The 121896-nt window shown below is 50.4% G+C and overlaps 2 protein-coding genes and 1 long non-coding RNA gene across 7 annotated transcripts; 1 reads left to right on the top strand and 2 right to left on the bottom strand.

The window, feature by feature from the left end:
• Positions 1-258: 258 nt before the first annotated feature.
• LOC139705423 (uncharacterized) lies at positions 259-22051 on the bottom strand. The gene is made up of 3 exons (XR_011707313.1): positions 21584-22051; positions 15324-15607; positions 259-1700 (listed from the first exon to the last, which is right to left on the bottom strand). It is a non-coding gene; the product is annotated as an uncharacterized lncRNA (long non-coding RNA).
• Ppif (peptidylprolyl isomerase F) lies at positions 21348-28048 on the top strand. Its single transcript, XM_027931420.3, has 6 exons — positions 21348-21631; positions 22923-22953; positions 23464-23552; positions 25208-25304; positions 25795-25870; positions 27077-28048. The coding sequence occupies exons 1-6, from the start codon at positions 21437-21439 to the stop codon at positions 27210-27212; spliced, it is 624 nt and encodes a 207-aa protein (XP_027787221.1). The 5' UTR covers positions 21348-21436; the 3' UTR covers positions 27213-28048.
• A 2185-nt stretch (positions 28049-30233) lies between these two features.
• Zcchc24 (zinc finger CCHC-type containing 24) lies at positions 30234-91238 on the bottom strand. 5 transcript variants are annotated; one of them, XR_011707312.1, is made up of 5 exons: positions 90816-91238; positions 79238-79438; positions 46375-46539; positions 34978-35339; positions 30234-34885 (listed from the first exon to the last, which is right to left on the bottom strand). XR_011707312.1 is itself a non-coding variant. In XM_071611132.1 (5 exons), the coding sequence occupies exons 1-5, from the start codon at positions 91059-91061 to the stop codon at positions 42670-42672; spliced, it is 819 nt and encodes a 272-aa protein (XP_071467233.1). In that variant the 5' UTR covers positions 91062-91238; the 3' UTR covers positions 40967-42669. The 5 variants fall into 5 exon arrangements, 4 of the variants coding, with proteins under 4 accessions (XP_071467234.1, XP_071467233.1, XP_027787118.1 ...); XM_071611132.1 differs by lacking the exons at positions 30234-34885; positions 34978-35339 and adding exons at positions 40967-42783; positions 45488-45580; XM_071611133.1 differs by having other exon boundaries at positions 30234-35339.
• Between the last annotated feature and the right edge of the window lie 30658 nt (positions 91239-121896).

Below are 121896 nucleotides of genomic sequence, written 5' to 3'. Positions count from 1 at the left end.
CCAAGAAGTCACTAAATGCTTCCTACTAATATGGTGGAAATACATATTTTTTTAATATTTATTTTTTAGTTGCAGTTTAACACAATATCTTTATTTTATTTATTTATTTTATGTAGTGCGGAGGATCGAACTCAGGACCTCGCACATGCTCTACCACTGAGCCCCAGCCCCAGCCTGGAAATACATATTTTTAATAGGTTTTCTAATCACAATCCAGCTTTTATATATATATATATATATATATATATATATATATATATATATATATATATATTTATTTATTTATTTTAGTTATTGGCGGACACAACATCTTTCTTTGTATGTGGTGCTGAGGATTGAACCCGGGCCGCACGCATGCCAGGCAAGCGCGCTACCGCTTGAGCCACATCCCCAGCCCACAATCCAGCTTTTTAAACAAGATTTCCATTTGGTATAATTGTAGTTTGGGAGTAAGGTTTAAATCCACCAGTTCTTTCTGACTTTAGGATAAAGAGCTCTGTAATTGCATTTTATTTCTGATACAGTAAGCAAAGAACGTGCTAAAGGATACCCGACTATTGTTCATACTAATAAAATTAATTATTCCTTTTAAAAAGTCTATCTATAATGGGATCCTAATTAGAATAAGCTATACTCCATGCATGTATAATATGTCAAAATACACCCTTCTGTTATGTATATCTAAAAAGAACAAATAAAAAAAAAAGAAAAAAAATGCTTCTTCCTATTCGAGAACATGTAGTATTTATTTCTTTGGTAAATATTTGTAGTTTTCATATAAGTATTGCAGAATTTCAGTTTAGGGTTAGATGTAAGTATTTACATTTTTATCCCTTTTGAGGAGGCAATATCAGTTACATTTTCTATTTAATTATTGCTTATATATGAAACAGTTCTGAATTTTTTCAGTTATCATGTGTCTGATGGCTTATTGAATCCTTTACTAGTTTAATAGCTGTCTTAATATGTTTTGTGCTGCTCTAACAGAATACCACAGACGGAGACATTTATAAGAAGAAACTTATTGGCTAATAGTCCTAGAGAGTGGGAAGTTTAATGAGAGTTTTTTTGTTGCACCATTGCATGGAAAGACGGGGGATGGGGAGAGAGAGACCCCTCCTGAATAAGGCATTAAACCCACTCATGAAACTGGAGCCCTTGTGGTCCAATCATTTCTTAAATGCTCCACCTTCAAATACTATTACATTGATAATTAATTTCAACTTCAGTTTTGGAGGGACAAACATTCTGAACATAGCAATAGCTTTTTAGTGGCTTGTTTCAGACTTAAAATAAATAAGCAATTATATTATATGGAAAAACAAAGTCTTTTCAGCTTGACATCAGACCTGAGTGAGGACCCCAGCCCAGTCACCACCTGGATGAGGCCGCATGCCCCTCGAGTCAGAGCCACGCAGGTGAATGCAGCTAGCCTCCAGATCCGTGGGCAGGACCAGCCACAGTTATTATTGGAAGCAGCTGCTCCAGGGTTGTTCACCACACAATAATGGCGAGCAGACCCTCACCTTGGAGGAAGCCATCTTTGTGGTGCCGGATGTGCAGATCTGTAGAAATCTGAGAAGAGCACAGCTCAGGGAATGGGAGATGGGGTCCATCCTTCCTTCCTCTCCTTGCCAGTCCCAGCAGGATGATAGTTCAAGGACCCAGAGGGCTTAGGCTTCAAGGAAAGATGGGGTGTCCTAAGAGAAAGAGGGGAGAAAGAGGAGATGGTAGGAAGAGATGGAGAAAATAATCTGAGGTACCTGTTGAAGCTTTGCAGAGGCCTGGGGAGAATCCCCACCACCCCCTTTTGTCTGTGAGGAAAACATTCAGGTGCTTTCCATAGGCTCATGCCTGCTTCCTCTTCCCAGCCACAATGTCTCTGAGACTTTCAAGTGTCGCCCACCCCCTTCAGCACTTTCATAGGGGCCACATTTCCAGGAACACAGAAGGGGGCCCGAGCTGAAGAAAAGTGCTTCCTGTGACCAATCCAGGCCTGTCTGGCCAGCTATGCATCATGCCAATTACTGAAATGACAAGGTCTGCATAAGAAAGGGTTATTCACAAGCAACCTGGAGACAGGAGAGTGAGTCTCGAATCCCCCTCCTTGGGAAGAATGGAGTTTGGAGATGTCTACAGGCTGAGCCTGGGAGAAGGTGATCCAAGGACCCACGTGGCAGAAGTATTGTCTGTAGTCAACCAAAAACAAGTGACTAAGAGCAGGTGAATCAGGTCAGGTGATGGCCAGGGGCAAGTCAGGAACCAAGAGCAGATGTAGCCAGGTTCTTACTAGTTTCCTTCGGTGGCCACCAGCCATCTGGGACCTGACCCCAGGCAGCCAAAGAAAAAGAATCCAGAAAGGACCAGGGATGTGGGTTCCAGGAGGCCCCAGCTACTGTAGAGCCCCACCTCTGCTTCCATCAGAACAGACTAGAAGGAACAAGGAAAAAAGGAGCCAGGGTATGTCAAGGCTTGAAGGACAGTGCCATCAGGAGGGATGCCTGGAACCACACGAGGATTAAACACTCCAGGAAGGAGGCCTTCCCACAGGCCTCTGTCCTTGGCTTTCCTTGTGAACTGCATGTCCACTGGGGAAGGAGACCAGGGGACATCTTCATGCTTCGGTGTTAGTGACTCATCTGAGCTGGGTTGAGGGCAAGGAATGAGGCTCAGAGGACTCACTGCTGCTCCTGTCCCCTGCTGCCCCAGTCTGAGTGATGGAAACATAGGCAGCATCCTGAGCCACAGGTCAGCCCAGCACCATGATCCCAGCAGGACCTGAAACCACTCCCTGGTACAGGCTCACCCATCCTCAGCCTTCAGAGATGGCCAGGCCACAAGGAGCTGCCCAGGGCAGGGAGTGAGAGAAGCCAGATTGCTCTCACAGTCCTGCAGCTGTGCAATCCAGCCATTCTCTTCTCAGGGTCTTATTATCTCATCTGGGCAGTGAGTATCCTGCCTTCACATTGTGTCTCCCCAACTCCCTGCTTGCTGATCAGATGAGATTACTGTGCAAGGGGATATAAACTGTGAAGGACACTATCAGCCTTGCCTTAGTGCCCAGGAGAGCAAGCTGGAGTTCTTGTAGTTTCTAGCCTATTGGCAGGGGAGACCCACTGCTAAATCATGCAAGTCCGCAGGAGTTGGAGTTGAGGCCAGCCTGTGCAATTTGAGCCCCTGTCTCAAAATAAAAAATTAAAAGGGCTGGGAATGTAACTCAGTGATAGAGCACCCCTGGGGTCATTCCTCAGTACTGCATTTAAAAATAAAAAAAGTAGGAGGTAAGGGGACAATCACCATGGGGAAGTGGAGGAGGTTTGAGGGTGGGGCCTGGAACACAAGACTGTGCATTTGCTAAGTGCTCAGTCCCTGCCTGTCCAGCAGACGACACATCAGCTCCATGAAGGATTTAGTCTGCTTTGTTTTCTGTTGTCTCCCTGGTGTACAGAACAGAGCCTGGCACATGGCAGGTGCCTAATGTTGCATCAAGGAATGGATGAAGGAACAGAAGAGGAGAAGGGAAGGCTGTCAGATGAGCTGGACCAGAAAGGATGAGTCAGGGGGGCGGGTAGCATTCCAGGGAGAGGGAACAGCGTGTGCGGACACTCAGGGGCATGATGGTGTCTCTCACATCTGGAGGCAGCTCTAGAAGAGGGAGATGTTGACTCTAGGTTTGGGCATCTGGATCTTTACCCCGAGGACACTGGTGGTGGAATGGGGCACAGGGGGTAGCTACTAACTAGATGTGGTGAATTTTGGTCTTTGGACAACTTTATTGATACACATTGCACACCCATTTAAAGCATCTAATTCAGTGGTTTTTAATATATTCACAATGAATTTTAGGGCACTTTGTTACCCTAAAGAGAAACTTCTTGCCCATAAGCCATCACCCTCTAGGCCTGCCCTTCCCTCAGCCTAAGCAAGGCTAATCTACTCTCGGGCTCTCTTTCTGCAGATTTTGTATAAATGGGGTCATACAATGTGTGGTCTCCCGCGACTGGCTCCTTTCCCTTGGCGTGTCTTCAAAGTTCACCCATGTTGTAGCACGTGTCAATACTTCATGTCTTTCCTTCCTCCCTCCCCCTCTTTCTTTCCTTCCTTTCTTTCTTTCCCTTGTTTCCTTCCTTCCTTCCTTCCTTCCTTCCTTCCTTCCTTTCTCTCTTCTTTTTTTTTGGTACCAGGGATTGAACCCAAGGGTACTTAACCACTGAGCCACATCCCCATCCTTTTATATTTTATTTAGGATTAGGGTCTCACTAAGTCACTTAGGGTCTTGCTAAGTTGCTGAGGCTGGTTTCGAACTCACATTCCTCCTGCCCCAGCCTTCCAGTCACTGGGATTACAGGCATTGGCCACTGTGCCCAGCTAATGCTGCAATTCTTTTTATTGCCAAATTATAATCCATCGCATGGATTTGCCACATTTTTGTTTCCCCATTCACCAGTTGATGGACATATAAGTCATTTAGATGTGGCCTTTAAAAAATCCTCCAATGGCTCAAATTAACAAGACTGACAATGCCAGGGGCTGTCATATATGTGGAGCAACCGGAACTTCCACCTATTCCTGGTGGCAGTTCATGATGGGACCACTATTTTGGAAAAGTTTGGTAGTTCCTTATAAAAATAACATATATTGACTATACATCCCAGCAATTCAACATATAGCTCCTTACCCATGAGAAATAAAGATATGTCCAGATAAAAGCTTGTCTACGAAAGGTCAGAGGAGCATTATCCAGAGCAGTCATAGACAGGGGCAGCCGAGTTATTGACCAATAAAAGAATGGATAAACAAATTGAGTTACAATCATAAAATGGAAACTTATCAACAATAAAAGCCACAAAAGTTGAATGAGGGGTGAAAATGTTGTGGGTGAAAGAAGCCACACATTAGAGAGTATTGCTATGTAACTAATATGAAATTCCATTCTTTGTGAAACTCCTGACTCGGCAAAACTCCTTTGTGGGGTAGACGTCAGCACCCTTGTTGTTTGGGAGGCAGGCTGGTTGCCTGGAAGGGATCCAGGAACCTTCTCAGGTGATGGAAATGACTGACTCTTTGACTGAGGTGCTGGTTGCCCAGGGAAATGTATTGGTAAACACTCCTCAAACTCTACCCTTAAGGTCTGTGCATCTTACTGCGCGTCAATCATTTCTGGACCAAGGAGGGGGAAGTGCTCCTCCTGGAAGCTCGATGGTTTGGATTGAGGGGCTGGGGCTGGAGGGCAGCAAGGGCTCCCGCAGTGTCTAAGGGGAGAGGCTGTAGCCTGGACCTAGGGCAGGGGCTGCAGAATAGGGAGGATGGATGGCAGGAGGCTGAGGACATACGGAGGGCACCATGGCTGCCTGATTGGCAAGAGGAGGAAAAGGTGAGGGCAACTTGAGGGTTCCTCTCCTGGCACCTGTGATAACCCCTCTGCCCAGTCCCATTCCACCTGTGAGCTTCCTGCCTGAGCCAGCTCAGGTCCTGGCTGTCCCATGGCTGACAGGGAGGCCTCACAAGCTGTCACCTGTGCCTACATCTTATGACACTCCCTGACTCATGAGAGGAGGGGCTCAGGTGATTTTAGCTCAGTGAGGTCAGCAGACAGAACCCTCGGGCTTTCCAGCTGTGATTGCTGCTGGGAGAGCGCAGGAGCTTGGTGAGCCCTCTCAGCTCCAGGGGGTGGAGAACCACCTGAAGGTGGAGCTCAGCCTCCCTGAGTCACAGAGGAGAGGCTGCTGGGGGCAGGAGACAGCTATGGCCTTCCCTTCCCCACCTGCTCCTACATACCTCTGATTTCATCTGGCAGCTGGCACAGAAGCCAACACAGATCCTCCTTCCCAGGAACACCATTCGAGAGAGTGGCAGGAAGCACATAAGGGGTCACAACCTTTCAAATGGGGCAGCGAAGGGTAGGACAGGGTGGCACAGAAACCCCTGGCAGGCTTCCTGCATATCTCTGCAGGTGAGGTGTGCGTGGCCGGAGGCACACTGGTGGGAAGATCCCAGGTGTGTGTCACCCGGTCCTGATCTTCCCCATCCCACAGCCTTCCCTATAGGAGCCTCCTCCTCCTCCTCATCTGATGCAGCCCCCTGGCCTCGGACAAAATTCAGCCTCTTCCCACAAGTTTCCTCCGAAACATCTGGCGCTGAATCCTGATAATCCTGTGGCTTTGAAGGGCGGAACTAACACTGCCTTGGGCTCCTCCCTCTTCCCTGCTGCACCCTGAGTTCTTCTAGAATAAAGGAAATGTGTCTGGTTTAGAAAAAGTTTTATTGAGGTCTAACATATAAATATGGTGAGTGCACACATCATCCATGTCAAGTTAGAACTGCTTACACACATCCACACCACCCAGATCAAGATGGCGGCATTCACAGGACTCTAAAAGGCTCCTGTGTTCCCTTCCAGAGAGCCCCATCCCCACAAAGAACTCTGACTTCTGTCACCATAGATGAGATTTTGCTAATTCTTGTCCTGCCTGCAGATAGAATCATACAGTATATGATTTATCTTCCTCTGGCATGATGTCTGTGAGCTTCATTCATGTTATTATGTATATCCATAATTTATTCCTTTTTGTTGCTGAGTAATATTCATTGTTAGGAAGTACATTTACATGTGTCCGTTTTACTGATAATGGGTATTTTGATTGCTTCAAGTTTGGGGTTCTGATAGACTATTAGTGGGGACATACATGCTGATTTCTCTTGGATACATGCCTAGGAGAAGAATTTCTGCGTCATAGATAGGTATATTTTTAGGTTTACTAGATAAGTGCCACACAGTCTTCCACAATGATTGTACCAATTTATACTCCCACAAGCAACATAGGAAAGTTCCAGTTACACCACATCCCCAGCAATCCTTTTTAATTTGAGCCAGTCTGGTAGGTATCTCACTGGGGCTTTACTGTGCTTTTCCCTGATGATTAGTGATGCTGTGTACCTTCTCACATGCTTATGAGTCATTTGGATACCTTTGTGTATGTCTGTGTGTGTGTGAAACTCCTGCACAAGTCACTTGACTACTGTCTATCAGGCTGTTTACCTTTTCTTATTGATTTGTGGGAATTCTTTACATGTACAAGATATATTTGCTCATGTGTATATATTTTTAATATTTCCTCCCACTTCATGGCTTCATTTCTTTCTCTCTTTTTGGCACTGGTGATTGAACCCACGGGCATTTTACCGCTGAGCTACATTCTAGCCTTTTTTTACTTTTTATTTTGAGACAGAAGTTCAAGTTGCTGAGGCTGGCCTTGAACTTGCAATCCTCCTGCCTCAGCCTCCCAAGTCATTGGGACTACAGGCATGTGCCACCTTACCTAGTTCATGGCTTCATTTCTTAACTCCATTTCTGAAGTGATGTCTTCCATTGAATGGGCATGACCTGTGTTCATGAAATCAAAGTCATCCACCTTTTCTCTTGAGCACTGTTGACATCCTCTGTAAGAAACCTTTGACAAGCCTAGGTTTTGTGCTGGTCGGGGTCAAACCAGTTTCCATTCCGTCTTCCCTCTGGTGTCAGAGTTATTTACTCACCCATCCTGGTCCATGCAGCCCATCCATCCATCAACTTCCCTGCTCAGCCATCATCCACCGGCCTTCATCCATCCACTCACTCATCCATCTACCCATCTATTGATTGATCTGATATTTATTGCTACCACTGAGTGATGACGGGCACTGAGCGTCTGAGATAGTGGAGCAGTTAGTGAGATGAACTAGACCCCCCAGGAGCTTAAGACCTGATGCGGGGAAATACAACATTCACAAAATCCTTGACAGAATTCTATCTATCCTCATGTTGTCCTGAAGTCTTTAGCTTTCTTTAGTTTCTGAAACTTTCATTTATTTGTCCTTGTTCTCTGTCTCTCCTTCCAGTATTTGTAGATAGTCTGATTCCCACAGGTCTGAGCGGCAAACAGAAAAGACGGTTCTCTCCTCCCTTGTTTTAGATACGTGGGCTTTACTGAAGTGGTCAGAGATGGTTGGTAGCCCTGGCCCACCACTGGCTTAAATCTTGCTTGTGACCAGGCTGTGCTCAGAGAAGTGACCCCCAGAGGGCATCTCTGATCACTTGTGAGTTTGAAGTCTGGCCCTGTGGGATGGGTAGGCAGCCTAGACTGGCAGCAGAGAGGCACACGGTGGGCCTGCTCAGGAGTTTCTAGGGCTGACAGAGCAGAAAATGAGAGGGGAGAACAGAAGGGGAGTCCAAATCCCCTGTGAAAGTGTGGATTCTTCCTTCCTGGCTTGAAAATGAGGTAGACTCCAGCTCTTTGCAGCTGGGCCTCAGGTCAAGCTGTGTCCTAAAGGCTTGAGGTGGAGCCGGGGCCAGTAGTGGGGAGGAAAGAGAGCCAGCATCCCTCTTGGGAGGCCCCCATCTGGCCTCTGGCCACCACCTTGGCAAATGCACCTCAGCTCCCTGGCCCGAGCCTCGGCCTACCTCCCTGACCCCTTCCTGGGGACAGTGGCTCAAAACCAAAAATATCAACCAAGAACCTGCCAGCCCTGCCCTTGGCCTGACCAGGCCCCGATTGCTGCTCTGAGGTCTGACAGCCCAGAGCTCCCTGGCAGGCCGGGCTGCAGTCCTGCCTGGGCAGCACCTGCCCTCCCAAGGACACTGGCCTTTTGTTGGGGGAGATGGCTTGTAGGGACAACCCTGAGGAAGGGCTGAACTGAGTGGGACAGGCTGGCGCCAGGCGGGACCGGGAACTCAGCAAACAAGGCTCCTACACAGTAGCCAGTGGGCAAGGGCAGGACAGGACTGTGAGTGACAATCCAGCCACAGAGCCTGATGGGACTAGAACTGGGATCAGAACCAGGCAACGAGCAACCACTCATGTCCCGCACGAGAAGGTGCCTCCCTGACCTCTCCACACCCAGCTTGGCCCACCTCACAGGGCTCTGCTACCTGGGGCCTCAGGGCCACATCTACTCCTGCCAGTAATGACAGGCCCTCAATCAGGCAGAGAGGCTGAGAGTGGACTCTCTGCTCACTCTTCTGAGCACTTTACCTGTCGCATCTCCTTGGACCCCGGCAGCCACCTTCAGAGAATGTTTTAATAACAGCAATGTAAAGTCACTTTCCCAAGGTCTTCCTGAAAGTCAGGGGGCAGCCCAGCTGTAGGTCAGGCTGTCAGAGCCCACAGCCCTTTTCCCTCCATGCCCAGCAGAGGCTGGTGAGGGAGTAATCTGCTGACTCCAGGAGGTGAGGAGTGTTCTGTGAGTTTCCCGGGGTGATGGCTGTGCTTTAGAACTATTGCTCTAGGCACAGAGTTGGGGCAGAGACAGAGACCTGGGGGCAGAGACAGAGACCTGAGAGCAGATTGTCTCATAATCCAGGAGGATGATCCATGATGACCTAGGCCATGTGGTCCCGGGGTCTCCATTCAGAAAAGAACTCGTTGCCCAGCAGCAAAGAGTGCAGAGAGCCAACAGCACCTATAGGAGTCACCTCGAATGTGAAGTCAGACTCTCCGGCAGGCCCAGAACCACTGGGCAGTGGGCCTGGCCAGAGGACGCTGGGGTAGGGTGGGGCTCCCCCATCATAGCCTGTCCTCAGGGGGGCCCAGGCTGGGGCAGACCAGAGTCACCGTCTGAGGCTACCCCTGCCCATCCTGCAGTCCATTCTGTCTTCCCTAAGCAGGGCCCCACCTGGCTGGCCATGGACCCCCAAGGCAGGAAGCCAGTCCAGGGTGGGTGTTAGCAGGGCCCCTCCAGAAAGCAGACACCAAGGCAGGAAAGAGGGAAAGAGAAGGAGACAGAACAGTCCCAATGAGTCATGTGGGACCTTGAGTGATGGAGAGAGGGAAGGAAGGCAGGCAGGAGGGAGGGAGAGAGGAAGGAGGGTCCGTGTGTGGTGCGGATCATGATCCCAAGAGCTGATCCCATATACCATACTCCCCCAAATGCAAATTCTGAAAGTCACAGTCCTGGAAGATTAAAATCCGGAATATTTTGCAAACTACAATTCCTGAAAACCATCATTCCTATGGCAGGGAGTGGGGGGAGGCTACAGAAGAGGGCAGGAAACTGAGCCCCAGGGAAGGCATTGGCCACGCAATAAGCCAGCTATGAAAACTTGAGTTTAAAAATGCCTCATTTGTCGGCATTGATGTTCCTTCCAGCTGATGAGATTCTGGGGGCTTTTAATGAATTAAAGCCACATTTGCCTGAAGCCGCCAGTGAAGTTACTGACTGGTTGAAAAATCATTATGTGCACAGTGGGATAAGAAGATCTTGTGCAGTGAAGTTGAGCTCCCCTCACCAGGGCGGTTCCAGGCACATTCTTGGTCTGCACATGAGTGAGTGCTTGGGGGCTGGGGGCTTCTGTACCCACGGCCACAGAGTTGTGGCATAGAAGATGGAAAATGTAATAGGGAACAGTCATGTCAGCGAGGGAATCAGAAAAGAATTTCAGAAAGAACAGCACCACGTTCAAATGAATGTGAGCAGACTCCCCGATGAGAGCCGTGCCCTGAAAGAAAGAAAGGGGGAAAAGCAGGTATCAAGCAAGATCGTGAAGGTCCACCCACTCCTGGGAACAGCTCTGTGCAGTTGCCTGTGACCTATCCCTTGAACCCACTGTGTCACAGGCTGAATGCTCTTTTTAGTTTTTCCTTTTTTAGATTTTTCCCATTATTTTAAATTGTCAGCATCATTGTTTACAATTCTCCATGCTGTGTAGTTCATCTTCAAATCATTTCCAATACTGAAGATGTAAACCATATAAAGACTTTTAGAGAGTTCAAATTCATTTGTGTATTTTCTTTTGCAAATCTGACCACGCAAAGGACATTATCACAATGTTGACTTTATGTTCAGGCACTGTGCATGCCTGTAAAAATGTCAAAACTTCCTTAATAAACATAGAGAAAAAAATTGTGTGTATCTACACTTGTGAAAGATAAAATTTTCTTGAACACTCAGCTCTTCAGACAATTGCACACATGGTGGCAACCCATCACGCTTTTTTTTTTCCATTATTTATTTACTTTGGGGCACAAAGGGTTGAACTCAGGAGCACTCAACCACTGGACCACGACCCCAGCCCTATTTTGTATTTTACTTAGAGACAGGGTCTCACTGAGTTGATTGTTGCTGAGGCTGGCTTTGAACTCACAATCCTCCTATCTCAGACTCCTGAGCTGGGATTACGGGCATGTGCCACCATGTCCAACTATTTATGAATGTAGTTTGTCTGCTCACAACTGTTATGCCTGTGACTGTTGTTAGAATACCTGAGTCTCTATGCTTGAAAGAGTATGCATGCTATTATTGCCTATATTATTGTATAAAGAGTTCTATGAAGAGCTCTGCCATGTTTTTATGTTTCTCAATAAATTTCTTTTTTTAGATGAAAACAAAAGTCTTTCAAAGATTTTTTTAAATGATTCTTTCCTGAGTTATATTTTTGAGATTTTGATCTTTCTGGATTTTATACTTGAGGGATTTTGCTCTTTGGGGATTTCAACAATTGGGATGATGGTGTTTGGGATTGTATCTTTCAGGATCATGATCCAAATCTGGTTGGGTTGGATGCCCTTTGAGGAGCCCACTAGCCAAAATTGGCCATCAGAGGGCTCTGTGTCTCCCAGGAAGGGATGCCGTAGGATGCCTGCTACACTCAGCCATTGGCTTGGGGACAGACATTTGGGCCATAGATTTCAGGGTGCAGCAGACTGGGTGCTCCTTGCAGACAGAGGTGTGAGCCATGCATCCTCAAGGTGCCATATGGGGCAGTCATGAGGGAGCCTGGGCTGCCACAGAGAAGCACGAACAAGCAAGAGGTATTTTAAAGATAAATGACGAACAATGAAAAAGGCCAGTGATGCCAAATGACATCACATCCCTTTTATGGACATTGCTTTTGACTTCTAGAGAGTTCCAACATTCTTTTTCTTATAATTATTGATCATCAATATCTGGCATTGTGGGGATGGCCTGATCATGCTCTCTAGGTATTTCCTGTTATAGTGTTAGAATTTTCCTTATTGATTTCCATGAATCGTTTTGCATTAAAGTTACACATATATCCCAGATATCTTCCCTGGTTGCTCATTTAATCATGTACTTTTCTATAACTTAACTAATTTTCTTTCACAAGTTTAGTGATTTGGGTGAAGCCCCTTGCCCTGTCTTTTCTCTGGCATTGCCTCTCAGTTCCTGGGGACTCCCGAGGTGCCCAGATGGCAGGGCTGAGGGCAGCTGTTACAGCTGTCCTTCTTGATTCCTCTGGTGTCATGCAACATCCTTCATTCCATCTGGCTCTGGTCCATTTGCAGAGCCCCTATTGTTATTTCTGAGGCCTTCGGTTCTTTAGGCTTGTGGGTTGTTCTGTGCCCTCTTGGGTCTCCAGGAAATCTGTCCCTTGCTGCCTCTGCCATACCATGGCTGGGGGAGTACTGGAGCTGACCCCAGACACACCACACAACATTCCTAAACCCATCAGGAAAAGGAGGCGTGATCCCTCCCTGGGCTCAACCCACTCAGCGCCAGTCACCTCTGCTTTCAGATTTCTCATTTGGGGGTCCTCGTGCTCCCTCTGTGGGTCTCACTCTGTGCCCTTCTCTTCTTCCTCCAACCTGAGGGTCTCTGGCAGGTTGGGGGAAGATCGAGGTAGAGGCCAGATGGGAAGACGGGCTGAACATTCATGGGTAGTTTCCAAAGCAGGTCTAGGTCCTAAGGAATTTTTTGAAAGATCAAAGCCAAATACTGACATCTTTGTTCTCATTTCTGAGGTGCACCTGCTCTGGAGCACAAGGGAACAGGGCAGTGAGGAATACAGAAGGCCAGGTTACTCTGCCCCAGTGAGGCCAGTGGCGCTTTTTGAAGCACAGGTGTAGTAAAGTTAGACCACCAAATAGTTCCACATTTTCCCTTATACTTCCTTTCATTTTCTTCTATGCTTAGAAAATTTGAACCATTTTGAAACCAGTAACCATATACCAATATTCTCTTCTGGCTTTTATTTCTCATGTTACACTTTATTGTCCAAGATGTCAACAAAGGACTTGGATATTGCACTTTGAGATCATATACTGAACTTTCTTCTTCCCCAGGCAGCCTTGACTTAGGGGAACTAAATCAGAGTCTTAGAATTGGAAGGAACCTCCTGGGTCACGACACTGGGTAGGTATACTCTGGGGGCACCTCTGATTGGCATCTCTTGCACACCTCCAGCAACGGGAAACTTATTAAACTGTTGTGCGACACCAATGATGACAGAAAGCTGTTTCACCTAAAGTAACCCAAATCTGGTTCCACTGGACCTGGCTATGGGACCTCTGTGCTGTGGCATCTGACTCAATGCACCTCTCATCTCTTTGGAGGCGGCACTGTGTCCACCCCACCTGCTCCTCTAGTGAACAAAGAAGCCAGACCTGCTCTGCATACCCTTGATTCACAGGATCCCTGCCCCATCTCCTTGGGACTTCTGCTGAATTTGCAAGGCTGCCCCCATGGAGCTGAGGCCTCTGTTGTGCTCCTCAGATGTGCCTGGACAAGCCAAATATCAGGACCTGTGACATGGACATTGTCTTAGGAATATAGCCTGTGAGTCAATCAACTATTTGAGCCACGGCTCACTTAAAATCTGAGACATTTGTCACATAAACTGAGATTTCTCTCAGTCTGGCCTTCTGACATTTTATGCTACAATTTAATGACACTAGAGATCATGTTTAAGGCAGGAGCCAAAGTCTAGGCTTAGGCAGAGCAGGACCAAATACCAGCTTCTTGGCCATTTACTTAACATGAAGGAAGGTCCACGTGATCTGGAATGGCTTGTGACACTTCTGTCAGCTTTGGAGGCCACATTTATAAAGAGCAGTTAGTGCTAGTTCTCCAGGGCCATGTAGGAATTAATAAATAACATTATAAACACTTGCTGAGTGCAGTTTATTAAATTGCAATAAAGGATAGCTGTTCTTTTGTTATCAAGCACTTAAGGCTGCAGTGCTTATTTTAATTGGAAGAAAAGATAAACACCTGTGATCAATGGTGGGCAATATCGATGAGAAGGCAAACATCGTTGATTAGAAGAGAATTTATTTCAACAGAGGAAAGAAAGTTCTCAGAATTAGTAAGTAGAGATTAAGAGGGTCAGGTCCCTAGACTCAAGAAAACTCTGCCAATCAACAGACCAAGAAAGAGAGAGGAGACTGCAGAATTATGGCTGTTTGCCTCCCTGGGTGGAGAGCCCAGGGTCAGGTGAAGTTTGAGCAAGCCAGCCTTGGCAAGGGCGCAGGCCTTTCCCTAGATAATGAGGTGTTGAGAAAAACCACTGAAAATCAGCAAACAGTAAATAAGGGTGGGAATGAAGCATGCACAAAGGGCCACTCTAGGCTGGCTTGGGGACGTCTTGGGTCCTGCTGACCAGCTCCTTTTCCTGTTGACCCTGGGTGGGAGCTGTGTGAACAGTCCAGTGCTGTGGGTTTGTGTACAGTTGAGCAGTACAGAACCCACAGCACTGAGCTCTTTACACAATTCCCACCCAGTGTGGGAGGCTGGCACTGCAGGGCTGGAGGCCAAGGGTAGACTCCCTGGGGCAAGAAGACCTGGGCAGTGGGTGACAGTGCAGACTTTGGAGTCAGCCAAGGGGTCAAGTCCAACTCAGCCACCTGGGATCTATCACATGGGAACCAGAGACCCTCCTGTGCCATTATCATTAGGACTGGATGGCACCATAGATCTATATTACTAAGCACCATGTAAGGTTAGCTGGAAAAAGACTTCATGCACTAGATGAAGTCTGCCATAATCCATCTCAGAGAGCCACAGGAAGCCCACCAAGTCCCGAAGAAAGACAGAGCCAAGACAGAATTCCATTCTCCACTTTGCCTAGTGTGAACCTGGACAACCCAGCTACACTCTCCATGCCGCCATCCCTTTACTTGTAAGACAGGGCTAACAATCTCCTGTGGCTCAAGGGTGTCGCCTTTGTATAGAACCCAGGGCAGAGTTGCAAAATGAGGCTCGAGCCCCCTTGCTGAAGACTTCCTCTAGCTCCTTCCCTCTAGCTCCATCCACTCACCTTCAGAGGAATGAGACCAATGAGCCAGCCTACTCCCTGTCTCCACCAAGACAAGGAAGTCCTGTCTTGCAAGGCCAGTTCTCCCTGACTGTGCCTGTGGAGTCTCTGCCAAAAGCAGCTGGTGATTGAAGCTGCTGAGATGGCAGATCAGCAATCAACTGTGTGTGAGGCAATGGAATCTTCAAAAGGCTGTGGCTGGGGGTGGGGGTGGGATGCTTGGTGTATTAGCTATCTATTGCTGCCGAGCAAATGATCCAACACCTAGTGGCTTAAACCAACAATCATGGATTACCAGTTTCTGCAGAGCAGGTATCCAGGCGTGGGCTAGCTGCTGGGCGCCTGTGGCTCAGAGCCTCTCAGGAGGTTGCAGCAGAGCTATGGGCTGGGGCAGTGGTCATCCCAAGTCTCCACTGGAGCTGAAGGATCCACTTCTGAGTCCATCCATGAGGCCACTGGCAGGCTGCAGAAGCTCCATGTCCAAGAACACTGCTGGCAGGCTTTGGGTCCTTACTGTGGGGACCTCCCCATAGGCTGCCTGGTGTCCTCATGACATGGGAGCTGGTGATGTGTGTGTCTCTGTATGGAGAGATGGTGGGGGAGGGGATGGAGAGGACACTCAGAGTAGGAATCAGTCACTTTGAAACCTTTCACGGACCCATCAATGCAGCTGTACTGTGTGCATTAGAATCTGGATCAGTTGATCTACCCTGCACTCAAGGCCAGGGGACTGCACCAGGCTCTCAGGCATCACTGGGAGCCACTTAGAGACTGTCAGTAAGGGCGGGAATGGGGAAAGGGTGCATGACAACTTTTTCTCTATAGAGTGGAGAGAACCCAAACCTAAACACTGGCTGTTTGGGCTGCTCTCCCACCCCCATGTACTTGGAGCCCCCATCTTTCCTACTCTATCAGAAGAGTGCAACCCCACCCAGCCAGCCTCACAAACTGTGTGGATCAAAAGAAGCCACAGCTGGGCGCAGTGTCGCATGCCTGTAATCCCAGCGGCTTGGGAGGCTGAAACAGGAGGATTTCGAGTTCAAAGCCAGCCTCAGCAATGGTGAGGTGTTTAGCCACTCAGTGAGACCCTGTCTCTAAATAAAATACAAGCCTGGGATGGGGATGTGGCTCAGTGGTTGAGTGCCCCTGAGTTCAATCCCCAGTACCCAAAACAAAACAAAACAAAAATCTAGCAGCAGCAGCCACGACACTGAGTGAGTATACTTTCAGGTGAGGAAGACTCCAAATGTCATATGCCAGTTAGAAGCGGGGATGGCATTATTAATTCTCTAAGGAGAGCCTGGGATGGGAAGTAGTAAAAACCCACCCACAAACCCCCACAGGATCCCACCATAAGTTACAATATCATCCATGCAAATCGCCCTTCTGTGAATCCTCAGCTGGCCTGGGCTGGGCAGTATTCATTCATCCATTCACTAATTCATTCATTCATTCATTGATTCCCTGAGCTCCTAGTAGGTTCAAGGGCCTTTGTAATGTTGTTCTTCCTAGTATGAGCAATTCAGCGAGGCAGGTGTTATTAACTCGTCATTACATATGAGGAGACTGAGGCATAAAACAAAACAAAAACAAGCAGAATATTTCCCTGAGTTCACACAGCCACCTGTGACTGGGTCCGAATGTCCCCTCTGTGGTCAGGCCACTTGGAGCCTCCCTAGAAGGGACTCTGACTCAGTCACTCTAGCAAATGGCAATGTAACACATTTGATGTAACACATATCACTCTCTGGAAGTCTTTTGATTGTTCTCTCTTTTCCCTAAGAATGTGAGTTTACCCCTGGGTCCATCGATCACCTATTTCCAGAACCTAGACCAGCATGGAGCCCATGGCAGGGGCTCAGAGAATACGATGGAGGGACGCCATGGGTTCATTTCATGAAGGAAGGAGTGGGGAGCCAGGTCTGCATCAGAGTTCTGCCATCTCCAAAGCCCACGCGGCCAGGCCCAGGCTGGTGGACAGCCTCCCTTTCCCAGCCGCCTGTCTCTCCAGTCCCCGCAGCTCTTCCCCTAGGTGGAGGCCTCTCAGGAAGTCTTCTCAGTCCCTGGGGTCACCCAGCCCACAGTGGACATGCAGAGACTGGAAGGTGAGCTCCCTGGACTTCTGAGTTTGGGTAACTGCGCTGGGGAGATTGAGTCAGAACCAGGCAGCTGGAGTGTGAGCCATTCCCTGCTGAGCCCCCTGGGGGTCTGCGGTGACCTTGATCACACAGGTGAGTGATGTAAGGCCCAGTTGGACTCTTCCCCTTGGGGTGTCTCCCTGATCATTGTGCCTGTCACCACCCTGGACCTTAAGGTGGACACCCCGCCCACTCCAGGCCCTGGCCTCTCCCTGCCCTCCATACTGATCTGGGTCCTGGAAGCCAGCACAAGCTACAGCTTTCATATGAACTGCATGAAGCCTGGAGATTCCCCAGGGGAGCAGCCCCAGAGCAAAGCTATCACAATCGCCTCTCAGCAGGGTCACTGAGAACCTCTGTGCCAGGTGCTGGCTCAGACCCCAAGCCCCTCAAGCAGGACCAAGAGAGATGAAGGCCTCCTCTACCTACAGACTGCTATGTAGGCAGCAGCCCAGGCCACAGCACTCAGAGTTTGACACTGACAGCAAACGCAGCCTTCAGGACAAAAACTTCACCCTGTGCGGAGCAGGTTTGCCTGCCTTCACCCTGGTTCACCCTGGAGGCCCTCTCTAGCACAACCCTAACTTCACACCCCAGGACAACCACAGCATTCACCCCTGCTGTGCAAACAGCCGCCTGTAGCCACAGACACACTGCACTCTAACTGCCTATACCCAGGGTGAAGCTCAGGGCCCAGACACAGGAAGAAAAAGGACCCTGGCAAGAGGGAAGACAGGGATTTGGCTATAGTCCTAGTACTTACTGCCCTGCAGTGTGACCTGGAAAAGTCACTGTACCTCTCTGAGCTTCAGTTCTCTCCCTCAGAACTTAGGAACTCCTGTCCCTGAGGCCTCATCTGGATTGCAGATATGTTGTTTATGGCTCACTAGTGGTTAATTTTATTTTAAAATTAGTTACCAACATTTAAAATTTAGATTTGCATGACATCTGAAGTCTTCAGGTTTTACTGGAGAATGAGAACACCTGGCTGGCTACTCTGGACCCACAGTCCCACCTACAAGCGCTGGCCTGGCAGCAATGACCCTTTAACTGGGTTATGCCTTAGCCATTTGGATAGAGTGTCCCCTCCCCTTTTTACTTATGTCTTCTCCACCGGTATCACAGTTATGTCACCTGCCCAGCTCCCACAAGCACCTTAGTTTGCAGGTGCCAAACATGAATCTGAGCCCAGCACTGCCACTCTGTGAAGCCTTACAGGCACAGTTATAGGATCCCCAGGTGGCAACAACCATCCGCACCCTGGACAAGAAGTCACGTGGGCCAAGTGGGGAGAAACACTGCTGTCTCTGAGGATGACACAGAGTCGCAAATAGCTGGGGAGCCAGGTGAGTGCCAACACCTACATGATCTCACCTGGGCCCAGTGTCCTCAAGGGCTGAGCATGTATTCAGCCATGGCTCAGCCTGGGGACTGTCTCTCTTCCTGATACCACTGAGGACAGCACAGATAGGGATGACATCAACCAAGCCTGTGGGGAAGGTGAACTTTTCTCTGGCTTAGACAGGAGGCAATGATGATGTTTGATTTTCCAAAAAGGGAAGGAGAAATAATCTGAAGGAAGAAAGCTAGGGGTGGGGGCACAGCACCTTCTGTGGCTCTCCAGTGCTATCCAACAGTGTCTGACCTCGGCCTGGCCTCCAGGCTCTGTGATTGGGCCTCTACAGGCCTCTGGGCTCATGCTCAATATCAGTGCCCTGACCTCTCCTTGTCTGGGTTGGCACTGGCTTATTCCCCTCTAGAATCACCTCTTTATATCTTTGGGTCTCTCTCTCAGACACAGTCATGTCAGAGATGATCCCCCAGTGGAAACCTTCTCCCTGATCCCTGAGATCCATAGCTCCTGGCTACCTCCTCGGCTTCTGTATTTCTGGCCCATCTGTCCAAGACTTCTCTCTTGCCTACCCCACTCTGTCCCAATTCCCAGCTCCTTGATGATGGCAAGGAGGACTGACATGCAATAACCCCAATCCTGAAGTCAGATAGGGCGCAGCTCCAACACCGTCCTTGGGCCATTCACTCCCCTAATTCTTGGGGCCTGTGTTTCCCATCTGTAAATGGGGTTGCCTTTCAGGCAGATGTGATAGGCAGGTGAGCTTAGGGCTGGGGAAATATAGAGTGGAAGTGGTTGTGTGAATGATAGCAGCTCTCCTTGGGTAGGACTGCTCATGCAGCATCAGGGTGGGGAATAAACTAAGGTCCTAAGAGCAGGCTTGAGAGAGAGCAGTGTTCCAAAGACCCCTGTTGATATGGTTGGGGGCTGTGTGAGCTCAGGGGCTGGGGTTGGCTGCTGGGGGCCTTGGCTCTCAGAAAGCTTCACTGCAGGGCCTGGGAGATGAGCCACTGCCCTCCCTCAAATCTACAGTGTGTCTGAATATTAGAGGGGTCTGGGAGACACACTAAGGGATTAGGTGGGGTAGGGAGCAAGTGGGTGCCCCATTCAGGCCTGCTTACTTCAGGACACAATCACAAGAAAAGAGGGGCCACTCCCCAGGGCAAAGTGAGGCCCCAAGCTGGACTGGGACCTAGGCAGCATCCCACTGAGGCTTCAATGAATGCCCAGACTCCTGCTAGGACAGAAATATAGACAAGGGGGTTGTGAATTTCCAGAAAAGGGGTCAAGCTTGCATGCTCAGGAGGCTAGGACACTGCTCTGCCTAGCATATGGCTGCCCAACCCCTTCCCATAAGCTGACTCAAGGACTGGGGTAGGTTAGTCCAGAGCAGGTCCCAGCTCAAGTCCACCTGCCTCCAAGAATTTGCTTCCTTCTCTTGTTACCTCAGGCCTCTGGGCCCCTGCAGTTGACACTCCTAGCTGTCTGGGTCCTAAGTCCCAAATAGTTGGCCTACATTATCCATTACTGACACTCTTGGGCACAGTGCTAACAGTTGATTAATTCCTCTTTCTCCTTCATTTTTTCCCCTTAGAACAGACTTGGTTAGAAAGCAGGGTAAGGGTTATCATCACTCCTTTACTAGGTATCTGGAAGGATTGGCACTGACTGGTAGCGGGACTCTAGGATCCTCTAGGGTCAAAAAACTGCTCTTTCTGGGCCAGTTTCTCATCAGCGGAGTACAGGGGTGAGCCCAGATGCCCTCTCAGACCCTTGCTGGTACTCTTTTACTAAGGGCCTCTTGTGCCTCCCAGGCTGTATGAAGTAATTTGGGGTTTAAATCCCCTGCTGTGGTCCCCCTCTCTGAGGTCCCTTCTCTTCTGTGTCATGTTTTGTCACTTTCCCTTGCACTCCCTATGGGATGGCTGCTGTGCATCTACCTGCAGGTGCTGTGAGTTTGGACAGGAGCTCTCTATTTCAGGGTGAGTGTTGGTGGGAGGGAACGCCACCCGCCTGGCCTGGCTTGTGTGGACCACCAGAGCTGTCAGTCTGTGGGTTTGGGGAGGAGGAGTCAGCCTCAGAGGGCTTTGGACCTGGCAGGAGCACTGTAGGACCACACTGCATTTCTGGAAGAGGGTCTGGTCTCTAGAAGCATCTAGAGATAGGCTCAGATCAGGACAAGGAGGCCTGTGGTCACTTTGTGAGGTAACTTGCAAGATGTCTCTGCTTATCTGCTTCCTCCTACCTGCCCTATCCCTCTCTAATCAGTTCTCTGATCTCCACCTTTCTCTAACTCTCAGTGCTATCATCTTTCTGTATTTCTGTCTGCAGCACCTCTGGGGAGAGTGGTGGCAGGGGGTCATTTGGCTTGAGTTGTCTCTATATACAGGGCACAAAGGTAGACTTCCATTATATTAGAAGAAAAACATGGATGGTCATATTTTCAGTTAACCATGAAGTTAGGATTTTTTCTTTTATTTATTTTTTAAAATATTTATTTGTTAGTTTTAGGTGGACACTATATCTTTATTTTATTTTTATGTAGTGCTGAGGATCGAACCCAGTGCCTCATGCATGCTAGACAAGCACTCTACCACTGAGCCACAACCCCATCCCGGATTTTTTCCTTTTAAAATAGGAAATTTTAAAAATCTATTGAGATCCTCATAAAAATGGAGCTGCATGGTTGTGCAAGAGACTTGAAGCTCCTCAGCTCCACGAACTGGCTGCCCCGTCCTATGTGGCCAGTAGGGGTCGCCCGCGGACAAGCCTGGAGGGGGTGTGACGGAGGCGGAGCCTCAAAGCCGGCCGGGCCAATAAAAGTGGCGGCGCGCGGTCATCAAGGATCGCTTCCTGGGAGTGTGACCTCTGCTGCCGTAGTCTTCTCTCGCATCGCTTCCCGCCCCAATCGCGCCCGCAATGTTGGCGCTGCGTTGCGGCTCCCGCCTGTTTGGCCTGCTCCCGGTCCCTCGCTCCGCGCCGCTGCGCCTCTCGGCGGCCCGCACCTGCAGCAGCGGCGGCGCCCACAACCCACCCTCTTCCTCCTCCGGGAACCCGCTTGTGTACCTGGATGTCGGCGCCGATGGGCAGCCACTCGGCCGCGTGGTGCTGGAGGTAAGCCGCTCGCCCCGACAGGGCTGGCCTGGGCGTGCGGGATCGTCCTGGGGCAGCCCTGGACCCCGGCCCTCTGCTGTGCCTGGCGCGCTTGATGACCTTGAGCCTCCCACCTCCGGGCCCTGGACCTCAGTTTCCCCCTCTCTGAGAAGGTATATCAGCTTAGTCTCATGCAGCCTCCCGCGGAATTGTGGAAGCGTTAGGAAAGACCTGTAGGGAGGTCGAAGCTCAAGGTCAGCCTGTAGAGGGTGAAGGCCCAGCGCCACGCTGCCGGCGGGCTGGGGGAGGGGTGCCGAGGCCCATTAGGCCCGGGTCTGTGCGCTGAGCTCCTAGGTGTCGGTCTGGTACCGGCCGCAGGCCCGCTGGGCGCTCACGTGGCAGCCCTTGCATAACACCAGGTGCTCCCTGGGTCTGCGCAGCCGTCCCGCCCACACTCGAGGCGCGGGGTGCTGGGTAATGGAAGGGAGAAGTGGCTTAGGCCGTGACCCTCCTCTTCTGGGTGGTGAGTGCCCAGCAGGCCACGGCCGGACCACCGGGTGAACTCGGGATGGCGCTCCTGAGAATGGGGCAGTGTGCCTGGAGTCCCAGTCCTAGCCTCCTTCTAGGAGTGGACACTCAGCACCTGCCTCTCTCCCTTTCAGAAGCAAGAAACACATGATCTACAGAGTAATGGAGAGGAAGCCCTAGTCTATCCCCACTTTGAATAAAGGGGTCAGTTAGTATGGATTATCTGGTTTCCTGGGAATCCTTGGTATTTATTTATTTATTTCTCTTTTGGGAAATGGGGAGTATCCTCCCTGCCCTCATTTACTGTAAGAATGATCTTTGAAGCTGAGAGGCAAGCGGCCTCCTTGGGTGGAGCTCCAACCTCCCTTCCTTACCCATACCTTCCTGCCTTTCTCTGGGCCTCAGTTTCCCATCTGTGCATCCAGGAGCTTGGACTGGCATCTTCCTAGTCTAGGCCCTGAGTCTCTAACGGTTTGGGGCCAGTCCCTCTGTCAGTTCTGCCCCGGAAGTGGGAAGTGGGCCAGGGTGATATTATTAGTCCCTTCTGATAAATTAGGAAACTGAGGCTGCCTCCTCCCAGTCCTGGGTTCAGGAAGTGGCTGCCAGAAATGATAACTGCTTCGGCTGCCTCCTGGAGGGAGGGTTGGAGTAACAGGAGTGGAATGGCCATGTGGTTCTTTCTCACACTTCCTTGGCCACTGTGGGATTAGGGTGGTGAGGAGGCTCCTTTCTGCGCCTACCTCTGGACTAACTATCTTCTTTTGTCCCTCTTCTCTCCCCATAGCTAAAAGCAGATGTTGTACCAAAAACAGCAGGTAAGGGCAACTTAGTGTCCAGATGGAAGGGAGTAGGTGAAGTAAGTCCTGTGGGCTGGTGGGAAGTGTTTTGGCTCAGAAACCATGATCAGGTGGGAGTTCCACTTGAAGCTCAGCTGCTGGGTGCCATGGGGTGACCTTTCTCTCTGAGCCTCATGTTGGCTCTGCCCACCTGTCTGGTAGTAGCTGAGACCCTCAGAACCAGTGGAAGGCACATGTAAATTCCCAGAGACAACTCCTCCCTTCTGCCCAATGTGCCCACAGCCCTGGGATTCCTTGTCCCTGTGACCTGGTTAGCTTAGCCAGGACTGTATACTCTTGTCACATGTTTGGGTACTGGGGTTAGAGAGGGAAGTGACTTGTCCCAGTCATAGGTGAATCAGGCAGAGCAGATCCAGGAAGTGGGCCAGGGTCTGCCAATCTCCAGCTCACCTCCTGGGGGACCCAAGGCTGCTGGTCCCTGAGGTTGGGGACTCGTCTGGTTGACCTGCCTCTCCCTCTACCCCTCAGAGAACTTCAGAGCCCTGTGCACTGGTGAGAAGGGCTTCGGCTACAAAGGCTCGACCTTCCACAGGGTGATTCCTTCCTTCATGTGCCAGGTAACACAGCCCTCTGTGCCTCTTTGCATGTGGAGCTGCCTCCAAGGATTATTGTAAACATTAATAGTGTGGGTGCCAGTTGTAGAAGGTCAGGGGCAGAGGGCTCTTCTCATTGCTCTCTTGCCTTGTCCTTTCACCCTGACAGGCCGCAGCTTGTCCGGGTTGCTATGACCCTTGCCTGCCCCAGAAATTAGGCAATGGGGCCAGTGGCAGGATGGCCTTGCCTAGCTGCATAGGGAGATTAATGGCTTCAAGGGACAAGCTGGGTTGGGGTATGGATGCGCACAGGGAATGGACCTTAAGGCTTTGAAGGGGCAGCAGTCCCTGGCCTTCTCCTTTTGCATAATACCTTGGACACTGGACAAAGGGGATGGAGAGAAAGAGGTAGGAGGAGGAAGACAGGGTGCAGAGAGGAATGTGCATGCCTGAACTTGGAGCTTCTGTTCCATGAAGGACATTTTTCTCTGTTAAGTGAATGTGCTTTTTAGTAATATGTCTTACTCGTTTTTCAAAAGAGTTAGTATTGCTGTGTCAGAGGCTTGGGGATTAGGGTTGGCAGCAAGAACTTCCCAGGGGTCAGGACCTGGGCAGTGTTGGGATTGCCTTCTCTTTGGCAGACCTTCAAAGTCAGAGGTTAATGTCCTGGGGCCAGCGGAGCCTAAAGGCAGGGGCATGGATGGTGTGATTTTTCTGAAATTTTGCCCAGAATTCCATCCCCATTCCCTCCACCCTGACCCAGTGGCTGGCAGTGGATTGGGGCCGATGCTCCTGGCATTGTGTGATGCCTATATATGTGTTGAATGGGGTGAGGGCAGAAAAGGGCAGACAGGGCTGTGGCTATGGGCCCAGCTGGGCCCAGCCCTTTGGCCTTTCTGCTGCAGAGCTTACAGTTCTTCCTTTGGCTGAGGGGTGAAGCAGGAGCTAAGGTGGCTATCCTGAGTCAAGATAAGGACTTCCAAATTTGGAGAGCTTTCTGTGGCATGAGGTAATGGCCCTCAGAGACCCAGACCTGAGGTCTGGGGACACCTGCCAGGCATCTGTGGATGCTTTAGCTGGACTGGGTAGGTTGTTTGGTTCACCTGAGTATCACATCTCAGGAAAACTGCAGTGTGGCCATGGCCAGAGACTGGCACAGGGCAGTCACATGATTATTCTGGTCAGAGCACTCCAAGGAAGTCCTGGATCTTAGGCAATCTCTGAGGAAGGATGCCAGCCCTGGGGGACCCTGTTCTGGGTGTTCCAAACAGCACCCCTGGACATGAAGCCAGGACAGGGAATGTGATTAGCCTCAGGAACTGACCCCGGCCAGCTGCTGTTCCCCTAGACCACACTCAGGAACATGGCCTCTGGCTACTTCCTTGTTACCCTCTAAGAGCTGTATGTTGAAAATCCTGGGTCACTAAGAAACAGTCCAGAATGGTTCATTGGAGGATTACTTACAAATTGCCTCAGACAAAAAAAAAAAAAGCTCACTGTTCAAGGGTCGTTGTTATAACAGAAAATACTTAACTATACTTTATTTTTGCTCATTTTCCTCATTATTTTACTAGTCCTCATTTCACTGGATGCCTATCAGGCTGGGGGGGCCCTGAGTGGGTTGGGGGCTGCTGGCCGCCAGCTTGGTATGGGACCACTTAGAGGGTGCTTTTGTGCAGGCAGGTGACTTCACCAACCACAATGGCACTGGGGGCAAGTCCATCTACGGGAGCCGCTTTCCTGACGAGAACTTCACGCTGAAGCATGTGGGGCCAGGTGAGTGGCACTGCTGTCCTCCTCTCTAAGCTCCCAGTTGCGGCCCCAGGAGGCTGCAGTCTGATCTCAGGGTGCCCCTCCCTTCCTTCAGCGTCCCCTGGGGTGGCTTAGCACTCTGGCCCGTTGGGTTTTCCTGGAGTTTTCTCCTTCCAGGTTCTGACTTTGGAATACTGCCTTCCCTTTGGGAACTTGGATGGGGAGGGCCTTTAAGCAGAAACCCTGCATGTTATCCCCTGAGAGACCATGGTGGAGTGTGGAAAAGTCTAGAAGTCAGGACTGGGGATCCTGCTCAGCTCTTTCATTGAGAGCTTCCCCAAGGCCCTTTCCTTGAAGGCAGCAAGGGCAGGCATGTTGGGCCTGCTTCTCTTCTGGTTTTCTGATCTGCAGACTCAGACGTCCTTGATGTGGTTTAAGCCATTGTCTCTTCTGAATGGCTTCCTAGTGAGATGCCCCCTGGGGTGTTGTGGCTCACCTCTGCTTGTTTTGACAGGTGTTCTGTCCATGGCAAATGCAGGCCCCAACACCAATGGCTCCCAGTTCTTCATTTGCACCATAAAGACAGACTGGTGAGTTCCCCACCCCAGGCCCTCTGGGGTGAGGGATGCCCTTATGGAGGGAGGGAGGAGACTTTGTGCATGTCCCATCTGGGACACTAGCCCTCTCCTGTGTGTCTATATGAGAAAGTTAGTGAAAGGATTGAGGGAGAATTCGGGTTGTCCTACAACTCTGTCATAATCAGATTTCTGTCATTGCTGTGTATTTTGCGCCCACACACAAGAGGGTTTCTCTGCCACACACTCTTGGAAAATGCCGCAGCCAGTAGGGCTCACCTTGGCCTGAGTAGAAGCAGGTTCCCCCCTGGTTTAGTCCAAGCCACCACTCCTCATCATGGGCTGTACCTTGGAAAACACCGCAGTAGATGGTTGGATTTCATGGCAGGTTTTCATCGAGCCCTGTGTTAGCTCAGGCCTGTAGATAACTCCCTTCTGGCCCCCTTTCCCACATGCCTGTGGGCTCCGGGGATGTCTTTTCCCTGACAAATCTTCTATTAAGAGGTAAGTTTCTTTGTTCGGAGTCCCTAGTGTTCTAGCCCTGGGCCACTGGGATTGGGGGCCCAACAGCTGGCTGGGAGCCAAGACTTAAGCTCATTTCCAGGATTTCCTAGGTGGGATGCACACCTCCTAGTCTCTCCCTTTCAATCAAGAAAGATGGGACATCAGGGCTGGGCGATCTGTCTTGCTGCCCGTCTTCTCTCCTTCCATGGAGCCTTTAATGGGCCTTCCACTTCCACCTTTGGCTGTTACACTCTTGACTTCACTGGAGCAGGACTAAGTGCCTTTCACATTCTTGGAACTTTCTCAAATCAAGAGTTGCTCAGGGCTTCTGTGTCCCTCCACACCTGTTATGTTGGCTCTCGTTTCACAGTTCCTGACTGTGAAAGAGGTTCCCTTGTGTAGACATCTTACTTCAGTGTAGTTCAATATCCCATCATCTCCCCGGGCAGAACACTTGTCACAGACAGCTCACTTATCAGAGACCAGGTTACCAGGGTTCAGGCCAAGTGGCCTGAGGCAAGGTCTCAGTGTGTGTGGCAGAACCTGTCTTGGGAACTGGGCAACTGCTGGAGTGTGTTGGGGGAGCTCAGCAGGGTTTGGGAGCATCAGGAGTGAATCAGTGGGGTCTATCAGAATTGGCAGATGTTTCCATGACTGAGTGGCTGGGCTGTTGAGTGACATTGTGCTATTCTTGTGTCTGCTTGTCTCGCACCCCAGGCTGGATGGCAAGCATGTTGTGTTCGGCCACGTCAAAGAGGGCATGGACGTTGTGAAGAAAATTGAATCTTTTGGTTCAAAGAGTGGGAAGACATCCAAGAAGATTGTCATCACAGACTGTGGCCAGCTGAGCTAACCCGCAGCCAAGGTGCTGGGATGGCAGCTAGGACTTGCCCAGGTTACTGCCCAGGGCTCTTAGCGGAGGTGCCCCAAAGAGCTGCCAGTGCTGGCTCCGCTGTCATTGTGTGTGAGCTTGAGGAAGGCTTGGGGACACACCCCTCCGCAGGACCCCAGGGTACTCTCCTGATGTTCCCCCTCACGACCCCATTTCTGGGCATCTAATGACATCAGGCCACACACCCCTCATCAAGCATTGCTGATGATCGCCCAGCCCAAGTTCATCTGTGTCATGGGTGGTGGTGACAGGTCAGCATCCAGTGAAGGTTTCTACCTTATCCTTGACCTGGGGGACAACCACTTGCTGCAAAAGGGCTGTGATACCTGTTCAATGTTGTCTTCCTAATTGTAATAATTTTATAAAATTGCCTAGAAATGAAGCTGTGACACTATATCATGCTGTGATGTGACTGAGTTGGTGGCACAGGACTCAGAACCTGAGAGCCTGACCTTTGAGACATAACTCAGGGCTTTTGTAGAAGCTCCCAAGATGCCTTTCCTTCCATCACTGTGAATCCTGTTGGTTTGCTGCTCTCATTTTTGAGGAGGGTCTGCGGGTGGAAGCAGGTGACTCTGGGAACAAACCTATTGCTAGCTGTGCCAAGTCAATGTGAATCACTGTCAAAAATGGAAGTGGCTTGTAAGTGCCCTGTCCTCAGGAGGAAAGTATTTCCTGGTGGGCTTTGCTTTTTATGTATGTTGAATAAATTGAAACTACTGATGATGTATATAAAAGATTTCTAGAACATTCAGTGTTCACCTTAAATGTGATAATAAATCCTATTTTCTACAAAAGACTGGTGTCTGTGGATTTAGAAAGAAATTGAAGCAAAAAAAAAAAAAATTTGAGGGCGGTGGTTACCAAGGATTGAACTCAGGGCACTCAACCACTGAGCCACATCCCCAGCCCTATTTTATATTTATGCTTAGCACCTTGCTGTTGCTGAGGCGGACTTTGAATTCATGATGCTCCTAGCTCAGCCTCCTGAGATGCTGGGATTAGGCAGGCACCACCATGCCCAGCTGGAGGGAAATTTGTTGCACTTTCAGCTTCTTGAGTGTCAGGTACTATACCAAGGACGTTTTTGTTTTTTTTGACAATGCTGGGGATTGAACCAGGGCCTTAACACGTACTAGGCAAGGGCTCTACTACTGAGGTACAGCCCTAGCCCTATGCTGAGGACTTCTGTGTGGACTGTCTCATTTAATCATCCAACAACCTATGAGGGGATCATTGTTGTCACCCCTTCAGAGATGAAGCCGAGGCCCAGACAGACTCCATCTTAGCATCCATGCCCCACCATGAGCACTGGCTCCAAGTAAGTCCTGGCTCTGCCTGTGAGTGTCCCAAGGTTCAGTTTTCCTCAGGTGCATGATTGGTACATGAAGCTCACCTCACAGGGTGGTGGGGATTAGATATGATCCATGTGAGCTATATAGCACAGTGCCTGGTACATCACTGTGATCAGCACTTGGAATAACAAGGATGATGACATGGCCCATGGGTCGGATCTTAGGAAAGGAAAGAGATGCCTAAGCCCAGGAGCCTCCAACATCTAAGGTAAGGAGTGGACTTTTAGTGTGTGTGTGTGTGTGTGTGTGTGTGTGTTGCTGGGGATTGAACCCAGGGCCTCATGTGTGGCAGGCAAACACTCTAGCACTGAGCCTCAGCTCTTTTCCTGTTCTTGATGTGCCACTCTAACTTGGAATCCAGTTGTTTCTGAATTTACAAGGAGGGTAGAATTCAGGGTAGGAGGATTAAAACTTCCTTAAGAGGCTCAGTGGGTAGAGTGCTTGCCTTGCATGCATAAGGCCCTGGGTTCAATCCCCAGCAGCGTACCTCCCCCTCCCCCCCCCCAAAAAAAAAAAAAAAACTTCCTTAAACACCAGAGCCCTATGTGGTCAGGATGGTGGGGGGGATCAGGCAGGCAGTCCTCAGAGAGGGGACTTGGACTCTTGAGACCAAGAGTCCTTCCACACAGACTTTCCTGAGTCAGGTTCTATGAAGTCACTGGCTGATGTAGTCACTCTGAGGTCATGGTGATGGGTTGGGTCCTTGAATCATGGAGTTTCCATGAAGTCAGGGTGCAGCTGTGTGACTGGGAGCTCAGCAGAACTGGTAGTTTTCAAAAATTTCTCAAGGGCCTAGGAGTAGAGCAAGCAGGAGAGGGGCATGGGCCTTGAGTCCCTTTGCCATCATAGATATTCTTCATTTTTTCTTACTTTAAGTCCCTGAAAGGGATTTCATTTGAGGAATGGGATCTTGAACCAAATAATAACTGGTAATTGTTCATCACATCATCCAGGAGTGATGGTAATAGCCCCAGGTGACCATGTGAGTCAATTGGCAGAGCAATGGCTAGAACCTAGGGTTCTTACTTGTCCAGAGGGATGGCACAGGCTCCTTTTGGGGACATATTGCCAAAGGTCTTGGGATCACACACATTCAGATTACTACCAACTTTGGAGGTCAAAGCCAGTTGCTGTTGACTTGGGGCACTCCAGGTAGCAGTGACAATTTGAGGGATAGCCCCTTGGAACTTGACCCACGTCCTCCATGCTAAGTTCTGAGGGGTCTCAGAATGTCAATCCCTCCAAGTCTGTGAATATTCACTCAATTAATCATCCAGTGTTTCCTTCTCACTTAGGAGGGGGTGTAGTTTTCTCCATCTGGAGGTGTCTGGTATGGGGGTAGGTGGATGGGGTAAGCAAGGGTTCTCTAAAAACAGTTCTCTGAAGGCAAGCCCACTCCCTGCAATTCTCCTCCCAATACTCTGTGCAAAAGCCTGACTCTGGTCATAATATTTCTTATATAAAGCAAGAGCATAAGTAATACACAAAGAAAATGTTGGCTTGTTGCTGGTCCTATGTACTCAATACTTAATGCATAATTGAAGCAATGAGCCATACACCTGCTCACTTGATACCATGTGAACATGTTTTTAAAAGTCTGAAACATCAATTTTTTTTATAAGACAGGATAGTTTTTCAAAATGATTTCATGGAGGTATAATTTATACACAATAAAATTCACAAGTTTCAAGTGTGCATGAAAATGATTTGTCAAGCACATACATTGGTTAATCTAAGTACCATTTAAGACACTTCCATCTTTCCAAAAGGTTTCCTCCAATCTCTTCCCAGGTGTCACTGAATTCTGTCACTATAGATCAACTGTCCCTGTTCTAGGACTTTGTAGAAACATCAAACAGGATTCACCTTTGTCCAACCTGTCGGGCATAGTTCTATAGAATTTTGCTGCATGAAAGAAATTTCTTAGATGTTTCCTAGGCCTGGTAAAGCCCAAAGCAATGTTTCTAGGAATCACAGGTCTGGTAAAACCTGCAGATTCCTGGCCACACTTGATACCTAATGAATGCCAAACCATATGTGACTTACCCCAGGAATGCAAGGTTGGTTTAATGTCTGAACAAAAAGCTGAGATTCATCCTATTTATGTAGGGGGTGATTGTGGTGGGTCTTGAGTGTGCCCTCTCAAAGCACCTGTCCCGGGTGAGGTTATCACAGTATTTTTATTTTATCTCAGGCTCAGGAGAGAAAACTAATTCCACTGGTAAGGGATGACCAGGGTTACTTAAGGTTTCAAGTTGTTGCTTTCATTTGGATCCAACCAGATATCCCCATTCCAAACTTCAGGATCCCATTCTTTCTTGTCAATGCCCTTTCACATGCAAAACTTGATAAGACTGAACTCAAATGATAGTGTGATTCATCAACCTACACAATTAAGTTTTTGTTTCATTTCACGTGATATCAGCCCAGTGCCTACAAGAAACTGGAGAATCTTTTAGAGTTATCATGGAAGATTTCTGGTTCTCAGACTATTACTTACACTGAGAATTAAAGGATAAACATATTTCATTTTCATTTGGTAAGCAATCAAGTAACCACAAAAGAATTCACCCCACATCACAGTCTTCATGGTCATCATCCCTGTCACGATGGTCAAGAGCTCCAGCCAACTGGCCTCTGAAGGCACATGCTTTTGGCACTTGGCCACATGTGACTAGTTTGGATGTCACTGCATGCTAGGAATTATTAGCATACCATTTCTCATTGGCAGGAAGTTCAGCTTTGCCTTCAAGACCAGGGACACAACCAAACAAACCTCCAAATCCCATTTTTATAGGGATTGTCTCGTGGGACCACTCCTGGTGGCAATTTTACATAGTCAGGATCCAAACAAGAGACAAACAACACAATGTTTTGAAAGGGAAAGTGTGATGCCTAAGAGCAAATGGAAATGTCGAAGACTCTCTGCAGTGCCCTCTGCTGATATAGCCTAATATATTCCAAGTGGCAAGGGAGAACTGTCAGTGTCACAAATGGCTAAGAAGGGAGGCTCTAGAGCTAAGAGACAGTGGACCGACAACCAGAGCATTGAGCATTACTATCTGATCCAATCTGACATTGAACGAAATATTTAGACCATTTATATGTAATGGTATATATGTAAATTTAAGCCACCCACCTATTGGTCCCATCTGCCTTCTGTTTTCTTTTTTTGGATTAAATTTTTTTTCCCCAAGTGATTCCATTTCTATCTCATTGACTCATTAGATTTAATTCTTCATCTTACTTTTTAGTGATTTCTTTGGGGTAAACTACATATTGTTTCACTTATCATAGACTAATTGCAAATAATATTTTAATTTAAATATAAAAAGTAGACATACATTTTACTTAAATATGAAAAATAGTTTTATATACCAATGGTAACTTTATTCTTAACTTTCTTAACTTTCATAGGAATTGTCAAACTGTTTTCCAAAATAACTACATCATACAATTCTACCAGCAATGCGTGAGGGTTCCAATTCCCTACATACACCTCCTAACACTCACTATTATCTTTTTTATTCTAGCCTTTCCTGTGGATGTGAAGGGGCATTATTAAACCACAATATTATTATTGTGATTTTGTTTTTTATACCTCCCAGGGGCTAGTGATGTTGAGCGTCTTCTCATGTGCTTATTGGACATTTGTATATATATTTTTTGAAGAAAAGTCTATTCAGATCCTTTGTGTGTTTTTAAATTAGTGATTTTGTTGTCAAGTTATAAGATCTCTTATTTATTACAGAGACAATTCCTTGTTGATAACAGATGGTCCTCAATTTATGATAGTTTGACTTATGATGTTCTGAGTAACAATGTGTATAAGCAGTATGCATTCAGTAGAAACCACACTAGAATTTGGAATTTTGAAATTTTTTTCTAGGCTAGCAATACAATACTCCCTTGTGATGTTGGGCAATAGCAGCAAGAGATGCAAGCAGGAGGGTAAACAACCAGTACTCTACTATACCATAGTGCTAAGCTATGATATTTGTTAGATTCAATGTATCAAATGCATTTTCAAATTACAATACTGTCAACTTACAATGGAGCTGTTGGAATGGACCCTAACATAAGTCAAGGAATATTAGTATATGATTACTTATATAATCACGCCTTGAATAATGCATGTTATTCAAGGGGCATATTCTGAGAACTGCATCACAGGATGATTGCATTCTTGTGTGAATGTCGCATAGTATACTTACATAAGCTAAGGTGGTTACAAGGACCTGAGGCAATATAATCCTATGGGTCCATTGTTGTATATGTGGTCTGTTGTTAACTGACATTAATTATGCAGCATGTGACTATATATATTCCCAGGCTTCTGGGGAGTTTGCAGGCTCTCAGACGCACTACATGGATGACCCCAGGCAGCCTGTGGGCTCTGTCCACTCCAGACTTAATCACAGGTCAGGAGGGCCCGAGTAAAGAGTTCTAGCTGGAACCCAATGTCCTGAAAGTTTAGATCAATGGGGGAACTAAGACCTGGAGGGGCAGAGGGATGTGAACTGACCCTCTAACAGCCGCCAGATCAAACGCTGGGTCTTCTGATTCCAGATCTTTCCACCATGCCAAACAGAAAGGTGATTAAGGAAAAAAAAAAAAAAGATTGACTTTTACAAACAATGATGTTCTACTGGGGTGTTCACATCTTTCTGCCTATCTTTGTTGTTTTCACTTCATATTGTGCATGCATTGTTTTTACATTCAATGGGAGAAAGCACGATATTACCACTTGAAATTTTACTCAAGCTTGAGGCCTGTGGAGATCAGGACTCACTTGGGATTTGGGGGAAAGGAAAAAAAAAAATCCCCATTTATCTCCTATGCAGTACAGGTTCGCCAGCCAGCAGACAGTTGCAGTTCTCAAGTTTTGCCACCAGAGGGCAGAAGGGGACCGGCTGATGGGTGCAAAAGGAAAGCACAGGGAAGAAAATTTGGGGCTAGCTAGTTTGTGCAGGGGGTGCAGGCCATATAAAGTGGTCTGCACCTTGATGCAGAACTATGGTCAGGTTCCCAGGAAAAGGAGGACTAGAAATTTATGTGCCTGGCAAGGTCCTTTTGCCACAGTACAACAGAACTGGGGAAGAAGCCCAGTCAAAAGAATTGGACTAACAGAATGTGGGTACTTGGGGAAGGGAGGGAAGTGGCCGGTAGACCAAGGAGAGTCAACAGATCCAAGTTCCTGCTCTGGGGCAAGGTGTGAGCATGGCCCTGCAGGCTGTCAGGACGCAGGTTTTAGAGCGCATGGCTCAAGAGGTGGATGGGAGGAGGCCGAGAGAGAAATCCAGGGGCCCGGGTAGCCATCACCACCTCTTTGATGAGCACAGTGGCTAACAGTTCTTGAGTGTGCCCCATGTGCCAAGCTCCTGTTGGCCTTATGCAGTTTAATCTTGGCCACAACCCTCTGGTAGGTAGGTGGGCATTCTCATTTCCATTAACAAGGGAGGAAACTGAGTCAGACATGTGACCTAGAGTCCCACCCAGGATGAGGGTAGGGAGGTGGAGACAGAGGTCATAGCAGATGCGATAGTCTGGATTTACAAGGCAGAACTTGAACCCCAAATTGTCCAACAGGATGCAGGAGCTGGGTGCAGAGGGGCTGTGGAGCTGGGCTCAGCTTAGTGACCAGAACAGGGAGGGGGGATGGAGAAAAGGTGGTAGAGGGGACACTGCTCAGCTCCCAGCTTTGAGGGCTGGAGGCTTCTTGTCCAAGGGGGAGAAGGGGGAGGGCAACTGGACGCACTTCAGGGCTCCAGGAGGAGGAAGGAGGAACATGTCCGTGGACAGAAGACATAGGTGCCAACCTGTCTTGCTCACTTTGGGCACAGAGGAGGTGGACCGAGCTGCCCCTACCCCTGAGGGACCCCTGGGAGCTTTCCAAGGATAGAAATGGCAAGAAAGTTGGGCACTTCTTGAAGGACTGGGCCTGGGTTCTGGCTTCTATCCAGGTCTCCATGAAGCATAGGCCTGTACTAGATGATGCCCAGGGAGGCTGCCAGGCTATGATGGGCAGAGCCAGGGGGCCAGGTCAGGTGGAGGGGGCCGGGGTAAGGCAGCTGACCCTGGGCTACGTGGGAGGGCAGCTCAGTTGCAGGAAGCAGCAGGAGAGGGGGATTGGACTCTGTACCTCTGTCCCCTGGAGGCAGGGGCTTGGGAAGGGGGGTAGCTTTGGGAGGAGAATGGGGGCTCTGCTCCTTGCCAGCTCCGTGACCTTAAGCAAGTCACTCAACCTCTCTGAACCTCAGTTTCCTCCTGTGTAAAATGCTGCAAGAATCAAAAAAGATGCGTGTTAATCACAGCATGTGCCTTATACCCCCACCCCTCCTGTCTGCCTTGGACACCTTGGCCTGGCTCACCTGCGAGCTCATCTCCTGCTCAGGTGTGGAAACAGACACAAGAGGAGAGCAGAGCGTCAAGTACTGCAGTTCCAGTTCCCAGCCGTGCTCCTCAGCAGCTGGCCAGTCTCATTTCAACAGCACCCCCTGTCCGCCCCGACTGCCATTCTGGATTGTTTGAAAACAAAGCCCAGGTGTTGTCCTGTGGTCATCCATAAGGACTTTTATTATGGGATCCCAGTGTCGTTATGACACCTCACAGAACCTGAATTCCTTCCAGTGTGTGAAGTAGGAGCACAGGATTTTGCTCGCTGTGTTGGGCCGAGGCTTGGTTGGCTTCTCTGGCCTACCTGGCTCCTCCGTTTCCGGTGAGGGACAGAGGCCTGTGGGGGAGGAGGTGGGCAGGTTCACAGGAAGCTCATCTCCCTTTAGTGATTCCTCATCCCTAAAGTGAGCATTGGCCAAGAGGGGACAAGGGAGGGGTAGAGGCTGGGGCCCTGGGCTGCAGACCCCACCCTCAGCAGAGCCTTGCTAGCCTCAGAGGCAGCCCCAGGCACTCCACCTGCTGCAGCTGGGCTTGTGGGCACGTGCATGTGAGGTGCCTGTGTGAACGTGTGTGTTTGCGTGTGCGATGGTGTCAGTGTGTACCAGTGCGAGAGAAGGCGAACGTGTGTATGCACCCGCGAGTGGGTCGGGTGGGGGCAGGGAAGTGCTTCTAACCTCTCTGCTGGGAATCCAGCCTTAGGATCAATGGCGGGGGCGGTGTTGGAGGGGCCTTTGAGCTGAGGACAGGCTGTTCCTGGCTCAGGCCAGAGCTCTGGGGAACAGCCAGAACGCCTGACTGAGAGGGGAGCCTACCCTCAGCCACTACCCCACTTCCTTTTGGCCCCTCCCTGCCCTTGTCCCTGCTCCCAGACACCCCAGGAGGATGACAGCTTGAAGGACAGCAATCCTTTGGATGCCTGGCCCTGGGTTTTCCAGGCCCTGGGGAGCCAGGGTCAGGAAGTCTGAGGGCAGGTGGGACCTGTCGGCTCAGCCCATGGAGGGCTGGCCTTAGCCAGGCACCAGGCCTAGTCCTGAGGATGAAGGGACCACAGGTGGCAGTTCATGGAAGACCGAATGGGCTCATAGACATTCACTCAGCCCCCCTTGTCAGGTTCAGAAACAGCAGACCGTGGAGGTCAGAGAGTGAAGCAGAGGTTGTAGGGCTTGGACGTCAGGGGCTTCCTTCCCCAGCCTCACTTTCTCCATCTGCCCTAGACATATTATCCCCTCCCTGGGCTCCTGTGGGATTGTTAGGAGGATGCATGAGGCCAGAAAGTCTGGATGGCCATCTAGACACAGCCTCCTGGTGTGAGGAACCGCCATACCACAGTGGTTCCCACCTCAGGTCAGAGTGGTCATTGCTGTGCTGTGGGCGGGAGCAGCCTGGCTCTCCACTGCAGACCTCAGGATGTCCTGATTTCCCTAAGTGCCTGAGGACACTGAGCCCCCATTGGGATCTGGTGCTGTGGTGGGTGGGCCCTACAAATCCACCTCTCTGGCCTGGGTATTGGTCTGGTTTTCTGCTCTATGTCAGGGACCGACACAGGGGGCTCTATATGACCCTATAACCATCACAGATTAGAGCTGCCCCCCCCACTCCTTCTCTTCCTGCTTGGTCTTCTTGTTCTTCGAGGTCACCCCAGCCCTTGGGGCCTTCACTCCTTGTCCCACCTTGGCAATTCTGAGTTTGGGTTGCTAACTGGAGCTTAGTCCCAGATCTGTCTCTGAAACACTGCAATGGGAAGGGAGACCTCGAAAGGTTCAAATCCTGGCTCTACCACATGTCCAGGGTGACCCTAGGAGACACCTTTCCTGTGGGGCCTCAGCTTCCTCCCAGAACTGGGCCATCCTCTTGGGTCCCCCATGCCCCTTCTCTAATGGACTCTGCTCTCTCCTGGGCCCCTCAGCAGCTGGCCGCCTCTGGACATGGGCATTAAGTCCAACCGGAAATCCTTCCTGTCCAGGGGGAATTACTGGTGTCCACAGCTCCACTAGGCAGGAGATGTCGAAATTCAGGCTGTTTGTGTTAGGTTTGTTTTCTGGGAAAACAAAACACACAGGCGCATGCACAGGGAGGCACGCACTCAAGAGGATCCCACCACAGCTCGGAAGCCTCAGGCTGGGCAGGCCATGCCTGAGGTGAGCAAATGGGATCCTGGGTTCGAGGCCTGGCCTCCCTCACTCTCCTGTGTGATCCCTAGCAGGATGTTTATGCCTGAGCCACAGACAACGGAAGCAAGAGGTCACCCCTGAGCCAGGCTGTCCTGGGTGCCCAGCAGTATGTGGGGTCTCTCCTTCACTGAATTTTTATCTCATAGAAGTGGATGAGGGGGACAGCGACGTCACACAGCTGGGACAGGCAGGGCTGGCCTGGCAGGAACCCTGCAGAGGTCTCAGCACTCTTGGACAGAGACAGGCTCAGTGTCCTGGGCACTGTATCCCTCTTAGGGCTCTGGAGGGTCCCCTGGCTGACAGAGAGCCTGGTGTGGAGTCTCCTCCTCTCTCTGGTGTCTAGGGCACCCTCTGCACTCACACACTTGGCTGGACTGGCAACTTCTACTTTGGGGCCTCCTCCAGCCCTGCCTGCCTTGTGTGCCCTGAGAGAGGACAGTGGATGGGAATCCTCTTTATGCCAATAAACAGGAAAAGTCTTGGTGGCCTCTGCACCCCAAATCAGACAAGGGCTCCTGCTTCCAGAGTCAGGAACCTGTTCCAGCCTGTCTCACCTGCTCCTGCATCCCTGTTCCCTGACCCCAAAGATTTGCATTTTGTTTCCTCTGCTCCATTTCATAGTCTGCAGTCAGGAAGCCTGGGCTTGTCCACAGACCTCTGCTTTCACCTGTATAGGATTTAAATGTTTTGTCAACTAGTTGCCAAAACTTAAAACTTGGAAAATTTCACATGTCAAGTGGGATTTCCAGTTCTCTCCCCTCCCTCCCAACGGGTAGCACTATTCTTAGATTGCCAAAATTAGCTGGTCTGGGGGCTGGAACCCCATGCCCGTGGGCCTCCTTGATGACACCACCATCAGCCCCATGCAACCTCGAGGGACTGCCACAAATCCAGTGTGGCTCAGCCTTGGAGGCCCAGTGTGCTAATCTGGAGGGTCTTGTGAACCTGAGAACAGCCCAGGCAGATTTCTCAGCATCTCTGTGATGGGGCCAGAGCATTGGCATGTTTAAAGTCCCCCCATAGGCGACCCCCCCCACACACACACACAGGTTACTCTGGTGAGTGGCAAGGTTGGGAAGGACAAGAGCACTGATCCTGGGTGAGAGGGCTTTGCAGACAGACACCTGGCTTCTGATGGTCCTGCTCCTCTGTGGCTCCCGTCTGGGACACTCTACCAGGGCCCCACTTGTGTGAGTCCTGCCCAGTGCTGGCCTCGCTCCTGGAGGAACTCACTGTTCCCTCTCCCCTGGACACTTCATTGGTTCAGGGTGTGATGCCCAGTGTTGGGGGGCTCAAACTCCCATCTCAGACGAGAGGATCAAGTGTGAGCAGCCGCAGTGGGGCCCAGGGCTGCCATGCCCGTGGCAGATTCGCTCCTATATATGGTTACCCGGGAGTCCCGTGGCTGAGCTAACGTGTGACCTAATCTGCTGACAATCTCTCCCACTCTGGGGCCTGACTTGGGGAGAGCCTCACCCTGGAGAGCGTCCACTTGGTGGCAGAGGGGTTGGGTGGAGGCAGGTCAGTGGCGTGGAGGCAGGGCAAGCACAAGTTGGAGGGCAGCCCCAAGTCCCTCTGGCTGGGCTGTGTCGTCCAGCTTCCTCCCTGTGCTCTGTGTAAACAAGGAAACCCCCAGCCTCTTTGCTTTCCAAAATCCTTTTAATACAGCGCGGAAGGCTACATTTCCTTAGGCAAGCCGTACAGTCTCCAGGAGTAAGGCACACAACGGAATGCCACCCCGCGGGCGGCCCCGGGGGAAGCGGGGGGCTGGCCCTCGCGCCCTCGAGCCAGGCCCACGGGTTCTGTTTGTCTTCTTAGCTGGACACACACATACACACACATGAACAGACACAGACACGGACAGGGTCACCATCTGGGGGGTGGAGGAGGTCCAACAGTGAGTTTGGCCATGAGAGCAAAGATCCCCGCTGCCACCAGCCTCCCAGCCCCAGGGTCGGGGAGCTCAGCCACCTCTTTGGAGGCTGGAACACCCCACAATTCAGGGTTAGTTGTTGCACTGGGCTAGAATGTAGTGAGGCTGGATTAAATATTTGTTTAGAGTAGATTCAAGTTGATTAGATGCTGGAGGGCAGGCGTAATGGCTCCGTTGACATTTCCAAGTTCAAAGAGCTTGGGGGGAGACCCGGCTCAGATGAGAAAGCTCCAGAGAGGGGCCTTGGGGACTCTTGCTTGCTTTTTCCTCTTCCCTCCTTGGGCACTGCGGACCAGGCCAAGGGGTGGCAGACCCTGGAGGGGCTAGGTCATCAAATGCTTCCCTCTTCCCCTGTCCATTCCCCGCGCTGCCCATGAAATTAATCAAACTGTAATGACAAGCTCCTAGCAAGGAGGTGTGGGAAGAGAGATTACAACGCTGTGCTTGTTATCCTCAGCGGAAGAGGCACAAAGGGGTCACGGTTCCCTTTTTCGATATGTATCTAATAATAGCTCCCCTTAAAAAAGGGAATACTTTCCAAAATACACATACGTATAAATACAGGACAAGAACATATTAATAAGTCTAAACATTTGAATAATATGCTGGCTACTTAATACTGATATTTTCATCCATGGAAAACAATAACAGAATAACAATAACATGGCTTAGAGAATTGCAAAGATTTTTTTTCTCATCAGAATTATGTACCAACTTCATATAATATTCTATGTAGACAATATTTCCTTCTTAATGTAGTTCAGTTGCATACTTTTTACAGGACAAAAGCATAGTAAAAAAAAAAATCCAAAACCATAACAGGAAAAAGAAAAAAGAAAACTTCTCACCATAAATATTTTCTTGCTGCTCAACCAGAAGGTTTGCAAAATACTTCCAGAAATCTTTCTTTGATATTCTATTGCCCTCCTGAAAGCTCTGAAAGTTTGAAAATGCCTCTCTCTCTCTCTTTTTTTTGTCTCAAAAAAATCAGGCAAACATATTTTTCTTTTCTTTTTCTTTTTTCTTTTTTTTTTTTTTAAAAAAAGGCCCTCAAATATATACAGACAAAAATCACTGTGAAGATTTTTCGGGAAAAGCTACCAAATTCAGTGTTGTGAGAAAAACTGGTAACTGTGCAGAAATTTTAACATCTATGAGTTTTTTTTTTCCCAAAATACACACATAGTATTTTTGTTTTTTAAAAAAAGGAATTCTGTGTCAAGTATAATGCAAAATAAATACAAATTCACAAGTAGAGCTATCAAATACTTCATGGGGGGTAAACACCATTATCTCCCAACTAGATCGCTAGATCTACTGACTGCAAGCGGTTGTCCCTTTTGAACATACTAAAACCACAACACTTTCTTGTCTCCTGGGCTCCCAGGTCCACTGAGCACTTAATTCTCACAGCACTGGCCCAGACAGCAGTGTGTCCTGCTGACCTCGAAGAGCCTCCAAGGGCCACCCAGGAGGGATAGCCCAGCCCCTGCTGCACAGATGTCAGGACAATGGCCGCCAAAAAGGCCACTATGGGGTGAGAGGCCATCTCTTGCTGGCTCTGGCCTCCTGTGCTCTGGAATCCCGGTTCTTTTAAGGGTGTGGGCTTCCCTACCTTTGCAGCCCAGTTGGCAGGCCCCAGGCATCCTTGGGCCAACGGTCCCCATGTCTGGCATGTCCTCACAGTGGAGGTTAGCATACTGCCACCAAGGCAAAGTTTCTCTTTGGAGGCCCAGTAGGATGACTGACAGCAACAGCTTTTCCTTGGGGACAAAAGCTTTGGGCCAAGGCCACCCAGGTCACCCAAACAAGGCAGCTGGGCTGGGGCAGCCTCAGAGACAATCCCTAGAGGTGGCTGGGTGCTCAGTCCATCCCCCACCCCTACAATCAGCAGGGAGGGAGCTCAAAGACGGCTCTTAAGTGCTCAGAGGATATGGCCCCCAAATCTTCCCTGCAGCCAGCGGGCTGCAGATACTCTCCATCTCGTCCACTTGCTCCCTGGACCCTTGGTTAACACTTCACTGTAACTCTTCAGTTGCACAAAGCATTTTCATTTGAAAACAAAAGGCGACTGGGCACCGGATGGGTGTCCTCGAGCCGTGGTAAACACTGAATTTCAGGCCCATTTCATGGTCTGATTTTTTTTTTTTTTTTCCCACAGAGGCAAAATGTTGGGGCAAAATCAAGCGACCCAGTCCTGGCAGCCAGTTCTCTCCCTCCCCCCTGTGGGGGGGGGGGGCGGAGAGGACAATAGGAATGGGGCTTCTCACTGGGGAGAGAGGAGGCGCCCTCCTGCCTGCCAGAACGGTGGTCTCCCTGACCATGTGATGTGCCAAGAGGCCTCTCTGATCCCTTGGGAGGTAGGCAATCATTGTCCCCTTTTTCCAAATGAGAGGTTCTGTGGCTTGTCTCAGGGTTGCCCCAGTGAGGGCTGGGGAGACCTGGGTTAGGAGGATGGGGGGGGCGTTGCAGGGAGGAGACAACAGTCAAAGCGGAGTTGCAGGGGCAGCAGGGGAGAATGTGACTCCCCAGGCGACACAGTGAGGGGCAGTGGTATGGAGTACAGGGCTCCTGGAGGTGTCGCCCACCATCCAGGGGACTCCTTCCAAAAAAAGCTCTCTGTTCTGTGGGATGGCCTGGGGCCAGCCTACTTCTTGAACATCAGAGCTGGGGGACTTCTAGGCTTTGTAGTGTCACTCTCTTGCTTAACTCGTGGGGAAACTGAGGCTGGAGATGAGAAGTCCTTGCCCCAGGTGACACGGTACATCTCCAGAATGCTAGGCCTGTGTCCTTCCTGTCAGAGTATTTTCTGTGCTACATCTGGCAGCCTGGTGGGATTGCAGCACCTGGTGTGGGTGGGAGGAAAGAGGAAGGAAAGGGAACAGGGCTCACAGCACCCAGTTGGTGGGCAGTGCTGCTGGGGGTCACTGGGGTGCTTCCCCACATGCCCCAGGACATACCTTGGAGCATCATTCAGAGCCATCCCTGTCCTGCCTCTGCCCTCTGGGTCCCCCGGGTGCATCTCCTGGGTGTGATGCAGTGACATCAGAGACGGTCAAAGTTTGGGGCTCGGTGTGGGCAGGGCACAGAGGCCCGCTCCCCAGCAGCTGCGGAGGAAGCATCTGCCCCCCGTGGTTGCTACCTAGGACTGACTGATAGGGCTTTCCAAAGTGGCTTTTCATACAGGGCAAATCGAAAGGTTCTAGGTGAGAGAAGCTGGCCTGGCTGGTCTTGGGGAAGTAGTCCCCTGCAGGCTTTGGGATTCACAGTAAATTTAGTGCACTTGTGGCCAATACAAGGCTGCTCACTCCAAAGGGACTCTCAGAAGAGAAGAGCCAGGGGAACACCAAGGACTCTATGGGACCTAGGCCTCCACAGACCCCCAGGCTGTGAAGAGCCCCGGGCCCCTTCCTCCCACAGCCTGTTGGGGCAGCAATGTCAGTAACACTGTTTGTCAACACACACAAGACAAAGACCCCAAGAGCCCCCTGGCCAGGGGACATGCAGCCCCTGGGAGCAGCGCAGGGGAGGCAGCATGGCCGGCAGGGGGCGCTGCAGGTGGCTCACTGTACGCGGCGACAGTAGTAGCCCAGGACCTTGCACTTCTCACAGAGGTGCTGTGGGTGCTCCTTGCTCTGGTCAGACACGTCCAGGCCATCGGGCTTCTCCAGGGGTCTCTGCAGAGAGCGGGAGGAAAGGGCCCCAGAAGGGTGCAGAGAGAGAGAAATACAGAGACACACAGGGAGAGTGAGACAGATGCAGAGAGAGGCCCAGAGACAGGGGAAAAGACGCAGAGAGATGGACGGACAGGTACAGATAGAGTGACAGAGACAGAGACAGAGATACACAGGGAGAGGCTCAGACCAAGAGTAGATACACACATTCACAGAAACAGACAGACACATACAGAGATACACACAGGGATGGGGGTGGGGGAGGTGGGGGGGAGGGAGGAAGAGGGGTGGGGGAGAGAGAGCGCCTGTAGTCACACAGGCAGTCCAGCCCAGGTGCTCACGACCTTCCTGCCCACCTCTTGCCTGTCTGCAGGGTTCTGTGGCTGGGCTGGGGCTGGAGCATGCAGGGCAGGGGGTGTCTCATACCTGGACCCCTGGGTATATATGCCACTTTGATCTCCCACCAGTGCCACCACCTGAAGCTCACACAAGTCCAGGATCAAGGCACAAGAGGGGTACACAGACATATCCAGATGAGGAAACCATGTCCAGAGCGAGGGACACCCCACCCACATCTCTTGAATCCCAGCATCCAGCATGTCTTCCTTGGCCACGAGCCACTCCCACACCTGCTCAAGTGGCCTTAGGAGTCAAGGAGAGATTCATCTGAACACAACCACAGCTTCTGGCTCAGCTCAGTGAGCCTTAGCTGTATGAAGACAGCATCTGGGGCTTGGACTCACCCCACAGCCCAGAGCCAGCCCTGTTCATGACATGACTGTGGACCTGCACTGTTTTTAACAGGGAAACTGAGGCCCAGAGAAGGGAGGTGACTTGAAGACTGCAGGGAGCCTCAGTTTCTTCATCTGTAAAGTGGGCTACCCACAGCATTACCCATGGGTCTGGGGAGGGTCCCGGATACCTCCGGCTGTTGGTAAACTGGGCAGCCAGCGTTAAGCACATTTGTGATAGTCTGGGAGCTCCCCTGTTCCCTTGTTCCCTCCCCCCGGCCCCCAAGAGCCAGCAGAGGCTTGTCTCCCTGGAAACATCCTGGAGGCCCCTAGCAGCACCCCAGCAGACAGCTTCTTGGCTCATTCACAGAGATGTTGCTTTTCCTCCAGGGTAGCCCCTGCCCAGACCCTGCAGAAGGGTCCCTTGAGTGGACTCAGAGGAAGCTAGTCAGGGCCAGCTGGGGCCACACACCAAGGAGAGGGGCCAGGAACTGCAGGCTAGTGTGTGGGGAGGGACCCTTGGATGCAGTGATACCCATAAAGAGCTCTGCGAAACTTAGTAATTGCTGTGTGGCCATAAGAAAGTTACTTTAACCTCTCTGTGCCTCAATCCTCTCTTCCATAAAACAGGGCATAAGAACATCTACTTTTGATAGGGTTGTTGTGAGGGGTACATAAGGTATGTAAAGTGATTAGAATGGTGCCTGTATATGGAGAGCATTTGAAATGTTGGCCAGTACTAATACCATGTATTATCATTAGTATTATGTAGGATTAGGGGCAGGCTGGGGGCAGGGGAACGGGAGAGTCCCTGGCCAGCCCCAGCCCTCAGCTCATCGGACCTGTGCTCCTCCTTCCTTGGCCATGACCTGCTGGTGCTGCTTCCCTGCGTGGGCCCTGGCCTGGCTGCCCAGCCCTGGCCTGCTTGCCAGTGGGCGCTCCGGAAGCCGTCAGGATGACTCCCTTCGAGGGAGGGGAAAACATGCAGCAGCTGGGACTGACCTGTGCAGTCGCCCCACCCCTGCGGGAGGCAGGCCCATTAGTGTTTTCTTCTCCTGGGGGGGCAGGGTCTGCAGGGGCAGCCAAAGCTGGAGCCTGACAGGAAACAGATGTGGCTGGGGCGGGTGGCGCAGGGTTCTCAGGGACTGTGGCATGGTCAGGGCGGGGGCGGGGTGGGAGAAATCCACCACAACCCTCCACTGGGGGCAGAGGGAGGAGCTCTGCCCTGTCCTCAGCTCACCAAAGGCTCTGAAGGACAATGGAGGGGTGCTATCCCAGAGCCTCCTCCCGGCTTGTGACATACTGAGAGAGAAGCACAAAGGCCCAGGAGAGTAGACCAGGGAGACAGAACTGGGTCCAGGACCCTCCATGCTGTCTGGGTGCCCTGCTCAAGGCCCATCTCCTCTCCGGATCTCAGTCTTCCCACGCACACAGTAGGTGCTCCACAAACACTGGCTGAGTGACTGAGAGAGGGCAGGGGGAGGCCCAGGCCCTGGAGAGATCCTTCCAGACTGGGCTCTTGAAGGCTCCAATCCCGTGGGTGGAGATGGAGGTGGGGTGGTCACTCAGGCTGTGCTTGGCTGTGCGGGCAAGATGGAGGTGATGGGCAGGCCCAGGGATGGTGGGAAGGGCAGAGGCCAGCAGGATACAGGGCAGCGACTGAGGAGACAGAGCCAATACTGGGAGCCAGGTCCCACCTGCTGCACACCTGATAAGCTGGGCCTGGCTTGATCCCATCTCCCATCCCCAGCCAGCCAGGGTGGTCTGCTCTCCCTGCTTCCCTCACTACACCCAGGTCCCATCTACCTTGCCAAGTCCCCTGACTTGTTCCCTCTTCATGAATCCCAGCTTTTCTCCTGATCCTGGGTAAGTCACTTACTCCCCCATGCCTCAGTTTCCCCCTCTGTGAAATGGGGAAACAAGTCCTACCCCATGGGGTGTCTGAGAAAGAACAGATAGAAAGTCTTAGAGGGTACCTGGGAGTCAGCAAACACAGCACACCCAGGTCCTCGGTGACAGAACTGGGATGGAAATCGAGGCCCATCTGGCCTGGGGAGGGGGCGGAGGCACTGTTCCCAAACATATTGGTGATTTCAACTCAGAAGTACCATCTCCCACCTGGGGGACCCCTCCTAGACCAATCTCTGCACACCCCCTGGGTTAATCGTCTTAAAATGAAGGCGAAAGTCCTGTTGTTCTTGGGGTCCTTTACGTATCCGCCCCAGACTCTGATGACCTTCCCATTTAGCTCCCACCCTGTTCCTCTCCATCTGCTCCTTCACCCAGATGTAGGTTTTGAGCACCCCAAGTCCTTAGAGCCTCAAGCATTTGCTCCTACAGAGCTCTTCCTAGGATGCACCCCCCACTTATGACAGGCCTAACTCCCCCTCCTTTTGATCCCCAGGTACAGAACACCTCCTCTGAGTAGCTATCTCTTTGAGGTCTGCCTTAGTAGGGTCCCTCAACCCCTTCCCACCCCATTCACACGTGTGCACTGGATGAGTAGAGGAGGGGACCCTCCTGCTGCAGCACCCTGCTGGCCCCCTGATGGTTCGGCTCAGGGCAGCACCCCCATTCATTACTCCCATTCATTAGTTTTAAAATTCACCTGGGGCCTCAGCTCTCAGGATCTTGCTGAAGTTGCCCCTTTATCATATTCCTGTCCTGGGGAAGCAGCCGTCCCTCCCCCTTCACCCCATTTCTGGTGAAACAAGGGAAGAATGGACGATCTGGCCTCATCCTCACTGTACAAGTACCAAAAGGAGGACCAATAATGGAAGAGTCCCCCTCCATTGTCCTTCAGAGCATGCCCCACCCTCTGTGGGCCGGCCGCCCCGCCCCACCCATCAGGCAGCTGGCTCACCTGCTTGTGCGGGTACACGTTGATGTGGCACTTGATGCACTCCTGTCCCATGTTGGCCCAGGAGTTTCCGCTCATCCATTTTCTTTTGCACTTGGGACACTTGTACTCTCCAAAGCAGCGCTTTTTGCCCTGGTATGGTGTCAGACCCTCGCCTTTGGGGCGTGCCTAGAGGACAAGAAGCAAACACAGGGGATTAGGATCCATGGGTCCACAAATCCCCACAGGGTCCCATGGCCTCTGCTTCAGCCTGCATATTCTGTGTCTGTGTGTGCAGACACCTTTTGTCCCCAATCCAGAGATTGCAAGGTCACCTCCAGAGCACCAGGAATCGCAAGCCTGGGAGACAACTCCATGCACACAGCGGAGAACAGAGGACAGGGTGTGGAGGAGTAGAGTACTAAGGGAAGGCCAGGAGTTACTTTTTTTTTCTGGGGTTGAGGATTGAACCCAGCATCTACTGCATGCTAAGCGAGTGCTTATTCTACCACTGAGCTACACCCCATCCCATTAACAATCTTAATCATAGTATCTCCTCTTTAATGTCATTTTGCTTTCCTCGCTTTCAGTTACTTATGGTCAATATTAAATGGAAAATTCCAGAAACAAATAAGTGTTAAATTGCACATTGTTCTGAGTGGCATGATGAAATATCCCTCTGTCCTACCCTAGACATGAATCATTCCTTTGTCCAGTGTATCCATGCTGTATATGCTACCTACCATTTATCACTTAGTAGCCATCTTGGTTATCTGGCTGACTGCTGAGGGTATGAAAGTGACTGTTCAGGAAACCCTTATTTTACCTAGTAATGGTCCCAAAGTGCAAGAGTAGTGAAACCAGCAATTCAGATATGTCAAAGAAAAGCCAAAAAGTACTTCCTTTAAATGAAAAGATGGAAGTTCTCAATAAGAAAAGAAAAAAAAAAGTAGGCTGAGGTTGCTAAGATCTTTGGTAAGAACAGATCCTCTGACCATTGAACTGTGAAAAAAAACAAAAAAAGAAAGAAAGAAAGGAACTCATGCTAGTTTTGCTGTCACAACTCAAATTACAAAAGTTCGGGTCAGAGTGCCCTAAATTTGCTTAGTTAAGATGGAAAAGACATTAAATTATAGGATCTGGTGCTGTCCGTGGAATCCACTGAGGCCCTGAAACGTATCTCCCTTGGTAAGGGGAAGTCTGGGGGGACTATGGTATTGATGATCTCAAAGGTAGAAAATCTTCTCAGAGTTGCCTTGACTAGTACATCTTTTATTATGAGCAAGAGGGATTTTTAAAATGTATTTAAGAACTATCAGACAAAAATGGGAATAACGGGGGATTGAGCCTGATGTAACTTCCCTATGATGCATATGAATATACCACAGTGAATCTCACCTTTATGCGCATCCACAAGGCACTAATTTAAAAAACCTATAAATATATAGCAGAAAAATCAGTAGTAGAGAGAAGTAACAGGGGGGAGGGAAAGGGGAAGTATAGGGGACCAAATTAGAGCGAATCATATTCCATGCTTGTATAATCATGTTAAAACTTACCCGAATGTTATGTATAACTAAAAGAAACTAATTAGAAAGAGAAAAAAGAAGCAGAAAAATTTTCCTTTGTGAACTGTTTGTTCATATTCTCTGTGTTTTTTTCCTGCTGGGGTTTGCTGATTTGTAACTGCACTTTACATACTAAAGAAGCCAGTTCTCTTCTACATGTTTTGAAAAATGGCTCTATTGAAATGGGATTCACATTTCCTACATTTCACCCATTTAAAGTGGACAATTTGCTGCTTTTTAGTATATTCACAGAGTTGTACAACCTTCACCACAATCTAATTTTAGAACACTTTTGTCAAATCCCCCAAAGTAGGCCTGAATCCACTGATGGTTACTCTCTATCCAATCCCCTTCTCCCCACACACCCAGCCCTATCTCCTGGATTTCCCTATTTTAGATATTTCATCTGAGTGGAAACATACAATATTTGTCCCTGTGTCCCTGACTCCTCTCGCTTACTGTTTAAAGGTGCCTCTGTGTTAAAGTACACGTCAATACTTCATTCCTTGGTGCCAATTCCTGTTCCACTGTACAACGATGCTGTTTCATTTACCCACTCATCAGATGATAGACATTTGGACTGTCTCTGATTTGGGGCTATTATAAATAAAACTGCTCTGAACACTCGATTCTGCACTGCAGTATTTTACAAAGTTGGCTTGGTTACCCCCTGTTTAGAAATAGGAGATTTCGCATAGAAACAAGACCACACTGGTCTAGAACTCTTGCTGGATGAGGGCCGAGGAGTGGATGATCATTGGATGGCTCAGGTGCATCCTCCGTGTTCCCTTTCACCAGCGGCAACCTCTATTTATCTTGCCTGCTTGGCCCTTGAAGGCTCTGAGTTTAGGACAGGTTTCAACATAGGCTCTGCACTGTGAACAAGCGTGGTCCCCAGAGGGTAGCAACAGCATCCCTTCATAGTCTGTTAGAAATGAAGACTCTCAAGCCCCGCCCCCTCAGATCCATGGAATCAGAACCCACATTTTGACAAGAGCCCCAGAGAATTGCCTTGCCATTAAGTTTAAGAAGCCCTGGGCCACAAGTTGACCTGTGTCCATAGTAGTTTCCCTGAGTAGTTGCCCAAATTCTAAATAGTGCGTTGTGGTTAAGAGCACAGACTGGATCCAAACCCAAGCTCTGTGATCCTGGGAAAGTTACTTAATAAGGATAAGCATTGTGACGATCACCAAAGACTTTTCTGAGGATTGAATGAGATACTACAGACTCTAAGAACAGTGCCAGGTAGGCTGAAGGTAAAACGGAAGCATTAGCACCGTGATTATTGTGTATTAATATAGAACAACAGTGGTATATAAAATAATAACTTCTTCCTCTGGAAATCATGTTTTTGAAATTTATATATATATATATATATATATATATATATATATATATATATATATTTTTTTTTTTTTTTTTTTTTTTTTTTTTAAATTTCAGGAGCCACGGTACCACTTGTGATGGCCTACTAGGATTTCACACAAAATACTGAAGAGGGATATATGTGCTGAGTATGTAAATCTAAACTTAGAAAGTGACAGCAACACTGCCCTGATTTGGGTCCTCTGCCTTCTGCCTCTGGGATCCTCTCTGGACCTCGTGGCAGCTGGGCTACCCTGGGGAGAAGGCTCAGTCTGAAGTCAGGCTGCTGGGTTTGTGGTAGAGGGGTTAACCTGGGTCTCTGGTGGCACCTTGATCTCTGTAGCTCTCAGGTCAGTGGGTGTCCTTCTGAGCTTCCCAGGGCCACCTTCTCCACTGGGGCCTGGTACCCACAGCTCTGAGAACTCCAGTTTTTGCAGCCTCCCTTCTCCTGCCATTCTGCAGTAAGACACCTTGTCGGCTGGCTCTCCTCTCTGCTCCTAGAAGCACTTATATATTAAGGGGGACAAGGGAACAGGGGTGTCTGAGACTCCTTGATGAAGATGGGAATTCGGGGCATGTCCCCAGACAGGCCTGCTTCTGCAGGAATCTGTTCTGTGGGCCTCCTGACTCACAGAGCCGACAGGACCTGGCACCTGGCCTCACACAGTCAGGGCGAAGGGAAAGAGTTAAGGTACCAGAGGAGAGAGGTCAGGTCACCTAGGACACTCAGCAGAGCAAAGCATGAAGACTGGGGCAGGATTAGAGAAAGAGACTCCATCAAATTTTAGCCCCGCGGAGTTTTTGCTTCAGAAATGAATGGGAAAGAAACCACACACAGATAATGGGGTGCAGAGTGTGGACCAAGGGAGAAGCAGGCCTCACTTCTGACTTAGATAAGCACCTCTTCCAGTAGGCAGGTAGAGGGCCCTTGGCCTCGCGCAGGCCCAGGCATCCTTGGCCTGCTGCTCCCATGACCATCAGGCCAGGCCCTGGGAGGACCCTGCACTGACACCCCATCACTCTGGATGTGTCTCAGATCCTGGACTCCAGGGCCGGATGCCAATGTCACAAGCTGGCTCCACATGTGACTATGTTGGGAGGATATTCTGCAAGTCACTCAACATCTCTGTGCCTCGGTTTCCTCATCTGGAAACTGGATGATGATGGAGAGCCTGCCTCCCGAGTGCATGGGAGGCTGTAGGCATGTGACGATCTCAGCTCAGAGTCCTGGCACACCGCAGGGCCTGGCCACATCGACTCTTTCAGTCCCACTCCCTTGGCGGCACAGGGGGAGCTGAGGCTTTGCAGATGATGCAGAAGCCAGGACCAAGATCTGCGGACTTCATCCTAAGAGGAAGTTTCCAGAGACAGGAAGGACACCTGGGTAGCAGGTGAGCTGTCTATCCCAGGGTTGGAGGGGTAGCATTAGGTGTCTTCACCTTCTGGAATTCTCGTGGAAGAACCAAGAAAGAGGAAGCTTGGAGATGTGCTGGCAGAGGACAAGGAAAGAGGGAAAGAGACTGAATTTGTGGGGCTCCCTGACCACCAGTGCCATGCAGCTCTTTCCAGAGCACTGGGGGGCAGGGAACAGTGTTGACTGCCTTGACAGCTGGTGACACTGAGGCACAGGGCAGGGGCAGGACTTGCCTACAAACAACCTTATTGGGAGAGGTAAGGCTCTTCCACCTGGCTTGCCCCTTCTGTCAAACCCCCACACGTGTGTCCCCTGTGCAATGAAGCCACAGCCTGCTCTTGGGAGGAAAGATCTCCAGGCAGGAATTTTGGAGAAAATTCCTAGGGACTCTAGCCCAGCCCAGGCCAGGGTTGGGCCTTGGCCTTGCCTGCTGCAGGACAGAGGAGTAGATGGCCCACTAGGCAAGGAGGAAGAGGCAGTAGATAAGGGAAGACAGGCCAGTCAGTGGACAGTGGGCAGCAGTGAGGAGCCACTTCCTGGAAGGGCCCCTCCTGACATTGTTTATGCTCCCAGTGAGGCAGGGCCAAAGACAGAAGGCATTTTTAGCAGAACAAAGGCTGTTCTGCCCCAACTCCCTCCCCTTGCCTTCTTCCAGAAAGACATGACCTCTCATAAACTTCAGCAAGAAACATACAGTCCTGGCTCTGCAGGGGCCCCCACTGGGGTGGCCTGGACCTAGGGCAAGTTGTCAGGACCTAGGTCCCTGCTATATCCCCCCTGCCCTGAGAATCACTCTGCCAGGAACTCGGCACAGCTCACTGGGGCTTGGAAATCACCCCCGAGAGCACAGACAGGCCCTCTGGGGACACAAAAGGCAAGGGGACTTGATTGAGGACACAGTAGATCAGGGACAGAGCAGCAAGTGGGAAGTGGCCTCTGATCTTCAGATTGGGGCTCGAATGGCTGCCGCAGAGCATCCTGGAAAGTGGGTGGTTGTGGCTAGGGAGAAGGCAAAGCTGGGCCTGGGACAGGGAGGAGCTACCCAGGCAGGCAGCAGCTTGGGACAAGGTGGAGGATGGGGACACACTTCAGAATTCAAGTTCCATGCTTTCTTCCCTTTGGTTCATGGATCTTTCGAGGTTGGCTGGGCGGTGGTGAGCAACCTGTGGCTGTGGGTATGCAAGCAGAAACTGGGGAAGCAGCTAGCAGGGAGCCTGCAGAGGGGATGTTTGTCCTGGTCAGGCAGTTGAGCCTGGTAAGGTCATTTCCTCCAGGGAACTTCTAACTCTGTCATCCTGACCTTGGAGCTGGTGAAGCTCACTGGGACAGGTGGGAGAATGGGCACTGTCAGACATTGCTGGGGCCGGGGCTGGCCAGATATATTTTCCTACTATATTCCTACAGGAATATTTAGGTATGAGGCTTCAAGCTTTAAAAAAAATATCCATTCCTTCCTCCTCTCTGGGTGACTGTCCTAATGAGATGATTAGACATGTGGACCAAGGGGGTGCTCCAGATGTTAATCACAGCTTTGAGAACAATGAGGCCCTGGACAAGCTCCACGTCCCACAACAGCTCCCCGGTTCTCTAAATCCTGTTACACCCATTGGACGAAGGACAACTCAGCCATTAAAATGGTGGCGATGACTTTTGTTAGGACCACAACCATGGAAAGAAAGAAGCAAAGAATGGGGCCAGCAGGAAGCCAGCCAGAGTTTCAGAGGTTGCCTCCAGGAGACAGGGCAGTGGCGGCCTCATTTATGCTTATGGTCGATCCTAATGAAGGAGCTGTCTTCCCTGAGTGGGCCCAAGTCACTGAAGGCGGTGATTGACCAGCCCACTTCCTGGTCTGCAGACCCTGCCTGCCCACCAGGGGGCGCCCTGTGCTCTCCCTGTGGTAGGGACCCTGTGAGGAGGGCAGTTTGGTCCTTACTCCTGCCCCTTGCAGTGTGGACACTGGGGCTGGTATGGGACACTGATGGGCCTCTGGCTGCTGGTTCTGCAGGACCTTATTCATATCCTAGAGCTACCTGCTCCCAATCGCAGAAGGCACCCCCATCCCTCCACCCCTCCTGCTCCTGTGTGGTTCAGGGAAGCCAGATGTAGTCCCCGTTGTCCTGTGACACAGCCTGCTCACTCTGCTCTGCCCGGCTTCCTGGTGTCCTTCCACAGTCAGTCATTCTCAGGGTGCAGGGGGTCCATAAGGGTCCCTTTGGACTGGCAGTCTCTTTTTCATAGATGACTATCATGGCCTTTGGTGGTTTGGTGTGGAGCATCACAGGGACGCGGACACAGGAGGGGGTGGCAGGAAGTTGCTGAGGGCTTGTGGCTGTTGGGCTTGACTTTCCCAACTTCTGGGAATCAGGATCACACAAAGGAAAGAGTCCAAGTTGGGATGGGAAGAAACAGGAGGGGGCCGCTGTCCCAAGTCTTGACAAACTGGGGCATCCCTTCCCCTCTCTGGGCCTCAGTTTCCCCACTTCCAGAACGCGAGGTGGGACTGGCCTCAGGGCCGGGACACTTGCCTCCCCAGAGGCCCGCAGCCCAGTGTGTGCCTGGCAGCCTTATCGCACTCCCCCTGTGCAGAGCACTGCGTGGTCCCCTGCTTCCAGCTGAGAGGCTCTGGCTGAAGCCAAGAGTGTCAGGGGAGGAAGCAAAGCTGGGCTCCTTGCCGCCCCTGTCCTGCCCCTCTGTGTGCTTTCCCGCAGCCCTGGCCTTGAGTCCAGCGTCCCAGAGAGGAAGAGCCCTGGGTCTCGGGAGTCTCGGCTGGTTCTGCCTTGTTAAAGAAGCAGAGGCGGAGGGGGCGGGGCAGCTGACCCACTGCTTTGAGAGGCATCAGAGAAGGTGAAGAGTGCTAAGCACAGGCTCATGGCTAGCCTGGGGCTCTGTGTGGCCCTGCTGGCCCTTCTTGGAGGCCCTCCCTAGCAGAGGCCAAAACTTCCCCTCTGGAACCCCTCTTCTTGCTCTCTCTGCTGTCTCTTTTTGAGCCTGGGGTGCTGGAAGCATCAGATGCCCAGCTGGGCCCTGGCTCTCCCAGGTCCATCTCAAAGCCTCAATTTCCTCGTCTGCTAAGTGAGAAGACTGCTTCAGAGGATCTGGGGACACTGACCTTCAGTGAGCACCTACTACATACTAGCACTTCCTAAGCTGCCACTCCACAGCCCTCCACTTGGCAGGAGCGCAGAGGCCCAGGGAGGCCAAGCAACCTGCAGAGAGCCCCAGCGCTTATGCCAGAGTGTCAAAGTGCCACTTTCCACCCAGTGCACAGCCTCCCGGGGAGGTGGTTGTGAGAAAGCCAGAGACCAGGCTGCTTGAGGAACACAACCGCCTCTGGCTGACACCTCAGCTGCATTGCATCCATTCATTCACGCGGCAGACATTTTTTTGTTCCACACCCCCTCCCCACCCGTACCAGGTTTTGTGGACAATTTCAGGGATATGGAAACAAACAATGCAGCGAGAAACACTCTGCCTTCATGGAGCTCACAGTCTAGGGCCTTCAAAAGGGTCAGCCCATCACCGTTCCCCCAGTCATGGCCCAATACCCATCACACACCCCTCAGTGACCCACCCCAGGCTCAAGCCCGGCTCAGACTCTGTGGAATCTGTGGAAACACATTAGACCCACATCCTCAGGCAACGGCCCCCCAGGCCCCCTAGGTGACAGGCATAGGGCCAGTGGGTGACACCCGAAGTCATCTCTAATCATTGTAGCAGCCCCTCAGAGGCAGCGCTCCTGTCCCTAATGGCAGGCAAGGAGCAAGGCTCAGGACGGGCAGCAGCTTCCGACATCACCTGACTGGGAAGCAGGGGGGCCAGATCCGAGGTCAGGGTGGTGGGTGCCAAAACCTGTGCTTTCCCTTCCTCCCTGTGCTCTGCCGCACGGCTGGGGGCCCTCCCAAGACCCCCACAATTACGTGTCCACACAGCACATGCCCTGGGAGGCCCTGCTGGCCTTAGCCCGTCCCAGGCAGCTGCAGACTGCAGGATGCCCCAGAGGAAGCAGCCGGTCAGAGGGACAGGTGGGCCGGGCCGAGGGGCCGCAGGATGCTGGGAGGGAGGAAGGACGCAGTGAGCGGCCACCCTGGCTTCCTCCCGAGCCTCAAGGGCCTCCTTGTCTGAGCCCAGACGGCCTGGCCTCCTGGCCCCAGGCCCTCTCCTCTTTTCTGGGTTCCTGCCGCAGCCCAGCATGGGCCCGGGAGGCTCAGCCTCCTCGGCACCCCTCCCAACCCACTCCCAGCCCAAAGCCACCGCAAAAATGCCATCCTGATTCCACAACACTAGGGTTTGTCAAAGTGCAGGGAACAATGGGAGCTTTCACAGTGACAGGAAAAGGCCTCAGGAAAGCCCTGGGGAGGGGGCTTAGCTGGGGGGGGGTGGAGAGGAGCGAAGGGGCCAGATAGAGACAGAGAGCAAAGGAAAAGACAGAGGGGAGGGAGGAGACCCAGGAGGGGGGGAGAGAGCAGGGATGGCAGGAATAAGGGATGGGGCGGGGGCGGGGCCCCATAGAGCAGAGGGGACAGGGTGTGACGAGGCACAGGGTGATGCGGGAAATCAATCAACTTGAGGGAAAGAGGAAACAGACTTAGGAAGGAACAGAACGCAGGTCCCCAGGACTTGTGCGCCCCTGGCACGTCTCCAGGCGCTGTGCCCAGGATCCCCTCTCTCCAATTCCACCCCCCACCACCACCAGGCCATCTGCAGGAATCTCAGGCAGAACCTTTTCGGAAAGCAAAGACTCTGAATCACATGCACAGGCAGGCGAGCACTCCCTGGTTATCTGTTTCCTGCTTCTGGCCTCCCTCCACCCGCCACCCGCCAACCAGCCACGGAGCGGAGCGAGGGCAGGGAGTGGGAGAGGGGCCAGGCCAAAGGGTGGAAAACATCCGAATCACAGGCATTGCAAAAGACGCGGGCATCCTCCCCTCATGTGACTGTGGGTGGCTGCGTAGGGGTGGATCTGAGATTTGCAACCACCCTGCGGTTTGTTGATCCCTTCAGTGGCGCTGAGTGGCAAGCCAGGTCCCTGTGCGTCCCTGCCTGCGTCCCTGTCTGTTCAGCAAGTGCTTTCCCCTCTGGTACCCCTTCTCTCCTGCTACACCCCAGTCCAGCCTGGCCAGGTCCCCCTCAGGTACTCTGACAGCCACTTCAGGCTCAGGGCCCCCCTCACTGGAGGACAGAGATGAGGCGCCCAGGGTGCTGGAGCCCCTTCCCCATCTGTCCCCAGCTGACCGTCTAACCTCAGCCTCTGCGAATCCCTTCTACAAAACTGAAGCTTGAATAAAAACCCAAGTCACTTCCCCCACCCCGCCCCATGCTTTGCTCTTGCGGTTCCCTATGCCCCCCACACAGCAAATGACCAGGTGTCCTTCAAGGACAATCTCTAGGGCACCCTCCTCACCTCCCCGTCCCCGACAGTGTCCACTGCCCTCTTGGAGTCCCATGCTGGCTCTGCAGCAGAGAACCTCCTGCATCTCCCCTGAAGAAAGCTGGGCTCCCCAAACTCCCAGGCTGTGGCCCGCACCCCTTGCTTGGCTGTGGATTGGCTAGGACATCGGCTCAGAGATTTCATCTGAAGTTAAAGACACTTCGAGAGCTTCCATGATGACTCCCATGAGCCTCTGTGTGCGTGTGTGGCCCTCTGGGGCCCTCACTGCCTCGTACTCCTCTTGGGGCCCCAGGCCCCGCCAGACCTCAGGACCCATCACCAGCTGGAGGCGTCCCTGGACATGAGCAGATGTCGTGATGGGAGAGGTGGACAGCAGGGACAAGGAGGGGGCAGGAGCCCCACAGGCAGGAGATGGCAGCGTGGGGCTGACCCTGGGTGGGCTCTGTCCTCTCCTAGGACACCCCTTCTGGACTCTGCGGACCACTCTGGCTGTCAGCGCCATTTCCATAAGCTGCCTGGTCCCGGGTCCCTGGTCTGAGGCTGCCCTGGGGAGGCCTGGAGAAGGTGGCGGAGGGGAGCCCAGCTGTACCTGCTGGGGAAGGCGCTACACGAATCCCAGGGGGCAGGAAGGTGGTGGGTAAAGGGCAGTCCTCAGGGCGCAAGGAGGCTTTCGGTGTGAGGGCCACAGAGCGGGAGGAGGGGACAGGGGAGCTCAGCTGAAAATAGCGATGGGGGAAGGGCGTGGAGGGTGGCCGAGTGCCAGAAAAGAGCTCTGGTCTGTCCTGGCTGGTGAAGCGCTGGAGTCAGCAGTTTGGGGCTACTCTGACAGGAGCGGTGGGGGGGGTGCTGGGCTCCTAGGGCTGCCTGGCGGGAGGCTGTAGGTCTGACTTCCAGACTTGGCTCCGTCCTCACACCAATCACCTCCTGGCGGGGCCTCCATTTCCTCATCTGGCTAGCGAGGGGTAGGCAGAGAAGCGAGCCTTCACCTCTGAGGACCGGTGAGCTCTGGAGCTCTCGGAGCTTAGGACAACAGGACAACACAGGTACCGACTGCGCTACATCCACCGGGTGCAGAGGCTGGCCGTGCAGTAGACATGGAGGCAGCTCCACGGTGAAATGGCTCCAGATGAGAAAACGAAGGCCCAGAGAAGTTAAGTCACCTGTCCAAGGTCACAAAGCAAGGAAGTGGCAGGCCTTGAACCCTGGTCCTTCTTGTCCAAATCACTCATTGCTGTATGAGCTGCCCGAGGTCCAGAAGGCCATCGACTGGTGTTAAGGTCACCTGTGGTAACTGGACTCAGGCAGAGCAGGGGTTAAGAGGTTTCTGTGGCCGTCCAAGTGTTTGCCAGCTCTTCCCATGATTCCTTGGGGTCGGCTGGTGTTGGAAATCAGAGAACAAGAGGTGGGGTGCCAAGTGTGCAGACCTCACAGGTTCTTCCCCTCAGGGTGGAGCCCTGCAGAGCAATGACCTTTCCAGGGGTCATTTGACATTCCCTACCCTGCAGCTAGGTCATTCCTGACCCCAAGGGCTGGGAAGTCAGTGCAAAACTGACCCCTTCCCACTGCCCCAAGGCCCCAGAGGGTTTGGTGCAGCCAGCTCGTAGGAAACAGGAGATTGGAGTGTCCCCCAAATGGCTGGTTCCCCTCCTGGGCCCCAAGTACCCCTAGAAGCAAAACTCTGACAGCTGCTGTGGGCAGGATCACCTTCAACAGCCATTCCATCCCTACTACAGATGAGGAATCCAAGGCACAGAGAGGTTGAGAGATCTTCCTGAAGTCACACAGCCTGAAAGTAGCAGAGCTGGGATCTAAACCAAGGCTTGGTTCACTCCCACAACAACCCAAGCGTCCGGCCTGACCTCCAGCTCTGACCTTCTTTGTGCCCTTGTCTGTGGGCAGCCCCCACACCACAAATAATCCTGCTGGTGCCCCGACAAGAAAAAAGAGGGAGTGCATACCCAGAGTGGGGGCTGGCTGGCTGGGGGTCACACTTACACTCACCTTTGCACTTCCCAGTCCCACTAGCTGCATATCCTGCCCCAGTGAGATCCAGTAGAAATTGCACTTACTTCTAGAAACTTCCTTGACTGTCCTGCCCTCTCTCGTAATCCCTCACACCTGCCACAGGAAAGCAGCACCCTCCTGTGCCCACAGCTCCTACGGTGGTGCAGGTCGCCAGCTGCAGGCCTGACCTCGTGCCATGCCCGTCACAGAAGAGCACCCAGGCCGCAGGTGCTGTGGGAGCTGGCCGGCCAGGCTGGGTGCTGACTGCCGCCCTGAGCCAGTGCGGTCAACCCCATGCGCCATGGAGGGAAGTGCAGTCCACTTTTCTCACCAGGATATCGACGGGTTCCTTCCCGAACCCCACGCCTCACAGCGGGGAAGTCTGCTGTGGTCTGACTCGGGGTGCCTGAGGCTTGATTTCAGGGCACAACGTTTTCCTCACTCACACTTGAGCCTGTACCTTGAGCCTACACCTGGGGCACTGTTGTCACACCGACAGCTGGCCTCACCAGTGGGTTGGGGGTCGTCTCCAGAGTTTGCACCTCTAGTCCCCGGGGAAGTCGGAGTCCCATTTTGGGAACTACTAATCAGTCTGTGGAAGCAGCAGTGTCTGTCAGGAGCTGTCTCCACACTGCCCCCAAATGCCCATCCTACAGCTCAGGAAACTGAGTCACAAAGAAGGCAGGTGACTTGCTCAAGCCTCACAGGAAGTCAGGGTGGGAGGGAGCTGGGATCGGGGCCCAGGGCTGCTGAGCTCAGGAGCAGGCTGGTTGCAAGTCTGAGAGGGCCTCAGCCTGGGCTGGGGCAGAAGGGCCAGCTCTTTAGGGGCAGGAGTAGGGGTGTTGGAGGTGGTGTCTTGGCAGCAGGGTGCTGGGAGAGGGCTGGCCTGGCACTCCTGGCCCAATCCCAAGCCTGTGACTCCTTGTCATCTGGAAGCCATCACTGCCAGCAATGACCGCAGAGCAGACCTGGCTGCTGGGGGCTATGGCCCCGTCTGTGCAAGACGGAAAAAGAGCACGGCCTGCAGGGACCTCCTGCCCCCACCTGTGCCCCTGGCACTTGCCTTGGCCCTGACACACACAGCCCCCAGTGGGCCCAGCTGTCGGGAAAAATCAGCCCTGGAGCTGTAGGCATGGGGGCTGCTGGCCAGGATGGGTGCCCAGGAGCCTGGCCAAAGCCAAGAGACCCGGGCTTAGCTCCCTGCTCTGCCTACAAAATCCCGGGCTCCTGACTTAGCTCCTTGGGCCTCAGTGTCCCTGCAGGTAGCTCGGGGGCTGCCTGGCTGGGCTGGGTGCCTTCCACAAACTGGCATGTGTCTGATCAGCGTGAGCCCAACCTGCCCCAGGGGTCCTGCTTGTCCTCTGCAGGCCAGGGGGTGCTAAACAACCAGCGTAGGAATGAAGAAGGCGCTGGGTGACTGTCACATACACACTTATCTCGCCAGCCATGGGGCCCTCCATCCTTACCCTCAACAACTAGGTACTGGGTACAACCAAGAGTAGGTGGTTAATGAGACAGACACCACCCCTTCCCCATGAACTTACGGGAGTTGGGGAAGAACAAAAACAAGGATCTCTTGCAAATTATCCAAGCTGTTCTGAGAACTAGGAAGAAATGGGGTGCTAGGGCCAAGGCTAACGGGGTCTTCTTTGGAGGGGGCAGTCACACTAGAGGGTCGGTCCAGGGCGATCTGGGCCATTCCCAGTATCTGAAGTTTTACCACTTCAAACACTTAAAGGCGAACATTTCTTATCTCCCTCCTGCCCCCAGCACACCCTCCAGCACCCTCTGTGACCTGGGTAAGTTCCTCCACTGCCTGGGCTCAGTTTCTTCAACTGTTCACGAGGTGACGGGGTGGGCCCGGGAAGGCAAGGGCTTCATCTTGGGAGTCCACTCCAACTGGCAGGTACCAAAGAACTGTGTGGAGAAGGATCTGAAGCTTCCCGCCAGCTTGGTTGGCAACAGCGGTGTGATGGGGATGCCCACCTCCCACAGCTGGGGGCTAGGGGCTGGTACAGGCAACGTGACTTGTATCAGCATTCCTGGTCTAGGACTCCTCAAGATCCTTCTGGAACAAATGTCCCACCACTAGACTGCACCCAGGCTTGAGAAGAGTGTGAATCCTAACATGGCCTGGCCACTGTGCCTTCCTCCTCTGGACTCGTGACAAGCCTTGCTCCCGCCCTGCTGACACGTGGGTGCTGGGCCTTCCCAGCCTGGTCCTGGCTGCAGAAACACTTCATGCCTCTTCCTCCAGGAAGCCTTCCTCCCCCCCTCCCCACAGCCCCCCTCCCCCCAAGCTCTGTGTGCACGTGTGGGAAGCTCTTGGATGCTCCCTGAGGTTGTGTGTCTTGCTCCTTCCCAGGCCCCTCAGGCAGAGACCTCGGAGGGCCTCCGATTCCCTGGTCCAGCATGGGTGTGGCACAAGGCAGGGAGCCTCCGGGAGGAGGTCAAGGGCACCGTGGCCATCCCGACACTTCTCTGAGCCTGAGATTGGAAGCTAAGCAGAGAGCCAGAAAGAGTTGGGCGGCACACGGAAGGGGGAGGCAGCGGCCCAGCAGCTTCCTGGACAGCATGCCGGCTGATGTTCCCGGTCCTCAGTGTGGCTATTGTCCCTGATGGTCCAGAGAGAGGGCTCAATAGGCCCTCTGTCCCTCTCTGAGCAGGCTGGCCTGGCTCGGTGGCGTCCCACTCAGGCAGCTGGGAGGCGAGGGCCAACACTTCCTGTCCCCACTGCAAGTGTTCAGAGTGGCAGGAGGAGGGGGGAGCTCTCAAGACAAGCACCCATCTGTGTTCCCCAGAGAAGAACTGCCCAGCTGGGGGAGGAGGCGGGAGAATGGAGGGCCAGCCGTGGTGGGGACATTTCTAACTCTGTGTCTCAGCCCTTCCCAACAAGCCTGGGGTCCCTTGAGCTGGAGCTGTCAGGCCATGCACATCCTTGCCATACCTCAGGGCCTTTGCACTTGCTGTTCCCTCCCAAGAATACCCTTCCCCCAGATTGCCATACCATTCACTTCTTTATTTTTCTCTTCCCATCCTCAGAGAAGCTGTCCCTGACCACCCTATTTGAACTTAACCTGCACCATGGTCTATCCATTTATGTGTGTTTCTTTATTGTCTGTCACCCCACAAAAATACTAGCTGCAATCTTTCCTTGTCTTCCTTGTTCACTGCAGTAGACTTCCCCATACCCAGGACAGAGCTAAGTGCATAGTAGGTGCTCAGTAAATACATTATGAGTGAATAGATCAAAGAAACATCCACGAGCACTGGTTCACATGCTGAGGGACCTGCTCAGGAAGAGCAGAGCCCTGTGTTTGGGGAGCTGGAGAGGCCAGAGGGAGTGCAGGAGGAGCCAGGTAAGTCACAGGGGAGAGGGCTCCATGTGGCTACAGAAGCTGGTGTAAGGACTGGATATCAGAATGCCTTGGGATGTCAGTAGGGGATGGGGAGGCCCCTGGGACCCCATCACAGGGTGGCTACTGTCCCTGATGGTCACCTGAGCCTGTGCAAGATGAAGGGGGACCAGGCACCTAGCACAGTGCTATATTCACATTGTGTCTCTCACATCCACGTGTTCATGGCACACTCCTGGGCTCCCCTGCAGGTGGGCACACGGCTCAGGGCAGGGCAGGCCAAGCTAGAGACAGCCAGGCCGTGTGAAGAAGGGCACGAGGCAGGCCCAGGGCTCCCCCACCATTCCCAGCTGCCTGCCAGGCCCCAGAACGTTTCTTCTGAGCCAAGAAGGAGGAATGGACGGGACAGGTGTTGAGTCCGCAGTGGAAGGAAACCCAGGAGAGAGAGAAACTGGAGCCCCGAGGGCAGGCCACCAGGCCCTCCTGGTCATCAGTGTGAACGGGGCTCCACAAAGTGCAAGGGTCTGGCTGCGCTTCCCGCTGGCCCTGTGCTCAGAAGACAGGGTGGCCGCGGCCAGGGAGGTGAGAGGTCTCCAGCCCCAGAGCCCAGACGGGCAGGAGTAGCTCAGGCCTGGACCAAGACCAGTGCCAGGGAAGAGTCTGAAGCAAACGTGGAGAGGGAGGAAGGGCCAGGTGGCTTCCAGACACTCTCCGACACCTCCCGGAGCTGCCATGCTCTGCTGGGACCCGTCATGTGTCTGAGAAGGCCTGAACCCCACGGTCTGCCATGCCAGGCCACAGGGGAGGGCTCTTCAGTCTGCCACTGTCCACCTCTCCAGGAGGCTGGCACCAGGGCAGAGACCTGGGTAAGTCCTCAGCAAAGCCAGTGTCCCCAGACCCTGGAGCTCATGCCATGTGCTCCTTACTGGGCACTGACCCTCTCCTGCTCTCATCTGACTCCCAGTAGCTCAGAAGACTGGAATCCCAGGAGTGAAAAGAGCCACCGGGAATCCTTGGCACGAGGAAACCCTGGGGAAAGGCTCCTGGCTCTGCTACCTGGAGCACTGGGCCTTTGTAGAGAGATGGGCCTGCCAGGCACACGGTGCACACACAGGGAGCAACAGGTAATGTATCTCCCTCCATGACCAGCCAGATTCACCACCATCACCATCATCACCACCACCATCACATCACTACCACCACCACCACCATCACTACCACCACCACCATCACCATCACAACCATCACCATTACCACCACCACCACCACCACCATCACCACCACCACCTCCATCACCATCACCACCACCACCACCATCACCATCATCATCACCACCATCACCACCATTACCACCACCATCACCACCATTACCATCACCACCATCACCACCATCACCATCACCATCACCACCATCACCACCACCACCTCCATCACCATCACCACCACCACCTCCATCACCATCACAACCATCACCACCACCACCTCCATCACCATCACCACCACCACCTCCACCACCATCACCACCACCACCTCCATCACCATCACAACCATTGCCACCACCACCATCACCACCATCACCAACATCACCACCATCACCACCACCACCACCACCACCATCACCACCATCACTATCACCACCACCACCTCCATCACCATCAGCACCACCACCTCCATCAGCACCACTAACACCACCACCACCATCGCCACCATCACCATTACCACTACCATCACCAGCTGAAAGAGGAACACACGGCCAAGAGCAGAGCAAGTGACTCCAGGACTCCAAGCGAGGTGGTTGGCAGAGTTTGCAGCTAACCTCTAGATCTCGGTGGGGCTGCAAGGTGCGCCAGGGTGACCTCCTGAGAGCGTGCACACGTACTCTCAGGTGTGTGTGTGTGTGTGTGTGTGTGGCTGTGCAGAGGCCTCTGCTCTAGGCTCCTCTTCACCAGCCAAGGCAGGCTGGAGGAGGTTCAGGGCTCATCACAGGTAGCTCTGAATTTCCAAAGTGACAGCAAGAGCCACATGGAAAATTGTGACTACACTGAAGGAGGGGAAACTACAACAGCTCCAGTTCTTCTGAAAAAAGTCCTCTGCTTCCCTGGCGTGCCCTGCTTGTGGCCCCACCGGAGGTTGGCCATTGTCCGTCTTGTGGCCCTGAAGCCTCTCATCCCACTATGGGCCAAGGGAGAGCTCTTTGCTGTGTAGCTCTGGAGATCCAGGCTCAAATCCTGCTGATGTCATTTATTAAGAGCTTGGGGAAGTCTGTGAATCTCTCTGAACCTTAGTTTTCCAACATTCAATTGGGGATAGCAATAGCTATCGGGTCGGTAGTGAAGAATTTCTACACTTTTGAGTGCAAAGCGCTTAACACATATTTGGAAATTTGGTAAATAGTAGCCATTATCACCACCACCACCACCATCACTATCACCACCATCATCATCATCACAACAATCACCATCATCATCATCACCATCACCATCATTACCACCACCACCACCACCGTCATCATCATCACCATCATTACCACCACCACCACCACCGTCATCACCATCACCATCACTATCATCATCACCACCATCATCACCATCATCACCACCCACACCACCATCATAACCATCACCATCATCACCATCGCCATCACCACCATCACCATCGACATCACCACCATCACCATCATCAGCAGCAACATCTTCATACTTGCTTAAAATCTCAGATATCCAAGGCCTTTCCACCCTCCTGCGCTAGCCCGCTAAACTTTTGAAAATCCCGGGGAGTCTGAAATGCATAGTTGCACCCTCTGAGTGAGCATAAGAGAGCCTCCCCAGTCTCCTCCAGCAAACGCAAGCCCCTCTTCAAGATGCGCTCTGTGTTGAGATTGGCAGCTGGCGGTGGACATGGAAGCCCCTGTTCCCTCCTAGTGTACCAGGGCTGCCTGTGTGAGACCTCATGAAATCCTCCCAGTGACTCTGTGAGTTACGATCTACCAGCCCCCAGCCAGGAAAGTCCCTCTCTAAGGACTTTCTCAAGGTCCCACAGTGAGCGAGGGGCAGCTCACACCTGACTCTTCCTAGCCCACCCTGTCTCCTGACCTGCAGGACAGGCGCTGCCACACTCGTGCACAAGTCCTGGGGGAGTGAAACCAAGGCCTGTGTGGTTTGGCTGGCAGGGAATGGCCTAGGAGGTCACCTGGGACGGCAAGATCCCCTCCTGGGCCTGGTGAAATCGCCAGGCTACAGGCTGTACCTGAGTAATCCTGAGTCGTGGAGCTGGCTCCTATCACCTCAGGGGGACCTGAAGGTCAGTCCTACAGAAGGCTGATGGCTTTGTGCAAAAAGTCTGGCCTGGGAAGGGTCATGCAAAGGGCCATGTCATGATGGCCAGCAATTAGGAGTCCTGGGCTTGGGCACCAACTCTATCAGGGCAGTCACCTCCTCCTGGACCTCAGTTTTCCCATCCAGAGTCGGGGGTGTGTGTGCATATAGGGAGGTCTCTAGGTGCAAAAGCCTCTACCATCTAAGCCTGATCTTCCACTCTGGGGACTGACAGCTGTACTGTAAGATGGAACTGATGCAAGGAGCAATCGAGAGCTGCTGCTGCACATCTATCCTGCTGTCCTTCCTGCTGCATGGTCAGACGTGCCCCTCTCACTTGCTCTGCCTTCCACTCCTCCATTGCCAGTGCTGGAGGAAGAGCCGAAGCCAAGGGAGCTCCATGGGGGGTCTCTGCTCTCCCCACCCCCACTCCTTCTCCCAAGAGAGGCCCTCCAGACCAGGAGGGAGGGGGCGCATGTCCAAGTTCACACAATCACCACCCTGTCTCAGGGAGACAAAGGCCAGGCCCTGGGCCCTGGCTGCCGACTGCCCAGAAGGAATGATACTTCACAGTGTTGCTGAATTTAGAATTTTACAAAATGTTAGTGCCATAATAACTTAGATTCCTGGAATCTCTAGAATTCAAGCTAATAACGTGTTATGATCACAGACATGGAGAATCTTCATTTCAAAGAACAATAACAACAGCACATCAGTCACCCAGAAACACATGGGAGGCTCAGAACCACACCATCTTGATCTGCACTGACGAAGGAACTCAGACTCAAAACCACACGATTCAGAACAACTGAGCGTCAGAGTCACCCAGTGTGGGCAGCCCGGCCGAGTGATAAAACTTAGTGATCACACAGTCTAGGAATCTGGGATGAACATCAGAAGGTGATAAAAGCAGGACCCCCTGCAATGTTCTCGCAGAACCTTGTCATCTTCCCTGCCGGGACCTCAAAAGAATACAATGGTTTTGCTTGGCTGCAGAGCCCTGATCACCCGCTGCCTGAGGTCCACACCATTTCAGACCTGGGCATGTGCTTTTGCCCAGCTGCACATCAGAATCACCTGAAGAGCTGAACAAATGCCCATGGCCAGGCCTCCCCCAGACCTACTGAATCAAACTTTCCAGCACTCCCCAAAATAAACAAACTAAAACACCCCAGGATACTCTAATGTGAAGTCCCTGTTGAGAATCACGGACCTCGTCCCACCTCTCCTCCATATTACAGACGGGGAAACAGAGACTGCAATTAAAAGTAACTGGCCCAAGGACCCCAGTGATGTTCCCCAGCCCCTACATCAAGATCAACCCTCCTGGGCCTCTTGTTTCCTTCACCTGTACCGCTTTAGCTCCCAGGGTTCTATCCTCAAATCACTGCATCTGTCTCACAGGACCCTGCCCCCAGGGCGTCCCTAGGGGTCTTAGGTACCAAGCAGGCCAGAGAGTTGCCAGGCTCCCTCCCCCGCACGCTCAAAGCCCACCAGGAGGCCTGGGGTAAAGAGAAGCCCCAGGCACAGGCAGTCAGAAACCAGGGGCCCAGCCATCCATCACTAGCTTGCTGTGTGGCCTGAGACAAGTCGCTTGGCCTCCAGGTCAATGTGATCTCAAGGTGCGAGGCTGGACAGAGGACTGCTGCGAACCCCTTCTGGCTCTGCCTCTTGACCTCCCACAACAGGGCCAATACTTAAGTGGGTGGAACCCTCAGGATCTTTTGCTACTTTGTTCCTGGTCAATAGGAAGTTGCTCATTGTGTCTAACCTGAAACATTCCAGCTGCAGTTTTTCCATACCCTGCTGCATGAGGATAGAGACTGTGGGCACAAATGCCCTTGGCTTGCTCAGGGGAAGCCCTGCCCTCCTGCCCCCAAGTTGACCGTGGTTCCTCATCCCTAACCCTGTTCCAGGTCCTGCAGTCTCATTGCCTCTGGTGGGGACCACACTCCCAAATAAACTGGGGTGGCCTTATGGGGGACCACTAGTTTGACAGAGGCTGTCAAGGCCTCTGGATGTTTCAGTGCCCTCGACACAATGCTGGTTCCCTAAACAGCCTCCAAAACAGGGGTCCTGCTGGGCCAGGGTGTCTTCTCCAGTGAGATGGGAATTTCCAGCCAGGATCCCCTATCAGGCTCTAGCAAGAAGCCCAAGGGGCGACTCCCCAGGAATGGGGAAGTAGGAGTCAGGATGCTGCAGACCAGTGTTCCCTAAATTTGAATGTGCCCATGAGTGACCTGGAGAGCTTGTGAAAGCCTGGCTTCTGCAGCCTGGAGGGCGGGGGGCAGTGCTCTGCAGCTCTGATGAGCTCCCGGTGCTGCCCCTGCTGCTGAGCCAAGGAGTAGACTTTGAGGCAGGACTTCGTACGTTCACAAATAAATTTTTTTTTTCTTCTGAGGACCCCCTTCCTTCATTCAGCTTTGCTTGCAACTTTTCCGCGGTTAGCTGGCGAGATCCACACAGCAGCCAGGGGACAGGCTGGGGGCATATTCCTGGGTCTGTCATATAGAGTGAACACTTCCGTGTAGCAAGGGGCTGAAGGTAGGAGGGGCTTGTTCAAGGTCACCTGGCTGTCCTCCTACCTCTAAAGTCCCCTGTGGCTGATGGCAACCAAACACCTTGGCAAGGAGCAGCCCCATCCCCATCCCCATCCCCATCCTGCAACTAACTCCCTGTCCAGCCTCCAGTTCGCCTAGAGGACTGAGGCCCACGGGGGCTCTCCAGGGGCCTGGGGGTGGGACTGTGCTAGTCCCTGCTCTGGCTCTCCATGGTGACCTGAGCCTGTGGGATAGGTCAGGCCACAGAACAGACTCCTGAGGGCTATTGGTGGCCTGGCCAGGTGGGAGAGGACACCCACAGAGGTGGCTTGGCTGGGCTCTGGGGGGAACAGGAGAAACACAGGAAGGGTACCCCAGGCAGGCGGCACAGCAGGAGCAAAGGTTTGGAGGCTGGAAAAGCCCCGCTGTTGTGTGCTGACCCTCCCACCAGGCCCATGAGCCTCAGTGGGCAAACGGGATGGATAAGACTCGGGAGGTCCAGTGGCCTCACGAGATGGATGCCGAGCCTCGCGTTAGCATTCTGCAGAGGTCAGTCTTTGCTGCCTGCAGAACAGGAGAGACCAGAGAAAACTGTCTGCAAGAGCGGGCACTGGGGAGCTAGCCAGCCCACGGTTTGGAAGTGGCTTGTATCCCCCCATGGGCTATATGTTGGGAGCTTGGTCCTAGGGATGGTGTTACGGGGAGGTCCTTAGATCACTGAGGTGCACCCCTGAAAGGCAGCAAAGGCGTTTTCCTGGGTGGGGAAGGTGGTTATCAAAGGTGGTTATCAAAGGCCACAAGCTAGGTTTTTCCCTCCTGGCGCTCATCAGAGCTGTGCTGTGCACCTGCACTGTGAGTCTCTGGGTTCCCTGCTTAATAAATGTTTTTATAAGGCCAGCAGTGTCCGGCACTGCATCACAGCAGCAAACAGCTGACTAATACTGATGCACTTTCTCACCCCAGGGCTCCACTCAGTCGGCCTCACAAGTAATTCAAGACCAGGGATGGGTCCCACCACCCACTCTGCCCACATCCTTGTCCCTTCAGACCCAGGGCAGAGGATGGAGAAGGTGATACCCAGACACACTGAAGAGTCCCAGGGGCGGGGAGGCTCCTCACCATCTGTGATCCTGTCTAAAGCAGAACTGGCAGCTGAGGATGTGAAACTGGCCCTCCTAGGCTCTTTCCTGCCCTGCCAGACAGCAGGAAGGCTGCCTGAAGCCCCACGCCCTGCACTCCACTCCGCATCCCTCCCCCAGCCCGGCAGCTGCTCCCTCTTTCTGAGCCAGGCAGGGTGGACACTTGGTGAGCCCACCCTCGGCCTGTCCCAGAGGGGCGCTGACAGCCACAGGCCACAGCAGGCACCTTCCATGACCCCTCAGCCTCCTCCTGAGGCCCCCCGCCCCCGGGGCAGGGCAGAGCTTCATTCCTCATCCTGTGGGATAGTCCAGGCCACAGACCTGGAAGCAAACCTGGGTGACCCAAAAAGTCACCAGAGCCTTTCCCGCTCCCTCCCAAACCCCCTGACAGGCCTCCCTGCCACCCATCCTGGAATGGCAGGCCCCTTTCTCCAGGAAGGAGGGTGGGAGGGAGGCTGGAGGCCCCTCTGTGGAACCCTCAAGCCCTCTCAGGCCTCAGACCTCCCAAACGTGTAACGATGGTGACAGCTCACCCTCATGGTCCACGGAGGGGCCAGGCGCTCCCCTCAGCACTTCACCTGAGGTGACTCATCCAGCCCCAGCATCCCAGGAGGCAGGATTCTTTAGTGTCATTGAGGGAGACTGAGGCCTAGATAGACTGGCTTCTTCTCCTGAAGGCACACAGCTAGTAAGAGGCAGAGCTGGGAATTGATGGCAGGCCCTGGAGCCGAGGGGCCTCGGGAGGGGCTGGGGCAGCGCTGGGCCTCCAGACGCCAGGCCTGGGACACTACCCTCCCTCAGCACCTCCACCAAAGTCACCACCTGCCACGCAGCAGTCACACTGCAGCCCCCAGCAACGCCCATCCCCGCTGACATTCTCGAAGTGCTTATGGCATTCCAGGTCCCGTGCCAAGTGCCTGCACACCGCAGCCAGGCCCTGGCCAGCCAGCCCACCCGGCAGCAGAGGATCCCCAGCAGTACCTGCAGGAGTGATGGGCAGTGATGATCACCGGCCGCACGCTGGCCCTTCCTCCTCCTCCTTCCTCCCGCCTGCTGTAGGTTTTAAAATGTGCAGAGAGCGCAGCCACACTTTCTCTGCTACTTCCATTGTCTAGTGGTCAAAGGGCCTTTTGTCTGTGGTTTTCTTTCTTCCCCTACTTCCCTCCATCTCTTCCTTCCTTTCTTCCTCCCTTCCCACCTCCCTCCCTCTATAGAATTTTTTATAACTTGCTGTCCTCTCAGACTCTGTAAAAATACCCAGTTTCCCCCTGGCTCATTGATAGGTCTGTTTTCTGTTACTATAATGAAATAACTGAGGCTGGGTATTTCTAAAGAAAAGAGATTGACTTAGCCCACAAGTTTTGGAGGCCAAAAGTTCAAATAGCCCAGCACAGGTTGGGGTGAAGGCCTCATGGTGGGAGCTCAGAGGGAGAGACCCCAGGGCAGAGACAGGAACTGGAGTGAGGGGAGGGACCAGGCTTGCTCTCTTATAAAATCTTTTCCCAGGAGAGTGACCTTAAGCCCCTTCAAGGGTGGTGCCCAGTGACCTAATCACCTCCCACCAGGCCTCATCTCTCAAAGGTCTACCACCTCTCACCTCGCCACACTGAGGACCAAGCTTCCAGCCCATGAACTCAAACCATGTCCACACCAAGCAGGTCTAACCTGGGCTAACTAACCAAGGACTTTACACATCTTTAGCCTGGGAACCTGGACCTTGCTAAGGTCATGTGTGAGGCAGGCTTCAGGGAAGGAAGGGGCCTGGATCCCACCCTGTTCCACCCCTCACCCTCTGCCCTCCATGACACTCAGCTGTGGGGCTCTGAGAGCTTCTAGCCCTGGGTCGGCGTTCTGCAGGAAAAAGCCCACATACCCTCAGCCCCTCTCTGCCTGCCCCTGCCCTGGCTGCAGCCCCTCTGAACCCAGAGATTAGCCAGAGCTGCCATGCGGGCAGGGTCCAGGCAAGGGTCAGACGTGGTTGGCTGTCCCTGCTTGCTGTCTCTGGACACCCCAAGCCCTCGGGGTCGGGCCTGCCTGAGGAGGGCTGCCGAGACCGAGACCGGGCTGGGGAGGAGGCCTGGCCAGCTTCCTCTCCGCCCCTCCCCCAGCAGGACCCTGAGACTCTTTACATCCCTCACACCCCGCCTCTAAGGTTTCAGCTGCTCTGGGACTCAGTTCTCTCCCTGCTCTATTTTTCTTTTTCTTTTGCAATCTCCAAGAAACCCGAGCTGCCAGATGGGTGGGGGTGATGATTGTGTTCTCTCGGACATCTGGATTTCATTAGCAGCCCTGGGCAGGCTGACTCAGGAATGGCACAGCTCCCCGGGGCTCGGGCCCTTCCCAGACCTCTCATGGTGCCCGTCTCTTAGCTGGACACAGGAGGCACAGGTGACAACACTTCTCAGGCCTCCCTCAAAGGAGTAACCACTACTCCCCCCAAATGCCTTGGGCCTGATGGAGGCTGAGGGCTTGGAGAATTTCTGCTCCCAGCTCAGTACTTGAAGGGTGGCGGCCAGGCTGGAGGTGGCTAGAAAGAGTAGAGGGCTTAGGGAGAGGACATTGGATCCTGTGTGTACTTCCCCCACCCTGCCCTAGGCTCCATTCCCACACAGGTGCTGAGTGAGTCATCAACTCCAAATTGGAGATGAGGAAAGGTGGCCCAGGGAGGTTAAGTGACTTGCTCAAGGTTGCACAGAACAGTAATATGCAGAGCTAGAACTTGAACTCTGATCTTTGGTTTATAAATTTGAGGTTGTTTCCTTTGAGCACAACAAGATACCTCCCACACCAGCATCAGGGTCCTTCTAATGACATATGGACTCTGAGTTTTAGAGAAAAGGTAGCATTTTGAGTTTTCATGTCATATCATCAGAGAGGCCCACCACAGCCATCCAATAGAAAGCAGCCCCCAGATTTTTTTCAGGACTGCACTCTGAGCTTGCATCTGTAGGTACTTTTGCCTTGTGGGCCCTTTCCTCCATATAATAGAGTTCCTGATTCTGTAAGTATAAAGATAAATATCCAAGGTGGATTCATAATTATAAATTCATCATTGTTATAGTAACTTTCTATTCTGGCCTTAAATACAAATGGAAACATTTCTGTGGAACCCCAAAAGTGTCAAGGGCTTGGGCACTTGTCCCTCCTGTTCCTCATGGAGAAACCACCCTGGCAGGGCCTACCCAGGAACATTTTCACAGTCTCCATTACGTCCGATATTTCCTTGATTTTTCTTGATTTGCACTTTATGGTCCTTCTTCAACAACAGAATGCCAGCTCAGAGTGGGGACCTTTCCTCTTTTGTTTACTGGGGTATCCACAAATGCCACCCTGCAACCTCTGTGCTCCCTGTCTTGGACCTGGTCTGACCGCCTCCTGTCCCTGCTCATGGCTGGTTTCCGCTGCAGCCTTCTCCCTTCCAGCCCGGCCTCCAAGCGCCACTATCACGATCCTTCAAAATGCTAATCCAAGCCTGTCACCGAAGACCCTTGGATGGCTTCTCCCTGTCCTCCAGGTTCAGTCCAAGTTTGTGCAGCCTGGCACGCAGGCCCTTCACCACCTGCTCCAACCACACCTTCCGCTCCCCCCTCGGGAGTGCCAGCCCTGGCCAACGGCTGGGGCTGCCCAGAAAGCATATTCCAGTTATTTACAGCCTGGCCTGGAAGCCTGCCCCACCCCAGGTCCCGCCTCCTCCTCTCCGAGGCCTCCCCGAAGCCTAGGCAGAGCTGGATTCTCACTCGGCAAACCTCTGTGGCAGCCCTGGTCACCCAGAATGGCCAGCACTGCTCTGTGTGTCTCCCTGAGAATGAGGTCAGGCCTCAAAAAATATGAAGGTTTGGCACCCAGCAGATGCCCAGGAAGGGCTGCAATTCAAAGCCCCTGCTGCAAAGTCATATACCAGCTAGGCAAGTGCAGTGGGCCCAAAGAAGGACACTGCAACTTAGGTCCTTATGGTCCTGCCCCATCAGTGTGCAGAAGCCAAAGCAAGACACCCAGGTGACCCTGCAGGCAGCCAGGGGATGTCAACCGTGCCTCCCTGCCGTCGATGCATGTCTGCTGCCTCCAGAGCCACACCTGACCTCCCTGACTCCAAGAGGGCAGAAGGTGCCCTGATGCTGGCCCATTATTGGGCACACAGACTGGGTGAGACCAGGCAGGTCTGGCTTCTGTCTACAGGGTCCTCGACCCTCTTTATTCCCAGCAGCTCGTTTTTGAAGAACCCCAAACTTTCTGGGAATGACAGTGGAGATGGAAGTCTGGATGCAAAGGGTGACAGCAGGGTTTAAGTGGCAAAGATTGGGCTTTGGGATCAGCAGGAGCTGAGTCCCAGCCTCAGCCTTGAGACTCACCTGCTGTGTGACTTTGGGCAAGTCACATCTCTGGGCCTCAGTTTTACCCAGTGGCATTTGGGGATCTCTAGTAGGTACCTGAGAGGGTTGTTGAGGGAACTGACAGAGTTAATGCATATAACATGCTAAACTCGGTGATGAATTCATTTAGAGGCTTTTAGTATCATTCAAATTACTATCATCTCTAGGCAAGTGGCTGGCACACCGTGTGGGGAAGGCAGAGCTTGTGTTTTCAAGTACCACGTGGTGGACACTCTTGTCTCCTGAGACTCCTTGGGTCAGTGCTGACATTAGCTAGAGATGGACGCTGGTCTCTCCTCCCATGAGGAGAGACTTACCTTCAGCAACATTTAGAATTGGTCTCCAGCACCTTCCACCTCTGCTTTAGGGGCTCCCTGTCTTCCTGAAGTGCCCAGTCCCCATCACACTGGCCCTAGGAATGGGTGAGGCCTATTCATCAGATGAGTGGAGTTCTGAACACCTTTACTCTATTCTTAAGGTTGGAAAAGAATCAACTCATAGGCCACAAGCACCAGGTCCTGCGCTCCACTAGTGTGGCCATTACAGCCAGTGCTTGGGCTTCACCTTCTCTGCTGCCTCCCTCAGACCCCTGGGCTCATGGGCAGACTCAGGACTGAGTAGGGGGAGGTGAAGTTCAGCCCAGTTAGATGACTGAGGATTCTAAAAACTTTTGAATCATTTAAAAATCATTCCACAGAAGGGAAGATCTGATGGAGCAGAAAGAAAATTTAAAGAAATAATAGCTGAAATTTTTCCAAATCTGATTTTAAAAAAAGAAAAAACTTTAATCAACACATCCAAGCAGCTCAACAAAGTCTAAAGAGGGTAAACAGATACGCCTACACACAGACTCAACATAGTGAGATGGCTGAAAAGTCCAAAGACACTGGAGAGCAGAGCTACGTAGGAATTATATGTCTATATGTCCTTCTGGTAAGTTAAAATGTATAAGGTAAGCCCTACAGTGACCTAGAAAGAAATAACTAAAACTATCATGAAAAATTAAAGAAATTAAAATATTACATTAGAAAATCAGTGCCCCCCCAAAAAAAGCAATAAGAGAGAAATAGAGAAACAAAAACATGAGTGACTTAGGAAATAAAAAGTAAAATGCCAGGCAGAAATCTAACTGCCTCCATCATAGCAGTAAATATGAATGGATTAAAGAATCCAATCAAAAGGCAGGGATCCTCAGATTGTGAAACAGAGCCCCTTTAAAGTTAGAAGTTCTGTATTGTTTTAGCTCCTGAACTTCCTCATGCTGAGAATGGAAATAGAAAACTACCTGACCCAGGTGGGCACCAAGGAAACTGTGGTCCTGTGAGCTCTCTGGCTAGCACAGCCTAGCTAAGTCTACATATGTGCATCTCCTGGGTTTTGTTTCTACAAATGATAACCACTTCTATAAGACAAGAAAAACAATCTAACTGTTTCTCTCCAGTTTGATCAACTGCATTAAATTTATTTTTCCTTTCTGCATCTTTTGCTTATTTTGTAGCTAGGGACGTGGGTTGGGGGAGCTGAATGCAGCCAGCTGGAATGAAGGCAGTTTCTTGGCTTGCCTGCCAGTAACAACTGGATAACAAAAAGCAATTGCTATATGGTGTCCCCAGGAGACACACTTTAGTTCAAACACAGCTACAAATTAGAAGTAAAAGAATAGGAAAAGCCAGCAGCAACATTGAAAACTGGGAATTTGCTATCAGAAAAAGTAAACTTTAATACAAAAAAAATATTACTGGAGGTAAAAAAAAGGATATTTTAGAATGATAAAGGATCAATCTATCAGGAGACAAAACAATTAAAAACATACATGCACCTAAGAACAAAGCACCAAAAATACATGAAGCAAAAAAAAAAAAAAAAGTAGCATTAAAGAAAAACAGATACTTCAAAAATAATAGCTGAAGACTTCAATATTCCCACTTAAAATAATGGATAGAATGGGGCAGAATATCAACAAGGCAAAAGGAGACAGATGCATCACTCTAAGCCACCCAGTCTCTACAGACACCCTCAGAACACTCCACCCAGCAACAGAATGCATTCTTCCCAAGTGCACATAGAACAGCCTCCAGGACAGCCCACGTGCTCTGAAGCAAACCACAATCAGTTTAGAAGGGATGAATAATACAAATTTTCTCTTACCACAATGGAATAAAGTTAGAAATCATTAAAAGATATTTGGAAAATTCACAAATAAGTGGGTAGTAAACAACACACTCCTCAACAACCAGTGGGTCAAAGAGGAAATCACATGAAGAATAAGAAGATACTCTGTGATAAATGAAAATAAAGACACAACATACTAAAACTTATGGGATGCAGTTTTGTGGGAAATTCCTGGCTGCAAACATCTTAACTGAAAAGGAAAGGTTACAAGATTAGTAACCTAATCTTCTACCTCAAGAAAAAAGAAAAAGAACAAACTAAACCCAAAGCAAGATCACGGGAGGAAATTATAAAAGTCAGAGTGGAAAACCAAGCAAGGACTTGAAGAAGTATTTGCAAACCCATATTCATAGCACCACTACTCACAGTAGCCCAAAAGTAGAAGCATCCCCATTGATGAATGGATGACAGACAAATGTGGTATATCCATACAATGAAATATTACTCAGCCTTAAAAATAAAGGAAATTCAATAAAGGTATTGTGTCCAACTACAACTTAAACAAAAAAAATAAAATAAAATAAAATAAATGAAATTCTGACACCTGCTAAGATGTGGATACACCACGGGGACATTATACTAAGTGAAATGAGCCCTGAAGACAAATACGGTATGATTCCACTTCTATGAGGCATCTAGAGAAGTCAAACTCAGAGACAGAAAGTGAAATAGTGATCACCAGGGGTGGAGAGGGGAAAAGGGGGGTTGATTAAGGGGCTCAGAGTCAGTTTTACAAGATTAAAAAAAATAGTTCTGGGAATGACAGTTGTGATGTTAGCACAACACTGTGAATGTATTTAATACACTTAAAAATGGTTAGGATGATACATTTTATGTTATGTGTATTTTACCATAATTTTTTAAAAGGTTACAGTGGAATTCAGCATTAAAAGAGAATGAAATCATGACATTTGCAGGGAAATGGATGGAGTTGGAGAATATAATGCTAAGTGAAGTTAGCCAATCCCCAAAGAACCAAATGCTGAATGTTTTCTCTGATTTAAGGATACTGATTCATAATGGGGTTGTGGGGGGGGCATGGGAGGAATGAACTTTAGATAGATAGGGAAAAGGGGAGGAAAAGACGGTGGAATGAGATGGACATCATTACCTCAAGTACATGTGTGAAGACATGAATGTGTGACTCCACTTTGTGTATAACCAAAGATATGAAAAATTGTGCTCTATATGGGTAATATGAATTGTAATGCATTCTGCTGTCATACGTAAACAAATTAAAAAAATTAAAAAACAAAAAGATTAGGGTGGAAAGCAATGAAACAGAGAACAGAAAAACAACAGAGAAAATCAACTAAATCAAAAGTTGGTTCTTGGAAAAGTTCAACAAAATTGGCAAACCTTTAGTTAGTTAGATCAGTCCAAGAAAAGAGAGAAAACTCAAATTACAAGAATCAGAAATGGAAGCGGGCGACATTATTATTGACCTTACAGAAATAAAAAGGATTATAAGAGAACAATTGTAAGCCAATAAATTAGATAAGTTAGATGAAACAGACAAAATCCTAGAAATACACAAACTGTAGTAACTGAATCAAGAAGGAATACACAATCAGAACAGATCCAGAACAAGAGATGGAATTAGTCATCAAAAATCTCCCCACAAAAGGAAAGCCCAAGCTCAAAGGGCTTCAGAGGTGAATTCTACCAGACCTCGAAAGGAGAATTAATGATCACTCTCCTCAGTCTCATCCGGAGACTAGAACATGATAGAACACTTCCCAAATCACAGAAACGGGCACACGTGACAAGGATGAACCTGGAGAATGTCATGCTCAGTGAAGAAGGCCATGTTATTATATCACTCCATTTCTCTAGAGGGAGAGAAAGGAGGTGAGCCGATGTGGTGGGGATGGATGATCAGGAGAGGATTCCTCACGAGTATGAAGCTCTTTTTCTGAGTTGAAAAACAGATTCTGAGACTGATGGTCATGGTTTACACAACCCTGAGTGCATTAAAAATCACTGAACTATGCATCTCAAATGGGTAAATTATATGGTGAATGGATTCTGTCTCATTAAGGCTGTTACCGAAAAAAGAACATTCTAGAATCTTTTTCATATTATTTATGTCAAACTCATAGAATCATTCATTTGAAACACAGGCTTCCTTCCATGGCTTATAAAAGCCTTGTAAACCCATTCCCTTCCTTCAGGAGCACTTGTGCTGAGCACTTGCTGGGTGAAGTGTCTTGGGTGGGTGTCAGACAGCAGGGTGTTCAGGGACGAATCTAGCCCAATGCCAATCCTGTAGCTTGTGGTCAGGTGAGGTGGCGTGGACAGAGTCCAATTAAACCCAGCCTTGCCAAACTACCTAGTACCTTGCAAGATAAGATAGGTACACTTTTCAAGGTGACCCAAAGAAGAAATAAATTATGCTAGTCAGCATTTATTTAGTGCTTCCTGTATACAGGGCACCATGCTAGGCATTTCCTTGCATCCTCAAGCACTTGTGTGGGAGAGTGTTCCCACTAGTCCCATTGGACAGGGGACGAGAGGAAGACTGCGAACCTCTGTCGTTCCACCCCTTGTGAAGTGGGTAGGGGATCCCTGGGCCTTCAGGGTCCTGGGCAGAATCAGGTTTTGGATGGGGCCAGGAAAAGGTCTCAGCCAGCTCAAGAAAGAGACTGAGGCTCCATAGACGGGGAGACTCAGCTTGGAGTGGCACGGGTGTTCAGGAAGGCAGGGCACAGAGGCCCCATGAGCAGAGACCTCATACCTGTCCTACCCCTTCCCCAATGCTTCATCTCTTGGAGACTCAGCTGTGAAATGGGACCACTACTCCTACTTCTGACATTGAATTAAGAGATAATGATCCATATACAGGAAGAACCAGAGTTAGCATTAGGCTGGGAAGGGAGGGACGCTCTGCCCCAGCTTTTAAAAGACACTGGCCTGCCCAGGTGAGAATCCAGCTACTCCACTGAGTAGCTCAATGATCACAGTGCATGAGTTCCTTACCTGCCCCTTTGTCCCCATCTACCCAGAGAACCCTGGCAGTGGGGGTCAATCTCTGCAGGGAGCCCCTCATGCCAAGGGCCTCTTGCTTACTGCATCTGTTCAGAGACAGGGCCCAGAGGCGGGGTACCAGGTCTTGAGGATGGCACTGTGGGCCAGCTCCCACTGTGTGGGATCCAGGTCAGGGGAACACATCACCTGGGGATCTTACCCAGTGAGGTCTGGGTGGGTCTGGGACTCGTGGGTTTTGGCAAGCCCCAGGAAATACTGGTGCTGTGGTCCGTGGGCTGCACTCTGAGAAGCCAGGACCCGAAGCCTGGGATGGCCATTCCTGAGAAGAGCTTGGTGTGTGTGACAGCAACAAGTGCAGATCAGCCTCCTGTGGCTCTGGACCCAGTCCTACACGGCCACAGTTGACTCCCAAAATCTGGAAGGTAATACTACGTGGACCTGCTGAGTCTCCAGGACTCCATTTCTACTACATTCATCAAATCTAACTAGCATCGCATTATAAAATAATTGGAAAATATGAAAAAAACAGGGGGAAAAATCACCGTTAATCTCACACCGTATTTTAAAAGACAGCTGCTGACTGCTTCCCCCAGGATCCCAAAGCCACATCTATGGAAGATTTGGGATCTGCCCCAGAGGTCCCACTTCATCTCTGCGAAGCACTGGGTAAGGGGGGGCACTCCCCAGCACCCTCCATGTCCTGGCTCCCATGTACCCCAAGAGAGATGCCCAATCCCTTGGTGCCTGAGCCTTCCCAGACCTGTCTGGGGAATGGAGAGTGGGGCAGGACCCCCTTCCCTCATCTTTGCAGGCTGAGGAGGCAGAGGTGGGGTCCGAGGAGGGGGTGCACATCTGGCTTCCTGGCCAGGAGCCCACATTCCTTCCGAGTGAGTGTGAGCAGATGGGGCCTCCAGAGAGCTATGAGGAGGCTGTTGGCCCCGTCCTGCCCCACCGTAATGGGACCCACCCTGCAGGAGCTGGTGGAGACAAAAAGGCGCAAAACCTCATTTGGGGGCCCAGTTTGGGTCCAGGATCCCCCACTCATTTCCGCCCAGCTAGTTAGGCCCAAGCTGGGCCTCTGTTCCATCCGCACCAGCAGCCTTGTCTCAGCAAGAGCAGGGGGGACAAAATGGTGGTGACCAGAGGGCCATGGGGCCACTCTCTGAAGGGAGGGCTCCTGGGGAGGCCACTGTGCCTGCCCACAGGCCAGAGCTGCCCCAGGTCAGCAAGGGAGCCTGAGAGCCCTCCCCCAGTCAGGGCTGCCTTACCTGGGGGCAGTCCTTGATGTAGTGTCCTTTGTTGAAGCACAGGTGGCACAAGTAGTTGGGTGGGGGCCGCTTGCTGGGCTTGCGGGCCTCAGAGGTGAGGGTCAGGTCCGAGAAGTGCTCAGTGAGGGAGCTGAGGCCGTCGGCGATGTTGTTGAGGGAGCCGTAGGGCGAGGCGCTCTTGTAGGCGCTACTGCTCAGGGCCTGCGGAGGACAGAGGAGTGGGTCGCGGAGGCAGCCAGGGAGGAGGTTTCCATGGCCCAACACACCCACACCCACTCCCCCCCCCATACACACACCACACACACACACACACACACACACACACACCACACACATACACACACACACACACATGAGCTTATGCAGAGCCTTCAGCTGCCCAAAGGCTCTGGCCCCCGAGTCCAGATCCGGAATTGTGTGTCCTAAGATGAGCCAGTGACCCCCCATGGGGCGACGGTGGCTCCGCTACACAATGGGCCCAACCAATGACAGCCATCTCCCAGGGTTTCTAAAAGGCTAAAATGAGGTCAGAAATGTTTGACCTCAAGCCAGGCACTTAGGAACCACTCAGTACACAGTGATGATCACAGTGACCATTATTATCATTATTACAATTAATTCTCCTTTACGCACCATCACAAGGTAGGAAGGTGGTGTAGAAAGCAACCTGTTAGATTTGGGGATCTGCCACTGGCTGGCAGAGGAACTTTGGTTGAGTCATGCTGACTCGGTTTCCCCATCTTGTAAGGAAGAGGCATTGCAGCCGACAGCACGGTTTCCATTTTACAGGGGTCTGAGCCCCACTTGGCCTCCTGTGGCCAGAAGCCTTTAGTCTGTGTCTGGGAGCTCGGCGGGGCTCAGGCCACCACTCAGAGAGCCCCAGGAGGGAAGCGGCCCACCTCTCCCACCCCCAGAAGACAGGAACCAGACCTGCCACTGAGCTTCAAAGCAGAGGCGGCCAGGCCCCTCCTGGTGTATACAGCCTCTATTTATAGGAGTCCCAGGCTCCGGGCGGCCTGGCACACCGGAATTTAGAGAAGGTGGGGCCCTGCGGTGAGGCTGGCATGGATGGGCCATGGGTCCCCTTGCCTACAGAAAGGCCAAGGCTAGAAAGAGGGAGATTCTACAGGCGGCCCGAAGACCAACCTGGGCATGGGGCTGGGCACCCCTTGGCTCCAACACAGGTGCCCAGGAACTTGCAAGGGTAAGCTGTGATCCTGGGGAGCCTTGGATCTGATGGGGGGATGAGGACTTGTCCTTGGGAGTCTTCAAGCTGATGGGGAAGCAGGGCCCCTGGAAGGAGGAGCCTCGAGCTCCCTGACAAAGATAGGACACATAGCAGCCCAGGGTGGGGACAGTCCTTTTTGTGCCCCCCTCAGTGTAGGAGGGGGAAGGAGGAGAGTTGAGAGCTATGCTGAAGGCATGGGCCACACCCTCCTCTGTCCCTCATCCCCAGTACAGCTCCTCACCTCCTCATCTCACTCTCTACAGTGTCCATCTTTAGAGGTCTGTTTCTCCCCTCTTAGAAGACAAAACCCCCATCAATTGGGTGCCACTATTGATCTTGGTCCCTCAGGACACTATGCTGTGTGACTGTGGGATGACCCTTGCCCTCTCTGGACCTCTGTCCCTTTTATAAAGTTTTGCATCAGATCCTGGCACATAGAAGGAAAGACACAGATGCCATACCTGGAGCAGCCCGGGCCCCCACATAACCATCCTACAGTGACTGGAAAACAGAGCTCAATGGGTCCTGACACCCCAACTCTGTCCTACCATCAGGACAGCCAGGACAGCAGACAATGCCACACCAGCCAGCATTTTCCAGAGTGCCTCTTCCTTTTTCAGATGAGCCTAAAATGGAGTGGTCCACCTCAGGGGCAGAGGGCCCCTTCTCTGTAGAAACCCAATAAGAGACCCCCTTGCAGGGTGCAGGGAGGGCTCAGATGGATTTCAGACTCCATCATGGTGACATGCCAAACGCTCACCACTCTAGCACTGGAAACACCAACACCCTGTGAGTCACTGTCCCCATTATACAGATTAAATGAGTGAGTCCAAACTTGTGTTGGATGGCCTGGGAAACCTGTAACACAAACAGTTCTCTGGACCCCATGTCAGAGCCACCAAAGCAGCCACTTGGCATGGGAGGGCCCAGAATCTGCATGTTTCACTGTGTGGCAAGATACTCATGACCAAAGTCACCATTTTAAAGTGCACAGTTCAGTCGCATGAAGAGCCTTTACACTGTTGTGCAACCGTAACCGTGGCCACGGTCCACCTCCAGAACATTTCCATCTTCCCAAACTGAAACTCTGCACCCAGCAGACTTTAACTCCCTGCTCTCCCCTCCCCCCAGCCCAAATCTGCATTTCCCCCAGCTCCCCAAGCTACTCTGGTGCCAGCAGCCAGGTCCACCCCTCGGGAGCCTGGACTTCTCAACCTTCAGGCCTCTCCTTATCTTCTCTCCAAGGCTCTCTGCAGACCTGCAGACCCGCACCCCCACCCCCAATCAGCCAGATGGAGCCCAGCATGGTCCCAGCCCCTTAGAGAAAAGTTCATCCAAACAAGAAACTTGAGGCTCCAAATGGTGTGACTCACCCTCATGGCTGGGAAGTGCAATTTCACAAATAACAACCCTCTTATTTTCCCTTTTCTTTCTTTTTTTTTTTTTTCTGGAGAAGAGTTAAGCAAGTCCACAGGAATCAGATCTGTTTGGGCAGTGAATGTCAAGAGGAAGGGGAAGTTCGGTGGATGTCCAAAAGTGCACTAATCACACCCTGGAAAAAAGTCCTGTCCCCACCTTGAGGCCATGCTCCCCTGCTCACAGTGGCCCCTCGGGCATCCCGGGCAGCCAGAGGCCTCTGAGCAGGCTGCCCTGGCCTGGCAGCTCAACCCCCACCCACCCCACCGTAGAGTCACAGCTTCACCCCTACCCAGAGACTGCTCCACAGGCAGAGAAGGGAGATCCTCTCGGCTCCCCGACCTCCAGTGTCCTCTAGTCTATCCCCAGGGACTGTGCAGCTCTCTGTCCCTAGCCCAATTCAAGACAAACACCACCTATAAGCTGAAAGGATAGAGTGCTCAGCCGACCTGACTTCATCCCCATGTTACAGATGGAGAAACTGAGGCCCAGAGAGGCAGCAGAGGGAGGCAGACCCAGCCATACAGGGCAGGGAGGGCCGCCTGCCCAGCCAGTGCAGGGCGGGCGGGGCAGCGGGTGGTTTCCTCTCCAAAGCCCTGCTTGAGCTCAGGCCATGGAGGTGAAAGGCGAGTCCTGGCTGTTTCCCGGCCTGCAGGGACTGGACAGAGCAGAGGTCAGGGCCTAGCCTCTTGGGTTTCCCATCTGCAAAACATAAAATGGAGCAGCAGGAAGGAGGGCACATTGGACTGTCCCTACGGTCCTGAGATCTTTGGGTACACACAGCAGGTCCTGAGGGATGCCCCAGAGTGCAACATGCTAAAGACACCCATCCTGCCATCTGCAGGTGGTCGATAAAGCGGGCACAGAAGCCTCCATCAGTCGATCCCACCTCTGCAACGGCCAACTGGCCCTGTCAGGGTCCCCACAGGACAACTCTGCTTTTCTCCCTGTGGCTCTGCACACGCTGCCGCTTCCCACAAAGCTCTTCCACTCAAGCGCCCTGGGACTTAGCTCCAGGTCTGGCTCCCATCGGCCTTCCCCACCCCTCCCCTTGATTCAGGCCTCAGACTCCAGGAACAGGGTGCAAATGAGGCCTTGTTGCCCGTGTGCTGCTGTTCTCCTCCAGGGACCTCCCTAGGCCCTCAACCCTGCCCTGACTCTGCCTGCAGTTGACTCCAAGGCTCTGATCTCATGTCTCCTCATGTCCCACAAAGCTGGATGTCCCCCAAGGCAAGATTCTGTGTCTTCTGCACCCCAGGGAGCAGATGATTTTTGCTGCTCCTTACACCTGTTACTGTCCTGGGTGCAGCAGAGTCCAAGGTGGGGAAGGGCCCGAGAGCCCCACTGGCCTGGTGAGGTAACACCTTGAAGGCTTTAGGCTGGGCCTCAGAGTTTTCGTGAACTGGTTGGGCTGCTCTGGGCACTGCTGGACATCAGCCCCACATGATCAGCCCCACATGCTGGGTGGAAGCTTCCAGGATGTTGCCAGCCTTTGAAAAGAGGCCACATCTCCTTCCTCCCTGGGTCAGTGACCCCATCAGCTAGCAGCAGAAAGCCTGGGGACCTTACATCATATATGGGGGACTGAGTATCACACTCCTGCCTGTTATTGGGACTTCTCCAAGGCTCTCACTTGACTGATGGGTAAGATCAGATGGGATGACACTACAGTTTGTTCTAATTGTACGGAGTGTGAGTACTTAACTAGATCTTTTCCTTCATTTCCCTTTGCCTGGCAAGAACACATTTAGGTGAGCCAGGTTGGTTTTATTGTACAGAGCTGGAAACTGAGGCTCAGAAAGGCTGAGTAATTTGCCCAAGGTAGCACAGCCAATATGTGTTGGCCTATTATATTTCAGCTTCCATGTAGCCTCTGAGGCTTGGCTTTCCCGACAGGAAGGGGAGCCAGAGGAAAATGCCAGGTGTGACATCCTATGCTAAGCCCCTTGGCCCTGGCAAGATGAGACACCAGCTTTTCTGGGCTGCCTGAGAGTTTTGGACCCCAGAGATGGTGACTGCACTGTGGAATATGGAGCTCAGAGGCAGAGATTTCCAGGGCTGACTCCAGGCCTCACCAGAGCCTGCCAAGCTGGGGTTGTACCCCAGGGACAGAGGGAGGGCGCCGTGGAAGGTGAGGGCAGGCAGGAGCTGGCAGAGGTGGGAAGAGGACTCTGAGAGGAGCCCAGAGGGAAAAGAGCTGCATAGAGATGGGCCGAGAGACAGGCAGGGACAGCAGGGACAGCAGGCAGAGCTGGGGAGCAGCACTGCAGGAAGGTGAGGGCGAGCCCTGCAGTGCCCAGGGCCTGGATGTGGGCAGAACAGTGCCGAAGAGCCAGGCAGAAGCAAAGCTGAGTTGCCCCAGCTCACAGGAAGCTCCTCTGACAGCAGACCACTGCTCTCTTACTCCCCCAAACCACCCCACGCCCCTCACCGCAGCACGCACACACCCATGCTCCTGCCTCAGACAAGACATCATTCATTTCACAAATGACTCACCCCTTCTCCCAAGGGGACCTGCATTTCTTCTATCCCTAGGGCCCGTCTGGAGTCAAGCAAGTGCACAGGACACACCCACAGGTGGCCATGGGCTGGCCTCAGGGACTGGAGACAGCCCTGGGCCCAAAGGAAAACCACAGCCTGAATGAGGGTTTCCCAGCCTTTGAAAAGAGGCCACACTCAGCCCCAGCCCCAGATCTTTAGTTTCCAAGATCTAAAGCTGACCTGAGGGTCAGGAGGGGGCAGGGCTGGCCACCGCCACCTCCTGGAGGCCCACTCACCCAGCACATGTAAGCACGGCTCCCTGGGCACCGCCAGTGCCCATGAGAAGATTCTGACCTAATCAACACGGACAAGCTCTTTCTGATGAGAGAAGTGGGCAGAGAGAAATGGGGACAGGACCAGGAACAGGGGAGCAGACACCGGCAGCAGGACAAAGCAGAAAGGACTCAGGGGATGCTCTCTTCCCTGCCTTGGTTCCCCCGGCCCCCATCAGGGTCACCATGCACCTGACAGGTACTTGTGTTTCACGACTCTTCTGACCTCTGCCCTGGGGACCAGGTGCCTCTCATTTCTATTCACATTTGTCAAATGAAAGCACAAAGCATGAATAAGAATCCCAGGACTGGAAAGGGTCCCAATATTTATCCAGTCCCAGGTATCATCGAGGTCTGCAGCCTCTATAGCAGGGGCCCTGGACCTGGGATCCATGGTCACATGAGGGTGTCCATGACCCACTCCATCTGAAATCACTCATGAATCCGCATGAACACGCATGCACATATGCTGGTGCTCTGTGCCCTGTGTTGACGACAGGGACTTCAGCTGTCTTCAGATTCTCAAAGAAGTCCATCCCAAACAAGGTCAGGACTATCAGTCATCTGTGCCTCTGCTGGGACACCTCTGGGGCAGGACTTCACTATCTCCCAAGTCAGCTCATTCCAATTAATCAAACTATCAATAAACATTTCCTACTTGAAATGAAATAAGAAGCTAAGAGATTAAGGAGAGCATTCACATAGTCAAGACTGAACATGGAGGAGGGGAAAGGCTTCAAGTCCTCTCTTCACCCACCCACCCATCCATAGTACCGGTACTCACTGAGCATCAGGTATTAGAACTGCTAAGTGGAAAAAGACAAGATTCCCGATCTCAGAGTGCTGACAATCTAGCTATTGAGATAGATACACCTGTTGCCTACTGCACCACAAGACCAGCTGTTAAGACATGCTGCGTTAGAAGAAATATCTACAACTCACCTGTCCCCAGACCATAGCAACTGGAGGGAGGGCTGCTCCCCACGGCAGCCAGGCAAAGCCTCTTGGAAGAAGGACATCCACTTGTGCCATAAGAAGTATATTGGAGGGCTGGGGCAGGGGCTCAGTGGTAGAGTACTTGCCTAGCACATGTGAGGCCCTGGGTTTGATTCTCAGCACCACATATAAATAAATAAAATAAATGTCCATTGACAACTAAAAAAAATATTTTAAAAAGAAGAAGTATATTGGATCTGTCCACTGGACAAGGGTTGGGGATGACCAGGCTGGCCAGAGGAGGACTGAGTGTGCTTCATCTACACACACAGGGCACAGCAGGTGTCCTGGTCCTAGGCTGGAGCCCTGGGTCTGCTGCTGACTTTCTGGATGCATCATTTCTGTTAGTTTTGTGCCTTAGTTTCCCCATCTGGACCTTAAGCCTGCCATGCACAGGCTGCGGTACAGGCACAAAAGCACTAGAGGTTCCCTGTGTCCATCTCCTCTGCTTTTCCTAAGCCAGGAAAAAGGACATGGGAAGAAACCCAGCACTCACAATTATGCCCACCACTCCTCAAACCTCAAGGATTCAGGACAAAATGTCAAAGGCACCACAGCTTGACAAGAGACCCTGGTTACTGCCTGCCCTGCAGGGGAAGGGGTAGAGAATGATCTGGATGAGAGCCAACCGGGGGACCGGCTACAGGCTGAGCCACAGACACAAGTCCTGAATGGAACCCAGAAGAGGTTTGGGTCTGGCTCTGCCATTGGCTTGCTGGGTGATTTGCCAGGCCTCAATTTTGCCTTCTATCAAATGGGAGTTATGAGGCAAGAGATGCCCAGATTAAAGTGCCACCGGAGTACAGACCACCGACAGCACCTGGCTGATTACAAATTACTAATGCTGCCTGCTTTCCTCCCTCCCACCTGACTCAGAAGACTCATGAGGGGTGGCCCCCTTCTTAGCCTGTGCTCGCCCAGTCAAATGAATCTGGTGGAAGGAGGGTCAGACTGCTTTGGCCAACAGACTCCCAAGTGCGGGCCTCCTTGACTGAGTCACTGATCAGCTTCCCAGCTCCTGGCTGGGCTACGATGGCCATTCCTCCCCAGCCCTGGACTCCCTTCCCACCTATCCCATAGAGACCACAAAGGCTACTGAGAACGAATCTTAGTCCCTGGAGACCACTCAGCCCCTGCCAGGCCAACTTCCACTTTAGGCAGAAGTGTGGCTTCATTTCACATATCCACACTGGTGGCCCTTTGGCTCATCTCCATCCATTGCAGGCACTGGTGACACATTTAAACTCTCGGGGAAAGTGTCAAAGGTAGGACCTTCTAAAGCAGGTCAGTATAGTTGCTCCTCTAAGGGCTCTCAGCTGCGTCTGCAGAACCGTTAAAGGTCCTGGGGTGCCTCATGACTCCCTTGCTGCCATTCCCAAATTTCCAACAGAGGGACCACAGAGGCAAAGAGGAAGGGACCTATGACACTGAAGAAGATGACGCTAGAACCTGGGAGGGCTCCCAAACTTATGCTCCAGGAAGAGCTTCCTAGTTTGGATCTATGCAATGAGGAAGGAGCTATCTGGCTCCTTGGAGCGTCTAGAGATGCTAGAAGAACACTGGCAGGTGTCTTGTGCCAAAGATGTTCTCTGGTTAAATAGGTATGGAAAATGCTGGGCTGAAGAATGGTTACTGTGTTTTATTCTGTAGGATTTTTCAGGACAGCGCCAGCAGGCATTGTATGAATCCAAGAAAAGACAGCATGGTGTTTTTCAAACAAATTTGATCCCAAATCCCTTCCCCCATCACCCACAAAGTACACATCGCTTGACAGTAGGGTTATGCTTCCCAGCTACTTCTGTCCCTGGAGGAAAAGGGAAAGAAAAAGGCTGCCCTGATAATCCAAACTGAACGGAGAGGGACAGCCATATTGTTCCTGGTGATGGTGGTGGTGGTAGGGGTACAAGAATTAGCCAGGACAGGACCTGGGTACGACTCCAAGGGACTCAAAAGTAATGCTTAACTCTACTTTTTGCAGAACTAGAATCCCACAGTCCCTACACTGCTGTGAATTTAAATTCCAAACAGAACTTGGCAGGGAGGACCCCCATGCAGCCCAACCCCCACTCCTAAGAACTGCCTTCCAAGGCACCTGGAGAGAAAGGAGGGGCTTAGCCAAGGCCCAAGTCACTCTCCAAAGACATACTTGTTGCCACAGATCAGGTTTCTGAAACGGAGGATTCATGGGGTCTGGTGTGTGGACCCAGAGGTCTTTTGAGAAATTGTATGAGGTGCATGTTCTGCCTTAGGTCACCTGCTGGTACTTGCCCCTACACTTACATGTGAACTCTGCAGTCTCCCTTTCTGTTCCCAGGGCCAGAGTGCCACTCAGAACCCTTGGCTTATCTTCAGCTTCCATGGCTGAGGTTCCAGGGGTACAATGGGCTTCTGTGCCCCCATGTCCTCACCCCCCATGCCAGCTGCATTCATGGTGTTTTGCTATTGTGGTGGGAGCAGCCTGGGGGTGGTGCAGGAGGGGGTGGGCTCTTGGCACAGGGGCTGGCGCAGACAGGCTGTGGTCAGCGGTCAGCATGCAAGTCACATCCGCAGGCACTGCCACCAGGCCTGCCAGGCCTTGCACAGAATGGCAACGTTTCTGGGCCCCTAGGTCCCTTCATAGAGTTCCCTCCAGCCCACACAGGACTTGATGCTTCTCTGACTAGCCCCATGGTGGCATTGAGGTGGGGGGTATTTCTTCTTGCCTTCTCAGCCAGTTGCTATTTTGAAGCCATATTAGGTCACCAGCTAAGCCCTGTATGCAGGAAAGGCCTGTCCCCAAAGCACAGCTGGGGCTCTGAGAGGGTTTAAGAGGCGCAGTGGGGGGGGGGGGGTGAGGACAAGGGAGCCTGAAGCCAAGAGAGCCTTCCGGATCTGCAGGCACAGCCTTCTATCCCATCCAAGGAAGCCACTGGCCTGTGAGCATAAGAGAAGCCCTTCTAGGCTCCCCAGCCCAGCCCCCCTGCAGGCACATTCTCCCTCATTTGTACAGGTTTCCAGACTCAGACACACTACCCTGGGAGACAGAAGAGACTAACTTTAACAGACGGGCAATCTGAGACCCAGAGAGGGTCAGGAAGCTCCCTGAAGACAGCCGTGAAAGAATGTTCCACCATTGGCCCTTTATCTGCTCTTCCGCATTGCTGGGCCTCTTCATGGGGAAACTGAGTCACAGAAACAACAGCAGACAGCTCTCACTGAGCTACCACTGGGATCCTGGAGGCCAGAAATTTCCAATAAGAGGCACAACATCCCACTCCCACAGGGGACTCCTAAGGGCCCCAAACTCCCAGGACCACTTAGCAGAGACCCACATGTGGAGAACAAGGCCATCATACAGTGGGAATAGAGGGAGGATAGTAGGGACTGAGAAGGGACCCTGCTTGACCCACAGGTAATGACAATCTTCTCCCTGGATAAGACACTCTTGGGGCACATACTCATCACCACTACTCAACCCCTGCCATCATGGCACCGCCACTCAATCACCTGCTACCATGGCTCCCCACCCAATTCCTCACTATTCACACACACTGTCTCATCTGCCTACTGATCTGTGGCCTCCACTAGCCTGTGCCCACAAAGCCCCATGGACCCACACAGAGCTGAAAAAATGTTTGGTAAGAGAATCAACAACGGGAAACATCCAGGCACTGAGGAACCACTCCACAGTTTTCCGAAGTCACTGGTACCTGAAGCCAGTTCCCTGAGAGGCAGCAAAGTCTCTTACAAGAAAGATCCCCAGCCAAGAGCCATTCCTCCCCCAGAGAGAGTGTTTTACTCTCTGGATACAAATGCTTGGTACCAAAGGGTGCTTTTCCAGACTCATCTCTCTCTCTACCATGCTCAGTCTCCCCACACCAGTTCTAGTCACACAGGTCCACAGAGCAATTCAGAAGGTGCTGGCCTTAGGCCAGGATTTTATGTGTCCATGAATTCCCTGGTAAATAATGGCCAAACATATCTATGAGACCAGAAAGGGTGACCCTCTGCCTCCTCCATATACCCTGGCACTCCCTGGCATAAACAGGCCCTCTTCCCCAACCTTCTCAGAACTCTGACTCTCCAGGTCTAGAAGGAAAGTGAAAGTGACCCTCATGTATGGCCCCCAAACACCTCTGCACCTTTCTTTGCAGACAGCCACCACAAGATGGGCAACTGAAAGCCAGTGATGGTTGTCTGCAATTCTCAAATAAGGCTGGAGTAAGTGGGGAGTGCATGAGAAGTCCTGCAGGAGAGAGGAGTGGAATCTGGGGAGGCTCTGGAGAAGACCCCTCAAAAGGTTTTAAGAGGTCATGGCTATCTGTGTGTTTATCTAGCTGGGGAAGAGGCACTGCCCGGTAGACTTTGTAACTGAATCCACCAAACAGGCAGACTTTGCGACATAGGCGGCCCAGGTTTCTGGAGAAGGCGCTGGGCAGCTGGAACTGCTCCCCCTATCTAGTCCTCCCCCACTCCCTCTAAGGATTTCCCTTTCATTTCCTTCCAGGCTGGGAGGGCAGAGGACTGCGCAGTCTGCGGGGTCAAGCCCTCAAAAACCACTTCCTATGTGGCTGGGGGAGGGCCAAGCAGCTGAAGGATGGATCTGGAGGGTCCCTGTGTGGGAACAGCAGGAAAAACCCTCTGGGCGAGTCACTGTTCTCCAGGGCGCGCCTCGGGTCGGCAACCTCGGGAGGTCGAGGAGAAAAGATTTTAGGCCTTTCCAAGAGGAGTTCGGAGCAGAATCTGCACTCGGTCTCAGTCCGCGATCGGAGGGGTATAGGATTGGGCGAGGTAAAGTCACTTGGAAGGGGCTCCCCGCCCTGGCCGCACCCCGGCTGTCTGGAAAGAATCCGGAGACACCCCCCTGCCCCGCCTCAGCCTGCTTCGAGCAGGGCTCCCAGGCTGGGAGAGGGGGCGGGAGGGCCCTGCCCGGGCCTGAGCTGCTCCCAGCCATACTCTGACGGGAGGTGACGCGCTCCCGGCGCCCCAGGGACTTCGGGCGGCAAGTTTGGCAAAGCTGAACGAAGTCGAGCCAAACCCGGTCGGGCAATGAGGAGCCGGCCGGGGCCAGGCCAGGAAGAGCCGGGCAGATAGGAAACCGTCTGGCGCAGTGGGGCGGAGGGCGGTTGCGCGCGGGGGCACCCACCTCTCCGCGCTGCAGCTGGAAGAAGCTGTTGAGATAGCTGGAGTGCAGGGGCGAGCCCAGCTGCTCCGGGCGGCCCTTGCCGAAGGCCAGCTCCGGGGGCGCGGCGCCGGCGGGCGGTTCTGGCCTGAAGGCATCGAAGGCACTAGCCTGGTGCGTGTCCTGCAGCGACAGGTAGACCCAGTTGAGCAGCTGGGCCGGCTGGTACACCGAGGCGGCACTCGTGTCGATGGCCGACAGCAGGCTCATTTTGCCGCGGCTGTGCCGGCCCCTCCCCGGCCGCCCGCTCGCGCCCCCCTCCCAGCGGAGGGGCGGGCACCGGGGAGCCTGTGCCCACTGCCAGCCGCCCAAGCCCCGACGGCGATAGCCTCGCGTCCTATGCCCTGCGCCCCGAGCGCTGCCCGCAGCCGCCGCCGCCACCGCCTCCCCCCGACTGCAGCCGGGGCGCGAGCGGGCGGAGGAAGGAGGCAGCGAAAGTTGGGCAGGAAACTTTTGGGCCCGCCCCCTCTCGCCGCCCGCCCCTCCCCGCCCCGCCCGCGATCCGCTATCTGCCTCAGTGCTGACCCCTCCGGCGGCCGCTCCCAGGGTGGGGTCCATAGAGACTCCGCCCCGTCCTCGTCCTCCATTGGCTGTCTCATTGAATATGGGATAGCAGGGTGGGGAGAATGGGGAAAGGAGGCTCAACTACACATGTAGCGCAGCGTAGGCCCCGCCCCTGGACGGCCCCCTCGCACGCCCTCCGCCCCCAGCCCGGCCACCACTGGCGCTCGGTACTGCCCCGCCTAATCCCTACTGTCCGCTCTCTTCCATTTCTTTTCGAGTCCTCTCCAAATACTTCATTTTCACTTGCTTTTCCTTCTTTCTCTCTCTCCAGTGTCTCTCTTCTCGCTGTTGATCTGTTTTTCGGTTATTCTGTCCCTGTCCGTCGGTCTCCTTCTCTCCCTCTCCCGTCTCTTCTACTTATGTCCAGTTTGATCATTTCTTCTCTGTCCCTCACCCCTCTTTCTCTCACACACACATACTCACACACACACTTCTACTTCCCTTCTCTTGCTATCACCGTAGGACCCTCCCCTTCCACTTAATTCCTTCCATCTGCAGAATCGCTTTGCGGGCCGGCTGCGCCAAGGGGGGCCCGGGTTCCTGCCCCAGGAAAGACTCCCCGCCCCCTTCCCTCCTCCCTCTCTCCCTTCTCCTATTTCGACTGTGGGCCCGCCTCGCTTCTCGCCCCTCTCCTCCACCTCGGCGCTATTCTCAACCCGCCCCCAGTCCCTTGGCCAGTCGCCAGGACTCCAGCGTGGGGCCCGTTACTCTCCAGAACCAAGATTCGCCTGGGGGAGCCCCGCCCTGGTCTGACACCTCCCGAAGCCCCCAGGCTTTAGCCTTCTCAGGAGCCGGGTAGTTAGCACCGGCGCCAGCTCTGGGGACCTAGCAGCAAGGTTCAGCCTCACTGAGCCCACGCAGCGGAACTGCCCTCCTGGCAGGGATCGGAGTCACCTCTCCCACCTCCATTCGGGCTCTGGAGCCGTTCCCCTCAGCCTCTAAGTGCCAGCTCGGCCACCTTCCAGCTGAGTGACCTCAGAGTGACGCCTGACTGCAAGAGAGCCTGTTTTCTCCTCTGTAAAATGGGATGGTCCTAATGCTAACGCTGGGGATATTTGTGAGCTTACCAGCTCCTCCGCTCCTGGAGGATTTTTCCCATTACCTTTTAGGCAGGTCAGCTGAGCACATCTATGGATGCTTGGACCAGAATGACTTTCAGTGGTGACCAAGTGCTACCCAGTCCCAACAACCAAGAACACCTTTGATCTCAGATCTCCATCTTTTGAGTTTTGTCTATCAAACAATTTGCAATTTTTAAGGCAAATGATAACACATATACCAATCATATCTCAGTATTATTCACCAAAGACATCTACATCACAGTGTTAAGCCTGTTCGTTTCAAGAGGAGTTACAAGATTATTGGAAATAAATGTGAAAGACATTTTAATCTTAGAAATATTGGGGGTCATCTCTGGAACTCTGCTACTGTCTTTGAGCTCCCAAAGATAGAGGGAAGGGAGCCACAGTGCAGATCTTCCCTAGATTTTATAAAAAGAAAACTGCTTTTCAAAGAGGTGATATTTTCCAACTGCACAAGCAAGCAGTTTGGAAGCCCAGAGGAGTCCCTGAGTCACCCAGCCCCATCCTGGAGCCCACTCTGCCCCCACTCTGTTTTTCTTCTGGATGAAGGTAGCCTTGTTATGTCAAATGCTGAAATTTTTCCCTAGTGTGGATTACAAATCCAAATTCCTTCAGGGACCAGGCAGGTATAGGACAATAAATAGGTAGTGATAGGATTGGTGAAGAACCAAAGTGCTGGGCAGAAAAAAATACTTCCATCATCTTGTCAGCTTGAGACTGCAAGATGCCTTTCTGGTCCTTCCCTGTCCTCAGAGGGTACTTGTCATACCTGGGGACCCCGCTGATGGGCCCTGCCTCTTTCTCTCCTCCCTCTTCCCATAGTTCCTACACAGACACTGGTGTACAGATAGTGGATGGTGGGGAATTATGAGCTGGTTTGATGACTGGATGGAGGGGTGGAGAGGGGTGGATGGAAGGGAGGCCATTTAGCTCCCCTTTGAAGCCTAATTGGCTTCTTTGGTTTGGTACTCTTCTCCTCTTGACCACAGCAAACCTGCTCAACTCTTGAGCTCTGTACCCAGTAGGTGATCAATTAATGTGAGCAATTTACAGGCAGTTGGCCTAGACAACAACTGGTTGACCTGAGGTCAGCCTCTCAGCAGGCTGCTGGGGACATATGCTCTTCCAGAGACAAAATGTCCTATGGGATGGGGGTGATGGGTGTGATTAACTAGGTACCAGGCCAGAGGACTGGGCCAGCCTAGACTCTGTGCCTTCCTACCCTATCATGTACAAACCGAGAAAGCTTGCATAGAAAAAAAATGTCAGAGGTTCTAGCCCAGTTCCTCACTTTACATGGAAGGAGGCACAAAGGCCCAAACAAGAAAGGGACTTTGCCAGGGTCACCCACTAAGCCACCTGCTTCTAACCACATTCTAGTTCTTCCTTCATGGGTCCCAATCTGGCAGGCTCCTAGGGGGCTTCTACATTTCAGCTTGTGTGATGCCTGTTTGAGAGATGGGAATTAAAATGCCCACCCTAAAGCTGAGTGGCAGATCTACATTATTTTGAGAAAGCCTTATCTACACCAAAAAAAACAGAAGGGAAGCCAGCTTGTGGAGACTGCTTCCTAGGTCACCTGTGGCCTTCCTTTCCACTCAGAGTCTTTCCATCCCCTTGAATAAATGCCCAATGGGCATAGCATCCAAGACCTTTTCTGTATTTGACTCCTGATCACCTCTCTACCCAAATTGCAGGTTCACCTTGGTCCCAGATGTTGACCTCACAGCTGAAGGTGGGAAAGAGCCTTCCAAGTGAACCTCTAGTCCCTGCCTGCTGTTTTGGTGACTCCAACCACTCATAGTCCCCAGAATAAGACAATGGATGCAAGATGATTGGAGAAAAGACACCTGGGCGAGTGTCCTTGAGCAGGTCTCTTCCCAGTCAACAAATAAAAATGTGTGTCACATGCCTACTTACTTCTCCAGGGACTAACAGGATTGAAGGAGGATCTGAGCAGCGGGCTGGTGCTGAGGGAAGGGTGGTCCGGTCATTTCAATCATAGTAGTAGGCTGTTTATCTAGGGAGATGGGAAAGAGGGAGCAGGGATATGTCTGCCTCTAAGTTGCCCGGGCAGCAGGTTTGACAGGCATGTGGTGGAGTTTCAAACCAAGAGCTCTGAGCTGTGAGGGGGCAGGAGAAGCTTGAGGGAGAAGAGGAAGCGGGGCATCTGTGTGAGGGCATCAGCCTTCAATTTGGGCCTGTGCGGCAGAGATGAGCAGAGAAGTCGTGGCTGCACAGGGCTGTGCAAAGCCATGCTGCCTCTTTCTCTGAAAAACACCTCATGGTGAGGTGTCCTGCAAAGGAATCCCCCACCTACTTGAACTGCCTTTGCCCCCTGCATCAGGAGGAAACAGCAAAGCATACCCCAGCAGGGCTGTGATTCCCTGTCCTCTGTGCCTGGGCGGGTATTAGGTGCCTTTGGACTGAGTGTTGACACAGAAGGTATCAGCTTACAGCAGAGGGTAAAATGGCAAATACACTCCTTGCCAGCGCCTGTCCCCTCCCCCACCAGGGACCAACATGCTGAATGCAGACAGACCTCCTGCCCGGACCTGACTTGTCTTCCTCCTGGACGCTGCACTCCTGGTCACCACGAACAAGGGCCCATGAGATGAAACGTATTTGCCATCTCAGCCTTTTGCCCACCCTTCCAGGGCACTTGCTAATCTTCATCATGACTCAGAATTAGAAAAGCGGTTATACTATACCCAGTGCCACCACACGGTACCTTGGTGTCTTACAGAGGCAGCCCCTTGTTGCCAGGGCACGCAGTTTGGTGAACACCAACAAGATTTCACCCCCACTAGTCCCAGATGTCTTGCAAAGCCCAGATGGCAACACTATAAGGGCGGCCTGACCACTCCAGGCCCTCACGCCCAGGCTCTTGACCAGCTTTTAGGATAGTGCCAGAAGGGGAGCTCAGCCTGCCACTGCATGCAGGTTCTGAATGGTGGGGAGCCACCTGTGTCTTTGGAGACTTCTCCCTTCCTAGCTGTGTGACACTGGCTTCCCTGCAGTTGCTGGAAACCCAGGATGATGCTGGGAGGGCAGGATCCTCTGAAGACCCTGTCTCTGGAAGGCCCTCAGAGAGCACCTACGCAGATCCACGGCTGCTAGGCGGTGTGAGGTGGGCACAAGGTGCAGGACTGGATGTCAGGGCTTAGGGCTTGTGTGTGGCCTGGGCACCTGCAGACCCCTGGGCTACTCAAAGTCCCAAGAACAGGCCTAGTGGGCTCTCAGCCATCTTCAGAAAAGCAGTGGAGTAAGGGAAGACCCTGTGCACACTGGAACCATGCGTGCAGTCCCTTCTTCCCCTCCTTCCAATTTCATATCCACTTTCCTAAAAAGAAGGAAGGAAGGAAGGAAGGAAGGAAGGGAGGGAGGGAGGGAGGGAGGGAAGAAGGGAGGGGCATGTCATATACAGTTTCCTAGTGGCCTCTCAGCAAGCCTTACCTTGTGGGGGACCCCAGGTTTCCAGGGCCCCTGGCCACTTCAGAAGATGCCTGGTCACTTGGGACAGCAGCCAAACATAGTGTGTTCCTCTGTGGAGGACGGTGCTTGGGAGGAATCATTCTGGAATTTGTCTATGTTTCAGCTTGTGGGATGCCTGTTTGAGAGATGGGAATTAAAATGTTCACCCTAAAGCTGAGTGGCAGATCTACATTATTTTGAGAAAGCCTTATCTACACCAAAAAAAAACAACAACAACAACAAAAATAAAAAAAAAACAGAAGGGAAGCCAGCTTGTGGAGACTGCTTCCTAGGTCACCTGTGGCTTTCCTTTCCACTCAGAGTCTTTCCATCCCCTTGAATAAATGCCCAATGGGCATAGCATCCAAGACCTTTTCTGTATTTGACTCCTGACCACCTCTCTACCCAAATTGCAGGTACACCCTGGTCCCCAGCCCCAGGCCACATGGACGCCCCACTCTCCAGCAACGTGAGACACTGGCCTTTCCCCACAGGTACAAGGGCTTCCTTGTTCCTGTTCTCTGCATGTGCTGGTCCCCCTCCTGGGAAGAGGAGCCTCACTCAGTCCTCCCTGCCAGTCTCCTTTCACCCTTTAAGACCCTGATGAGAAAATGACCCCACCTCTACCCTCACATACCCATCAGATACTCCCCCTTTTACACTGAACTCTGGGGTGCACATGGTATTATGACATTCAGAAAATAGCCGTCCTCCCTCCCCGCCTCTGCTTCCCAGCCAGCACCACTGGATGTGAGTTCCTTAAGGAGCTATAAGCTCCTCAGCCTCACCCAGGGCCGGACCAGAGCAGGCCCTCTGTTTACTTAAGGGACAGATGAATAAACTCAGAAAGCCTTTGGACTGAGAGACAGGAGACTGTCAGATCTGTTCTGGAACAACTCAAGAGACTTAGAGGGGCTCTATCAGGGCCAGTCACTGTGCACTGAATATCTGTCTTTGGCTATGTTTGAATGTGTCCCCAAAGCCCTTGGGTTGGAAATGTGATCCCCAGTGCAGCAGGGTTGTGCAGTGGGACCTGTAAGAGGTGGTTAGGACCTCAGGGTGTAGCTCAGTGGTGGAGCACTTGCCTAGCATTTACAAGCTCTTTGGTTCTATTCCATTAAAAAAAGTGACTAGGTCACAAAGGCTCTGCCCCAGAAATAGATTAATGTCCCTATTGAGGGAGAGGGCTTGTGATAAAAGCCAATACCCCCTGCCCCCCACTCTCTCTTGCCCTCTGGCCTTCCTCACTGCAAGATGCAGAATGAGGGCTTGGCCAGATAACCAGCATCTTGCTATTGTCTTCCCCGCCTCCATATCTGTGAGGAAATCTAATTCTGCTCTTGATAAAGTGTCCAGTCTTTGGCTTTCTGTTACAGTAGCACAATACAGATTAAAACAACCCTCTTGAGTAGCTCGATTGGTGAGCCTCTTGGCGTGGGCCATGCCACCTTCCTCCGCTCTGCTCAGCTGCCTGCAATCCCACCTGTCCCTAATAGCTTTGCTCCAGGGCCCTGTCTTTCCCTCCATCCTGAGGCCAAGCACCAGGCTCACCATGCGGCTTGCTTAGGACAGTCTAGAGTCACGCCGGTTATTCTGGGATGGATGATGCATTAATAACACCTCCCTTCACTTTAAAAAGTGGACAATAAAATAAATGATGACCTATCACCACCCAACCCGGCTTAGCTCCTTAATTGCTTCATCTCCTGGAACTGTCATTTCCGCTGCACTTCGGTCCTTGAACTTCCCTTGACCATGCTCTGGGCTTTGTCACTCAGAACTGCTCCATCTCTGACATTGAAAATGCAAACATTTCCCTTTGACCTCCTCTCTGTCTAGCTCAGCCACCAGCTTCCCTTACCCCATTTTCTTCTTTGCCCATCCACCTTACCTGTCTTAGTACACCTGGTCAATCACTTTTGTTAGTTTCCCACTGGTCCCATTGGTCTGGTGTCCCACATGCCTGCAGAATTTCCAGTGTCAATTCACCCAGTGTCTTTCTCCTCTGGACTGGCCTAGGTTATCAAGGGATGCTGGATACCTTTGCCCAATGACACAGGCTGGGGCCACCAAATTCTTGGTTTCCAGCTTCCACTGGCCCTCAGCAGAGTTCAGACAGACTTCCCCTGTCTCTTTGCGTTTCTCAAAGCCTATTTAGAACCTTTCTCCCACTTTTCCTCTCACAATTTTCTATCCTAACATTTTCTCAGGTGAGCTTATCTTTCATGCTAAAGACTAAATAGAAGCCACTGGATGGATGGTCCCTCCACATCCTGCCACAGCCTTTGTTACTCACCTGTAGTGGGATCTATTTTTGGAAGAAGGAGGGCTCCTCTGGAGCTTGGGAACCTTATTTTTGCAGTCACCCCGTATCTTCAACCTTCCTTTCTCGCCTGTTTCTTCATCGACAACTGAGCATCCTTGAGTCTCCACCATCTAAAGAATCCTTCTGCTTTCTTTAGCTGTTCTATCACTTCACGCTCAGACTTGGGAGAGTTTCGGGCTGTTTCCCCATTTCCAACACCCGCTCATCCCCAGATCTCTGCCCCCACTCCTGCTCCCACTGATCCACTGAAAATGCCTTGATGAAAGTCAAAGTTGCCCTTCCTGGTGTTTAAATGGTCCAGTTCCCGGCTCTGACCCACACCTTGGCTCTGCCTCAGGTGCTTGATACTGGTGCTCATCTCGCCCTATGATCGCCTGCTTTCCTCCTCTCTGGCCGCTTCCTGGGCAGGTTCTCCTTTGCCAGCCTTAGCCGTTGGTCTCCCAGGATGCTGAGCCTTCCCTGAGGAACCTCAGCCACTTTCATTGTCTCAGTGACTCATGTTGATTTTCTGTAGCTGGTATAACGAATCACCACGCACTCGATGGCTCAAAACAGCAAAAATCATTGTCAATGGCTCTGGAGGCCAGAAGTCTGAAATCAAAGTGTCAGCATGGCAGCTGGGTAGGATGTTCCTTTGCCTTTAGCTCCTTGGTGGCTATTGACGTTCTTTAACTTGTGGCCTTGTGGCCACATCAATAGGTCCTTGTGGTCACATCATCTCTTCTACTTTATGTCTGTTCTCTGTGAATTTCCCCAAAAGACCCTTGTCATTGGATTTAGGCAATATCGGTAATTCAAGATGGTACCATCTTAAGAGCCTTAACTTAATTACATCTGCAAATCCCTTTCTTCAAATAAGGAAATAGTCACAGGTTCCACAGATATCTACTGGGCAAGGGCCACTGGAACTCTTATCAATAACAAATAGGTCCATTTTCACATAGGAGAAAACCTCAGCCTAATCACAGATTAATAATAGATTAATATCCCTATTGAGGGAGAAGGCTTGTGATAAAAGTCAATACACCCCTCCCCCCCACTCTCTTTTGCCCTCTGGCCAGATGCCAGCATTTCTCTTGGACATGAAAGTAGCATGGAGATAGGTAACTTTAATACAAGAGAGAAACACTATGCCAGTGTGAAAGTTGCAGGTGTCATCAGAGCCCAAGTTCCTAGCTTTCTGCTCCATCTCGTATGCACTGGCTTCTTTCCTTCAAATCATTTCACAGTCTAAAATAGCTGCTGGAGCTCCAGCCATTGTGCCATGATAACTTGGAAGCCAGAACTTAGTCACAAAGCCATAGCTAGTTACAAGGGAATATGAGAGATATAAACTTGTATTCCAGATTTAATGTGTACACCTAACAACAGGGTTCTTATGCTAATAAGAAAGGAAGAATGGATAGATAGATAATTCACATCGCTATTGTTAACTCTGAGTTCAAAATTTGTACTCTTGTTAGAGATACCAGAAATAGGAAAGTGTGTTCTCTCCTGTTGCAGTTCCACATGCCTTTAGATGTGTTTAAACTGAATTCTTCCTCTTCTACATCCCACCCTCACTTTCTTTGTTCCCTGCTGAGTAATTAGACTGTGATTCACAGAACTAACTTAGGAATGGTCCCTGCCATCTGACTGCCCAATGCCACAGACCAAGTTTCAGCAAAGGCAGAACCCTTCTGGCCAGTCTCCACTCAAGCCACACCTGCCCCTTCACTGCAGCCACAGACAGAGATTTCACCTGCTCCAGGCACCCAGCCTCCCTGGAATTCTAGTCTCCTGGTAAGCATTCCTGAATTTACCCAGTTCTGAGATGAGGGACCTGAATTAAGGGAGGAAGTACTGTCTGGGGACATTAAGAGGAGACCATAACAAGGACAGAAATCAGGAAGTTCAAAGGCTTCAAGGTGGAACATGGTGGGACGTAGAGTAGGACTTGGGTGACCAAGTGAAAAGCTGGAGGTGATGAGTTAGGGGCCTGTGGAGAGCTTTGTGGCTATTGTAAAGACTGTGGCTTTTCCTGAGAGTGGAAGGAGAGGCGTGGGGAGGGGGGCTGGGTGGGCAGACAGGAGCCTTCATACACTGGAAGCTCATGTGTAGGCTGGGGCGGAAAGTATGGATGCTGCTTTGAAGCCACCATGGGAATCCAGGCAAGAGATCACGGTGTCCGGGAACAGCACGTGCACTGGTGAGGTGAGGAGTGTGGATTCTGACAGATTCTAGAGTAGGGCTGATGGGATTTCCTGACCGATTCCTTGTAAAGCATTAGAGATAACACCATTTTTTTCCCCTAAGCAACTGAAAGTGGCCATTCGCTGAGATGGGAAAGATGGGTTGCAGGAGAGGAGGCTTGAGGAAAGAGGAGAGCTTGGTTTTGGAAATGGTTCATTTGAGATGTTCATTAGACAGCTGATCAGAGATACTGAGAAGCAGTTAGATATAAAAACTTAAGAAAGCTCAGGACTAGTCCACATTGCTGTGCTTTGGTGAAGTGTCCTTCAAAGGCCATGAGTGGAAGTCTTGGTTGCCAGGCTGTGGTGCTATTGAAGGTGATGGAAACTTGAAGTGGAAGGCTGTTAGATTGTTGGGTGGGGGGGAGGCTGTCTTTGGAGCCCAGCCCTTTCCCCTCTGTTTTTGCTTCCCAGCCACCAAGAGGTGAGTAACTCTTCTCCATCTGACACTTCCGCCATGATGCTCTGTCTTGCCACAGAACCAAGTGCAACTAGGTTAAACAACCATGGACTGAAGCCTTGGAAATGATGAGCCAGGACAAACTTTTCCTTCTTAAATGTTGGTTTATCTCTGATATTTTGTCACAGTGGTGGAAAACTGACTAATACAAACATACAGACAGGATTTAGATCCACGGGACAGTATGAGATTCCCTATTGAGTAAGAACCATTGGTCTCATATTTATGGATTTCCCATCTATGAAAATAATCATGTGCAAATTGAAAATATTGAGAGAAAAAAAAAAACCCTGCATCTGTGCTGAAGATGGACAGACTTATTCTCCTTGCCATTATTCCCTAAACAATACACTAGAACAACTATGTGCAAAGCATTTACATTGTACTAGGTACAGAATATATCATTATAAGTATAGTAATTTTAAGTAATCTAGAGATGATTTAAAGTATACAAGACATGTACATAGACCATATGCAAACACTGTGTAATTTCATATAAGGGGCTTGAGCATCTGCCAATTTTGGTAGTCTTGGGGGACCTGAAAAAATTCCCCTGAGGATACTGTGGGGTAACTTATAGGTAGAAAATATGAGTTAAGAACTAGGAATCTAGGGGCTGGGGTTGTGGCTCAGTGGTAGAGCGCTTGCCTAACACATGTGAGGCCCTGAGTTTGATCCTCAGCACCACATAAAAATAAATATATATATATAGTTATTGTGTCCACCTACAAATAAAAAAAAATTAAGAGTAAAAAAGAACTAAGATCTAGGAAACTCCAACACTTAGTCTCAGCAAGAGAGACGAAGGAGAAGCAGCTTGAGGACTACAAGGGAAATCAGGCGATGGCAGGGTCTTGGAGGATAAGTGAAGGGGTGTCTCAGGAGGGAGTGGTCCACCAGGTCAAATGCTGCAGATGGCTCAGGAAAGATGAGGCCCAGGTATTGACTGTTGGCTTGAGATTTGTGGAGGTGTTGGGGATCTTCAAGAGGGGAGCCTGGGTATGTAGAAGGCAGAAGCCTGATAGGAGTTGGTAGGAAAGCAACTAAGAAGACACGAGGAAGTCGTGTGTGAGGAGAAAGTTCCTGGAAAGCCCTAAGGCGACCCTCAATGCACATGGCTCATGGGCAGAGACAGCAGGATGGGTCTAGGTGTCCAGGAGGGTCTGCTGACCGACAGGATATGGGGACTTTAGAAGAGCAAAGCTTTAGGATGACACCCAGCTTTCTGACTTGGGCCACTGGCTGGATGGTGGGGTCTTCCTGAGATTGCAACCATGAGGAAGCAAGTTTTCATGGGGAGATGGGTTCAGCATGGAGGTGCTGAGACAGTTGAGGTGCCTCAAGACTCCAGGTGAACACGACTGGGACTAATAAGCTAGTCAAGTCTTCGGGACAGAGATCTGGGCTCAGGTACTGATTGAGGAGGTTAAAGAAGACATAAAAGTAAGATCAGGATGGAGAGTTGGCTCTGTAGTTAATGATGGCAATATTTTCTGTTTATCAAGCTTTATCAATATTTATCAAGTTTATCAATGTTTTCCATTTATCTATCAGTTCTGTGTTGCCTTAGATCTTTATATACATGATGATAGATTTTAATTGTCCACTTGCCTGGATTAAGGGGTGCCCAGATAGCAGGCAGAACATCATTTCTGAATATGTCCGTGAGAGTGTCTCCAGAAGAGTTGAGCATTTGAATCAGTAGACTGAGTAAAGAAAATCCACCCTCACCAATGTGGGCGGGCATTCTCCTGCCCACTGAGGGCCTGGTAGGACAAAAGTGTAGAGGGAAGATGAATTCCCTCTCTCTTCTGGGGCTGGGACATCCATATTCCCCTCCCCTTGGATATCAGAGCTCCAGGTTCCCGGGCCTTTGGCTTCCCTGCTAGTCCAGTTTACAGTAACATCAGGGAACTTCTCGGCCCCCATCATCATGTGACATAATTCCCAAAATAAATCCCCTCATATCTATCTACCTATCTATCTCTCTGCCCACCTACCTACCTATTACCTATCTATCACCCATCTATATCCAGTTGTCTCTGCTTCTCTGGAGAACCCTAACTCATACACCCTGCTCACAGTCATCCTGTGATACCTGTTACATCATCTCCCTGAGGTGAGAGTGACTCGTCCAGAATCACACTTGGTTGCATGGTAATCCAACATGAGGAGCCTGTATTTCATCTATGATTTTGGAGTTGAGCAGGGATGCTAGACTGAAGCACCAATCCAAACCCCAGAGCCTGGAGGCCCGGAGCTGAGGCCCTGGACAGAGGGCATCATGGAGTCCAGAACAGGCATATGGTGGGAGTTCTCTCAGTGATGACAGATCACATGTATTGAGTTCAGCTAATGCCCAGGGGGGTGGGCAGCCTGGAATCTCAGGCTGGTCCACTATGGCCCCTGTCCACTGGCAGAAAATGTGCCTGCTTCAGGTGGCCTTGCTCTTTCTTGGCCTGGGAAGATCCCCAGAGACAAATATCTGACAAGGGTCAGGTCCAAGACTGCTGACCAAAGCCAGCTGTAGCTCTCAGGAGCTGAGCACCACCTTCCTCTGTTCCCTGCTCTTGACCTGCCCTGTCTGGGTTACTGTCCTTTGCCCAAGCTGACAGTGCCGGGACCTTGACCCTGCCAAGCCACCATCCTTTTCTCTCTTGGATTTGAAGAGGGCGTGCCAGCTCCCAAACCCCACCATTGTCCCAGCTCAAAGTGCAGCCCTGGGCTTGGTGAAAAGCCAGGCTTGGAGGCCATTTGCTGATGATGGTCTGGCTCCAAGTCGTGTGGCAGCTCTAGACTCCCTCCATTGTGTCAGGGTCTTTTCCTCCTCTCCTTCACAACCAAGTCCTCTCCAGAATCTGGAAATGGATTTATTCTGCAATCTGAGGTTAGACTCAAGGGAAAGCTTACTGACCCTTGGGTCATTATCGCCATCATCATTAAAAAGCTTGTTTTTTCAGAGTTGGTCACTGCTCCTGGGGGAATTTGTTATCTGAGGCAGATAGACTCATTCAAGATGCAAGGAGTAGAAAAGATATTTGCAAACATGGGGCCTATTCTGGAACTCAACAGATGGAAGGAATCAACTGAAGGAAAAGATGGGTGTCTTATATAAGTCATCAAAGGCCCAAGCAACAACATCAAAAAGGTAGATGTTTTGGTTTGAAGTGAGGTGTCCCCCCATTGTGACATCAATGCAGTAATGTGACACCATTGGATTGTGAGAGCTGTAACCTAATCAAATCATCCTAGTTTGAATGAACTGGGTGGTAACTAGGGAGGTGAGGCATGGCAGGAGGAGGGTCATGGAGAGAATCCCCTGGAAGGGTGCATCTTCCCTGCGGCCCCCTTCTCTCTCCCTCTCTGCGTCTTGACCTGCCATGAGCTGAGCAGCATTTCTCTGCTAGTCCCTTCCCCTGTGATGTGTTACCTCGCCTTGGCCTCAGAGCAATGCAGTCGGCAACCTGTGGATTCAGGCCTCTGAAACCATGAGCCCTAAATAAACGTTTCCTGCTCTAAGTTCTTCTAGTCTGGTATTTTGGTCACAGTGATGCAAAAGCTAACTAAAACACTAGACAAAGGAGACTTCTTTTGTGCTTCGAATGATATAGTCAAGGAAGTAAAAGGGCAACACTCAAAATGGGAGAAATTATTTGCAAATCGTATATTTGGTAAGGGACCTATATACGTAATATAAAAGAATGGCTACAACTCATAAAAAGACATATCAATTTTTAAATGTACAAAAGATCTCAATAGACATTTCTCCAAAGAAGGTGGGCAAATGGCCAGGAGGCATTTGAGAAATGCCTCATCAGGGAAATGCAAATCAAAACCATAAGGAGACATCACTTCACACCCACCCAGCCTGGGGAGGAAGTGGAGAAATTAGGACCCTCAAACGTTGTTTTTGGAAATGTGAAGTGTGGTGTGGCCACTATAAACAACCAGTTTCTCAAAGAATTAAACATGGAATATTATATGATCCAGCTATTCTACGCCAAGATACATACCCCAAAGAATTGACAACAGGTATTCAACAAAGAGCTGTACACAAATGCTTGTAGTAGCACTATTTGCCATAGATGAGAAGGGAAAACAACCCATCAATTGATGATGGGTACAAATATGTGACCCTCATTCAGCCATAAGAAGAAATAAAGTACTGATACATGGTAAACACAGGTAACCCTCGAGACAACAGGGGAAGAATCAAGTCATACATGAACGATCATGTTTTTCAATTCCATGTATATGAATGTGCAGAATAGGCAAATCCACAGAAACAGAAAGTAATTTTTTTGCATGGCCAGGGCTGGAGAGGGATAGGGAGAAAAGGCAGGTGATAGCTAATGCGCCTGTGGTCTCATTCTGTGGTCTTGAAAATATTCTGGATTTGCTGATGGTGATGGTTGCGCAACTCTGTGAATACATGAAGAAACACTCAATTGTATGCTTTCTTTTTTTTTCTTTCCATTTTTTTTGTTGGTACATTATAATTAAACATATCAATCGTGTACTTCAAAATGGTGAATTTCTGGGTGTAAATTATATCATAGTCATGTCAGGGACCTGCTGCCCAGAATCCCTAAGGGTGACCTTGGACCCTCTTCATGTTGGTAGTGGAATAAGATAGCCACGGCAAGGAACAGGAGCCCTGACTCATCAGCATGAGCAAAGAGAAGACTTTACAGACAGAGGCAGAGTATCTCAGGTGCCCAAGGGCAGGAGGGGCAGGTCTTGGAAAGGAGTGGGCAGCCAGCCAGAGCCAAGGCAGCCCCTCTCCCAGCCTCTCCCCCTCTCCCTCTGACCTTCTCAGGCTCTGGGAGTCATGCATAGCTATTTCTTTGCTAGGTAAGTTTCCTCACGTCTGCCCTGAAAGCTCTGTCTATGTACCTCACAAGCTTAGCACAGGCAGATATCTGAGCTCTCCTCTGTGTTGCAATTCCAGGAAATACTGGAGAAGTCTGATTTCTGGATTAATTCCCCTTGGTCAAATGTCCTCTCCAAATTCAACCAGTTAGACCTCAGGAGAGGTTGAGAAAAATGAGCTGCTCCTCATGTATCCTAAGCATGCTTTGGGCCACTAGTCTTTGGGACAGACAGGGCTGGGGAATGCCTGGACCAAGAGCTCAGATGGGCTGTGTCTCTGGGCCCTGCTTCGTCTCTCCATGCATCAGCTCTTTTCTCTTGTTGCAAAGCAAAATATCTAAGTGGAGAGCACTGTCTAACCCAGACTAGGGTGTGAGGTCACCAAAGACCCAGGGCATGCGTGGCAATACAGCAAGTGGCTCCCTCTATAGACACATGACCGGGTGGGAACAGTTCCCAAACAAAGGGAGGGGAAGATAGAACCACAGTTGTCTAAAGAAGCTGGGAAGAAGGGCTGAGAGAGGGCAGGGCCTTAGCTACCTGGCTGACCTGTGAGGGTTTCTTGGAGGAAGGCAGGAGGGTTTCCTTGGGGGAAGAATTTCAAGGTCTTAGTGACCATCTCAACAGCTTCTGATAATCAGGGGAGCATCAGGGGGAGACTTCTCCAATAAAGCACTGTGAAGAACCTGTGAAGAACCCCTAGGTTCAGGTAAACTCTCTGTCCTGACTGCTTCACACACCTGTGAAGAACCTACCAAATGCTCTGTGCTTCCACATTTCCAGAGTATCTCCACGGATAGGTTCCTTTTCTTGCTTTTCAGAGGGGAAACTGGGGCTTTGAACTTCAAAGTCATTTATCTGACTAGCACAAGACTCACTGGGGGATGCTCACTGCAGTGGCCCCTTGGTTGTGGAGGTCTGGATGCCTGTGGCCAGATGGAAGGAGCCTAGATCCAGAAACTGAAGCCACGTGGCACAGGGCCACCTCTAGGCATGTCAGAGTTCCTGTGGGAGCCCACGGGGTGAGAGGCAGGCAGAGTGTCAGGATGTTGGGGAGGTGACACCTCCAAATAAACATCCCAGGGGAGTTAGGCGCCTCCCTAGGATAGAGGCCATTTGTTTCTGAGTATTAAACTGGCTGACCTGGAGACCGGCCAATACTTCTCAGGAAGAAACTCATCCGAAGCTCCACCAGCTCCAAAATGCCTTTCCCAGGGCTTCCCCAGCTCCCCATTCCAGATGTTGGGACTCTTCTGTGACCATCATTGCTGAGGCCACAGGGCTGGGAGTGGTCATTTTGTTCCAGCGAGGTCCTGGGGATCTGTAATCACCATTTACATGTCCCTGTAGGACTCACAGATGAAGCAGACGTGTCCTGGATTCCCCAGAGGGCTGGCTGGGCCAATAGGGGAAGGCACAAAGAGTGGTCATAGATGTCTCTAGAACCACTGTGGCTTACTCTGTAGGTTTGTGGACTCCCCTTTGTTGGAGATGTATTAGCTGAGACCAGATGTCACCTTGGAGGACAGAGGAGTAGAGGACCCTAGTAGCACATGTGATTGAAGCTCCTCTCTGAGCCCTGAGTCTCCAAGTTCCCATATCCTTCCTCCTTCAAGTTCTATTTTCATTCAGTTACCTTCTTTGTAGTTAATACTTCTGTGATGGACATTGTCTCTTGCTCCTCAGAATCTTTCCCACCTGCCCAGCATTCCAGAGCAGCTGCCACCCAGTTCTGATTGGACCAGCCCCACTGCCAGCCCTGGGGATGCCCTGGTTGGCCTCAGCCAGTCAGCATGACCCCATTTCTCACCACAGTGGTGATTGACCTGAAGCAGTCAGGGCAGAGAGTTCACCTGAACCTAGGGGTTGGTTCAGGTGTAGACTGGGACCTCAGCAGGGCACACCAGAGCGAATCTCAGGCCCTCTGTGGGATGGCTATGGGAAGGATCTTTCCCCATCCAGTGGGCTTGATTGAAGAAGCACACTCCTTGGCCTAACGGATGCCCTGATGCCCTCACCTATCCCTTATCCTCCTTCGAGTTATTATCCCCTCACTTTTTTTGAATTATGGTCTGAGTTTTTTTTCTGGCTCCTGGAGGCCTCTCTGCCTGCTCCTGAGGCAGGCTGAAGTGTCCAGTACCATTTGGTGGGATAATTCTGACACCTGGTTCTATGTTGTTCCATAAAACATTTCTCAGTAAAACCTCATTCTAGTTTTCAGAAGTACTTCTCTTCTTTTCTTGATATATTTTTTTTCAAGCCCACTGGATTGAACTCAGGGGCACTCAACCACTGAGCCACATCTCCAGCCCTACTTTGCATTTTATTGAAAGACAGGGTCTCACTGATTTGCTTAGCACCTTGCCATTGCTGAGGCTGCCTTTGAACTTGTGATCCTTCTGCCTCAGCCTCCCGAGCCACTGGAATTACAGGTGTGCACCTGTTGGGGAGGTGCACCACTGTGCTGAGATAATTCTTTATGGGCTCTCTTTCCTTATCTGAGCTTCTCATTTTCCTAGTAGTGTTTCCAGGGATCACCTCCCAAATCACATACTTATCTTCATGTCCTTGTCTCGGGATCTAACAGAAGGACCCTGACGGCTATGGACGACATCCTGTGACCACTGTAGGAGCCACCATAGGAGAGATGAGGACTGTGGGAGGAGACAGGACAGAGGGGACAATGATAAGTGGGGCCCTGGGACATTGGTGAGCCACTGGGCCCACCTTTCTTGAGTTTCTCTCATCCCACACATTTCATTTTTTATGAACAACAAGTTCCCAGTTCAGTTTAACCCAGCTTGAGTTGGGTTTCTGTAACTTGCAAGCAAAAGCATTGTAAGTTATATGACTCACAGCAGGGAGAGCCCTGAGCATAGCTGCTGTGGCTTGAATGAGACCCCAAATGCAACAGTGTTGGGAGGTGGGGCCTTAGGGGAGGTGTTTAGGTGATGAGGATTCTGTATGCATAAATAGCTTAACACCCATCATCTTAGGAGTGGGTGTGTTCTAAAGCAAGCCAGGCCCCCTCTTGCTCTCGCTCTTTTTCACCCACATGATGCCTTCTGCCACATTAGACACAGAGCAGAGGCCCTCACTGGATGTGGCCCCTCCATCTTGGATTTCACAGCTTCTAGAACCATGAGACAAATAAACTTCTATTGTTTATAAATTACCCAGTCTGTGGCATTCAGTTAGAGCAACACAAAAAGAACAGAAAGAATGACCTCACAGGTTGGGTGGTGGACAGTGAATGTGTAATAATAAAGCAATCTGCCACGGAAAACAGAGTCAGAAGGACACAGATGAACTCCCGGCTCTGCCCCTGAGCAATAAAGTGTCGTGGACCACTTGCTTTCCCTTCTAAGGCTCACTTTCCTTATCAATAAAATAGGAAAACTTTCAGGGCTATTGCAAAGGTTAAAATATATAATGTTTGGCTGGGCAAGGTGGTGCACGCCTGAAATCCCAGTGGCTGGGGAGGCTGAGGCAGAAGGATCGTGAGTTCAAAGCCAGCCTCAGCAAATGGAGAGGCGCTAAGCAACTCAGTGAGGCTGTCTCTGAATAAAATACAAAGTAGGGCTGGGGATGTGGCTTAGGGTTGAATGTCCCAGAGTTCAATCCCCAGTAATATATATATATATATATATATATTTATATATATATATATATATAAAAAATCTTTGAGAAGGAGCTAGCATGTACCCAGGGTTCAAAAATGGTAGTTACCATAAATAATATGAGAAAGAAACAAAAGGGGAAAAGAGGAAAGGAAAAGTAAAACAAGGATTTAATCTTTGCCCAAAAGAAGCTTCAGAGCTGGAGCTGGAAGAAGCAGGTCATGTCAGATGTTCTGGGAAGTGAAGGGCTAGGGACAGGAGCCGACATCTGCAGAGCACAGGTGCTATTCTGAGCCCTTTCCTTTACCTTCCTAAAAGTTCACTGAATCTCCCTAAAAACTGCTTGAGGTGCATAACACCACTGTTATCCTCCCACAGAGAAGGAAACCGAGGCCCAGAGAGTGACATCAATCACTTGCACAAGACCTCACAGCAAGCACAGCAGTCAGATCACAGACCCAGATGCTCTGGCTGCAGACTCAGGCTCCTAATCTACTGAGTCTTTGGAGCCTGAGATAAGGTTAATACTGCAGATATTGAGTGGTTTTGGTGACCAGATGGGACATTTGAGCTTTCTCTGGTAAGCAGGAACAGTTTACCCTCACAGGCCTCCAGACAGTGAGAACGTTGCATAAACCCTTGGTCGTTGGCTACGTAGCTAAGGAGTCATCCTAAGAACCAGATTTGCTTTCCATCCTTCCCATGGGAAAAAATCTCCAGTGTATTTTCCAAAAAGGAAACCGGAGAGCTGGGAGGCTTTTGACCCCAGTGAGAGATGAGTTGACGAGGTAGGAGGAAGAATGAAGGTTAAAATAGACCCTAAGAAAGGCACCACGGGGTGGGAAGACCACAACCCCCTTTCACAAGGGGTTGAGAATCATCCTTCCCTGCACATGATGGACTTGCACTTGTGTGAAGGGAGTTTCAGGGCTGAAGGGAGACCTCGAGAGCCTTTGAGCATGGACCCTGGGAAAGGACAGACAGGTTCTTTCAATCTCAAGTCACACAGCTGTCTTGCCCCCACCCATTGCTAACAAATTATAGCAATGGTAAAGGCTACCAAATAAATACATAACAGTCCTCAGAAACAAGAGCAAATATGTAAGTAAACCAGAAGGGGTGTGATTTGAAGGGGTGTGATCTGAAGAGGGCAGAGTGGCATGGGGGACTTGTGGCCGTGATGCCTATGATACACTGAGGGCAAACCTTCTCCACTAGCTAGAGCTCACAAAGGGCACCATGTCTGGAGACATCACCTGAGAATCCCTAGAACACATGCTATCTATCGGTGAGGGCACTGAGTCACCCAGGGAAGGCACATTGGGTAGAGGGAAAGGAGAGAAGAGCAAGGCCGCAGGATGTCATGGCAGCAGGAGGGGATTCCAGTCAATGGCCACTCACTTAATGGCTTGGCTCTAACTCCAGGCTTCATCACCCCAGCCACTTGCCCCAAAGTTTTGCTGAAAGAAACGGTTAGGAAAAAGAGAGTGGATGTGTCAGTGACTAGAAAAATGTCAATCGAGTTTATTGATTGATGGGGCACTTGCTGCATTTCCCCTTCCCCTCCATTTGGATCACTTCCCCAGGCTGAGCTGTGGCCACACAGGACTTTGCTATGAGGCTCCAGCACAGAATATCAAGCTGACCCACCCCACCCCTCATGGGTTTGGGCCTACAGAGCCCTAAGAGTAGAGAACTATGGCCAGACTCTGCTGGGATAGCGAAATGGGAAAAGGGTTTGGAGGCACAGTGTTATATGCTTGGAGTCACAGCAACCATGATTTTACTTATGCTGCCTCTGTCTATTAGCTAGAGTTTGGATATGGTCTGTCCCCAAAGAATTCATCTGCTAGAAGCTTGGTCCTCAGTGTGGCAATTCTGGGAGGTGATAGAGCCTTTAAGAGGTGGGGTCTAGTGTAAAGTAATTAGGTACTGGGGGTACCACCCTCCAAAGGAATTAATGCTAGTCTCTCTGGAGGGGTTTGTTATAGAGTGAAGCTATTCCACATGCTTAGTTCTTTCTGCATGCAGCCAGTTCCTTTGCCATCTTTTCTGCCATATTGCAGTCTACCCAGAGGAGACCCTTACCAGAGTCCGAATGGATGATGCTGCCCATTCTTGAACTTTCAGCTTCCAAAATGATGAGCTAAATAAATCCATTTTCTTAAAAGTACTCAGCCTCAGGTGTTTTGTTATAGCAACAGAAAACAGACTAAGACATTATCCTATCCCCAGGGAACTCAAATCTAACCCTCTGAGAAAGAAAAGAGGGGGCACTTCTGGTTGAGGTTGGTGGGTTGAACACATGTTAGGATTTGCATTGAATTACACTGCTCTGAACAGGCAGTACCTCTCTCCTCTGGAAGTGAGTATGAAGGTGGAGCCAAAAAGAGAAACGATTGGCCAAAAGTCTATTTAGATAGGCAACGGACTTGAAAACCTAAACCCTCACAAGAACCTGCATGCAAATGTTCCTAGCACTTCTATTCATAACATGCTGGAAGCAACCCAGATGTCCTTCAATAGGTAAATGGAAAAACAAACTATTGCACACTCATACAATTGAATATTGTTCAGTGATAAAAAAGAAATGAGCTATCAAGCTTGAAAAGATATGGATGAATCTTAATAAAATATTGCTAAGGGAAATAAACCAGTTTGAAAAGGCTACATTCTATGTGATTCTAAATACACACTGTCTAGAAAAGGCAAAGCTGCAGAGAAAGCAAAAGATGAGTGATTGCTAGGGAGAGGAGGAGACTGAATGGGTAAGGCACAGGGAACTTTTAGGGCTGTAAAACTTCTGTATGATACTGTCACAGTGAATTTGTCAAACCCGTAGAACTTTATAGCACACAGGCTGAATCCACATGAATGAAAAAAAATTTTTTTCTTAAATCATTTAGGAGGTCCGCAGAGCTTAGAACGAAATGAAGAATATGACAAAACGACTTAACCGTATTACAGGTACAGGAACACAAATGACTGAAGGGATGGGGGAAAACGGTGCTCACATAAGTAACTTTGGAAATGAGTCCATTTGGGAATGCGTAATATTAATGGGCAAAAACCCTGTACGTGATCTGTGCAATTGATTTATATTCTAGTTATCTCCCGTGGGAACACAGGCTAATGATTCTGTTTTACTCATCTTTCTCACTGATGTGGCTTAAAGACCCAACCAGCACAACTTTAGAGAAGGAAAAGTCTATTTGAGAGCTCACAGTTTCAGACATTGACAGAGGGCTCCATTCCTGGCAGCTCAAGGTGAGGCAGGAATCATGGCTGGAGATTGAGATGGAGGGAAGCAGCTCCCACCATGGTGATCAGAAGCAGAAAGAGATTTTACTCTCCAGATACAAAACATACACCCCAAAAACCATGCCCCGCAAAGACCCTCCTCCAGCCATACTCTACCACTTCAGTTATCTACCACTCAAATTAATCCCTGTTAGGAGATTAATACACTGATTGTGTTAAGATTCTTATAACCCAATCATTTCTCCCCTGAACCTTCTTGCATTGTCTCATTATGAGCTTTTGGGGGGACACCTCACATCCAAACCATAACAGATTCTGATACTGCTTTTCATGTATATTGGAATTGAATGATTAGGTAAATAGATGGAGTCTGATTTTAACTGTGGGATAGAAGGTTCCAGATCAGTAGGAGAAGAACCTAGAATGATCTGTTTGTTAATGGATTAGAGTAAGAAATACCACCATGAACCCATGTTTAGTTTAATATAGATATAATATAACTGGTTACATACAGAAATACATACATGTGTATGTGTATTCATGGGTATACACACATATAATTCTTGCTCTGTCAGCTGAGCAGGCCCAAAAGCCATGACATCTCGACATTACTGAGCACCCCTAGCACCCAGATCTTGGTTACTACGACTAATATCATTTTCCAAAAACTAGAACCAGGAGCCCTGGTTACTAATGATATTAGTAACAGGAGAAATGTCTGTTTCTATAACTGGACCCGAAATACACAAATAAGCCTGGGGCATCATTTAATGCCAGAAAGTAAGAGAGGGCTCAATTAAACACGTGTGCACACACACAAAGTACACACACAGTGATAGGTATATGTGTGAATGCCAACTGTAAGGGCTCCTCATAGGCAAAGCTGGAACAATTTGGATAATGAAATAAAGTGGTATTGGATTATAACTCAAGTATAAAATAAAAATCTTTTAGTCCATTCTGACAGAAATGATGATCGAATACATAGACGAGAGAGAAAAATTCAATCTCCTGATTAGAATAATTCCAAATGATTTATATAGACATTCTATGTTCAAACAGTTGAAATGTAATTCCCCAGTCCTCAAATACAGATTGTACACAGTAACCTCCTTCCAAAAAATCCAGTTCAGAAGTGTTGTTGTGGGTAGTAGTGGTGGACAGAGTAACTGTATAGTGGAGAAACCTGATAAACACCTTGGCCAGTGAGTGTGATTGACATCATTGTGTAACTGACATGTGTCATGCAACACCTCAACACAATTGCTATCATCTCTGTCTAGAATACATACCCTAGTCTAATCCCAAGAAATGCATCCCAATCGAAGGATGTTCTATAAAATACCTGGCTCCTCAAAGTAGTCAACTGTCCCAGCCAGGAGGAGCCTAAGGAGACATGTGTACCAAATAGAAAGTTAATTTTAAACAAAATCAGTGGAAACAATAAATATTAGATAATGCTAGCTAGAATCCAGAATAGCCTGAAGAATTTACTCAATTAAAATCTATAGAAACAGGGGCTGGAGTAGTACAGCACTTGCCTGGCATGTGTGAGGCCCTCGGTTCAATCCTCAGCACCGCATATAAATAAATAAAATAAAAGATCCAATTACAACTAAAAAAAAAAAAAAACTATAGAAACAGTTTCTAATAGGAGTGCTTTGTTCAAATTCCAACAGTATAGTCAAGTTTGAGGGTAAGAAAAATCTGGATATTTGTATGAATAGATGATCAGAAAGTACAAATTTTAGTAAAATCTTATTGCAGGGTAACAGAAAAATAATTCTATCCTATTTTTACTAAAAAAGAGTTATTAGAAATAAATAACACGAAAAGATATTGGACATTATTCTTGTATGCTATTAAAACACTAGGGGAAAGTGAAATTATCCCCATGGAATAAAATACATTATGTCTTAAAAACGTCTAAGAAGTAATGAGACTCCCCAGATCCATTCACCCTCACCACACACATAAGGGTCAGTCTGTTCTCCACCTTGGCAGAATCATGAAGGTCCATTATCTGAGGAGAACAAAATCTAGGTATCTGAACTGAAAGATATTGGGTTCAGATGAGTGTGGAGTAATAAAAGTAGGGAGCACCTGGAAGTTAACTTGTTAGAATAGCTAAACAGTGTGGAGGTTACTCAATCAAAAACAGAACTACTGTATGATCCAGGACTCCCACTACTGGGTATATATCCAAAGGAAATAGACTCAGTATATCAAAGACATCTGCATGCCCATATTCACTGCAGCATGAATATTCTGAAGGAGATAGGAGTAAGTATTGCATATCTGAGACAAAAAGAAAGAACTACAAGAAAAGACATTCAGAGAACAAAAATTAAATGTTAGAAACTCAACATAAACTAGCAATAAAAAGTCAGTAGGTTAAGGAAATGTAAAGACATGCCAAAGTCTCAGAGAAAGTATTTGCAAAATATATCCTGTAAAGAACTTCTATCCTCTAATATACAAAGAACTCTTAAGACTCAACAAGAAGAAAACAACCCAATTAAGAAATGGGCAAAATGCAGGAACAGATACCTTCTCAAAGAAGACACACAGTAGTTTCTCCCCTTACCTTCAATTCTGCTTTTCAAAGTTTCATTTATCTGGTGTTAACCAGGGTCCAAACATATTAAATGGAAAATCCCAGAAATAAACAATTCATAAATTTCAAATAACTTTTATTACAGCATATTGTTATGATTGTTCCATTTTATTATTAGTTGTTTTTGTTAATCTCTTATTGTGCCTAATTTAAAAGTTAAGTTTTTTAATAGGTATGTGGGTACTATAGAAAAAAAGTAACATACATAGGATTTGCTGTTATCTGTGGTTTTAAGGATCTACAGAACCTCTTGTACCCCTGTACTTTGTAAAAGGAGACTACAGCATAGATGGCAGATAAGAAAATAAAAAGATGCTCAGCAACATAGCCATTAGAGAACCATGAATTCAAACAGCAATGTGACATCATCATGCACCTATAAGAATGGCTACATCTGAAACCCTCTGACACCAAATGCTGGTGAGGATGTGAAACAGCAGGAACTCTCGTTTATTGCCAGTGGGAATACAAGACGGTTTGGCTACTTTGGAAGATAGTCTGGCAGTTTCTTAAAAAGCTAAAAATACTATTACCATATGACCCAGCAATAGTGCTCCTTGGTATTTACCCAAATGAGTTCAAAACTTAGGTCAGTACAAAAATCTGCATACAAATGTTCACAGTTACTTTATTCCCATTTGCCCCTAACTGGAAGCAACCACGATGTCCTTGGATATAGATAACTGGATAGATAAACTGTGGTGCATTTATACAATGGACATTTCTTTGGTGATTAAAAATATATATATATATATATATATATATATATATATATATATATATATATATATAATGTTACCAAACTAAGAAAAAACATGAAAGAACCTTAAATGCCTCTTACTAAGTGAAAAATCCAGCCTTCAGAGATTTGTGATTCTAACTACATGGCATTGGGGAAGAAGCAAAACCAGAGAGCTAGGGGTTGGAGGATGAAAAGAGTGAAGGACGTTTTCAGGGAGGTAAAACTATTCTGAATGAAGTATATCATGGTTGATTCGTGACATACATTTGTCAAAACTCATAGAACATGCACCACAAGGAGCGAGTCCTAATATGAATTACAGACTTCAGTTAATCATAATACATCAATATTGGCTCATCAGTTGGAACCAATGTACCACACTAATGCCAAATGTTAATAATAGAGGGAGCCACATGTGGGGGAAGAGGCACCATGTAGGATCTCTCTGTATTTCCTCTTCAAACTTTCCGTAAACTTGAAATTGCTATAAAAGTAAGTCCTATTAATTTTAAAAACAGGGAGATATAATTTTTAAAAAGTAAATCAATTAATTAGGAAAGAACATGAAATTTAGGAATTCTCCCAGAAAGAGGAAGGAAAATATAAAAATGGAAATCAGGAAAGAAAAAAATGAGAAAACTGAAGGAACAATTCAAGGTTCAACAGGTAAGCCTGAAACCAGGGAGCAGAGAAAAGAAATTGGGGAAGAAAATCATTAAAAAAAAAAAAGTGATTCAAGGAACCAACCTTGATACCCTTCAACAGATGAATGGATAAAGAAAATGCGGTATATATACACAATGGAATATTACTCAGCCTTAAGGAAGAATGAAATAATGGCATTTGCAGGTAAATGGATGGAATTGGAGAATATCATGCTAAGTGAAATAAGGCAATCTCCCCCAAACAAAAGGCCAAATGTTTTCTCTGGTATACGGATGCTGATCCATAATGGGGGAGGACTAGAGAAGAATGGAAGAACTTTGGGTTGGGCAGAGGGGAGAGAAGGGAGGGTAGGGGGAGTGGGTGCGGGAAGGATGGTGGAATGAGACTGACATTATTACCCCATGCATAAGCGTGATTGCACAAACAGTGTGACTCTGCATCGTCCGCCGCGCGACCAGCATGCTAGCTTCATACTAGAGGTCCTAAACATAGAAGTTAACTAGTGAGATCAAAATAAAGACACATAAACTCAATATACCTTTTTCTTGCCCAGCTCAGAGACGGCCCTTCCTGGCTCCTGCCTCGAGCCACCTGATGTGGTAGTGAGGTTTCACAAGAGGTCAGCAGGAGAGAGAGAGAGCACACCAGGGAGCGGCCTTTTATTGGGGAACAAGAAATTCAGGGGAAAATTCCATCCAATGAAGGTCGAGGGGGACGGCATTCTAAGGTCAGGGTCAGTGATTGGTCTCAGGGTCAATGGTCAGTCACACCCCCACACGGATAGGCTCTCGCACCTAAAAAGGGTGGGGATTAGTTCGGACACAGCTTGGCCAGAACGCCTCACACCCAATCAGGGAGGTGCCCAATCTCGTGTGAGAAAGGCTTCCCACAGCATCGTACAGAGAAATGAGAAGTTGTGCTCCATTTGTGTACAATGAGTTGAAATACATCTGCTGTCATGTATAACGAATTAGAAAAAAACAACAAAAAATGATTCAAGAAATATTCCTAGAATGAAAAGACATGAATTCCTAGATGAAAAAGTCTCAGCATGTGCCTTGCACCGTGGGTGAAAATAGACCCACACACAAGAAGTCAACATGATGAGATATGGTGATATGGGAACACTTGGAGCAAAAAGAAGGTCCTTAACAATTCTGTAAACACAAATAGGCTTATTAACAAATATCCAGTCATCAGAATGGCATTAGCTCACAGTCGATGCGAAGGAATGTCTTCAACTTTTCCAGACAAAATTATTTTCAAACTAGAATTCTATGCCCAGCTAAACTATCAACCTAGTGTGTGTGTGTGTGTGTGTGTGTGTGTATGTGTGTGTGTGTGTGGTGGAGAGAATCAGAACATTCTTAGTTATTTGCCTCACATGTCCTCATGCTTCTAGAGGGTTTGTCTCACCAAAAATGAGGGTCCGAACCAAGAAAGGGAAAGACCTGGAGTCCAGAAAGCAGGAGATCTAACACAAGAGAGATGGAGGATGAGAGTGAAAGAAGATTGGGTAGCTAGCTGCACAGGGAGCCCAGACAGCAGCCAACCAGAGGAGCTGCTCCAGAGGCCAGGAGGGACTCCGGGCGCTCAGATGTGGCTGAACACACGGAGAGACTTACACAACAAAGTGGGTGTTTGGGTAGATAAAACAAAATACACCAAACATTTAAAAATATCAGTTGAACAGAATGGTAATTATTAATTCCAGAAGGGAAAATGCCATTCAGAGGAGAAAAAGCAACTGCGGTCTAAATTATGTCTCAGCTGTGGAGGGTGTTTACATAATCAAAAGAGATGAGAACCATGAAAATGACTCTAACCAAGATGATGACACAATTGTAATGGGAGGACCAGGGACAACAACACCGGCAGTGTGTGTGTGCGTGTGTGTGTGTGTGTGTGTCTGTTGCGCGCTCGTGTGTCTGAGAGAAAAGGGGGAAGGGAGAGGGAGCGGTAGATACAGAGACTGAATGTGAGATGGAGAATAAGGATCATCTCCCATGATAAAAAAAAGTCAGTTGGAAATGTTTAAAATAAGAAATTCAAAAAGTAGCCATGCAAGTAGTTATTTCAAACTATGGAAATAAATACCAGAAGAATTGTTTTATAAAAGAGTTGCCTCTGGGGAAAAAGAAATAGTGGGGACAGGATAGGAAGGTGTTTTTTTTGTTGTTGTAACAAAGTGACAATTTGTTAATATAACTATATCCATAAAGAACTGTGATGAAAAATATAGAGAAAAAGAGGAGAAGAAAGCTCACACACACACACACACTGAGCACTTGCTCTGAGCCAGTGCTGCTCAGAACACAGCCTCATGCTTTGCCTCAGTTAATCTCCCACCACAGTCCCTACTTCTATTATCCAGATGAGAAAAGAGGCCCAGAGACTATGAGATCCTGCCTAGGGACACACAGCTAGTGAGTGATGTGCTAAGTAACCCAAGTCTTTTCTCCTACCCCTATGAGCAGCTCTTACCAGCATATTATTTTCCTTCTGAGTTAGCTCCTCCAAGGAGGAAAGGTCTGGTCTGTTTCCCAAACCTTCCTCCAGCCCCTGCTGACTGGGAGACATAACTCTGTCAGTGATTTAATTCAATCCAGATGGAAGGCTCCCCTTGGCTCTTAAGCCTGCTTTTTGTGAGTCTCGGGATTTGTAGATAAGCCTCCGGACGAGGGAGGGGGACAAGGAAACTGGAGGGCTCGAGCACAAAGGCAGGGGTGGGAGAGTCACTTGGGCTGAGTTTGGACCTGATGGAACAGCCCCCTCCACAGCTGTCAGGCCTATGGCCAGGGCTTGGGTCTCGGGCCACCAGCCCAGAAGCTTGGAGTCAGAGATGCCTGCACTCCACCCATTCACAAGTCCACGCACACTTTTGAGGCTCCGGGGCAGGCATTTGGGTGAGAGAGGGGGGTGTGATGTTGAATCAGACACAAACTGCTGCTTGAGGGGTCCACAGGCTAGCCAAGAGAGGGCAAGATAGACAGACAGAGGGACAGCCAAATATTTATGACCTCATGGGATCATAAGTAAGCATTACGGTAGAGGCAGGAGAGTATGCAGGGAGGACCGAAGAGAGTCACGGTCCTGGAGGAGTTGACACGGGGCTGAGTCATAAAAAATGAGCAGACGCATGCCAGGGAGAGAAGTTGGGAAGGACCCACCACGCAGAGAACATAGCAGGTGCCACGGCACAGCAGCCTGGATGGATGGTGAATCACAGCGGCTGCCAGGGAAGGACTCTTAGGGGTTCTTTGGGGGCCACTCCAGACAGCACTAAGGAGCTGGTATCAGAAAATAGGGCATTCATTTTGGTCCCTTTTCTTCTGAGCATTGTGACTTCAGGAAAGACAGTTCACCTCTCTGAACCTCAGTGTTTTCATCTATTTAATGGAGAAGATCACTTTAGAATTATTTTTTTAAAAAAATGAATATATTATATCATATTTGTTTTAACCAAGAAGCATTAGACATGTTTATGATGAAAAACAAATTTCTTGGACCAACCCTCCCTACCCTGGATTCCTTTCCATGGCAACCTTCTTTTAACCATTTTTTATATTCTAGGTGTTCAGCCTCTGCAACTCTAAATAAAATGCTTATAGTTTTTTTTTTTTTGTTTTTTTTTTTGGTACTGGGGATTGAACTTAGGGGCACTTTACTACTGAGCGACATCCCCTGCCATTTGTTTATTTATTTATTTGGAGGTGGGGTCTTGCTGACTGCCCAGACTGGACTCAAAGTTGTACTCTTCCTGCCTCAGCCTCCCAGTCACTGAGATGTGCCACTTTGCCCAGCTAGATCTATTTCTTGATTTACTAACTTTAGGTAATAGAAAATGAGAATTTAGTTCACGCAAACTCCTTTTTTCCTCTTTCTCTTTGTTTAGTCAATTGATCTCTCATCTCTTTCTTTCTCTCTTACTATGACAATCATTACTGCTGCTGCTGCTACTTCTAATACACTGTTACTTCAAGTACTTACACTTGAGTATTTCAACAAAATACTTACGTTTCTATTTTTAAAAAATTAACTCTATTCAATATCCTAACAATCCTGTATGAGGATTACGCTATTAACACCTCACCTTTTCTTACATTTTTTCCATCTTGAATATTCCATTTGCTATTCACGTATTTTAATTGGGTATTCCATTGGGTACACTTTTTGAAAAAATTTATTTTTAGGAAGAAGTGTTTTCAGAACAGGGAAAGAAGAGAAATTGCTCAGACAAGTTCTTTCTGAGGGATGTAAGTTCTGAAGTCACACATAGCAGGCTATGAAAATGAGTGCCATCAATTACTAGCATTTAAAATTTTTTTTTAGTTGTAGATGGACACAATACCTTTATTTGATTGATTGATTTTTTTTTTCTGAGGATCAAACCCAGTGCCTCCATGTGCTAGACAGGTTCTCTACCACTGAGCCACAATTCCAGCCCCTACATATTTATTTTTATATTTTCAAAATAGTTTCCATTTACATTTCTTTCTTAAATCATCACTAAGCATGCAAGCTTTGTCTACAAGTTGTTTCAGAAACTGAAAAGCATTTATTTACATTCTTATGATTAAGTAAATATTGCTTACTATGTAATCAGTAGTATGCTATGATTAAATTAACTTTATTGTTTTTGTTATAGTTTATAATTGCCTTTCTTTTTTTCTTATATTGACTTATTTTACCCTAACTTTAAATTCTTCTAGTTTCTTAAGGATAATATAAAATCTATGGAATTTCTACATTGCAAACTCCACAAAAGTAAGCACTTCTGTTTTGTTCACATGTCCTCAATAAAACATTATCTAAAGTCAGATAATGTTTTACCTCTCAATACTGTTTTAAAATGCAATTGTATTAAAACAACATAATAAATGTCATGTACTATAATCATAAACTATTATTTTCATTATTTGTATTTAATTTCATTATTTTAATTTAAATGTAGTAATGTTCTCCACCTCTTCCCAAATGACTATCCAAACTCTGCATCCAGTAATAAGAAGCTATTACTTAGGCATCATTAATTCCTAGGCTTCTTTCCTCTTATAAGCTTAAATGTGCCTTTCCGTCATTTCTCCCCATTAGTCCCAGCTTTTCTTTCTAAAGTCAAAGAACTTAAGC

Source organism: Marmota flaviventris, chromosome 4 (assembly GCF_047511675.1).
Source record: "Marmota flaviventris isolate mMarFla1 chromosome 4, mMarFla1.hap1, whole genome shotgun sequence".
In the NCBI taxonomy this organism is placed as follows: domain Eukaryota; kingdom Metazoa; phylum Chordata; class Mammalia; order Rodentia; family Sciuridae; genus Marmota; species Marmota flaviventris.
The sequence above is the reverse complement of the archived record's forward strand: the minus strand, read 5'-3'. Positions and strand labels throughout refer to the sequence as shown.

What these genes read in the sequence shown, in the direction of transcription:
- Zcchc24 (XM_071611131.1), bottom strand. Translation starts at nt 91,061, where the DNA reads ATGAGCCTGCTGTCGGCCATCGACACGAGTGCCGCCTCGGTGTACCAG. An exon ending in ACATCAAGGACTGCCCCCAG is followed by an intron (nt 46,540 to 79,237) that starts GTAAGGCAGCCC and finishes CTTGTCCTCTAG; the next exon opens with GCACGCCCCAAAGGCGAGGG. An exon ending in ACGTGTACCCGCACAAGCAG is followed by an intron (nt 45,171 to 46,374) that starts GTGAGCCAGCTG and finishes CTGTCTCCTCAG; the next exon opens with TCGCTGCCCTGTATCCTGCT.
- Ppif (XM_027931420.3), top strand. Translation starts at nt 21,437, where the DNA reads ATGTTGGCGCTGCGTTGCGGCTCCCGCCTGTTTGGCCTGCTCCCGGTC. An exon ending in GCTGAAGCATGTGGGGCCAG is followed by an intron (nt 25,305 to 25,794) that starts GTGAGTGGCACT and finishes TTGTTTTGACAG; the next exon opens with GTGTTCTGTCCATGGCAAAT. An exon ending in TGCACCATAAAGACAGACTG is followed by an intron (nt 25,871 to 27,076) that starts GTGAGTTCCCCA and finishes CTCGCACCCCAG; the next exon opens with GCTGGATGGCAAGCATGTTG.